Source organism: Podarcis vaucheri (genome assembly GCF_965113315.1).
Source record: "Podarcis vaucheri genome assembly, chromosome: 9".
Taxonomy (NCBI): Eukaryota; Metazoa; Chordata; class Lepidosauria; order Squamata; family Lacertidae; genus Podarcis; species Podarcis vaucheri.
The window spans coordinates 26627533-26771711 of NC_138767.1; the positions used below are offsets into that span (position 1 = coordinate 26627533).

The following is a 144179-nucleotide window of genomic DNA, read 5'->3' on the forward strand; positions in this document are numbered from 1 at the left end:
TCAAATCTTTCCAGAAGTCCCATCTGTTACTGTTCCTGGCCTTCCTTTGATTTATTTATAGCAATAATTTTAGATTTATCAGGTTAACCTCTGGATAACCGCCTAAAACAACTCTTAAGTATGCAGCTTTTTAAAGTACTCTGTATAAAGATGCAATGGATTTAAATACTGTCATTTTCCTGATATGCCCTTTAAAATTCTTCTGCACCCCACAGACATAGGTAGGAAAACAGCTATAATTTTACAAAGAAAAAGAAAGCTCAGCCATCACCTTCATTATTCGCAGGATGGCAAGATGCAATTTATTTTTAAAGGGGGAGACAATCTATTAATTCTCATTTAATTTTAACCTGGCATGTGTCTTAATTTACATACCAGAGCACACAGAGGAAGAAAGAATGGGGTTAGGAAAAGAGGGAAAGGGTTGCAGATAGAACAATCTATCACAAGGTTACTTTTTTTTAAATGTCATATGTTTAACTCAAGGTATAAAGAAATTGTTTTAACTTTCTTGGAAAAGCCAAGCAAACAAGGCATAATTCAGCCCCACATTCTTATGAGAAATATAACCACTGAGTTCAGCACCACTGAGCCTATATTTACACTGCTGCTGCCTCTGAATTCAGTGCACTAAATACGACATTGATCACAATCCATATCTATCCTGTATCTATCTTCTTGTTTCTTATGAAATACTGCATTTTGGTACATTTCTCTCCAAAACAGCTTCGATCTGACTTGGGGGGAAAAGAACAAGTTAGCTGCTTTTTAAGCCAGTAATGCAGAACGTTCCAAACTTTTCATGTTGGTGGCACACTTTTTAGACATGCATCATTTCGCGACACAGTAATTCAGTTTTACTAAAAAAAACGGAGGTTAAACTAACCCCTTTCTAGCCCCACAAGGAGCACAGGGAGCGTTAATGTGACACACTTACACACTGCAGCTGACACACCTACGTGTTGCAACACACAGTTTGGAAAGCTCTGCAGTAATGTGTACATAGCTGGACTGTTATTACAAGCCACTGGAGGGCACTGAACCGAGCTGTGTCTGATTGGAGTCGGGAGTTTTCTGCTGCTGTTTTTTTCCCAAGAGTTGATAAAATTCTTGTCTACCGACCCAAACCCTGCAATCATCACCTGAGGGTTTTTTTCATGTGCCTCCTCCAAGAGAGGTCCTGAGGGTGGCAACATAAGAACATGCCTTTTCTGTGGAGGCTCCTAGCTTGTGGAATGCTCTCCCCAGGGAGATTGACCAGGTGAATACATTTCTCTTTAACCAGGCCTTTGACTAACATTCTATGTCATTTTAAATGCGTTTTTGAGGGAGGAGTTATTAGTTTTGTTTTTATTATGTATTTTGTTTTTCCATTTTGTTTTGTTATGCCGTAAACTGCCCTATAATTTTGGGATGAAGGGTGGTACAGGCTGTGACCATTCGCACAGGGGTTCTGTCCCTGTCCCTGGACCCCCCCACACATCAGCAGAGCACATATAAGCATACCGTGTCCCCATTCCACTCCACCCCACACCCGTTGCACCCCACATTCTGCCCCATCCCTGTGGATGGCAGGGCACAGATATAGCTCTGGCCAAGAAGCGGCTTAGTTATGCTGGCCACATGACCCGGAAGCTGTCTGTGGACAAACGCCAGCTCCCTCGGCCAATAAAGCGAGATGAGCGCCGCAACCCCCGAGTCGGTCACGACTGGACCTAATGGTCAGGGGTCCCTTTACCTTTTAAGGGCATAAGGCAGCCTAGGTATGCCTCTGGTCATGCATCGGGTGCAAAGTTTTTGTCGCACTTACCTTATATTCAAAGTGGTCACGGGGTGCTTGACAGTCTTCGATTCTGCAAATCAACTTTCTGGTGGTCTGCATTCTTCCCAAGTACCCATGTTTCTTGAAAAGTCCTGTAATGTTCCTCGGCTAAGCTTTACAGTAAGTACAGGAAAGCAAGGAAACTGCCTGCTATATGCCTAACACCTTTTTTCTTTTTTTAGGCAAAGTGTTGTTGTTGTTTTTACTTTTAAAATAAATAGTGCAGAAAGTTTGTTGTTGTTTTTTAAGGTAGAAGAACCTCTTAAAAACAAAATCAGTGAGTGCACCTATTTCATGTGCTTGATTGCTACTTTCTCTGCTTCCCACATTTAGGGAGAGCCATCAGGCGGTAACTCATTCCACAGGGTTTTCTCAGATCACTAAGCGGAGGCAGCCAGGGAGGCTGTGGAGTGCTGGTGAAATGTTTAATGGAAAGAAGAACACATCACTCACAGAAACCTCACAAAGACAAAACAACCACAGCCCTGCATCCACTAGGGCAGGCGTTCCCTGTGGTCAGCAGTGTGATTGTGGCTTTGTTGTCAAAGGCAGGAGATGGCACATCCATCACACAGAACGTTCTTATTGATTTTTAATTGTATTTTTATTGCTTCCTTTATTTCATATATTGTATTTCATTGTATTATTTGAGTTCTATAGAATTCTAGTGCTTGTCCACTAACTCAGTGTAGTTTACACACACACACACAGAGAGAGAGAGAGAGAGAGAGAGAGAGAGAGAGAGAGACTTGACTATTTGAAATACACTGAAGGTGGCCATGTAAACCATAGCTCCTAAATCGGGGGTGGGGGACTTGCAACAGCAGGCCCTGGGGTCTCAAATTTCAGTGGTGAAGGATATGTGTGGTGTCCCATTTGTGTAGTGGTGGTGGTAATGCTATGGAAGGGGGAGATTGCATTGTCAATGAAAGATGAATTACACTGAAACAATGCAGCTTTGAGAGACCAGGGTTGGGGAACATTTTTCTGTTGGGGGGGAGGAGGGTAATCTGTCAGGTGTTGCATGCATGTGATAGATGAGAGCAAAGTCAGAAGGGGATCAGAGGCATCACCCCCGTTTTCTTCTTTCTGACGTCTGGATCATTTCAATGCGCTCTACATGGAGTTGCCTTGAAGATAACTTGAAAACCTCCATTAGTCCAAAACGCAGCAGCCAGATTACTGGCTAGGGTTCCATTTAGAACCAGTATACAGTCATACCTTGGATCCTGAACGTCTTGTGACTCTGATGTTTTGCTTCCTGAACACCACAAACCCAGAAGTGAGTGTTCCGGTTTGTGAAGGTTATCTGGAAGCCGAACATCCGGCGCGGCTTCTGATTGAGTGCAGGAAGTTCCTGCAGCCAATCGAAAGCTGCACCTTGGTTGTCGAACATTTTCGGAAGTCGAACGGACTTCCAGAACGGGTTCTGTTCAACAACCAAGGTACGACTGTATCATCTTTTTTTAAAGCAGCTGCACAGGTTCAGGGCTCAATTCAAGGTGCTAAGGTTAGTGTTTAAAACCCTAAATGACTTAGGCCCAAAATGTCTGAAAGTCCACCTCCCTCCCTACAGACTCTCTCAGGTGTTAAGATCATAGTTCTTATTTCAAATTTCACTTTTCTCGGGAATTAAAGAATTATAAGGAAAGATTGCATCACACAACACTTGCAACCAGAAATGTTCTCTTTAAAAGTTTTCTGAACGAGCATGGGGAAAGCTTTAAAAGGCAATGCTGAGAAGCCACTGTTGCACCAAAATAAAAATAAGCTACCCTTTCCCACCCCCCAATCCCAGTGATAAGAGTCTCATATTTTGGCAATATTAATGCAAAAGCATTTTGGCTGAAAATCTGTTACCTAATACTGTTAAATAATTTATGCATTTGGGAAATCATTTGTCCTTACAGTAAATTTGCAAAATAAAATATTAATCAAGTATATGATTCATTTTGACTCAGCTCTGACAATTTTAAAATGTATCAAATATCCCACTAAATTGTTTTGTTTCAAACAGGTTTGAATTTATTTTTTCATTTATTTTTTCATTTTTGTTAAAGAGGGAAACAAGGATGTCTCAGAAGTTTAAACCTTGCACACGGAGGATTTTCAGACTATTTTTATCAGAAAAACAAAAATATTTTTAGAACAAGCAAGTAACAGCTTTCCCAATCTAACACAAAACTACACTGAAAAGCAACAGACACTATACACGTAATAATGTTATTGTGGTAGACATGTAGCAAATGTATGTGTATATTGCTGACCTTGGAAGCAGAAAGCAAGCAGCCTGTTTATGATCACAAATGTTTTGACTGGATCCAAATGGCTCCTTCCCACCCTCCCCACAGCCCCATTATCCTGTTCTGCTCAGTCAGATGATTTGATTTAGAACATTACTAGAGAACCTGATACCAGATGTTCTCCCAGTTCTTTCAAATCATTATGTGTCATTCAGTTCTATCTCTTCCCTTGGTTTTCTTGCTCCTTTGACTCGCTGGTTCACACACTTATGCCAGTTTGATCACTTGACCTGTCTTTTCACCAACAATGTATAGGCCCTTCTGTGTGTAGCTTTTCGACATTTCAGTCATAGAATCATCGGGATACAAGATGACCTTAACAGACTGGAGAACTGGGCAAAAACCAAACAAAATGCATTTCAATAGGGGCAAATCTAAGCTTCTACACTTAGGTAGGAATAACCACAGGCACAAATATAAGATGGGGGACACCTAGATTGCCAGTAGTACATGTGAAAAGGATCTTGGGGTCTTAGTTGACCCCAAGCTTAATATGTGTCAACAGTGTGATGCAGCCGCAAAAAAAGCCAGTGCTACTCTAGACTGCACCAATTATTATTATTATTATTATTATTATTATTATTATTATTATTATTATTATTATCATTATTATTATTATTATTATTATTATTATAACAATACAATACAAATACCTTTATTGGGATTACAAGTTAAGACATTTCAAATCTGTGGGATAAATTTAAAAGGGACACGAATGTGGCTGTCGAGGGTCACAAGGCACTCAATTGTTCTGCTTCACCCTGTCTATTCCCTATTGCTTAGTAAAGTTATGAACATAAGCTGTGCAATTCAGTGAGAGGAAAGGCATAGTGAACTCCAGGCATCTGTACACTGGGAATGAGGAAAATAAATGCCTAGTTTGTCTTCTGTTGACACAGGAGATGGAATACTTGCAGCCAGAATCTTCTTCCTATTCCTGAGAAACTAATAGTACAGTAGTAAATGTGCACTTAGTAACCTGAAAACCCATCCACTGAGACTCACTTGTGAGAATGACAGCAATTTTTCTACTTGGGTAGCTGAAGGCTCAATGAATCTCAAATAATAATTTGCGGGCAACTAAATGTTTCAACAAGTGCTGGTTTAAGAAATCTGTTGGTTGGCATCCACCTGCATCAAGAAACAATGGAGAGCACCTTTGAGGGTGAAGTCAAACTGTTGGAAGGTTACAGCACCTGATGTGGTTGCTGTATGAAATACGTAGATAGTCTCATTGCATGATCTGTATTCAAGCATTATCACCTTAAAGGAAGATGGGAAAGGTTTCTCTCAATATTTTCTGTGCTTTGTATTCTGTACCTAAGAAATCTTACTTCTGCAACTTCTGCAAATTTTGGCCAGACAGTTAGCACGCCGCCAGTGACTGTGCTAAATTTGGCTGGCAGGGCAAAAGTCCATTTCCTGCCTAACCAGCTATTTGAAACTGCTGATGTTAGCTACAGGTCAGAAGGTCGCTTCCTGCCTAGCCAGAAACTGCTGTTAACTAGAAAACCACTAGCAAGATGTTTCCTGCTTTACTTCTGCTTAGTAATGCAAGAATAGGAAGAGATACGAAGGGAAAGCTTAGCTAGCAAAAGAAGACACGTGTACAAGGAGGTGGAAGGGAGTGCTTGGCTTAGCAGAAAGACAGGAATGTCTAGCAGGCAATATTTTGTGTTTAGCAAGCAATATTTGCTAGCCGATTGGGGAAGTCTGCGGGTATAAGAAAGTGTGCTGAAGTGACTTGCTTTACAGCCAGTGTATTTTCAGGAACTATCCAGCTGGTTGTCTCTGAGTACAGACCTTGTCTCTGTGCACAGATTTTCAATAAACTCTTTTCTCCAAAGAAGATTTTTGCTTTCCTGGTACTTTTGTTCCCTCCGAGGTCCAGGGGATGGCGTGGCTAATGGATCCCTAGGTAAATAAGGCTTCATCTCTCTGGGGGCTCGTCCGGGATAAGCCCCCTCCCCAATATGGACCGGAGGGCCAGGCTCAACCAAGGTGAACAGCTCCAATCGGCGTTCGCATTTCCGGTGCACACCCTGCCAGTTTGTAGGGGGAGATTGCCACACCGTCCTGGAGCGGAGACATCTAGTTGAGGGAGAATAAGAGGACAGAACGGTGCCGAGGGGACAGGTCCGCAGCGGAAAAAGGTAAGCCCGAGGGAAAGGGCTAGGGGCCCGAGGGAAAGGGCTAGGGGCCCGATGGAAAGGGCGAGAGGCCTGATCAGCCTCACCTGGGCGTGGCAATACAGTGCCCGGCAGTAAGATGCCACCAGGAATAAGGGGATTGGTTGCGCAGTAGGGTGCCAGCCACCAGGAATAAAAGGGGACTGCTGGTAGCAGTAAGAGTGCCACCAGGAAAGGAATTGGTAAGGTTTGGGAAAGGGAATGGGGCGCCAGTAAGGTTTGGGAAAGGGAATGGGGCAGAGGGAATTGTGTGTGTGTGTGTTTTTTTTTTTTTTTGGCATGTTGCATGTCAGAATTATTTTGGTGTATTGCATGCTGGAGTTATTTTGGTGTGTTTAGTGTGTTATATTGATGTGTTTTGTATGTTGTATGTTGCATGTCAGATACTCTAGTGACTGAATTGTCAAGTGTGGGCCAAGGCTTAGTGTCCCCTTGGCCGAGCGATTGTAAGGTTGTGCATTTTCTGACAATATGTAGCATGTGGAGTGTGAGAGAATTTTGAAACCCTGTTAGGAGCAGAGTATCTGAATGCTTTTTAAATAACTGGAAAGCGGCCACGAAGAGTGATGATTTGGGGATTCAAATTGAAAAGAACAGAGACTCAGAACTTTATGTGAGGTGGACTTGCCAACCCAGGGAACTGCGTGGCTTTGATTTGCAATTAATCAACCCCCTGTGGCAAATCAACCCCCTGTGGCAAAATATATTAAATGTCCACCCAAACCAGATCCCCTATATCTCTACATGGAAGACCAATGTAAAAGAAAAGAATCTACCATGGCTAAAGTTTTGCTGTGACAGCAACACACAGAACAGGATTTGTACAGTGGAGCCTCTGGTATTAGAAGACCCAGAAGATGAGGAGAGGGGAGTGATTAAGCCACCACCTTACACTCCACCAACAGCCCCCTCCAACCCCCCCCCAGGCCAAGATCAAGAAGCACAGGGAGGTGCTGGTGTAGGGGGAGGAGGACCTGCGAAGGAAGATAGTGAGACGGAAGAAGAGGAAGATGAGGAAGATAACGAAGAGTTTAGGAAGACACTAGATGATATGAATCAAGGAAAGAAAATGTGGACAGAAAAACAGAAAAAGAGACTAAAGGAGTGTGTAAAGCCATTTGAGGGAGAAGTTGGATGTGAGTCCCTTGTTAGTTGAGGCAACAGAAATGCTACACCCCTGAAAAGAGGAAGAGATGGCAACGTAAGTGGGACAGGCGGCGAAGAGAGTTATGTCTCACAGACAGTATGAGAAAACCAGGAAGGATCAGGCAGCCGGAGAAATGCCCCTTCGGAGAGTTTATGATCCACCAGCCCCTGTCCCAGCTGGACAAGCGAAGGCACCACAGACAGCATATACCCTTTTCAAGTGCAGATGTCTGTAATTGGAGAGATCAGAACCCCTCTTTTGAGGAGAATCCAGCAAAGATTGTAAAATTGTTTGAAGGGATTTTTTTTTAAAAAAACCTATAATCCCACTTGTGATGATGAACAATATCCCCTGGACTCACTACTAACTACAGAAGCATTGCTAACAAGCCCCAGTGCTTGGCATCCAAACCCCAAGAAGCCTTTTACCCTGTTCATAGATGAAGACCAAGGGGTAGCCAAGGGAGTCTTATGCCAGAAACTGAAAAATTGGCAGCAACCTGTCGCATACTTGTCAGAGAAGCTAACCCCAACAGAACAGAGGTTGCCCCCCCCCCCGTATGAGAGTGATTGTGGCAGTAGCCACCCTACTGAACAAAGCAGACAAATTTACTTTTGGTCAAGACACTGTTTGTGTGACTCCACACGCAGTCCCAGCACTGCTTGACATGAAGGGTACCTATTTTCTCTCCCAAGCAAAGATGAGAAAGTGTCAGATGTTATTGTTGCACCCACGTTTGAAGTTCCAAGTCACCACTGCCCTCAACCCAGCTACCCTGTTGCCGGTAGGAGAAGGTGAGGAGCAGATGCACGATTGCATTGAAGTAATGGACAAAGTATATTCCAGCAGGCCTGATCTCAAAGACGAGGCAAACGAGGCTGGGCAGCGGAAGGCAGGCTATGCAGTGGTAGCCCTGGAAGACCAGGTGATTGAAGCAAAGTCACTCCCACCTGGAACATCGGCCCAGCTGGCAGAACTAACTGCGCTTACCAGGCCCTGAACCTGGCAAAGGGACAGAAGATAAACATTTATGCAGATTCTAAGTATGCATTCCTGACTTTACATGCCCATGGAGCCTTATGGAAAGAAAGAGGTTTGCTTACCTCCAGAGGAAACCAGGTGGCCCACCCACAAGCCTTATTGAACCTTCTGGATGCTGTATGGGAGCCCGAAGCAGTAGCAGTTATCCATTGTTATGGACACACAACTGGACCAGGGGAAGTGGCCAGAGGAAATCGACTGGCAGACAAGGTGGCCAAGGAAGCAGCCCGGGAACTGGCCCCAGCTCCGATCATTGGAGCACTGATCCCAGAAGAAATTTTAAGCACCGCTGACAAGCCGGCTTACACACAACAGGAAAGGGACACTGCAGATGCCCAGGAGCTGACATTGACCAAAGAAGGATGGTACCTCACCCCTGATGACAGGATATGGATTCCAGAGTCCCTGTCTCGGCAGATAACTCAGAGATACCATGAGTCAACCCACATGGGACCAGATGCTACCACCAAGCAGCTGGCAAAGTGTTTCTATATAGCCCACCTTTATCAACTGGCAGCCCAGGTTTCCAGGAAATGTCTGCTATGTCAAAAGAATAATCCCAGAACCGGACCACTGGCTCCCCTGGGAGTTCAGCACAGTGGAACTGCACCTATGGAAGATCTTGTTGTGGACTTCACTGAATTACCCCGTTGTGGACTATATCGCTACCTGCTGGTGGCAGTGTGCACCTACACCGGATGGGTCGAAGCATGGCCAACAAAGACTGAAAAGGCAATTGAAGTAACCAGGTGCCTGCTTAAGGAAATCATCCCTCGCTATGGATTGCCAAGGTCCATAGGATCTGATAATGGACCAGCATTCGTTCATGTAGTCCTACAGGGACTGGCTAAAGCGCTCCAGATCAATTGGAAGCTGCATACTGCTTATAGACCCCAGAGTTATGGAAAGGTGGAAAGAATGAACAGGACTCTAAAGAATCAGCTGTCCAAGCTGACACAGGAAACCGGGTCTAATTGGGTGACCATGTTGCCCTTGGCATTACTCAGGGTCCGCAGTCTTCCGTCAAAACGGACCCACTTGTCACCTTTTGAAGTTCTGTTTGGGAGACCAGTCCCATATGTTAGAATGTTAACTCCATATGCTAGCCAAGATGTGCAATTGAGTAACTATGTACAGTCACTCTCTCGAGATTCTCTCTCTCAACAGGTGGACCCAGGCCCGAACTCCTTGCGTGACCAGTTTGAGCCAAGTGACGAGGTGTGGATAAGACTGGTCCCAGGCACCACTGCAACCGTGCTGGAAGGGCCCATCTGCTCTCCACACCCACAGCTGTGAAGATCGCTGGCACCACCCCTTGGGTCCACCACATTCAAGGAGGAAAGCTGCTTCAGATTGGACTGTGTCTCAGCATCCTGAGGATCCCCTCCAGTGACGACTGCCTTGCTGATATCACTCCAGAGGCTGATATCTCTACGCACGGTGAAGAATTGGATGGGAGGGGCGCCCGCAGGCAGCGCCCCCAACGTAGACATTTGTTCTCCAGCCAATTTAGAGGCACCACCAGAACTTTTGATATTGGTACCAGAACTCACTCCAGATGATGTGGAACCACGTTACACCCTTGATGAACAGCAGTGGACCAGCCAAAAAGGAGCAACGCTCCAGGAAGGACCAGACAGCCATGTTTTTGTGCCCCAACATCTGGCCAGCACAATTGTAAAGAATTACCACGAGTCCACCCATTTGGGAGGCCCAGCTGCTAAAGCACACCTTGGGAGAATATTCTATATCCCAATATGTGCCCTGTGCGCCAACCAAGAGACTGAGAACTATCACCCTGTGAACTTCTATATGGCAGGCCAACCCCTTTCGTCCGAGGCATCCCCGCCAGTTTGGGGCAGATGGGAGATCACATCACCCAAGAACAAGTGCAATCCCTGTGTTTGTTGTGTGTGTTTGCTTTCTTTCCAGGTATTCCCACGAGCGTACACCTGCAGTCCCGCAGCAGTCTCGCTGAGCCGGTTCACCAGTTCCTCTGAGTGACAGCGTCTGGCGACCCCCTCATCCCCAACTGCAGTGAAAGTAATCGAGGTGATCCCCTGGGTACATCACACGCATCTGAAGAAGGGTGTCAGGACTTGCAAAAGAAATCCTGCTGACCCTCTGAAGTTGATCATCACCTTGTGTCTGACGCTACCAGGAAAAAGCGTTAGGCCACGGGCAACGACTAATCATCACAAGGACAGTTACAAAGACTTTCTCTTTTCTCTCTTATATTCTTTATTGACTTGCTCTATGCCTTATTGCCCTGACCCTACCGAACCATACCGCCCTTATTGGCCTGCTGGCCTCTGCTACGACTGGTTCGTCTTGCCGGTGGTAAGAGATGGCGTGCTCCTTGGCTATTGGAAACTGGGGTTTGATGAGATTACCGTATTGAGACACCCCACTACCCCGTTGTGGCTCCTCTCCCACACCACTGACCAGCACGCGTGGACAGTACTCTTACGGGAAGCTGCAGAGACGATCGAAATCTATCTAGTTCTGTACCGCTCTTGCTGTTGTGGGAGGGTAGTCAACTGTTATCCGGAAGGTAGAGCACTGTACCAACCTCATTTGATAGACCAGGTCCTACTCTTAACCCAGGTGATAGATGGGACAGAACCTATCTTAATGCAAGTATTGCAGGGGTGGGAGCCTTAGCCAGGTGTGCATTGAAATTACTAAACAAGTGCCAGTAAGAATTGCCACCCCAGGATTTCGGCTTCCATATGCTCTGGTCACTAGGGAGGCAGCACGAGAGTTCAATCCACCCAACAGGGCTAGTAGAAAAATTGACCCACATAGTGGGAGCATCAGCTCACCGGTGGGCTCTCATCCTTGAGGCTCAACAGGTAGTCGGGCACAAATATCAGTGGGCTCTTCAACAATGAGCACACCCCCTGAATATTGGTGGGAGGAACCATGGAGATATTGGGTTTGGTGGGTAGGAGTGATATGTACCGCCCTTGTCATATGGATGCTCGTATTTGTGGGAAGAATAGGCCCAATAATGCTTCTATTGCTTCTTTGCTTTTGTATTCCCTGCTTGATGCAATGCTTGCAGAATATGGTGGGACCTCGCGTGATTGCTGTAATGAGAGAATATAGACCCCTACCCCAGAACGAATCTAAGTAATAGATTGTTCAAAAGAAGAGGAGGGAGTAAAGGAAGATGGGAAAGGTTTCTCTCAATATTTTCTGTGCTTTGTATTCTGTACCTAAGAAATCTTACTTCTGCAACTTCTGCAAATTTTGGCCAGACAGTTAGCACGCCGCCAGTGACTGTGCTAAATTTGGCTGGCAGGGCAAAAGTCCATTTCCTGCCTAACCAGCTATTTGAAACTGCTGATGTTAGCTACAGGTCAGAAGGTCGCTTCCTGCCTAGCCAGAAACTGCTGTTAACTAGAAAACCACTAGCAAGATGTTTCCTGCTTTACTTCTGCTTAGTAATGCAAGAATAGGAAGAGATACGAAGGGAAAGCTTAGCTAGCAAAAGAAGACACGTGTACAAGGAGGTGGAAGGGAGTGCTTGGCTTAGCAGAAAGACAGGAATGTCTAGCAGGCAATATTTTGTGTTTAGCAAGCAATATTTGCTAGCCGATTGGGGAAGTCTGCGGGTATAAGAAAGTGTGCTGAAGTGACTTGCTTTACAGCCAGTGTATTTTCAGGAACTATCCAGCTGGTTGTCTCTGAGTACAGACCTTGTCTCTGTGCACAGATTTTCAATAAACTCTTTTCTCCAAAGAAGATTTTTGCTTTCCTGGTACTTTTGTTCCCTCCGAGGTCCAGGGGATGGCGTGGCTAATGGATCCCTAGGTAAATAAGGCTTCAACCTAAGTTTTCCCTCGACTGAATTGCTACCTGGATGCTTCCCTTTTCTTATCGGACTTCCCTTTTCTTATCGGAATGAGACAATAAAATTCTTGCTAGCTTTCAGAATCCAAAGCCTTTTGGGACATTTGCTTTAAATAGCAGCTGGACATATCTGTGTGATAAAAGTGCATTAAAAAAAAAGCTCACCTGACTTGTATTATTAGTATATTATTACCTGCCCTTCACCCTAAAAGGTAAAGGTACCCCTGCCCAAACGGGCCAGTCTTGACAGACTCTGGGGTTTGTGCGCCCATCTCACATTTATTGGCCGGGGGCCAGCGCTGTCCGGAGACACTTCCGGGTCACGTGGCCAGCGTGACAACGCTGCTCTGGCGAGCCAGAGCCGCACACGGAACGCCGTTTACCTTCCCGCTGGTAAGCGGTACCTATTTATCTACTTGCCCCCGGGGGTGCTTTCGAACTGCTAGGTTGGCAGGCGCTGGGACCGAGCAGCGGGAGCGCACCCCGCCGCGGGGATTCGAACCGCCGACCTTTCGATCGGCAAGCCCTAGGCGCTGAGGCTTTAGCCCACAGCGCCACCCGCGTCCCATGCCCTTCACCCTAAGGTTCCATTAAAAAACAGCATTAGGTAAAGGTAAAGGGACCCCTGACCATTAGGTCCAGTTGTGGCCGACTCTGGGGTTGCGGCGCTCATCTCGCTTTATTGGCCGAGGGAGCCGGTGTACAGCTTCCGTGTCATGTGGCCAGCATGACTAAGCCGCTTCTGGCAAACCAGAGAAGCACAGAAACGCCATTTACCTTCCCGCCGGAGCGGTACCTATTTATCTACTTGCAATTTGACATGCTTTCAAACTGCTAGGTTGGCAGGAGCAGGGACCAAGCAACGGGAGCTAACCCTGTCGCGGGGATTCGAACTGCCAACCTTCTGATCGGCAAGCCCTAGGCTCTGTGGTTTAACCCACAGCACCACCCGCGTCCCTTAACATTAGAAACACTTTAAAACAACTCACAGGCCTGATCCTGACTATCCCCTTGCCTGCTTAGAAATATAATTTGCAGACTATGAGGAGGGAGGGAGCTAAACTCTGAAGAAGGGTGTTGTACTGCTAGCAATTCTCATTCATATCAGTGTAACATGTAGCTCATTAAATACTTAACAGGGCTCCTCTTCTAGAAATGGAGGTAACCTGGTATAATCACATGGAGCAGAATAATACAGTGCCATAATACAGTGGTTCCCAACTGGTGGTCCACAGACCCCAGGGGGTCCGTGTAACTGACCCAGGGGGTCCATGGCACATCCTTGTCATCTGTCTGGGACATCCAAAGAGAACGGTGTCTAAAAATGCACAAAATTGCAACTGGGTGTGCGTCTCGCACAAAATTGTAGCACCCCAAAAGGCACCGGGACATGTTGGAGGGTATGGTGGTAACATTCATGCAAAAATAACAAAAACCACAGAGATGTCAGCATTTTCAAAAGTAGGGGGTTCATTGCTTGGCTTTTGAAAAGCAGGGGGTCCACACAGTACTTAACTAATTGGGAACCACTGCCATAATGCATTTCTTAACATTTCAGTATCCCCCAGACTACTGCTTTTTTCTTTTCTTTTCTTTTTTGCTAACACCCGTTTACCTTTTTAACAAGGCACCCTATCCTACCAAACAACTGCTAGGAAGCAAAGTGGGGGGAGAGGAGTGTGTGGTTTAGCAGGGCCAGGTGACAAAAAAGGGAAACTGCCCGTGGCAAGCAGGAGCTGTTGTATTATGTGTTTGATTGGGTGTGTCCTTATGTATATGTGTGTGTGTGTGTGTATATATATATATATATATATACACACACACACACACACACACACACACATACACACGTGTGTATGTGCATACATCCAGTGCTTTGGGGGGGCATTTTGTGAACCTTTGTACTTTTGTCCATTTACTGTATTTATTTCCCCCGATTTTAACTATAAAATGGTGATTTTCTTGAGTCAAAAGGAGAGTGCCCCTAAACATTTTTTAAGGTGGGGGAAGCAGTGCATGTATCTATATGTGCAGCTACATACCCAGTGCTGGATTTATGTATAAGCTAAACAAGCTATAGCTTAGGGCCCCACTCTCTTGCCCCCCCCCCAATTTTCACTATTACAGTAATATACTTCTTCTGTACCTGTATTTCAGTTCAACAATTACTTTGATAAAATACGTGTTTTGTTATGTGCAAATGGCTTTAGATACCTGTTAGGCCCATAAATTACCATATAGCATATATTCAACACAAAAAAACCAGCGGCAATTTGTTGTTGACAAAGGACAGCTGGACATATAAAGGGCCCCATTACCTTCATCAGCTTAGGGCCTCATCAAAAATAAATCCGTCCCTGTGCATACCGCATGCACTGTGGGAGGGCGAGCACACAAATATGAAGCGTGCATGTGCGTGGAAACGCATTTCCAGCTCTGCCTCGCGAGCAAAGGCGGGCTATAGACACGCACCGCTTCTGTCACACGCGCTCACCAACACTCGCACAACACACACACAACACACACACCCCGCCCCTTTTCCTTCTAGCGCCGGCACAGCCCTCGCCCCCTTCCTCCTCCTCCTCCTCCTGCAAACCCCGTGACGCCTCTCGAGACCCGCCCTGCGAGGCGGCAGAGGCGGCCGCCGAGGCAACAGAAGAAGCGGCAGCGTGACAGACCGCCGCCGGGTCGCTAGTCGCGCCCGCCCAGCGCCCGTTGGCGGGAGCTGCCCTCTCCCCAGCCTGGAGGAAGGCGCTCCCGCACCCCGGGACGAAGGGGAGGGATGGGCTCGACCGAGGAGCTGCTGCTCCCGCCGCCCGAATACGCCTTCGAGAGGGACTGGGAGCCAGCGCCATCGTTGGCGTCTCCGGGCGGGAGGGCAGTCGCCCGGCACAGGCGGAGGAGGCAGCACCGGGAGCAGCAGCAGCAGCCGCCGCCTAGGGAAGAAGAGGAAGAGGGCGAGGGCGAGGAGGAACAACTGCAGGTGAGCGGCTGCATCTCCGGGCGGCCAGGTGCGGGTTGTAAAACGCCTCTTCCCTCTTTTTTGAACCTCGACCAGGCAGGATCCGCCCCACCAGTTGCCCGGGAGAACGGTTGGGGCCGTTGCCTTCCGGGGGCTTCTTGCAGAAGCGTCTGGTTTAGCCGATTGTCGTTTGCAGGATCGTGCAAGAAACCACACACACACACACACCTTTTGGGTCCGATGCAGCCCGTGGCTCTTCTTGGGTCCTGGGAGCCAAGCCTGGTGCTGGGACCGGGACGTGGTTTTGTAAGGGGTGGGGCGCCGCACCTGTGCAGCGCTGGCAAAAGCCGGACAGTGCACGCGCAAAACGCGCGCACGAGAATAAGCGGGGGGGGGGAGCCCCCCTTCCCTCCCTCCTTGCACTGTCTATAATATCATGCCTGTGGCGCTTGCGCTCTGAAAATAAAATTTATAAAGCGTGGCTGCTGTTGTGAAAGGAAGGAATCCATGCTAGGGTATCTTTGCTTCCCCCCATCGGATAAGTTTGGAGGGTGGTGATCGTTAGGGGGGAAAAGAGACTGAACTTCCTGGAAGTGGGGGGGGGGGGTGGAGTTCTGCTAACCCCCTTGCAAGTTTTCCTGATGATGTATTGGGAAACTACACCCCACAGTTATGTTTATGTGGTTATGCAAACTTTCCACACGAGTGTGATTCCTCCCCAATTACTTGGGGGGGAGAGGATAAGAACCCTATATTAATTTTCCTATGCCACATCCCCATATATTTAAAGCACATAGTTTCCCCCAAAGAATCTTGGGAACTGTAGCTTGTGGCTAACCCTAACCCTAAACACAATCTTTGTGACTATAGAGCACTAAATAGTTAAATCCTCCATATTTTCAAAGAATGTGTGGAGTTACAACAATCATTGAGTTTGCAAGAATGGAGTTAAGAAGAAGAGGAGGAGGAGTTTGGGTTTGATATCTCGCTTTATCACTACCAGGAGGAGTCTCAAAGCGGCTAACATTCTCCTTTCTCTTCCTCCCCCACAACAAACACTCTGTGAGGTGAGTGGGGCTGAGAGACTTCAGAGAAGTGTGACTGGCCCAAGGTCACCCAGCAGCTGCACGTGGAGGAGCGGGGACACGAACCTGGCTCACCAGATTACGAGTCCACCTCTCTTAACCACTACGGGGTGGTAGTTTAATCTGAATTTATTGAAATGGAATAGTCCAGTTTTTCTGTCTCCTTTTATGCCTGCACAGGTGTACACATAGACATAGTAGTTGCAATAGTGCACTCAGTGCACTGCAATTTACCCAGTCTGGAAATACCTGAAGGATCACATAGCAGTGGAATAATTATAGGCCAGTATGCTATCCTTTGTTTATGTTTAGAGACTCTAGTCACAGACGCACCTCTTGGCATCATTCAGATTTCTTGGAAGAAAGGCAATACAGGGGTACCTCAGGTTACATACGCTTCAGGTTACATACGCTTCAGGTTACAGACTCCACTAACCCAGAAATTAGTGGAGTCGGGTTAAGAACTTTGTTTCAGGATGAGAACAGAAATCACGCGGCAGCAGCGGGAGGCCCCATTAGCTAAAGTGGTGCTTCAGGTTAAGAACAGTTTCAGGTTAAGAACGGACCTCCGGAATGAATTAAGTACTTAACCCGAGGTACCACTGTACAAGATTCCAGGGAAAGAGTCTACAATGATGTTTGTCTTGTTCAGAGGAATTGGGTTTATTGATTGACATAAACCCGCTTTGTGTGTTAAGCTTCTCTGCATGTCTCTTGAAGCACACATCTGCAATATGTGTCCAAGTGTATGTGCATAGGATGAACTCCACATAATCAGGAGCCCTGATCAGATGAGTCCTTTCTTACATGTGTAAGGTTGTAGTTATGGGCACATGTAGTAGATATTTCAACATGATAATGGGTGTGGACAGAGTCTGCCACTTCCCTGTTTTCATTGTACGTGCAGAGAAGAGCCCTAATGTATGAAGAGGGCTGTTCTTATGAAGGAACGAGAGATTCAAATTACAGTTCTGGTCAAAGCAGTCGTTTGGAAACAAACTACTGTTTTGGAAACAAACTAAATTTAAAATTTGTTTCTAAATGCATGGGTATGTTGTAGCTGGCATAAACTTAAAGGCATTCTTCATCACTGTGTAAGCAAAAACAGGAGATGCCTGTTTAAAAATGGTGGCTTTTTACAAAGAGTAATTTTTGTAAGTACTTTTATAATCCTATTTTTATCATGCCTGTCAGCTTTCACTTTATTAGCTTTTCTCTGTGTACCATTGTGTCCAAAGCATGAGCTCACAGTTCTTTCTAAACAGATAAAATGAGCACCTCTGGCTTGGAAGAACCTGTTCATTATAGAGACCTGCCAACATTCTACAAAGAGGTGTGCTCAATCACGAATTAACTGGAGTTTTGCAGGTTCACTGTGCCATGGTATTGTTAATAAAATTCCCTTTTCTGAAAAACTTTTTGCAGAATTAGTCAGCCCCATTTTACTAGAGCCCTTAGCCTTTTTTATCTAAATTTATGTACAGTATTTATTCTATCTGAAATATTTACTTGCTACCTTTCTGCCTCCAAGGTGGCTGCCAATAAATGAAAATTAACAAAAGGCAGCAAACAATGGCCATTGCATATGAATTGTAGCCCTATTCAGGCATCTGGTTCTTATTCACATGTTAGAAATCCTATACACCTAAAAGACTGACCGCTTCAGACTGAACTGATCACACATTGGCCTGGGAACATGGCTGGCATGCGCATAAGTATCAAGGCTAGGGCTAGCCCCATACATTCTCATTAGCCAGTGCAGCTAGTGTAAACTAATTTGTTATTTATTTTGACTTGCTCTGGGAAAGTACCTAACTTCAAGGCTGTTTCTGAAACACCATCTCCATTTCAAACCATATGAGAATTGAAGATGCTTCTTGCAGCTATGCAAAAGATATGGTGAACACATTTCTTCTCCCCATCTTGATTTGAAGCCAAGGCCTTGGGGAGCCAATGCACTTTTTTAAAAATCTGAATAAATTCTGGCTTGGGAAATTTGTCCTTTATTGTCACTGTGAGAATCTTCTTCTAGGCTTTTTTTTTGGGGGGGGGGCTTCCAAGATTTGAGCTGCTGGAGCTAGTCTATGAAGCAAGGCTATCTTGGTCCACATAGAAGGACACTACTTGTCAGTTTGCATGTGAGATGGCACAGCAGGTGGCTTGATAGTTGATATATGGAGGCATGTGGCATCAGCACATTTTTCCTAAAGTGTTTGAAGGGATGTCCCCTTACCATGCTGCAGGAAAAGAAGTATAGATTCTTGTAAATAATAATGAGAGTTGATCTTTGATCGAAATATAGCTCTGGTGGCTCAGTATCACTCCAAGTTTCACTTTGTTTGGATCTTTGTGCCAGGAACAGTTCCCAAAATACAGTAATGGAAAAGAGAACATGCAACGTCTCAGAGAGAACCTGGAGCCAAAGGGCTTCAAATTATTGTCACCCAATGATGCGATGCAATATCCAGTTTTTAAGAAGCTTCTCAAGAGCTTGCAGTGCTGAAAAACATTAATTTAAAAACTTAGGAAATTGGTGGTTCAGAACATAAAACTAGTTCAGGAGCACCTCCTTCATGTCACAACTGATGTGGGATGTTTATGTAAACATTTAGGGTGTTTTGTTATAACTTTAGCTCTGAAAAGATCTTGCCATGCTGATCAAAAGGCTAGAGAGCTTACCCTCAAGCTCTTCTGCTCCTAATGGGTTATATTCAGTGAAAATGTAAAGGTTCCTGAGACTTGCTTTTTGTAAAAGGTAAAAGGACCCCTGACCATTAGGTCCAGTCGCAGACGACTCTGGGGTTGCAGCGCTCATCTCGCTTTATTGGCCGAGGGAGCCGGTCGGTGCACAGTTTCCAGGTCATGTGGCCAGCATGACTAAGCCGCTTCTGGCAAACCAGAGCAGCACATGGAAACGGCATTTACCTTCCTGCCGGAGCGGTACCTATTTATCTACTTGCACTTTGATGTGCTTTCAAACTGCTAGGTTGGCAGGAGCAGGGACCGAGCGACGGGAACTCACCCCGTCACGGGGATTCGAACCGCCAACCTTCCAATTGGCAAGCCCTAGGCTCTGTGGTTTAGACCGCAGTGCCCACCCACTTTTTGTACTCTGCAACTAAATATTGGAAAGTAGCTTCTTTACAAATTCTAAATTTACTAAATATTGGTAAGTTGCTTCTTTACAAAAAGAAGTTGTCTACTGTTGGCTAACTTTTGCAATACTTGCAACCAAGGCCTCATCTGTGGAATCAACCGTGAGATTTTCTGCTGTTCAGGAACAAGCTGTTGACAGTTAACATGCTTTCCTTTTTGTTCTCTCTTCCTGTCTTAGTGGGATGGTGGGACCCGCATTGTGTTCTAAAAGGGGAAACAAAACTTCTCTGTGTTTGCAGTTTTCTAGCAACTGAGAATAAGGTTATATTTTCAGGAGTGCTAAATACCTAATGAAATACTCCTAATCATCTTCAGAGTCGCAAGTGTTAGGGACAGACTTGTAGTGATATAAATTCAAATTGTGATAACATTTCAAGAACAGCAGTTGTCCATGAAAGTAGAGATTGAGAATCAGCACAAACCTTGTGAGAATGCAACTGAAATTTCACAGATGCTTTCCAGTAATAATTGTTAATTTAGGCATAACAAAAAATACAGCATCTGTAAGTCTATTTGGGATTAGCATAAATTTAATAGACAAAATTGTGGCCCACAGGCGAGTTTTAAGTTAAGAGGCCATTTTTGTAAGATCTGCTTGTTCTTTGGATACTTTTACTATAGAGCTCTCTATCCCCTGGTCATGAAACCAAGTCTTTCACATACTTTTATATATCACTTGTAGGCTTTAGTGATATAGTTAGGTTCCTGTTTTGTGGGCTTCCCATAGGCACGTAGTTGGACTCTGTGAGAAGATGTTGGACGAAATGGATCTCTGGCCGGATCCAGCAGGGCTCTTCTTGTATTCTTAAATAGTTATACAGTATGTTGACTTCAGTGTGTAAGGGAAGGGTGGAACTTCAGAACATTGTTCATGAGAGCCTACTGAGAATTTGCCGAGCTTTTGTGAAGAGGGCAGCCTTTCCTCCTCACAACATCTGGTGACCACTTGGATTTCAGCATCTGACTCAGCTTCCTACTCAGCTGAAGATTTTCCCCACACACAGCAGAAACTAGGATAACACCTGCAATTCCACTGGCTGCTTTGCAAGGGCAAGGCAACCATAGCTTCTTTTACATCTGTGTTCTGAGCTACTTTAGGGCAAAAAAAAAAAAAAAGCGGGAATAGAATAAAGGGTGGTTAAAAATAATGAGGACATAAGAAGCTGCCTTAGTATAAAACCATTAATCCATCTAGCTCAGTATTGTCTACACACTGGCTGATAGTGGCTCTGCAGGGTTTCAGACAAGGAAAATTCTCAGTCCTTCCTGGAGATTGAATCTGGGATCTTGGGTGTGCCAAGCAAGTGGTCTACCTCTGAGCTACAGCCCTTCCTCCAAATGAAGGCTTAATATCCAAATCTCGGAATTGAATTTTGTTAATGTGTGAAGAAGCCTGCCATAAGAGTTTCATAAGCTTACTCTTCAAACGCTTTAAAAGCTGACAAAGAGAGCGCCATTTATATAAAGTGGGTTCCACAAAGTGCCTTGTCCCTCTGGAATGCACATTTCTGCTGATTCTCCTTCAGCTGCAGCCCTCCACACCACATCCGTGACCCTAAGGAGTGGTTTGGGAGGGGAGGGTATAAAGGAATACAGCCAGAAGAAGGAGAAAGGAAAGCTCCATTGCGTGAATGGAACTCTGTAATTCTTTGGATCTGTGCCATAGTTACTCAGCTCTTTCCAAGCATATTAACTATATATATTCAAGTAAGGATTTTTAGATTATATTCCTAGCTGTTCCTCTCTTTTTCCTTTCCTTTAAAAAAACTAGAAATCTTGTTATCTTCCTTAGCCGAAGTGTATGCTTATAAGCTTATTATTATAGTTTTCTCAATGAGGAATGAATAATATGAATTATAGTTTATGGTTGATATTTATAGTAAATACTGCAAGCCCAGAGTTTTGCACATTTTGGCTGATGAGGGAAGCAGAAAAGGATACCATTTTCATACCTGTTGTACGCTTAATAAATGTTTTGTATTGTTTATATTGCATTTTTATTGTGCACTTCCATAGGTTTAGCAAACTGTAAAGCAAAATAAATGAAACTTGCTTCTGTTCCAAAGTATTTATTATGTGATTTTTTTAAATTACAAGTTCACAGACTGGGTGTTTGTACTTCCCATACTATTTCAGCATTAGGTCATTCATTTAGATCTTTAAAAATTGTGGATATCGGCAATAAATGTACTTAGTAGTACCCCTAAAGGTAAAGGTACCCCTGACCGTTAGGTCCAGTTGCGAACGACTCGGGGGTTGCGGCGCTCATCTCGCTCTATAGGCCAAGGAGCTGGCGTTTGTCCGCAGACGGCTTCTGGGTCATGTGGCCAGCATGACTAAGCCGCTTCTGGTGAACCAGAGCAGCGCACGGAAAAGCCATTTACCTTCCCGCCAGAGTGATACCTATTTATCTACTTGCACTTTGATGTGCTTTCGAACTGCTAGGTTGGCAGGAGCAGGGACCGAACAACGGGAGCTCACCCCATCATGGGGATTCGAACTGCCGACCTTCTGATCGACAAGCCCTAGGCTCTGTGGTTTAGACCACAGCGCCACCCACATCCCAGTAGTACCCCTACTAAGCATTTATCTCCTGATTGTACAGCTGCTAGGTTGCTACTTAATCCATGATGATGTTTTGGTTTCTTACACACTAATGACACAGCATGAATATAGTGCTAGGGTTTATTTGGGGGGGGGAGGGATAAGTCCAAATCTATTGGTCAGTGTTTGTACAGTTGGCATTGGCATGGAAGAGTGGTTGGTATAAACAGTATTATTCAGGACAGTCCTGTCGCAACTCATGGCCATTCCAAATGTGGCAATTTGTTCTTGACATGGACTGTAGCACAGATGTGGGATGGATGTTGAGTACAAATAGTACAGATTGCATAGGTTTCATGAGTGCTAAATTGCGTTAGACCTGTTCAAGCCTAATTGCTTTCCCTGTAATGTCAATTAATGTGAGCTCATGCAGCTTACAAGAGTATATGTTCCTGTTTCCTACAAAGTGTTTGGCACCATGGTTTTATTTTAGGAAACCACTTCACAAAGTTCTGGCTGGTATTTAAGCTAGTATTTAAGTGTTCAGTTGCCATAACCAAATTCTTGAGCCCACCTTGGGGAAGCGGGGGGGGGGGGAGCTATGACTGACATCATATGGTAATAAAAAAAAAATTCATATAACAGCTGAATAGGTTTTTGCAGTGGTTGCTTTGCTTTTCATTGTTCATTTATTCCTTATCTCAGTTCAGCACGACCAGCTTAATCCTGTGCCTGCTCATGTTTTTCCTTCCCAAAATAAATAAAATAAGCCATTTACTACCAGTTAAATGTCATTCCTGACTGTTCAAGCTTTGCTATCTTATTTTATTTTTATCTGAACATAAATATAAATCCATTGCTGTAACATTGTTCCTGGTATGTTACATTTTAAATTTAAGAAACCAGTAAAACCTTTTGCTAACCCTCGTTCACATTGCAAAATTAAAATTTATGTTTTATTTTTTCCCCAGAAAAAATATACATTCTATATTTTGTGAAACATTACCAAATTTTTAGTGGAAACAGTAGTGGAAGAAAGTAGCATAGTTATCCCCTTTGAAAATGTTTATGATGTGGTATAGAAAGATCCTGTGCGAACAATTTGGCTTCTATTCTACAGCAGTTGCGCTATCGCACATGTGATTGCATACATTCTAAAACCCTCTTGTGTACAATTATAATTTATTGCATTTCCTCTCATTGGCATATATTATTTCCTTCCTTGCTCCTCATTTAGCCTCACAACAACCATGTGTTATTACGCTGTGAGATCAGAAGTTAGGCTGCAAGCTTCTTGGTGAAGTGGGGTTTTGTACAGTACTTGTGTCTTTGACATCTAGTATACTAACCAGAGGGCAGCAAACGGATAGCAGATGATATGGGATTATGACTCCCATCGTCCCTCACCATTTACCATACTGGCAGGGGCTAATGGAAGCTGGGAGTCCCAACAATGTCTGGAGAACGTTGGCTCTGCCTAGTGCTACAACACCCTATTCTCACAGCAAGAATCACTGCTTAATCCTCTTCCCAGTTACTGGAATATGTCTGTCTCAGCAGACAACGGAAGTGCGTACCTTAAGGGTGGAAGCCAGATGGTTGAAGAGCTACAGCACCCACTGTGGCTGTAGAGATTGATATGAGAGAGAAATGTTTTCTTGCAGTTGGGGCAGATGAAGGGTTCAGGTTTTGCTGCTACAGGTGCAGAATGGCATTTCTCTCTGTGCTCCTCTCAGTGGTCATTTCAGTGGTTGGTGCTGTGGATATACAACTTGAGTGTCTTGTCTCCAGGCACTGCAGTCGTCTGCAGGGTATTGCCATATGGCAGGGTTAATGTTACCAGACTCCATGTCATGTTTGCAGACATCTTTGTAACACAGAGTTAGACTGCCAAAAGGCCTAGGGCCTGAGGCCAGCTTCCCATAAAACACATCCTTGGGGGGTCCTGGTATTTTAAATTATGTGTGCATGACCAAGCCAGCATAGACATCACAGAGACAGAAGTGTGAACATGCTGGGAATGTGGCCTTGAGAGAGAGAGTGCATGCTTGTTCAAGACTCTGTCATGCCAAGTGCACAACTCGCTTCCACAACTCGCTTCCATAAAGCGGCATACTCAACACAAATCCTGGTAGACCTTCAACTTGGTATTTGGTCATTCTCCCAAATGCTCTCGGAAAGGCAAGTCATTGCTGCAGTTGCCTTGCCAATACACCTGTCCAGCTCAGCATCGATGGGAAGGTTGCTGGTTATGGTGGATCCCAGGTAAACAAAATCGTCTACCGCCCTAACCATGTGTTGCGTGGAGTGCTGAAGGCTTGGGAAAAATGGTTGATGAGTCTCTGTAGAGCTTCCTTGGAGTGCACTCTTAAGGCTGTGTCATCTGAAAACAACATATCTCAGATTAAGAACCCACTACACTTTCGTCTTGGTGTGAAGATGTGCCAGGTTGTACAGATGCCCACCCCTCCTTGAATGGAAGTACATACCATCTTCAGTTGAGCTGAAAGCATGGGGAGAGCAAAGAGAATTGGAGCGAGAACACAGCCCTATTTCACACCGTTCTTTACAGGAAAGTGTCCATGGATGAACAGTCATACTGGACAGTGCCATGTATGTTCTCGCGGAAGGCACAACCATATTGTGGGCATCCTATCTTAGGTGAGCATCCTATCTTGTTGAAGAGTCCTTTTCAGCTGACCAGGTCAAAAGCCTTCGTCGGGTCTATGAAGGCAATGTACAAGGGGCTTCTCTGCTCTCAGCATTTCTCCTGCAGCTGGCGAGTGAGGAAATCATGTTGACCACTGATCTGAGCTCTAAAGCCACATTGTGACTCAGGATAGATCCTATCAGTGAGTGTAATTTGTTGAGAATTACACAGACAAAGGCTTTCCCAATAGTAGCTAGCAGGGAAATTCCACAATAGTTACAAGCATGGCAGTCACCTTCCCACAATACATGTGGTTAAATTTCTTCACTATTTCTTGTATGTTATATTGATTATAACAGTCTCCTTTTTAAAAGAGAGAGAGATAATGAGAATATTTTAATAACTTTAATCAAAATGGATCTGGTTATAGAACAACTGTGATTCCAGACACATTCAGCAACGTTTAGCTATATTTATACTTTTATTGTGGGGGTGGGAATAGAAGGGAATTTAAGCCATGCGTAAGTCATTGTGTGCCCATGTGCATGCACCAAAGTCATGATGCATCTGCTTCCTCACCTAGAGATTCAACTTCCAGAGACCCAACATTTCTATAAAAGGCAAAAGCAGGAAAAGAGTGAATATTAAAGGGACAGTTTTGAAGTATATGCTTTGGGTGATCTGCCAACTGAATCCCATACCTTGTTGCACATTTGGCATGCAACTGAAGTGCTGCATAGTGCAGATCTCAAGGGGGCAGTTACATTGTTCAAACCTTCCACCTTTATTACTGCAGAAGTTGGGAGGGGGGAGAAATTACTAAACTCAAAGTTGGGTGCAAATTGCTGATTGGTTTGGGGGATGTATGCATTTTTGTTTTGTTTTTGTCTGAAGAAACCACTTGAATATAAAAAAGAGTAATACTTACAGCTTTTCCTTTCTAACTATCCATCTACTTTAAGGAGGTACACAGTAATTTTGCAAAATGTATTTAATATGTGTTAGTGAAAATATTGAACCACATAAAACTAGTTGATGTTTATGAAATGGGAGACTTTTGTGCACAACCATGGACACAAACATACTCTGCTAGATGATTCTGTATGTAAATTTATAAACATTCACTGGTGGCATAAACCAAAACTTATTGGTGATTAAACAAAATTTCTAAATAATATCTGAACAGACAAGTACAAAAGTCTATACTTACAGTCCATATGTTACATTCCTTCTTGGCTTAAGCTACAATATTTAATTTCTTTCTTCGGGAAATTCTCCTTCAAGATTTTGGTGTATTTACATACATTCACTGGTGATATAAACTGAAGAAGCCCGAGACTCTTCATGGGCGAAACAGATGATTCTGTATGGCATGGGTCACCAACATAGTGTTTGTGGGCTCACATGTGCCCACAGAGGCCTTCCTGGTGCCCATAGGGTCTCTTCCCCTGCTGAAATTGGGGCTTGAACAAAGCCTTATTTAGCTATTCAAAGGCTCGCTCCCCCCAACTCTTAATTCTGTGTGGGCAATTGCAAAGGGGTTTCAGCTGGGAGGAAACAATTGCGGCATGTGTGTGGTGCCCACAACAGTTCCTCTATTTCACAAATGTACCTATGAACCCAAAAAGGTTGGCAAACAATAGTGTACCGCATCAAAGGAGATCAGGGCTAAAATATGCCTCAGGGTGAATGATGTATGAATATTGCTCTTTATCTGGAAATAGCTTTCAGCATTTTATTATAATGAGTAAGGCAGCACTTTAACCCTTATGAATTCTACTAAACTAGAATTTTAATTTCTAATGGCACATACTTCCTGCACTTATTCATGTGTAATGTAATGTAAGTCTCATGGAGCTTAAGGGGGGTTACTCCATAGTAAGGGTACTTAGGATTACACTGCTTGTTATTGGGTTTTTTGGCCTGTTTTGCTACTCACTAGGGAAAAAATGCAAGCTGTATTATTCTTGCTGTTAGATATCTAATTAAAGCATCAGTGTAGGAATTGTTTTGGCTATAGAACTAGACTTAAAACAAACCTCTTCTCCAGAAATTTTTTTTATGATGGATATTTAATCACGATAATTACAGTTTACAAGGCAAGCCTTGTGTTGCTAACAGTATTGACTTGTTGAGTAAAATATTTATGAGTAGCTTCTTGCTGAGCTTTGCTTGTCTTTAATGGAAGCATTAGCAGTGCCGTGCATTGTGTACTTCATCATCTTAAAAGGTTGCTTTACATTACCCATCTCCATCAAAAGCCTGTCCACAGAAGCTTTGTGCAATATCTTTTTTATAAAGATGATAAGGAATTCAATACTTGGCTTTGCCGCTATTATTCAGTAGTACACTCCTGTTATTAAGGGGGAGAGGTGACAAGATGGAGCAGTGAATGAGGAAAAATGATCTCTCCCCCATTCTCTCTTCTCATGGACCACGAGGCACAATTGCAGACACAGGAATCTGCCTTATACTGAGTCAAGACCAGTATTACCTACACTGGCTGGCAGCAGTTCTCCAGGGTTTCAGGCAGGGGCTCTTCCTAGCCCCCCCCCCCGAAATACCAAGGATTGAGTTTAGGATCTTCTTCATTCAAAGCAGATGGTCTACCCCTGAGCTCTGGTCCTTTGGGGTCGGAAAAGTAGTGTGATGGAAGAAATTACCAGTTTCTAAAATTAAAAAGGTGCAAGTAGCAGGGTGTTGGGGAAAAGGGAAACCTCCTGAGTATATTTACGCAAAGCCCTTTATGAAGATTTCAGGTAATGACAGGTTTGGGAAAGGGGCGTTTCTAGTACAGCACCTTGTACATTGTAGGCATTAATAAAATACATTGCTTTTGGATGACAAAAGCCAATAATGCAAGCTATTGTTAGTTGTGGTAGGGGCCACTATAAAGCATTACAGTGCAGAAAGATGAAAAACACCAACATTTCTGCACAGGAGGGTGGGTGGGTGTTTTTTTTAATGGCAGCAGTAACATGCTGCAAATTTATTTATCCAGATTTTAATAATCCAATGGTTTGTTTTTTTTTCTTACTGCAGGTCCAAGAAGAAGACAGAGACTACAGTATTGAACCTATTACAGATGACTACAAAAAGATGGGAACTCTCTTTGGAGAGCTCAACAAAAGCCTCATTAGTATTGGCTTCACAAGGATGTATTTTGGAGAACGGATTGTGGAACCTGTAATAGTCATATTCTTCTGGGTTATGCTCTGGTTCCTTGGTTTACAAGCTCTTGGACTTGTTGCAGTCCTATGCCTTGTCATTATTTATGTTCAGCAGTAAAGCGCTATAGATGGTGGTTGAACACTATGTAATCTCTTGGTGGATTTACATATTAAACCAAGCAAGAATAGTATATTAATAGCTGGTGTGCTGAACATTATATTGCCACTAAAGTTATGCACTCTTTCTTTTTGAACTGTCCTTATCTTTGCAATTTAAAACAAAGCAAAAAATTCTAAATGTGTTATGAACTGATGGGTTAAAGAAGACCTTAATACAGGACAATAGAAGCTAATTAATAGAAGATACTGAATCATTTTAGTTCCTGTGGGTTCCAGTCCTGGAAGGTCTTTTTGGTATGAAAAGAAACTTGCCCAAAAATTAGGTTAGCAGTGGTTTTATATTTGTTCTATGACAACTTTCCAACAGTCCTTTTTGTACTGCAAACTAAACTTTTTAAAATGCTGGTTTGTATGAGCTTTTATGCTTCATGATTTTGTATCATCCTGTAAATCTCTCTGCAAACTTCTTTAGCCTTGTGTGTATACATATTCAGTCTTAAGCAAGTATGCTTCTGTACGACTGGTGCCATTTAATGCTTTATATGTATATAAGAAAAATTAAGGGAGGAATTCAACGTCACACTCTTCTGATCGTTCTGTCACTGCAAGCGTTTTCTGCTTGCCAGACAGAACAGTTCTCCCTCTCCTCTGCCTGCCTGTTTCTCCCAACCCTCCAGAGCAAATTTGAAGAAGGCGCAAGGTTTCCATGGGGCAGGGAGAGGGGAGCCCTTGCACTGGCTTCCACTAGCGTGCCAGGATAGCTGAATCCAGCCCAACATATTTACTAGATAAGAGACTAAAACTCTTGCAGTTTTTCGTCCATGTCACATTCTCATTGTGACAAAATATTCCTCTCTTTTTGTAATGGCTTTCTAACATCCTACACCCTGTATCTGAAACTTTTCTATGCACAAGCACAGTAGACTTTGATGCAAGACAAGCCACACTAAAGATGGTGGCTACCATCTTTCATGTGTTCCTTTCTAGTGATAGGGGCATTGTTCATTTTGGGGGGATTCCAAAAACAAATTCCCTAGGTTTGGATGTATAAAACCCATCCTGAATTAGGTCAGATTCCTTCAGAGTCTGAACCTGATTTGTAATAATGCCAACTGTTCTTTTTGCCATTCTGTACCAAATGTACTCAGGAGTGTAAGAGCTCAGTACAAAGCCATCATTAGGCCCTAGTATATTGCTGAAAGTATTGTGGTTCTTATGAGGTTGATTTGCAAAGTGAAAGATTCTTTGAATGAGAAACTAGAGAAATGTTAGAGAAAACCATATTGAATGACAGCCATATAAGCATATTGCCTGCGCAATCTGTTGTAGCCAGTGACCCTTTTTTACAAAGAGTCCTTACCTTCACAGAGAGGCCTTTGATCAATGGAGGCAGAGCCGGCCTGCCCATGAGATGAGGTGAAGCACCCGCTTCAGGTGGCAGAAGTTCAAGAGACGGCGCTCGGCCCACCCCACCGCTTCCACCACTGAGAGGGAGGCCCATGGGCAAAGAAGCCAAACGGCAACACTTTGAGGAGTGCCTGGGCTCTCACAGAGTTCAGCAAGAGCCAGGGCATTCTTGGGCCACATTGCAAATCAGCTTAATTGGTAATGCTTTGATGAGCAGCACCCCAGCTCCCGCCAAGCTCAACAAGAGCCAGAGTGCAGTGGTGGCAGAAATGGGGAAGTGTAGGGGGACAGAAGGTGGCAAATCCTGTTTTGCCTCGGGTGGTGAAACAGGATGGGCTGCCCCAAAGTGGAGACCTCTAGTGGAAGGGCAGGACATTTCGCTGATACCTCCTTTTCTGTGGAGCTCTAGCACTCCCTTTAATGCTGTTCTGGATAGTCTCCCAACCTTCTCAAGCTATTTTTTGTGGGGTGCAGAGAGGAAGAAGGAATCATTGATAACTTCATGCAACCTCATTGGTGGTTGCCTCCGCTGAATCAAAAGCTCTTTTGCAAACAAAAGTTTATTATTGGATACAATCAAACAGAATTATTTCTGCAGCTTTCTTTCTGTTCATACTCTATGGTCCTAATGGTCACATAAATATTATTTTTTTCTTGCAACATAGGTGTTACAACTATTCAGAAAAAGTTGGTTGATTTTGGATGCAATTTATTATATGCTCAACATAGTAGCATATTTTTTCACTTTTAAATGAATTTCTGATCTCCATTTCATTTGCCAAATATGTTGTGTCCATAACATTAAAATAGCTGAACCAACCTTTTTCTCCTGTACACTTTGCTTCATGCAAACATTTAAAATGGAGAAGCATTTGACCTTGCTACTTTTTGTTGCTGTTGACTTGTAGCAACTATAAGTGATCTCTTGTCAGTGCTACGGCTCTATGTACAGCTGAATCTCCTTCACTTGCAGTATATTTCCTACTCATTTCATGAGAGGAAGACAAATCTGTACAAAGTGATTTCATCCATTGAAATGAATGAGGAAGGCCCATGCATACAGGGCCTCCATGTGAGCCAGCACAGCCCAACTTGGGCTTGGGATCAAGGTTTGCATGATTGGGGCACATGTTTATAGCTACATATCAGAAGAAAAATATACAATTAGAATTTTAAAAATGAATTGGCAGAAATGTTTGATGTTTGAAAGATGAGGAATAGTCTCACAGGTTTTGTTTATAAAATGTATTACTCTTGTCTGTTGGCTACAAAGTTCAGTGCTATTCTGGTGCAAGCACTATTGAAACAATAGGAAGGTGTGTAGCAAGGAAGACAGTGTTAGGTTGCCATATAAATGTTCATTGTGAAGAACAGTAACCCAACTCTTTACTTTGTATATATGTATGTATATTTATTTATGTGAAGATATTTAAGGTAAATTACCACTTGGGCTATTGGTATTAAAATTGTTTGGGGAGCATAGTATATAAATCCATGTGTGGGGATATTTCCACCTTAATTGATTTAATGACTCAGAGTTGTATGTGTGTGTGTATATGTGTGTGTGTATATATGTTGTTTGAATTATCCAGCTGTACAAGAAACTTGGCAGGATCCAAAGGACCATGTATGATGTTTCATTTACAGACACCTCTTCTTGCTCCAACTCTTTTGCGCCAAAATACCATATCCAAGGGTTGGTTAAACCCTTCAGAGCTGCACATAACACGATGCAGGTGAATGTACTCAGGCGTAGAAACTGAAGGTCTCCCATCCATGTGTGGAAAAGCTTTATGGTGAAGCACAGGGGCTTTGGGAACACAAGACTATTAATAGACTGTTGGACTCTCACTTGCACTGAAAAGCTGCCACACACAAACTGACAAGGTTAAATTATTTACTTAGATACGTTTCTATAAAAGTGTACTTTGAGAACACTTCATTACGTTTTCTAATAAAATGCTTTCTCATTACTCATTGTCCCTGCCTGATCATTTTTCATGAGGAATACATGGGGACATCAAAAAGCACAGCTGTATTCTGTTGAGCTTGTGATTCAGTAGGACCTGCAATAAACCAAGAAATCATTGTACAACACTAAACAGCGCTGCATCTGTGAAGAGCGAAAAAAAATCACTTTAGTAACTGATGGTTTAGGATTTAAGAGAAACCGGTATGTTGGTAAAGTGCTATTATTTGCAGATGACATCCACTGCAGTACTAGATTTAAGCATGGATTCAAGGGGCCAGTGGGGAGTTTCTGTTTGGTGGGACCTTCTAAGCATTCCTCATTGAAAACTAGTCGCCTATGCCCAGTCAGTTGCTCCCCAAACAAGGAAATTTGGGAAGCAATTTAATACTAGAAGTAGAAGTAGTTTGGGGCATGGAAGGGAACTCAGAAGCCTGCCCATTTTAAGCTTTCAGAATACTGTTCTTACTGTGTGGTGGGCTTTCCATATGTGAGCTACCCTCCTACCCTAAAAAAAAATATTAATTGGTCAATAATTCCAGATCCTAAATGGCTAATCCAGTCATTTCCCCTTAGCTGAACATTTCTGTGACAGCCCAGCTGTGTGAGAAGCCCTCTTATTCAAGGCAGCATCAGCTAACTTGCAAAGAAATAGAGTGATTTGGCCCTGAAAGGAGGAAGAGCTGAAATGAACTAGACTGGGAAAGAGTTTTGACAATGGAAATCTCCAAGATATGTGATCAAGAGATGATAAGAAACTAGCATGTGAGCAGCTCTTTCATTTTCCTAACACATCAAAGGGTTTGGAGCAGGCATGCTGCTGTTTTTGATGAATGGAAGCGAGACCAGAGTGGTGGTGTGTGTACAGATGGGAGCAAATAGCTTAATTTTCCTTGGCTGTAAGTTGATCCTCAGGCTCCTTGCTTTGTATGGGATGTCTTTTCATTAATACCTTGTGTCTATGAATGTTTTGGTAATATGGAAGCTAACTTTACACCCACAAAAAGCAAGAATCTCTGATACTATTAAAACCACCTATTTGGAGATGCCTATCCTAGCTACAGTGAAGCAGTGGTTTGTCTAGTGTGCTATCTTGTTACATGTTAAAAATTTATTTCCCAGTGTTTATTTTTCCCATCACCTTGTGGATGCAATATGCTGTAAAATGCTTAACTAGAACTGACATCAGCCAAGCACCTGCTTTCCTCAGGCATTTCATTCTGTAAACCTTAGACTGTTGGGATCACGCTATCTTTCACAAGCAGCTGAGCTCCACAAACTAGGCTCTGCTGAAGAGTCAGCATATTATGCAGCCATTACATTTCTGTTGCTGGCCAGAACAGATACTGGGGGTTTTTCCTTCCACCTCTCTGGCAAATTTTTATCAGCTGGGTGCTTAACATTCTGATTCCTTGTGTTAACAAGAACTGCTTGTGCAGCATCTTCCTGATATATTGCTGTTGACATGTATACTGTTCAGTTTGGTTCCAAATTTATGTAGGAAGAAATGTGTTTTAAAAAATGATTTTCTTGTGTTCTCAATAAAGTGCTCACTCAACTATTAAAAGGAACAATGAACGTACTGGGCTGGGAATGCTTGCAAATTGTTGCAGTCTGCACTTTTGATGTAGTTTGTACTGATAAACCTCTGTGTAAGGATTTCATATTCCTTTATACACCATTGCCACTTTTACATTCCATTCTGCAGCCTGGTCAAGTCCTTGAATTCCATCTACACTGCCTTTCCCTCCCAAGTACCCTTGTTCCTACTGTGCAAACACTCTTAAGCAGCAGATGGAGAAAAAGGCAGTTTTATCTGTGGTGACCGTGTTTCATATTACAGTACACTTATATTAAAGGCACAGGGTCAGCAGTCTCTTTCTCCTGACCAGTTGACAAGCCTACTCTCAGTGATCCCATCAGGCGGGTGGGGCTGAGAAAGTGATGCTACAAAGGCCAGATAGTGAACGCCATGGCTAAGAGAGGATTTGAATCTACATCTTCTCAGTCCAAGTCAAACATTGTACCATAGGTGAGAATATTATTTACCAGAGCACATCATGTACTATAATGTGTTATGGCAATGTTCTGCAAGTATTACCTATGGTGACTGTGAGAGTAAATATCCCTTCAAAATATCCATGATACAAGAGAGAAAGTTTGCTTTTCCTGCTCAGTTCCTGTTTGCACTGGTTCAGCTACGTTCAACATACCCCTTAAATATACACACATATAATTTGATAGCAAGATTGGACACACACCCTCCCATCCACTCTGAACAGATGAGAGGTGCAAAAAACTTCAGGTGCCTTTTCCCCATTGATGGAACAACTGATTGTTTGGGAGGAGAATGCCTGCATCATTTTTGTGGCCTGCGCTTTTAGATGTGGCAGCCATTTTGTGTTATTTTGTGTTATACCCACCCCACCCAGCAGCCTTTTTTTGTGATGCCTTCACCGGAGCAATTTTGTGACTTGCACCCAGGGCACTTTCTCAAAATTCCAGATATGCCCACACATCCGAAAAAGTTGGCAGCCTTGCACTACAATTAAAAGAGTAACATTCATGTTAACTTACACGATGGTAATTCCCCCAGATGATATTTAGTTAACAGATATGTGGTGGGTGGTGAAAGTTTTGTGTATTATTTACTATATCTTATAGTTCTGTTATATCTTGTAGTTATATAATATTATAGTGAGTGCCAGGAGATAAGAGAAAAAGAGCCATGTAAGCAGTTAGGTGGCTAAGTCTCTCCTGCCTCCATTTCATGGCTTTTGTGGACTTAAGGCAAGATTTGTGAACAGCAATACAGATAGTTTAGTGGCATTTCTGCACACTTAAGCAGGTGTATTTTACTAGTGCCCAGTCCCTGAGGCTGGCTTAAAGTTTCATAGGTATGAGCTCTAGTGTTTTATCCACTTCAGGGTCTTGACCTACTTTCCAAATACTCTGAGGCATAATTTTTAGTCCCACGCACAAGGAAGTGATCATTTACAGCAATTTTTTTGCAGGAAAAAGTTTTGCAGGATTTAAGAAAATGTGGGCTCTAGCAGTGGAAAGCATGTCGGGATTAAATAATTTTCTCTAGCTCTGGCCAAAAAAATAATGAATGTATCCTTTGGCCAAGTTTTAAATTCTCCAGTTGATGTGCATGAAAGTCTGGCGGTGTCTGTGGACTTGGTGATAAATGTATTTCCAAATCTGCTTTGACTGAAGAAAATTCTGCTCTTTGGTACTGAAGCTTCAAGCATAGACTCTCATTTGAGCTCATAATTAACTTGCTGTAGGTCACTGCCCACTTGGAAGGCTAATGTACAAGAATGGGAGGGTGATTATAGCTTGGGTGGCATTAAATACTTAATTTCAAGAGTAAGAAGAGCCAGGTGTTCAAGAATGCCAGGAAATCCATCCCATCCCCATCTGGTCCTCCTGAGAGAAACCAGGAATGGCCTCTGACTTGGATTCCCCTCTCCTCCAGAAAGAACCCAGCACACACACACAGAGAGAGAGAGAGAGAGAGAGAGATGTCCAGTATGCCAATGGTGAGACAAAATTACTTTGTTTTTGCTTTTTAATTAATTAATTAATTGTATCATATAGAGTAAGGCTTGGCATTGAAATTAGGCTGAAAATTATTTAGCCTCAGTATGAACATATGAAGCATATACTGTGTGTGTGTGTGTGTGTGGTGTGTGTGTGTGTGTGTGTGTGTGTGTGTGTGTTTTCTCCTAGTACACATTAAGCAAGTTGATCTGAAGAAATGCCAGTGGATTTTTAGAAGTTAGCAGGTATGTAATACTGGTGGGTGTTATCAAAGCCCATTATGAACAGTTGTGACCGTTTTTTGTGGCTTTGTGGTAAGCAAGCACATAATCCTGTTTCCCCTCATGCAGGCAACTCCCTTACTCTCTCTCTCTCTTTTTTAACCCTTCTTCCGGTATTTATTCTGTATGTGAGGGGCAAACGATGAAGAAGTTTAAAGAACCACTCACCAGACTGAAACCATTTTATATGCATTTTACTTTGAAGCAGATTTTAGTTGTATCCAGTTCACATTAAAGTTGTAGAACTGGACCCAATGCTCAGTTCTCATTTTTGTCAGTTTAAAACAGTAACAAAGCTGCTTGTGTTTAGATCTTTGAAGCTATGAGGTCAAGTACTCCTTGCATTAGCTTTCCTGTAAAATGCATTAGTGTGTCCCCGTGGAAAATCAAAACTCTTATGGACATAAGGTTTATAATGCTTCTAGTGGCATCTAAGCCCAGCAATTAGGATCATTATCTCTGCACAGTTCTTGTTTCACTGACTTCGTTATGAGCTAAGGCTAGCTGAACAATTCTTAAATGACACATTATAGATATTTAATATTTATATTACTGCTGTGAAACAAAACAAATATTGATGTGTTTTCACCACAGATGAATCCAGCTTTTTCAAATCTTCACTGTACCCCCCACTAGAAACAGAAAATGTTACATGAAGCTGTAAAATGTATATTCTGAAGTGCATATTGTACATTCCTTTTTCTATATATTTCCTTTATGCATAAGTTACATTTCAATTATTCTAGCAAGGGTTATAGAGGAATACACTATAAAAGCAAATGTTAACTACACACATATGTGGTAAGTTAATAATACATAGCTATAATTCTCTACCTGTCTCGTCTTGGTCAAAGGAATCTTCAACAGAGGATGACCAAGAGGCCTTGGAATCAAGCCCTGGGTCACCTTCCATTCAGAGATGGGGAGCCAGGATTCTGCGACAAGCATGAGGAGGGTCTATCTGCACCCAGAGCGAGTTCTGACATCAAGAAGGAATGTGTCCCAAGCCCCCAAAAGAGGTGATGCCTCAAACACTAAAAGCAAACCCAGCCCAACCCAACCAGGGAAGTGTCTGACTTCAAGCAAGGATTCTTTAGGAGTAAAGGTTTCCTCAGAAATAAGACCCTCTACTTAAGAATACCTCTCTGGATAGAATGGATGGGAGTTAGCGGAAATTGTAGTCTGGTTCCAGCAGCTCCAGCTAAAAACCACAAGTGCCAGGGTGGAAACGCTGCTGGTACAATGTCTATGTATCAGTACTGTGCGCTGCCTGCTAGCTTGATGTTCTGCCTACTCTAAATCTGAGCAAGAACTGCCCCTGACTTGCCTCTTGGCTTGGCTTTGCCCATGAACCAATTGGATCCTGACCTTGAACTGCTTTGACTTTATAGTCATGACTTGCTTGGTTAATCCTCTTTTCGTGAAGAACTTCAGCTGACTTGCCATCAAGGAAAATTCATGAAAAAAATGTTTATGGTATGCATGTTTGCTTTCTCCAAAGAAGGAAAGCCCACAATCTCCCGAGGAAGTCCATTCCATTGTCAGAACGTTCTTCCTGATGTTCAGTCTGAATCTTCTTTCTTGTAACATGTTTGCTCAACTACAAGTGAAAGATTCAGGGTTATCTCTTTAAGGAGAAAGTTCAAAAATGACCCTAAGAGCAAAGTGCTTTTCAGTATTGCAGTGTGTCTTTCCATTCTGAAGGGAAGACTTCCTCATCTTTCTGGACACTGTGAAATCTAGTGTCATGTGTTTCACTCTTACTTCACTGCCTGGCATGCCAATGGCTCCCTAGAGGCTGTGCATCCTAAGAAATAGACTGGAGCATCATTTCCCAATCTGGCTGTGCTGGCTGGAGCTGATTGTTGTTATAGTCCAAAATATTTGAGGGTACCAGGTTGGGAAAGTTTGGCCTGGAGCAATCTGGCAGTCATTCAGCGGAGAGGAAGAGGTTTGTGTTCAACTCTGCTCTTACTGGTTTGTCTGAACTCAGTAAGAAGACCAATACATACATGCTGTTAGACTAAATGCATCCTACAAAATAATACCAGCTGCCTTTATGTTTCTTTTATTAAGAATTAAGATAAATATGACTGCACTCAGAAGTTTCACAATGCACACATATGTCTCGTAACCCAAAGATTTTTAAAAAATAAAAATACACCTAAATGGCTATTAGTATTGTGTAGAAGACAATAAAGGGAGGGTGACACAGATGAACTTAATTATTATCTAAGATTTGAGGTGTGGAATGTAAGATTTCTCAGTGTATTTTTTCTTCTTCATTCATTTGGCTCAGAACACTTACTTTACACAAAATAATAATTTTAAGTAGAACACTGAAGCACTGTAAATCTCAGTTCACAAAGTCTCTGCTCATTTTGAAACATTAGTGAACCAGAAACGAGAGACATATTTTAAAGCACAGACTGAGGGATGGGGGGGGGGATGGCAAGCCAACTTAAAATCCAAAATGAAGTACTTTAGATCAGCATAATAGAATTCCTTGTGATTTATGTGCAATGACTCTAAATTAATGAAGTGTTACTTGCTCCAACATTGCTACAAGCTACCTGTTTGACCTCCCTCAGATAAGACATTCCTTTGAAACAATGGACTGTTAAGAAAAGTTGAGGGCATTCAGTGGAAATATCAGTTTGGCAGTCTAGGACCTGCTAGTCAGGTGTCTTTTTCAAAATAACTTATTTATTTAGTATATTAATATCCTACCTTTCTTCTACCATGGAAGTCAACATGGTGTACATGAACCTTTGTAGTCCAATCTATCTACTGAAAATTGGGTTGACATCAAACTAATTGCAAAAGAAGCCAGATGTGTCTTGTTTAATTTATACAAGCTATGTACTAAGCATATACAAAATAAAGAAAATTATAGTTAGGGAAACATTTTCAAAATTGGGTATTTCAGATAGTCACTACTCTAACATGACCTAGCACTGAATTAACATTTAGTAAGCACACTAGGAAAAGAATGGGTAAAAAAAAAAACGGGAAGCAGAGGGAAGGACTAGAAGGACAATGGGGGGAAGTGTACAGTAATTCTTACAAAAGACTGTAGTGTAGAATCAGGAGCAAGTCAAAGAATGGAAGCCAAGTTTGCAGATTACATCAAATTAATCAAGCAATTTGGCTCCTTCCTGCACCACTCTGATATGTCCCTATTCCAGCTGGTCGTTTTAAGATCAATTTATTTTTAATATGAGAGTTAAGGGACTAACCATTTCAGGTGTGCTCCAAAAGCATGGAAACTGCGGGCTAACATCCAGTGGAAAACGGCACAAGGAATGATTGCACCAGAGAAGACATTACTTTCTCCCATGCAGAGGGATGAAAGCTCAGGGGCAGAGCACATTCTTTGTAAGCAGAAGGTTCTATTGAGCAAGCCTTGCCATCCACAGTTAAAAGGATTAGATAGCTGTTGATGTGGTTTCTCCATGACACCATGGAGAGCTCTTGCCAGTTATAGAAACTTGGGTAGACGGTCAAATAGTCTGACCTGGTTCTATGTCCACTAGGATCTTTTTTGCATGGAGAACTTTTGTGCATCTGAACCCAACATGTGTGACTTCTTCCTTTCTCCATGTTTCATTCTGAACATACAAAAGAGCAATCAGTGAGCTCCTGGTTCAAACACAAAGTAAGAACATGCTGATTACAGTAAATAAAGAAAGGTCTTATACCGATATTGCCTGTGGAGAATCCTGGAAACGATGTGTTCTCTTAATCCAATTATGATCCTGAAGGAATGACTCAGGCATCTTATCTCAGCAACGAAATATGAAGCCAGGGGTATGTTAGTACTAATGGCAACAAAAACAAGACTTAGCAGTTAAGACAAAATGGACACCGACTGGATTAAGAATGTTCTCTCAACTTCACCTCACTCTAGGCAAATATATTATATTGCCAGTAAAATATCAAACAAGCTTTAAGCTCTGATAAGGTATTCTGGCACCCACATGTATCATCCAACGCCACCTTTGCAAGGTACTGCCATAAGCAGCCTATCATGGTGTGCTTAGCAGTAAGACTGGACCTAGCATTTTATACTGTAAGTCTTTGTTCCCCACTCATAAACTGCAGACAAAATTCATTATTTTATGATAAATAAAATGATGTCACTCTGCCCACAAATGAGCATTACATTTTTTTAAAAAAAATGCTTTCTTTTGCAATATGCAGGGTACTAAGATTTATAACAAGGTGACTGTTAGAAACTGTTCAAAATAATTTATAATCTAACACCTGGCATTGTGAGGTCCTTTTCTAAAAAAAGGCTATTCCTTTTGCCTTAGTAGTTTTCAATCTCATTTCAACTTCAGTAGAGAACGTATCTTTTTATCTAATACCAGCTAATTTTTTAATCAAGGTATTGTTAGTTCAGATTTCTGTACTGCCATACAAAGCTGCCATGTTCTTAGCTGAAATGCTCAGTGGATATGTTGAATCAGAAGATAATACAAAATAAAGGCAGCAGTGCATGAAAGCAAACCCTGAAAACACCAGTGTTTTGACACATGCTAAGTAATGTATGATGGCATTCTCCCTTCAATTTTCTTTGGGGACTCCTTGGAATATATAGCATATGTCAGTTATGATTTGCTTCTATGCTGCCTCCTTGTAAACAAATGTGTTCATGTGTTATTGAAGTGTAATTTCCAAAGCAATTTATCATGGGAGGAAATTCCAATATGTAATTCTCTTTGAACTTTATTTCTACACTTTTTCATTATTATTAAATTTGTTTTTCACTTTATCTTGCCCAGGCAACCAAAAAGATTTACAACCAAACAGACAGACAGCTCCACAGACAAGACACATGCTCTGCTCATGCCTGGTGGAGGGAAAACAAGCCTTGAAAATAGTGTTCTATGCTGGGTTGCCAGGTCACATGACCAAGATGACTAGTCTTGGGATCCAAGTTATGGCCCTCGTCTCTGGTCGTGCCCGTACTATGCCTGCAGAACAGCCCTTCTTGAAACTTACATTGGCCTCAGCTCAGCCACTTACACTGTGCCAGGACTGATGGCTTCATGCTGGCTGAGCCCAACTGAATCAGGAATCAGCCAACTGAGTCAGAGGTCCACTGCTTTCTAAGCTACTCATACCAATGGATTTTGCCATAGGATTGCCTCTTAAAGTTACCAATAAAAGTCAGAAGTTAAAAAATGAGTTGCCCTTTACAGAACAATAGAATAACATAAGCAAAAAAAGAAAAGAGACTGCCCTGCTGTCACTCATTCGCTATAGCCTTCATGTGCTACAGTCTGGTATGATTCAGAAAATGTCAAACCATGGTTTCCCTTTCTGTACACAAACTGGCACAAACCATGGGCTTAAGAGCTATCTCATTCTCCCTTTACATTCCACAATTTCTTAACTTACTTCTGGGTTCTTGGCAAATAGTTTACTGTTTCATCTGAACCCACCAACTATTAAGTTGAAACTTCAAACTATGGTTTAGCTGTGGCTAAGCCAGTACAGGACTGTAATGAAGCATTTGTGGTGTCTTAGATACATTTAACTGAATGCCTTGAACAGTGGAACCTTGGTTTTCAAACGTAATCTGTTCTGGAAGACTATTCGACTTCCGAAACGTTCAAAAAGCGAAAATCAAAGGGCTGCCAACAATTTCAATGGGGAAAAAAGAGAAACGTGCCTTGAAAGACTTTTGAGTTCCAAAAAACGTTTGAAAACCGGAACACTTACTTCTGGGTTTTCAGCGTTCGGGAGCCAAAACGTTCCAAAACAGAGGTGTATTTGCTCTTTCATCTTTTGTTACTCATTGCAACGCTAAGGTGTTACTCATTCCAAACCTTGCGTTACTCATTCCAAAACTACAGAAAAGGGAAAGGAAGACAGTGAAGCAGCAAAAACAAAAGCAGCGAGAGGCGCCTAAGTAAAGGTAAAGCCAGCTTTGGACCTAACTTTGCAAACAGCAGCCTACTGGACCTCTGAGGCTATTAGCTAATGCACAATTCAACACGGGCTAGAGAAACCACCATCGCCATCATCACCATTACCGCATTCAGAATAGAGTTGCTAAATTGGAGTGGGTGCTGAATGCATAAAAATACTGAGCTGACCACTGTCCCTCCCTGGAAATATATTCGGGGGTCTGACTGAGCTTTGCTCAAACGTTTCCCGGAACCGCTATCCCCGCTGAGCTCATTGCCACGGTAACATTCCCACCCGACTCGCATTAGTCACTATTCCTCCCACCTTTGGCTCGGCGCGTAAAAGCGCACGGATAGACAGCCGAGTCAGGAGGCGCACCCCCCCCCATCTGCGCATGCTCTCATCTGCCTCCTCGCTCCCGGTCATGAATGAGGAGGGCGGGGCCTGAGAGGGGCCAGAGGGCGGGGCCCGAGGCTGCCTGCGACGGCCGACCTGGCAGGCACAGCGTGTGAGGGGGCCGGCGAAGGCGGGCGGAGTAGAGCGGAGTCTCCGCGCGGAAGGGGGAGGGGGCGCTTTCCGTTTTTAATTCGTGGTCGGGCGACAGTGTGGCTTGTGGGTGTTTCTCCACATAAACAAAAGAGAGGGGGGTCCCGTCTCCGTGCCGTTTCTTTACCTAGCTCGCGGGGGCCGTTGGGCGGCGGCGCCGCCGTTGCCGAGGGACCGCCGTCATAGTCGGCTGGCGCTGCTGCGGCGGTTGGTGACTTAACGGACGCTGGTGGCCCTCGCGCGCGTGCGCACACGCGCCCACCCCTCAGCATGCCATGGGGAACAGCTGGGCGGCGCAGTGGTGCTGCTGGCTCTTCCCGAGGCGGGAAGCGGGACGGATCCAGCGAGGAGGAGGGTAAGCACGGGACGTGGAAGAGGAGGCGGGACGGGCAGGGCTGGCTGGCTGGCTGTGACTCCACCTTTTCGAGGTGGCGGGGGGGGGGGTGTTTAGGCAGTGCCCAGGTGGGACTGTAGGGCGAGTTGCCTCGCGGTTCAGCGGCGGAGTCTCGCGTCCCTTCAGGCTGACACTGTCAAGACGTGGCAGCTGCCTCAGGTGTTAATGGAGGGAGGAGGAATGCGAGTCTAGCGACGGCCATCACTCCACATTGCATGTTCAGAGGCAGGGTATCTCTGAATGCTGCCGGGGAAGCAACAGCGGGGTGAGGGCTCTTTAGTTTGTGCGGCTCCCCCCCCCCCCCGGAAGCATTTGATCGGTCTCTATGAGGAAACAGGATGCTCACGAGATGGACCTTCGGTGTGATCCAGCAGGCCTCTCATGCTCTCCTGCCTAATGTAATGCGAGATTATAGCAACAGGAATCTGTCGCAAAAGTTATAGGTGCCGTTTTTGCAGCTTCACCCAGTTCTTGGAGAGGGTGGAATGGTAGTGGGGAGTCGGCTGTGTGGCTGTTTTTCAACAGTATATGGTTAGTCACGGGGGAAAACGCAGCGCCAGAATAGATTCACCTCCAGGCTGTTTACCCCTCCCCCATAGGAAGGGTTCAATAAAGAATGAAATGTCAGTGTTTCCTGATTGCTTCTGCTGTCACTCAAGGTTCTCTAGTATTTATCCATAGCTGAAAGAACATCACTTGGGGGAAGAGAAGCAGATCAGTTCTCCTGACAAGAGTATAGCTTATACTTGTATAGATAGATATATTCTCCATCTGTCAACAGAAAAAAAAATGCAAGAAGAATTCAGAGTCTGCTGGCCCTTAGCTTGGCAGTCACAATCTCAAATGGAGGACAGTTGCAACTTTACACGGATAGCCCAGCCCCACACTGACAACTTGTAGCAGTAAACAAAAGAAAAGCAGAATAACTTTTCATCTTAATGTATTGTAAATGCTGTAAAATGGTGTTGATTGTGGTTCAAAGCTGTGATACTACTAATCCAGAAGAAGGTAACAGTAAGAAGGAGATATAAAGCAATCCTGGGAAGGATAGGAATTTCTGTGCTACAGTTTATCATTTGTTTAGTGATATTTATATTTTCTTTTTTCCTCCAAAGGCTTCAAGGTGGCATATATGGTTCTCTCTTTCCCCCATATTTTATTTTCACAATCCTGTGAGGTAGGTTATGCTGAGAAATAGGGACTGGTGCAAAACCACCCAGTGAGCTTGATCACATGGAGCTTGATCCTATGCAGATTTACTCAGGCTCCAGTGAGTTCAGTGGATCCCACTCTCACGTTGATCGGCACAGGATTGCATTGCAGGATAAATGTAAAAAGTGTGTACAAAGCTCTGTATGCACAAGGGCAGAAAAAATTAAATAACTGTATTTTGTGATAGGTTTTTTTGAATTCCTACTGTAAAAGGCGAGGATAAATAAAGGACAATTAGTTTTCCAAAATGTAGTAAAAAATGGAGCAATAGAAAAGTTGATGCTACAGTTCTATGCATGTTTCGCAATCCAATCTTATACACAACTGTAAGTTCCATTGAACTTATATCTCTGAGTAGACATCTATAGGATTGCAGTGCAAAGCAAATCTGGATATTGGCTTCATCTAAGGCAAATCTTATCAGAGCCAGACAGAATGGGAGGTGTGAGGGGGGTTGTAGTCCAGCAACAACTAGACGTGCATAGGTTTCCCATCCCTGATTAAGGGTTGCTGTTGACTAGCCTACTGGCTTAGGTTCCCTTAAAAAACGATTTGACTGATGTTTACATGAATTTGATTGAAACAATAACTAAGAAGGAAAGAGATGGTATAAGCTGAGAAACATTTGTTTCAGCATAGATTGAAGGTCTATTTTGTGGTCCTGTGAGTACATTATAAGCTTTCATCCCTTGTGTTTGCCTTTACTGCAGACACTGTGACATTCAAACAGACAGCAATTATGCTTTAGTGTACTAGATGCTACTTCAAGAAGGGGAGATGACATTAAAGAATTGACAGAAACTAAGTGTTGCAATCAATCTTCTAGGAAATAATGTTGACAATGGGAAGGTGTGATGTCAGGAACTGCAACAGTTTGCCTTGTTCTATCAACCCACCTTCCTCAGAAATTAAAATAGACACAAAATCTGTAATATTTTAATACAACAAACTGTCAGTCGCTCAAAGGGATTTGGAATAATCTCACCAATTTACACTTCCTAGATTTGTTTGGTGTCTGAGTATTATGCCCAGATTTTCCCCTTAGCTTATTTAATATGCTCTGCATAGTTTGAATTTGTGTAGGCATATGGATGAGTAAGAGACAATGTCAATAGCAGGCTACTTAGTTGCTCAGACAACAAGATGTCCATGTTTTTCCCCAGGTCTGCCAATTACAACAAAGGTGCATAAAGTACAGCATTTTTGAGAGCAAAATCCTAACTTCTTGAGACAGCAGCAGGGCTTATTGGAGCAGCAGAGCACTGCCACATCCAGAGAACTGCCTGCCATGGCAAACATGTAGGGGCAGGAAAAGTATGCATCTTTGCTGGACCAGCTCAAGGCTGACAGGCTCAAACTGGGCTGCTTGGCACAACTTGCTGTCAGTTGTACTGGCTTAGGATCTAGTGGATCCTTGGCCAACTCTGCTCCTAAAACATGCATGGGGGGGTTATGCTGGCAAAAACTGCCACCTGTGCTTTCATTCAGTAGAAGTGGAGAGCTTTACCATAGCGGAGACTCCTTGCTGGCAAAGTCTGGCAAGGCAAACACATTCAGCCCATCAAAAACCCATCCATAGCAGTGGATCATGGATTTGGATTGCTTTGTCCACAGCTCTAAAAGCAGTAAAGGAGAAAAGTGTTTTTACCCTTTCTGTCAGCAGCCAAGGCCTTTCTGAAAATTTATAGTGGGCCAGAGAACTGCAGCTAATCTGCATCAGTGTACGTTTCATATAACATCAATGTCTGCAGCTTACTAAACTGCAGGTGGTGGATATTCTGCAATATTCTTAATTACCCTGTATTATTATTATTATTATTATTAATGTTATTATTATTATTTGTTTAAAGGTGGGTTAACCCTTAAGACCTTGGAAAACTTGAAATATGAAACAGTCTGAACTTTTTAAAAATCCACCCGTTTCTTGTTAGTGCTTTGGGCCACACATCTTGTGAACCCCTGTTCTACCACCCTATACTGTATACTGCTCCGTAATCTTTTGATAAAGGGTTGTATATGTATTTAATAAATAATAATACATAGCTGTCAACTTTTCCATTTTCTTGGGAGGAATCCTATTTGGAATAAGGGAATTTACCTTAAAAAAGGGAAACATTAACACCTATGATAATAACATGCAGTCCATTAATTAGTATATATATTTGGATTGAGTGAAACAATTAGTCTATATAGAATACACCTTACATACATTTCCATGCTGCTTGTTCTGAATATCTCCTGATTTTTTTATAAACCTAATGTAAATTATCCAAGCATCACAGGGTTCACTAAAAATGTTTTTTAAAATATAATCTCTGTTTATTCATGTAGAAAGTGGTTTAATGCCAGTGGTTCTAGAAATTCTGTTTAAATTGTTTGTTGTTCAAGTTTCGTTGTCTGTGTGCTGCAGGCATAATTAGAAAGTGGGTCAGATCTAGTTTCTGTGCTCTCATTGTTAACTTCCACTTTATTCCTAGAGGGATCACAACATCATTCTTATAATGCTTCTGGGAATATATCTATAATTAGAGCTCTGGGCTTACTGTTATTGCCCTACCTGGAGAGTACCTAAGGCTACCACATACAAAAAGCAATATGTTTTATTATAGTCATTTTTTATTTTAAAAAGGGTTACATTTGTACATATTCTTAGCATCCAGAGCATTATTGTAAAGGCCATTTATATAGTTATTGCAGAAGAGACTGCAATCCTGGGGAGGCTCCTGCTGGAGGAAGGGGAAGAAGTATATTTTCCACCTTCTACTGTACAAATGGGTCCCCCAACCCTCCAGAACAGCCTTTCAGAGAGCTGCACATGGAAGGAATAGTTGGGGGAAATTACCTCTCTCCCCTATACTCCAGTTGTAGTGGAACTCCATGCATGGTTTGTCATTCCGCAGTATCTGATAGTACTCTGCCTAAAGGAGCGTCTCCACCCCCATCGTTCTGCCCGGACACTGAGGTCCAGCGCCGAGGGCCTTCTGGCGGTTCCCTCATTGCGAGAAGCGAAGCTACAGGGAACCAGGCAGAGGGCCTTTTCGGTGGTGGCGCCCGCCCTGTGGAATGCCCTCCCATCGGATGTCAAGGTGATGGAAAACTACCTGACATTCAGAAAACATCTTAAGGCGGCCCTATTCAGGGAAGCTTTTAATGTATGATATTTTAATGTTTTTTTGGTTTCTGTGGAAGCCGCCCAGAGTGGCTGGGGAAACCCAGCCAGATGGGCGGGGTACAAATAATAAATTATTATTATTATTATTATTATAAAGTGATAAGTGAATATATCATCACCATATTGATTAATCCTTTTGAAAATAAACAAGCATAATAGGTGCCCATACTGTTGTTGATAACAAGGCCGTGCTTACATTGCCCATGCCATACTGTAAATCTAATTGGTTTCCACACTTACACCAGTCCCTTGCTGCATTTCTCATGCCCTGGATGAAAATCAGACCTTTTTTCTTTCAAATGGAGGGCATTCCAATAAAAATGTCTATTTAATACAACATTTGAACCACATGATGTGTACTTTAATATCCCTCCAAATATTTCATTTCAAATGCTTGTGTTTGAGGACAAAAAATATTATAGAATATTTGTTTTAATTTTATTGACTAATACAAGCAAAAGTGAACATTCTAAATTAGATCACTTATCAGAAAAATGTTTCTAGAAAACCCACATTGCTATACACAGCTCTTAAAAGATACAGAACTGTAGTGTTGAAAGTTTCTGAGAACAGAGAAAACTATTCTAAGAAGTCTTCAGTTATAATACTAATTAATGTTGTGGTAAATGTTGGTTTATTTTCTAGATCAAAGTACTTCAGGACCTGTGCCACAGGAGAACACTTCACTATAGAGGTGAGTAAAGGCTTTCAATTCCAAAACTTACTGCTGCTTTCATTTTGGAACTAATAGGAGAAAAACAATCACATTTCCTAATTGAAATATGTGAAAGGAAATGTCTTTAGATACAAGTATCGGATGCATTTTGTATCTAAACATATGGCATCTAGGAGTAGAAGAAATATCTGCGTCCCTGTGAAGGGTGGTGGTTGGATCCAGCAGACTTATCTGTGTCCCCGTGAAGGGTGGTGGTTGGATCTAGCAGACTTCTCTTTCCACAGGTGAAGAAGGATGTGGTTATTTTCCCTGTCTTTAAAATAGATGGGAGGGAAAATGGTAAAAGTTCATTGCACAGTGAGAAGCTTTCATAACCTTTTGCCAGCACAAGACCAGCAAGGCTTCGGAAGTGGCAATTATTCCCTGTGCCTGCCCGACCTCCATAGAATTACTTTAATAGCATAAGAAATACAATAACAAAGTTGATGGGCATGTTTGTGTGATTTCTGTTTTTACCAAAACTTTGTAAGTGCCCACTGAGTTTGCATAGGTACTTAAATAAGATCAAGAACATGGATGATATATGTCTAAATATATGTTCATTTTTAGCTGTAATACTTGTTTAATTGAAATATTGTTCTGTCTACTTACAGTTTGAGAATCTAGTGGAAAGCGATGAGGTAAGTAGCTTTCTGATAAAGAAAGGTCATTAGAACAATTTTATGTGTAAAGTGGATCATTAGCCTTCTAAAGCATGTTTGAACCAAGGGTAACCTAAAAGGCTATAAATTGGGAAAACATGGAAAGAAGCAGTTTTTTAAACAGCCTCTTTATATAATGAGTTGATAATTACTTTGAAAACCATGTTCCCCAATACTGTCTATGAGCAGGGCTATATACAAACAAGCACAGCTTTGCCTAGCTCTTATGTTGCCAATATGTTATAGATGGAGTTACAGATCATTGAATCAAAACGTATAAAGACAGGGTTTTTTATCACAGATTGATCCATATATTTAATTTCAAATTTTTAAAAGGATGGTGGGGATGATGTTAAAACAAATCTATCAGTTCCGTTTCAAAGATAGTATGATAATATAATTGTTATAGCCTTTAATATTGGGTATCTCTTGATAATTTTTAATAGGGTGAGAGTCCAGGAAGCAACCAGAGGTGGGTATTTATAACATATTTTCTCTCTCTCCCATCCACTATTATTTTCACCTTGTTTCATCATTCTGATCATCTACTTTTCCTATTAGCAGGGTGATTTTGCCTGAAATATTAGGTTCTTTATCAGAGTGCCTTTTGGCATTTTGAATGGACAGATTGGTGGGTGGGTAGTTTTCCATCTCTAAAAATGCATTGTTTCTTAAAATTATAAATAGTAACATATTGAATAGGTATAATATCAGCTAAATTAGGCAGTTTCAAAATTGTAATTATTTTTTTTAAATCACTACCCCTAAGAACCATGCATCCATATAAAGTAAATACAAATGTTTGTCGCTTTTTGGGTGTGTTAAAATGTGTATGTTAACAGTGTATAATGCCTTTACTGTGGCTTAAAATAGCTACACATATTCCAATGAAATAAATTCCAAGCAAAGTTTTGAATTTGTCTTTGTTTGCAAGAGAGGTCTATCATTAAAATCCAAATCAGTGTCTTTTTGATGTCTTCTTAAAATTTTATTTTGGTAAGTCAATTGTAGTCCCAATTTCTCTAGTCTGAACAATTATCAATATATTAATATCTATTTTCTAATATGTATTAGCTAAATCATGAGGTCCAGAGGGTGGCAATATGACAACAGGCCTTTTCTGCAGTGGCTTTCCATTTGTGGAATGCTCTCCCCAGGGAGGTTTCCCTAGCACCTTCATTATATATATTTAGGTGCCAGGCAAAAACATTCCTTTTCAACCAGGCCTTTGGCTGATTAATATTCTACAGCCTTTTAAATGTGTTTGTGGGAGGAGGGAGGCTATTGTTTTGTTGGTTTTGTTTTAACTATTTATATGTGCTTTCACCCTATATTTTTATCTTGTGAGATCTTGTGATAAAGGGCAGTATATAAAGCTAATAAATTATATAAATTCTAAAATCGCCGTAATTTATCATTTATTTTTTGTGAAGTAAGAATTGCTACTGTAATGTATGTGTCCCTTTTCACAATATAAATAAAAATATGCAGACAAAAAGGAAAATAAATAATGTACTGTATGTTTTATAAATATTGGAATATTTTAGTTAATCATGTAGGACAGCAGAAACATCTAGCGAAGGATAGATCTGGCCGTTCGAGTCAGTCTCCATGACAGCTTGCTGAGGAAGCTGGTGGAGCAGAGTGCCAAGTGGGCAGCCTCTTTCTTCCTTTTTCTCCAGACCTTTGACTGAAGAAGAAATTGCTGATCTAAGGGGAAGGCACTACAATTCCATTGCTGAAAAACAAAGAACATTAGATGATAGACTTCTGTCAGAGGTAGGCATAGTAACCATTCATGTATGCACAGTTGTCTATACCAATAGCTGGCTGACAAAAGTGGAAGCTTGATATGGTGAATAGAGCAAGCTAGGTCTAACAACACCGTTAACAGGATGCGATGGAAGAAAAAATAAAGCTGCAGTACAGTAGTTAGAGTTCTCTCTGTGGAAACAGAAAAGTGCTGTGGAGAACAAAGCTAGTAGAAAAGCTTCCACTTGTGGGTAGTTTTGAATGTTAAAAGGAAATGCTAACAGATCATGCACAAATTACTTGTACACCCTATTTTTGTACTTCTAATCTAGCAGGACTCTTTGAATGATCATATGTAAATGTTGGGTTTAAATTATGTATATGTCTGACTTCTGTTTATGATCAGTGGAATACCTAGAGCTAAAATTGCTTTTAAAGAAGATTTTAATTTATCTAGTTAATATGCTTAATTCAAATAACAACTGATATTGGAAGATAGTATGGAAGATAGTATGAAAATAGTTTCTTTTTTTTAATCACACCAGTAAATTTTGTGTTTTGTATTTTTCATGAATAACTTTTCCTTTAAATTTAGTGCACTTATTTTCATAGGAAAGATAGCTAGGTTCTCTTTTGTTAATCCTTACTATTTTGTTCATATACAGTTAGCCAAACAAGAGGAGAAGTTAAGAATAGAAGAGGAGACTTTATATGCTGCGCAGCGTGAAGCAGCCAGGGCAGCAAAGCAGAGAAAGCTCTTGGAGGTGAGGGGAGAAGACCCCAAAATATATGTATCAGAGCCCCTGTTGTGTATCTTGCTTAGTTTCACATGCTATCTTAAACAGAACATTCCAAGTTTCTTTTAGTAGTTTCTAATTCCTTTAATCTCTTGAGCAGAGTATCAAATATTTTATATAGGACATTAATAAACATATATTTAATACGTTTCTACTATTGAACCTGTGGTGAATAGATAACAGTTGGCCAGTTACTTAAAACATTCTGAAGATACTAACTGCAGGCTAGTCAATCTTGCAGAAGATTGTAGGATCATTAATCCTTTCATTATATTGACAATCTGTCAATTCTATGGAAGTAAGTGAAATTTTAAAATTATTCTGGATCATAACTGTCAGTGCGAACTTACTGCGTCTGAGCACACTACAAACTGTAGATGAGGGTTTGAGATAGGTTGGCAAAATCTAGGACATGGGCAGGCAAACTAAGACCCAGGGGCCAGATTTGGCCCAATCGCCTTCTAAATCCGGCCCATGGACAGTCCAGGAATCAGCATGTTTTTACATGAGTAGAATGTGTGCTTTTATTTAAAATGCATCTCTGGGTTATTTGTGGGGCATAGGAATTTGTTCTTTTTTCCCCCTTCAAAATATAGTCTAGCCCCCCACAAGGCCTGAGGGACAGTGGACCGGCCCCCTGCTGAAAAAGTTTGCTGACCCCTTACTAGGATAAGGATCTTGTCCTGCAATACTAAGCTTGCTTTGAAAGCAAGTGAACCTATATGATAAATCTGAATGATAAATCGTTAGGGCAGGGATGGGTGCCCTTTTTTTTTCTTTTGAGAGATGTATTCCTTTTTGGGGTAATTGTTTGTGGCACATGTGCCAAATGTGTGTATGGGGTCGAAATCAGTTATGGTACAAGGACAGAGTAAAAGTGGATGGCATTCCCTTCTTTCTCTCTTTCCTCTCCTCCACTACCTAGCAGGGAGATACCACTCTTGCCAGAAGTCTGAACTGATCACTTGCAGAGGGCTGAGGGTCACATGCAGTTCAAGGGCTGTAGGTTGCCCATCCCGGGTTAGAGCACCAGAGAGGCTTGAATTCAGTTACTCAACCTTGAAAGTCATGAACTCTTAGCGCAGCTTGCCTCACTGAGCAGGAGGTGGGGGAAGAGCCATGTACACCCCCCTAGTGTCCTTGGAGGAGGGTAGAATAATACCACATAAGTAGATATCAATGACGAGGATTCACATTGATAATTTTTAAATAACTTTTAAAATATATAACTTTACCACTTTCTCCTTTTGCGGGGTGGGGATGCTTTCGGGGGTTTTGTTCTCCTTTGTTTTGTATGCTTTTTACTCCATACCTAGGCAGTCATCATTCTTCATAGAGAAGCATTATTGAAATTTTGTGCAAAGATGTTAATGATGGATTTCTGGAATACATCAGAAATCAGTAATGTCCTGTAGTGAGAGGAGAGAGGAGTCATAGAGGAATGGTTCCTCCCACTCACTCCACTGGGCAGGGACCCCCTGCATAAAATGAACTTATGGCAATAAGTCAAACATTCTATTTAGTGTTCAGTAATATACTAACTATTAACAATGTTAACAGTGTTAAGTAAAGAGTGCATGTGCCTTCCCTTTCTCTTTGTATCTCCAGCTTAAGAGGGAGACGTCTTATTAAGTAACAGTGTCCCATAACATCAAGCTGGAAATTTGTGGTTTAAGCTCTGCCTCCAGAATCACAATTTCCTAAATGAGACATTGCAGGAAACTGCTTTAACAAAAACACCTAAGTCTCCAACCAAGCCAGATAAACAAGGGCAAGATGGAGCATTCAGGTTTCTTGGTCATCCATATTTCAGCAAACCAGTTTGTTGAAGCAGCAGAGCTAAGTCTGAACAAGGCCATATATAATACTAAGTCTTGTAACTTCTTGCCGCATGGTCTGTGTGAGGAAGTGGTTTCAATGCAATTAGGAACTCTAAAGCAAAGGTGAGTGGAATACCAGATCCTTATGGTGTATAAAGGATTAGTATTTTGGAATAATAATAATAAATCCTCGGTATTTATGTTGCATCCCAGGATTTCTGGCAGCCGCTGAAAAGGTTTTTGGACTATGTAATTTAATAACCAACTGCATCCAAATGTAAGCACTTAATTAAGATTTCATAAAAGACCACAGAACATCTTAAGGACGGCTTTGTCAGGTCAGCCCAGTAGTTAAGAAAACGACAATAGCTTGGTCTACATGCTTTAAGAAAAAGTGTAGTTATTTTTATGGGAGGCAAAGTGTATTCTAGTATTTTATTTCTTCCAGCAATTGTGTCACACTTTTATTAAAATACATTTTAAACAGCACACTGATGTTTCTGTAACTGGTGTTGGTTGCATCAGAAATGACATAGTTAAATGCAGCCTCACGTACTGGACTGCTTCTAAATGTTATCCAACATCAGTATTTTAGCTGATGAAATGTCTTTGATTTCTTTTTTTCTACATTTGTTAAATTATGCATTTTATTTTATTTTATTATCCTTATGGTACTGTCCTTTCTAGAATGACTAGGAATGGATTCGCTGCAACAAACAAACCTGAGAAGGGCTGTAGCTTGATGGCAGAACATGTACCATAGGTACTATCACTGTAGTTGCCCAGCGGGAGACCCAAGGTGTCACGCATGTGACATCACATGGCGCACCAAGGCCTGATAGGGCCAGGTGCGCCATGTGACTCACACATGTGCCCCCCCAATATGGGCGTAACCCATGTACTTAGCATATAGAAGGACCCAGATTCAATTCCTGGCATCACTAGGCAGGTCTGGGTAGGGCTCATATCTGAAACATTGGAGAGATGCTGACAGTCCCTGTTGACAATACTCAACCAATGTTCTGACTCAATATAAGACAGCTTCCTGTGTAGGCATTATATATCCAGTCCTCCTTCATTCTTTAGCTGCTGCAAAATAGTCACAAGTGCCAATAAAAAGTTTAGAAGAACCAAGAACAGAATGAAATTTGTTTCTGCAAGTTAGGAAGCAGGATAAAATTGTGAGACATTTTCAACTTTATTGGAAGGTCATGGGATTTGCTCAGTCTGATACTTGAGCACCCTCCAGTTTGTTTATATTTTAATGGAAAGGCAATATAGGAATGTCATAGAGAAAAAAGCCTCATTCTGCTGTTAATGAGAAACAATCAGGCACTGTGCAGACAGGCATAATAGTTGAGCAAATAAACTGCCCTGTTGAGTAGGTATGTTCATACATCTGACTTGGACTAGAGAGTTTAAGCTAAGCTGCATTCTTTTGAGTTTATTTCTTGAAACGTATGTTAATTTTTTTAAAATTCCAGCAACAAAGACTGCAAAGAGCCCAACTGGCAAGCAATGGAGACGGTTTAAGGTAAGATATTCAGTCAGGAGCCTTTAATATTTAGCTTGCCAGGGAATTTGAAATCGCTGTATAATTTTTATGCAGAAACAACTTCAATTTTTAATTCATTTGAAGCAGCAGGTGGATGTACCCTTGTTCCCTTTGTAAATTTGTAGGTTGCAAATTCACAGAATGAAATGGGAAGAAATATTCTCCCACATCCCATTCCTCTAGTAGGAATATTATTACACTGGCTCCAACCCATCACATTCAAAATGTAGGAAACTATATGTTGGTGTTGTAAGCCAATCTTTGGTTCTGAACTTGGTCCTCCTTGATGTAACGTGTTTGTTCTTTCACAGCTCAGTGACAGAAGAAGACTTTGATTCCTACCTGAGGAATGTAAAACTACAATATGAAGCTTTTCGGAGCAGCAGTAAGTATTTTGTGTGTGTGGATGTTCTTCAGCCACAGCTTTTATTGCTGCTACCAAGTAGCAGCAATAAAAGTAGCTCTTAAAAAGCAGAGACATCACCTTGCCAACAAAGGTCCGTATAGTAAAAGCCATGGTTTTCCCAGTAGTGATGTATGGAAGTGAGAGCTGGACCATAAAGAAGGCTGATCGCCGAAGAATTGATGCTTTTGAATTATGGTGCTGGAGGAGACTCTTGAGAGTCCCATGGACTGCAAGAAGATCAAACCTCTCCATTCTGAAGGAAATCAGCCCTGAGTGCTCACTGGAAGGACAGATCGTGAAGCTGAGGCTCCAATACTTTGGCCACCTCATGAGAAGAGAGGACTCCCTGGAAAAGACCCTGATGTTGGGAAAGATGGAGGGCACAAAGAGAAGGGGACGACAGAGAATGAGATGGTTGGATGGTGTTCTTGAAGCTACTAGCATGAGTTTGATCAAACTGCGGGAGGCAGTGGAGGACAGAAGTGCCTGGCGTGCTCTGGTCCATGGGGTCACGAAGAGTCGGACACGACTAAACGACTAAACAACAACAACCAAGTAGCTCAAATACTACAAAGGGTATTGAAAACCCTTACACATCTCTATGATTCTATGATTCTTGCATGTAGGTGCACACTATACATATGTCAATTACAGCAATTCAAAATTCACTTCCCTTTCTTAAAAATTTATTCAACGTCCTAGAGGAACATCTACTGATCTGCAATAAGAACCCATTATTTTCATATGCAGGCTTTATTTTAAAGTGTCAAGACATTTTGGTATATATATATATCCTAGGGTTACTGCTGTAGATGTCTTTATTAAAGAGAATGTTGCTTGGCATGCGTGCAATCAAAATGCCACAATATATATTCTAGATAACAGTTGTGTGGCATTTTGCAAATTTTAATATTACTAAAGCTAAAAGCTGTTGGGCTGGTGTATTGTTTAATGGTGCTGGTATATTTGAAGTATAAATACTTGTTTTGCTCACAGGGCTGTCCTCAGATGCCACTGTTCTGACACCAAATACAGAGAGCAGTTGTGACTTGATGACAAAAACCAAATCGACAAGTGGAAATGATGACAGTAATTCCTTAGATTTAGAATGGGAAGATGAAGAAGGTATTTGTTCTGTGCTATATTGATTTTGCTGACCTAAGCATATGAATAATACCAAAGGTCTGTTTGAACATCTAAGCAAATAGATACTGTTGGGATATTTAAAAAACACAGAGTGGGGTGAAATCCCATTTCAATATTCCTCTCAGAGTTGCATATCTTGCTTCCATAGTGTGGAAACTGGTAATTGGGAGATGAATATAACTTTTAAGTATTTGTTGGTTTGGTTAAGTGAAGTAGAATTGCCAGAATAAGCCAATGTTAACGTAAAAACCTGAATAAAACACAAATGCAGTCATATGAAATTAGTTACTCCCGTTTCCATTTATTCGTGCAATTGTGGTTACTTCTGTTGCAGAATGGGTTCTTTTTAGATTTAAACAGCAAATTTATGAGACCTTGACAGCCTTAACTACTTGCTTTTTTGCATTATGGAATTACTGTTTTTTACATTTATGTCAGATATAACTTTGCAAAACTGGCATAATGATGTTTTTGCTATTGAATGAACTGATGGTTTTTGTTGTATTAGTAGTAGTAGTAGTAGTAGTAGTAGTAGTAATCAGCTGCTGGTGCTGCTGCTGCTGCTGCTGCAATGTCTTTGAAGGGAAGTGCTAATGGTGTGCTACTACTTCACTCTTTCCTATTCAGGTGCAATAATGTAGTGACTGTTTTTTCACTTCCACTGTGCCTAAACAGAAACTTGTATTCTGCAAACTCGGAAGGCAGTGTGTTTTTCAAAGATGCCTGTGATTTATAGTTCACAGAAAAGCGTTTAAATGTTTTACAGGGGCTAATTAAGATTTAAAATACAGCATAGAGAAACAAGCTGGACATACCTTTAGGAAAGAGAGCCAGTTCACCTCATCAATCATATATTTCTTTAACTGCTATTTAATTCAGGATGCATCTCTTATTGAAAGTCAAATGCATGGTTTTTCCCAAATATAGTATACTGCTTTTAAACAGGTTTTTTAAAAAAATTTCAGGCATGAACAGAATGGTCCCATTGCGAGAACGCTCAAAAACTGAAGAAGACATTCTTCGAGCAGCACTGAAATTTAGCAGCAAGAAAACTGGAAGTAACCCAACTTCTGCATCTGATGATTCTAATGGTTTGGAATGGGAGAATGATTTTGTTAGTGCTGAAATGGATGATAATGGCAACTCTGAGTATGCTGGCTTTGTAAACCCCGTCTTAGAACTGTCTGCATCAGACCAAAAAAAATCTGATACTGACCAACAGGACAGATAATGAAATTGTGTGGCCCTTGGCTATCTGACCAAATGGTTGAAGTTGGGGAAAAACCTACAAATCTGTATTGTGCACAATCCTCCAATCATTGCTGCTGCACAGCCTCCTTTAAAATAAGGAAGTTGCACAGTGACAGTACTTGGTGAACTGAGCTCCAGATTTCCTATAGAAAAAGGAAACTATGTCAGTTAAAAGAATGAAGAGTATGGTTTGCTATCTGAATTCAGAATTTTAAGTGCAATTTTATCATCTACCTTTGAAATTCTTTGAAAATACTTGAGTGATTCTGTTGTGTCTATTGTTGGGTTTTAGTACACAATTGTCTGCACTAAATGACAAATCGCAGCTTCATGTTTTAATCAACGATCTTGTTCTAGAGCTGTATTTCTAATTTCTTTGAATCTAGGATGAGCAACCTGTTTCAGCCTGAGGGCTATCTCTCATGGGAAACATTTCAGGGGCCACATGGCAGTAGTGGTTGAGCCAGAAGCAAAAATGGGCAGGGGTTAACATACCTTGTTCGGCAGTCTAAATTCCAGCCATGCAAAAACCAGAATTTATGTGTGCTCAGACGCACACAGTCTGTCCATCCAGGTAAGCAAGAGGCATTATCACAGTTCAAGGATATATTGTTGCCAGGCAAAAGCACTGGAATAGGGCTGTTGAGAAACGTGGCCTTTGAGAGAGTCCCAAGAGCGAGATAGAGAAGTCTGAAGAGCCACATTCAGCTCACTTATGCATACTTGCTTTAAGTATTGACATTGGCACAATAATTTATATAGGAAGTACTTAAAACCTTAATACTTGAATGTTAGAACAGTTTTACAGGTATTATTTTTTTCTGTTCAACTTGTTCTGATAAGAAGAAATGAAATTTTACATGTGAAATTGATCTTCAACCCTTTTATTTATTGACTTCATGAAACTGACCAGATCCCTCCCAAGCACAATGCCTCTCACACTTAAAAAGGTTTTTAAAAGTATCATTTAATACATTATTGTTCTTGTGCAGTAATGAGCTAGTGAATATTGTTAGAAAACTTTGAAAGAATCTCTGTTTTAAACACTGGAAATGAAAAGGCTGGTTTTTGGAAGTAAAACTTTAGATTCTACAGAACCAAAGGTTCAGATTGCCTACCAACTTGAAATGCCAAAAGATGCATATATTTTTAAGTTGTGCACAAATAATTTTGTTTCACTGTTGCTAACTTAATGAACACTGATATTAATATCGGAAACTCGAACATAGTGTTCTTTTGATATGGAAGATGGAAAGCATGACTAATTTCTGTGGCTGTATTAATGCAAATTAGTATTCCAGTCCAAGCTTACCTGGTATGTGAAAGTTCCATTCATTTAACTAATTAAGATTAGTGACAAAATCTGTAACTTAATCAAGTTTAATTATTGCTGGAAATATGTTGGAGAATGATGATGATGATGATATTGCCTAATATTTTATTTCTCTTAAAAATTGTCCTGTGGATTTTAATTCTAAAGAGAAGATCCTCAGTGCCAGTTAGAATTGTTCTGGAACCCATGACTCTGCACTGCAGAAAAGCCTCTATCCTCCTATATCCTCTTTCCCCCCAGAAAAGAAGGCTGCTTTGAAATGGTACTTGCTCTTTTATAAACCACCACAGTACATGTCTGCCATGCGGATTTTAGGTTCATGGAAAATCTGAATATTGCAGAGTTCAGCAGTACAGTCAATCAGAGAGCAAGAATACTTGCTTTACATGATTTCTTAATACTTCCTCCTTCTTGTAGGGATTTCTGCTTGCTAGCTTCCTAAATGGAGAGGTTGCTTTTGCAGATATTTACAAGCAGCTGCCTCAAGGGCAAGGAAACACAAAGCAGCAGCACAGAAAATAATTGATCAACTTTAGTAGCAGCTCTGTCTCCTGCTGAAGCTTTGCTACCAATGGCAGCACCCTTTGTTATGGCCATAAACTGAGGGGGAAATGACAGCATTTACTTTCCTTACTCTCAGACTCAACATCTCTATCTCTATTGCCCTGTAAGAGGCCTTCATTACTATTATGTTATTATCAGTAATCTCTTTCTTTTGGCTCCTGCTCCTTTTACCTCTTCTTGCTCTCACTATCTTTGATTAATTTATAATACTTCATTACAGACTCCAAATGTTTGCCTTTTATACATTTTATTCACTGCCCCAATAATATGGATGTAAAGTGGTCAGTGGCAATAAATAATTATCAAATGTTTATATAGTTATTTTAACCCATATAGTATGCCAGGATCACTATAGATTGGTTTGTCTCTCCCTGTGCCTTTTATGTTTAACAAAGATATTGGCCACATGTACATATGACATTAAACAGCTTATCCTTTCTTAATATATTGCATTTCGTAATTGGGAGCTTTGTTGCATAATATATTTTCATTTTAAGTGTTGCATTTTGCAATGCCTGTAATATGCTTTATTATAAGATTTCTACACTTCAGATGTATATTTTTGGTTTTGACATGCGCTTCTGTCTCTTCCTGACTTTTTCATGTTATCAGTCCTTAAAGTTTTAAATTTCTCAAGCTGTGAATAAATTTTTACACACTTCAGAACTAGCCTGATACTACCTGTTCAAACTGGTACCTGAAAGTGAAGTGAGTTGAAATGCAAGAATTGCCTGCTCTGCTGAAAAATGAACACAGGCAAAAAGCTTGCTTTCTACCTTAACTGAGGGATGTGCCATTCCCAGAGGTCATGGGGTTAGGAGGCTTGCCTAGCTGATGGACAAGTTCCTTGCTTCTCCCAGTTCCCTGACAGGTCAGCAGAGCCACCCAATCAGTTGATTTTAATACTGCAAGGGCAAAGGCATGCATTAGCACATGCAGCTGACTGGCACCTGCAAACCCTAGTTTTGGCAGGAGTTGCATCTTTACCTGCCCCGTATCTCGCCTCATCAGGCATAGGGCTAGTGGGCATGGCTTGGGGAAAACAGACTTGCAGACCAAATGGGGACTCCTGCATGGTATATATGAGTTGGTGGCTTCCCCACCACTACCAGCGGGTTTGGGGTTGGTGGTGGAATTGGACTGGTAGAATTCTGAAGAGCAAAGGTGGGGCAAATTAATCTCTTCCTGCTATGGACTGTAGTGAGAGACTCCAATTTGGATGGCAATCAGCCTTATACTTCTGGAATTTGTCTTATCAATGGCTACTAATCACAATTATTTTATACTTCTTCCAGTATCAAGAGGCAGCTGTTGCCCTCTCTTGCTCCTGCACTTTCTATAAACTTCTGATTGACAAAGTGGAAAATTGGATGCTGGACTACATGAGGCTTGGGTCTGATTCAGCAGGGTGGTTCTTTGGAACTTTCACATCAGTTCTCCACCTCTGAAGAAACAGAACTTGGTAAAATAACTTTTGATAGAATTCAGTCTAAAATTCAAAAAACTTTGCACTTAGCTGTCTTAAAGGTAAAGGTAAAGGTACCCCTGCCCGTACGGGCCAGTCTTGCCAGACTCTAGGGTTGTGCGCTCATCTCACTCTATAGGCCGGGAGCCAGCGCTGTCCGCAGACACTTCCAGGTCACATGGCCAGCGTGACAAGCTGCATCTGGTGAGCCAGCGCAGCACACAGAACGCTGTTTACCTTCCCGCTGGCAAGCGGTCCCTATTTATCTACTTGCACCCGGGGGTGTTTTCGAACTGCTAGGTTGGCAGGTGCTGGGACCGAACGACGGGAGCACACTCCGCCGCGGGGATTCGAACAGCCGGCCATGCAATCGGCAAGTCCTAGGCGCTGAGGTTTTACCCACAGCGCCACCCGCGTCCCTCTTTGCTGTCTTATTACATAGCTAATGCCTACTGTCCCTCATTCCAATCTTTGTTCTGTTACTACTGAAAAGACTTGTGGCTTTGCTATCTATCACATATTGGCCCCACTGCCCTTGTCACGTTATGTTGGTATATTTAGCTGAAAGACACCACCCCTTGCCTTCCTGATATTCTTAAGCATACAATGACCCATTGTGAAAACCTGTGATCACATTAACACCATATTGTATATTTAAAACACGCTTGCAGCACTTTAACAGTCATGGTTCCCCTTCCCAAAATAATTGTAAATACTAGTTTGTAAAGGGTGCTGGGAATTGTAGCTCTGTGGGAGATCTAACTACAGAATTGACACTTTTACATATGCCACATAATACCTGTTCAGTATTTGTAAGAAATTTATCCTTGTGGCAGACCCTAACTTTGGAAATCCCTATCTGCTGACATCAGACAGGCACCTTTATTTCCCCCAGCGCCCGCTATAAACATTTTTGTTTACACAAGCCTACCCAGATTTGTAGAATGTTGATGAGTGTCTTTAGCATATTTATGATTTTAAAATTCTTAAAGTTTTAAATATTTGTTTTTATCTGTTTTTATCTACAATTTTATTGTCCTACCCTTTTTGTAAACTGCTTTGAGATGGTTGTTTTTTTGCGATCAAGCAGTGTATAAACTTTATTAAATAAATGCTCTGCACCCTTAAAACTACAATTCCCAGGATTCTTGGGGGAAGCCATGACTGTTAAAGTGACAGAAGAGTGCTTTAAATGCATGGTGTACATGTTTCTTCATTTTTGACACTGTAACCAGTTTTTTCCCTGAGGGCTGAACTTGATTTTCAATTTGGCTGCAATCCTGCATAAAGCTTGGCAACATAAATCCCATTTAAGCAGTCTAACTTTGGATGACTGCAGCCTGAATCTTTAATAATACTATTAATTGCATTTTATCCTACCCTTAAGTAGCTACGGGTAATGTAGGCAGTTCTCTGCTTAACCGCCTCTTATCCTTGCAACACCCTGTGATGAGTTAGGCTGAGAGATTGTGATTATATTGTGTTTATTTAGTAAACTTCTTAGTTGCTTGTTACACAGAAGGCCTCCAGGAGACTTGTAACATACTTTAAGCATAAGTTAAAAAAATATTTTACAAGCACAGTCACACAGAAATACGTGCAGATCATGAGCAATACACAAAACAACCCCCTGTTCCACTCATAACAGCAGTATAAAGCTCTAAAAGGTAAAGGTACCCCTGCCCGTACGGGCCAGTCTTGACAGACTCTAGGGTTGTGTTCTCATCTCACTCTAGAGGCCAGGAGCCAGCGCTGTCCGCAGACACTTCCGGGTCACGTGGTCAGCGTGACAAGCTGCATCTGGCGAGCCAGCGCAACACACAGAACGCCGTTTACCTTCCCGCTGGTAAGCGGTCCCTGTTTATCTACTTGCACCCGGGGGTGCTTTCGAACTGCTAGGCGGGCGCTGGGACCGAGCGACGGGAGCGCACCCCGCCACGGGGATTTGAACCGCCGACCTTTCAATCGGCAAGTCCTAGGCGCTGAGGCTTTTACCCACAGCGCCACCCGCGTCCCATTATAAAGCTCTAGGAGCATGCTAATAGCAGTCACCGTCGCAAAAGCCTGGAAAATATGTATTTTTTCGTCAAGGTCAGCAAAGGCACCAAGTGGACCTCATTAATAAGGGGAACCAAACCTGATTAGACCAGGTCTACCCCATTGTTCCTCTTGGTTAAATGCAAATTTGAAGTCACCTCTGCCCCAATCCTAATCTCACAATCTAACAGCTACTAGCACAAGAGAACACAGCATGGTGTCCAAATGGAATCAAAATAGTTGCACAGCAGTAGTAATGCTAGCATGCATGCGTTTATGTACTTTCACAACTTGCAGCAATTTCAAATCAACAGCTGTTCAGAAACAGAGCAGGAAGCATGTACAGGTCAGGCTATGAAATATAAAAGAGGCCTTTAGATATTGCATACCCCATTATGTTCTCCAAGTTTCTTTTGCTTTTGGGCAGGCTTGCAGTGTTGTATTTAAACAAAACATTACCAGTTTAAAAAGGAAAGCAATTGGTTCCAGTTTTATATTGCTGGGTGATAGTTAGCCATCCATCCAAGATGACAGTGGTATTACAGGGTCAGAATTTTCTTTTTGCCTTCAGGTAGTCCTTAGAATAGAGGTGGCTAACCTGTGGCCTGTGGCAGCTTTTGGACTAAAACTCCCATTATCCCATGATCATTGGGCATGCTGGCTGGAACTGACAGCTGGAATTGCTGGGAGTCCTGCAATATCTGGAAGGCTACAGGTCATCCACTGCTGAAAAGTATTGAAAGCCTGCATTGTTACTGCCAAGTCCTCTGGCTGTATGATAGATTATCATTTACCTGTTTTAAGCCAGAGGTGGGAAACTGGATCCCAATGGTGGGCCAGATATTTACCTTCCCCACCCCCAGGAGCCAATTTTGATAGGGGATGCCGTGTCAATCACAATGACAGCAGGTAACCTGTTTTCCTTTGCCCATGCAGTTTGAAGTCAAACCATGCAGGCAAAGGCATTGTGTTTTGTAAGTGCCACTGACCAGCTAATTAGGCTCACAGACTGGTGGCTCCTCACCAGCATTTTAAGCAATGATGCCAAAATATCTGTAAAGTGGCAGCTTACAAAGAACAATGCTAACCTATTCATAGTGTAGGCATATATTGGACATATATGAAGGATACCATTCAACTGCAATAGTACATAGGGCAAAAAACCAACAACATTGAATTTGTAACATTGAAACTAGTAAGTCCATTTCTCATGGAGGGCGTTTCCCATTTCTTCCGTCTCATCTATCTCAACTGGAGATTCAGCACATGAAAAGCCACATTCAGGTATAGGTTCCCGCCAAGACAAGTTTTTTGGCTGCAACATGGGTGTTTTTGATAATTCAAAGCGGATGTCAAAATACTTATCTGACTGTCCTTCTTCTTTTTCCAATAGCATTTGGTACTCTCCAAAGCAAACCATGCATGTCTCTTGCAACTCAGCCTTATTCAGGTAAGCCAGTTCAGCGAGATCCACAAACAGCTTTGTCTTCTTGCTCAAATTCTTAATCTCGAAACCCAGCTTTGAGCTGTTGAAGTGTCTGAAACACTGCAGAGCAAACTGAATACGTGAGGCCCGTCCATCTACAAAGTTAAAGCGGCAGACCTGACCATCTCTTCCAAACTTCACTAGGTCATCTACTTTCACGTGATGTGGCTGGCAAAAGTGGAAGGCTTGGAATACATTCTTTTCCATTTGACTTGGATGATAGACTTTGATATGGAGACAGGTCACAGTCTCTTCTGTATCTTCAGTTTCAAAGCTGGCCATGGCAGTACTAGTTCTCAGAAAAACCCTGGAAGAAAACATCAACCACAACTTCACACTATTTTAAAAACAACAACAACCAGAAAGAAAAAATGTAAAAGCAAGCTACAGTCAGAAAAATGTGTGTCAGCTCCTCTCCCAGGGCAGCAGGCAGATGAGCCAGCCACCTTCCCTCTCATGGATCTGCCTGGCACCATCTTACCTGCAGATGCTCCCCCCATCCAATTTTCTTTCACAATGCTAGAACTGAGCATCTACTGACCGGCAATCAAACCCAGGCCGTGGCAGTGAGAGCGCTGAATCCTAACCACTAGACCACCAGGGATAGTTCCGTTACCTCCAGTATCCAATCAGTATACTTCCAAATGCCAGTTTCTAGGATACAGCATCTACTGATCGGCAATCGAACCCAGGCTGTGGCAGTTAGAGCGCCGAATCCTAACCACTAGATCACCAGGGATAGTTCTGTTACCTCCTGTATCCAATCAGTAACTTCCAAATGCCAGTTTCTAGGGTACAATGACAGGATAGGACTTTTGCTTGTGATGGCACATTCAGGACAGATAAAAGAAAAAAACCTCACACAGCATGTAGCTAAAACTATGGCATTTACTTTTACAAAATGTGACCATAGCCACCTACTTGGACTGCTTTCAAAGGGGATTAGAAAAATTCATGGAGGATGAAGCTGCCAATGGCTATCAAAGATAATGGAATCACAGAAGTGAAGAGTTGGAAGGGCCCCTGAGGATTATCTAGTCAAACCCCCTGCAATGCTGGAAAATGCAGCAGCCCCATACAGGGATCACATCTGCAACCTTGGTGTTATCAGCACCATGCTCTAAACCAACTGGTCTATCCAGGCCTTGTTAAAGACGTGTTCCTTGACCAGAAATCAAACCTGGGCCCTGGCAGTGAGAGCACCAAATCCTAACCACTAGACCACCAGGGATAGTTCTGTTACCTTCAATATCTTAGTAGTATATTTCTGAATACCATTTTCTAGGGTACAACAACAGGAGTTGTTGCATTTGTGTCCTGCTTGTGAGCTTCCCATAGGCATCTAGTTGACCACTGTAGGAACAGAATGCTGTAATAGATGGGTTTTTGGCCTTATGCTGTTGTGCTCTGCTTAGGCTCCTAGAAACCCTAGTAAAGCTAGCTACAAAAGGAGGGACAATTCAAAATTTGGGTTGGTGACAGAAATGAAGCCCTACTGAATTCAACTTACTCCACTTAAAACCACACTGGCCTGTAGCTGTTCACTTTACCCAAACATCTAGCTAAATCCTTGATAGCACCCACATTGTTCATGGTTCTCTCTGGCTTCTCATTGGAAGACACTCCAGAAATAACAGTTGTTTTTATACACTCCATACTTAGACAAAGCCCACAAGTCTGTTCCTCCACCCGAAGAGCTCGTAACAGCCTCCCCCCATAGCTACACCCCTTCTAAGCTCATACAAAAGCAAACTTTTTGACCACAGTACAGTGGTGCCTCGCAAGACGAAATTAATTCGTTCCGCGAGTTTTGTCGTCTTGCGATTTTTTTCGTCTTGCGAAGCACGGTGTCGGGAAAGTTTTGGAAAAGCTTCAAAAATCACCAAAGTCTTTAAAAACCTCAAAAAAGGCTACCACACCGCGTTCTATGAGTTGCTCCTCGAAGTCAAGTCGCAACTGTATTAACGGTGTTAAGGAGTGCTCTGATGGTGTTTCCTGCTTGGCAGGGGGTTGGACTCGATGGCCCTTGTGGTCTCTTCCAGCTCTATGATTCTATGATTCTATGATTCTAAGAAAAAGGAAACAAACTTGCAAGACGTTTCCGTCTTGTGAAGCAAGCCCATAGGGAAAATCCTCTTGCGAAGCAGCTCAAAAAACAAAAAACCCTTTCTTCTTGCGAGTTTTTTGTCTTGCGAGGCATTCGTTTTGCAAGGTACCACTGTAGTTTCAACATCAGCTTTTCTCTTACCCTGCTAAGCCTTGCTACATTACCCAACCTGATGAAGAGTTCTGGTGGACTCAAAGGCTTGCTTGTATTTTTGTGACGTTTTGTTTTGTCCTGAATACCAAGCCAGCTTTTTTTATCAAACATATAAACGCATACCCCTGCCCTTTGCTAAACCTCGTTGTGCCATTCCAGCCTGATGAAGGCTTCTGGTGACCTCAAAGTCCTGTTTATTATTTTGCAGCAAGCTGCTTGGTCATAATCAAGGTGGTGCTGGAACTGTTCAAAATAAAAAGGCCACTTTAAACCTTACCCCCCAAAATATGCTAATACAGTACAACCTCCCTCTTCCTCAGCTTACCCTCCGAGAAAGGGGTGCTCGTTGATCTGGCAAGTGGAACCAAATAAACTAGAAAATAACGCCCCAGGAAGAATAAGTGGCTGTTTTCCCCCTCCTAGTATCTCCCTGCTTTGGTCTAGGTCTGGCTTGCAGGGTCTGGCTTGCAGACGGTGCCATCCTCGCCGAAAGCAGTTGCACCAATCAGCCCGATCGCTTGTGTAATTGAACGGGATGCCCGTCCCACAAGGCCTCGCCGATTAGTAAGCCAAGCCCCTGGCTGGAATCACACTTTCAGTTTCAGTTTCACTTGCGCTTCCGGCTGGGCACGAAAGCGCAAAGCAAGCGCAAGGTCCGAGCCCAGGCAGCGGGCGCCACGTTTTGGCGCAAACCAAGCATTGGGATTTCCCCGGCCTCCTTTGCCTAGAAAACGCCAGTAGCCAGAGAGCAAGGTGAGCTACCGTTGTCCCCCGTATTGTTATTCTAATTAAAAGCATAACCTCGCCCTACGCCCTTCCACATCCGATTGCTTCCCAACCCCCTTTTTCTTGCTTTTTTGCTGCAGTTGAAAAACAAGCTCAGATTAAAATCTTACGATTCCTGCGCTCGCTCTCTCGCTCTCTCACACACACACACTCACTGATACGTTTACCTGCGCCAAGCAATTTCAGAAGGCAGCAAGATTGGGCGAGCTTGGAGTAGAGGAGCCGAGAAAAGGGAGTCCCCATGTGATCAGATAGCTTTCACCTCTCCTTTGGAGAACATGCCCCTTCCTCCCGTCCTTCCGGCCCCGAAAGAGGGGAGGGGGCGCGAGGGAAGGGAGATGACGAGCACCAGTTGAGTTGCTATCTCGACGCAGCAGCTCTGCTCTGCCAGGGGATTTCCTCCTTTCCCGGCGAGGAGGGGGTAGAGAGCGGGACGTTAGACGCCCGAGTCAAAAATGTGTGTGTGCAGAGATGATTAGAAACAGTTTTGGCTGCCATCTGGTGTGCAGGCTCCTCTCTCGAAGTCAGTGACAGTTGGTAACGATAAAGATAACTGCCAAGAGCAGTGGTGGTTCCCCGACTTTTCCAGGCTGCTACACCCCCACACTGGCTCCATGAACTCATCTCCGGTGCTCCCTCTAAAATGCATTATTCAGAATATCCTCCACAGATAGATAAGAGTATTTAAGAAGTGGGGAATCCGGCAAACCTTTTTGCCTGTTAAAAGGTGAGGAGCTGCAGGTCCTTGCAAACAAAACCCCCACTAATGTTGGCATAGCTCCAGCATACAAGTTTTCGAGTGCGTTTTTAAAACCCATTTCTTTGGAACTGCCTTTTCTTAAACAAGGTCTGCATTACTTCTATATTAGGACATTTGACGCTTAGAAAAGCTTCACCCATCATAGTGTCACATGGGAGAAAAATAGGCACAGCTTTCCTTACCTGCCTTGCTTTAGCAGAAGTAACAGGAGTCTACAGTTTCTTGAAGGAATTGCTAGTCTCTGATGGGAAAACTCTGGCCTCCTGATGTTGTTGGGCTCTCAGTTCCCCTCAGTCTCAGCTCACACGGTCTGGGATGACGGCAGTTGTAGTCCAACAACATATGGAGGGCCATAGTTTCCTCATTGCCATGCTAGTCAATCATTATTTTGAATAGCCAGTGAAGCTCACCTTTGTCACATGCAGGAGGGAAGATGTTACAGAGGAGCAGTGGGTGTTGGGCGCGTACGTACAGCAGTTCTATCACCTGACATCATGTAGAAAGACTTTTCTGTATTTCTGACAGTTCTTTTTTATTATTATTCCTACAATAAAGTAGTGTAGGGACTTTCCCTGCTGTAAAATGACATTGATTGTTACCACTAGCAAACTGGTGACCGTTTTGGGGGTCCCTGATGCACTTGTTTATGACTACTTTGGCTCACTTGCATTCACAAAATCATTCCAATTAAACACATTTTGGAGATTTATCGTTCAATGGAAAATAGCTGCTCACCTTCCACATCTCTATCTCTCATTAGGGACACCCGAGTTTTATTCACCACACTTGTTAAGGCTGTTACTATTATTGCCATTTATTATATATCAATCACTTCTAATGTGTACTGTTATATGTGGCTTCATCTGCAGGATTAGAGAAGTAGCTTGTAGCCTTTTCTCCAGAGTTTTAAATCCATGATTCTGAGATAGAGCAGGGGTCAGCAACCTTTTTTCAGCCATGGGCCGGTCCCCTGTCCCTCAGACCATATGGGGGGGCCGGACTATATTTTTTGGGGGGAAACGAACGAATTCCTATGCCCCCAAAATAACCCAGAGATGCATTTTAAATAAAAGCACACATTCCGCTCATATAAAAACACCAGGCAGGCCCCACAAATAACCCAGAGATGCATTTTAAATAAAAGGACACATTCTACTCATGCAAAAACATGCTGATTTCTGGACCATCCGTGGGCTGGATTGAGAAGGTGATTGGGCCGTATCCGGCCCCCGGGCCTTAGGTTGCCTACCCCTGGGATAGAGCCTTCTACTCCCTCTCCCATAATGCCTTGCACCAGCCATGAGACTAGCTATGTACAGTGGTACCTCTGGATACGAAGGGGATCCGCTCCGGAGCCCCGTTCGCATCCAGAAGCGAACGCAACCTATTTTTGCGCGGGTCACGATTCGCCGCTTCCACGCATGCACATGATGTCATTTTGACCGTCTGTGCATGCGCGAGAGGCAAAACCCGGAAGTAACGCGTTCTGTTACTTCCGGGTCGCCGCGGAGCGCAACCTGAAAGCACTCAACCTGAAGCAGCTTCAGCCTGAGGTATGACTGTATAACTAAGCTGTGTTGCAAAATGTTGCAGAGGCCTCTGGACATTCCTTTCTTGAGCAATCTTTGTCAGTCTGTGAACTTCCTGCAAACTGAATTTCACATCTTCTTTCACCTTACTTCCTCATTAAAGCATCAGACTTACAAGAAATTAGTGCTTTTTCAGGTAAGGCGGAAACGTACTCTTTCTGAAGGATGTCTTTATTACTTTATTGTTGGTTTCTATAGAGCTAAGGAAGCCGCTGTCAATGTGTATCTTTCAAGGAGACATTGCTTTATTACTCAGAGAACCTTGGGTTTATTACCCAATACACACACAAATAACCTGATGTGTGGGAATTCTTGTACCTCAGTCCTAACAGACTTTCTTGGAATTTAACAACACTGATGATTTGCAGATACATTTGCTTAACAGGAAGGGCCATAATAAATTCATTAAGCACATGTTTATAGAAAATATCCGTACTTCAACTTCTGGCATCGCCAGGTAGGGCAGAGGAAGACTCCTGTGTGAGTCTTTGCTGTGCAGTGTAGACCAGGAACTGGAAACCTCAGCCCTGAGGGCCACCTACGGCCCTCCAGTTCTCTCTACCTGGTCCTCAGGACTCTCCCCAGCCTACTCCCTCTCTCCAGGCCACACCCCTCTTTGGTCCTGTTCCCCCCACTTCTCATGTGCCTTTGCCTGACTGGAATTTGCTCTCCCATTTTCTGGGATGGAGAAACGTCGTGGAGCCAGGGAGTTTGGGATGGAACCTATTCAATTATTTTTAAAACTTAAATATCACTTTTCATTTATAAACTTTGCATAAACCTCAGAGCAACTCTCAGTATATACACATAAAACTATTACAATTATTAAGTAACAACAATCAAACATCCATCATATAATTATGTGCTGGAAGCTGCCCAGAGTGGCTGGGAAAACCCAGCCAGATGAGTGGGGTATAAATAATAAAAGTATTGTTGTTTTAGTAGTAGTAGTAGTATTGTTTTAGTAGTAGTAGTAGTGTTGTTGTTGTTGTTGTTGTTGTTGTAGCTGTTGTTGTTGTTGTTGTTATGTTCCAGACACCAAACTATTTTTGCACTTGCTCTACAAACTGGATTCAGCAGGTGCAAGCCATAGTTTACCAGTCTGGACAAAGCAGTAAACATTAGTTTGTCTGAAACCAGGATTAGAAGGAAGAAATTGTCACATGCCCAGGGCTCAGCACTGTGTGGTTTACAGGAATCCAGCACTCCTGAATTTTTTGAACAGATAAGTTCCGTGAAAAAGGAATAGGTGAATGGAAAGGTTTAGGCAATAAATATACTGGAAAGATGTTTTTATCATACAGTGTTTGAAATAAATATTTGCCACAATACAGCCAAAATTAATCACTTTTACAGCAGTTTGATTCTTTGGAATGGAATCAATACTTATAAATATGTCCTGTTACATTTAATGTGCTTGAAAAATGATTAATTTTGTCTGGAATGTTCTCCACTGATTTCCAGAAAATCCATTTAAAATCTGCATATGTTTGAAATGCACATGTACTGCTCACAAGCAAAATATTGGAAGTGAAAGGAAGAACAAGGTTTAAGAGGAAATGGGGGAATCTGAAGAGTGGAAGCTGATCACATGTTTCAATTTACCAAGTATGGAAACTATAGTTAAACTGAAAGAAGCATATAAAAATTTGAGCTGGGAAGTCTTGTTTTCTCTAACGGGCAGATATATATCCACCTCCAAATAATAAAAAGACACTATTTTCTTTTCAAAGATCCATCCTATCACTCTTTAGTTTAGACAAACTCTCCATAGGTCTTCAAGAAAGTCTATTCCAGTGTAATTGCTTCCCAGTCTCTAGATGGCAATGTTGCCTCAGACATACTCACCATCGATGCTTTGTCCATCCATGCTTTGTTTGCTTGTTCTTCTGAAGGACTCAGTCCTTCCTTAATAAGAAACTGATTCTGCCAGGATTTCTGCACGTGACTGCTTTTGTACACAAGAGTAATCTCACCAAGCTCGACACAAGTCCTCGCGTGCATCTGTTTTGACAAGATCAGGGTTGAAAGTTCTGGACTGACAACCATGGAGACTAAATCCTCTGTTCACCCAGAGAGCAGGTGCAGAGGCAGCAACGGCAGATGCAATACAAGCTTCCTCTTCTTCATTCTCCAGCAAACCCAACAGTGAGATTGTGGCTGTAATTGTTTTTGAGAATCAGAAAGTACGACAATTGAGGAATTATACCCAGGAGAGAGAAAAAGTGAAGAATGAGTGACAAGCGAGGTGTTCTGTTGGAAACAATGCAGAATAATGTGAGATGTGGAAGGAAAGCTTTAGCAAGGGATCAAGGATAATAATCTAAAATCATCACATCAGTGATTAAAAATCAATGAGAAATAGAAAAGAAATTATATAGGAAAGAGTGAAATTCTGATTCCAGGTCAGCAGATCTCATGAAACAGAAATACAGTGGTACCTTGGGTTACAGATGCTTCAGGTTACATATGCTTCAGGTTACAGACTCTGCTAAATCAGAAATATTACCTCGGGTTAAGAACTTTTCTTCAGGTTGAGAACAGAAATCGCGCAGCGGCGGTGCAGCAACAGCGGGAGGCCCCATTAGCTAAAGTGGTGCTTCAGGTTAAGAACAGTTTCAGGTTAAGAACAGACCTCCAGGATGAATTAAGTACTTAACCCGAGGTACCACTGTATTTATATTAAATTTTGTGGGGGGGGGGGTTGATCTTATTGTGAGCTAAGCTGGAGAACTAGTCAACAGTTCCATATTAATTATATGTACAGTGGTACCTTGGGTTACATACGCTTCAGGTTACTGACTCCGCTAACCCAGAAATAGTGCTTCAGGTTAAGAACTTTGCTTCAGAATGAGAACACAAATCATGCAGCGGTGGTGCAGCGGCAGCTGGAGGCCCCATTAGCTAAAGTGGTGCTTCAGGTTAAGAACAGTTTCAGGTTAAGAATGGACCTCCGGAATGAATTAAGTACTTAACCTGAGGTACCACTGTATTGAAAAGCATTTTAGTTGCATGTTGTTTTAAAAAGTGATTTACTGAAGCCTAGGTCGCTGTGTTTGAAATAAGTTCAGTTGGGCTTATAGGAGTGTGCGTAGGAGTGCAAGCTTTGTGTGAAAACTTTAGGCACCTGCTGGAAAGGAGCTCACACCCACTTAACTCTTCCCCAGTCGTTTCAAGTCAGTACAGCACATCAGCTAAGCAAAAGTCATCATAGTCATTGCTTTCTCTTTAACCACGGTCTATAGCCAGGACCAAACCTTGGTGAATGTGATGCCATGAATCCTGTACCCAAAGTGTTATTTTATTTCATTTCTTGGATTAAGTTCAGACCTGCGTCTGCCACTTTTAGCACACTGTTGCCTCTAATAATTGAAAAGTAACCTAGAAGCTTTTGTTTATTTGTTTGTTTGTTTGTTTGTTTGCTTGCTTGCTTGCTTGCTAAAAATCTTTATAAATCGCTTAATATTTGAAACATCTTCAAGTGGTGGGCTATGTAAACAGTATCATTAAAACAAAAATGCAACATATAAACAGTAAAACTGTAAATAACAACAGGGTCCAGAACCTCATAGGAACATAAGGAGCTGCCTTATATCAAGTTAAACTATTGGTCCATCTAGCTCAATATTGTATTCATTAACTGGTAGTGGCCAGCGGCTCTCCAGGGTTTTTGACAGGGGTCTTCTTCAGCCCTGTGTGGAGATGCCAGAGATTAAAGCTGGCATCTTCTTTGCATAAATGCTCTGCTCCATCACAGACTTACAACCATTCAGTGCTGGTTTTGCTGGATATTTGCTGCCGTATGGCTAGGAGGAAAGCTGTGATGGACACCCCAAGAGGTCCCTCTGCTAGCTCTACTTGTCAACAAATCCCCATAGGCCATCAGTTTTTGTAGAATTGTAGAGTTGGAAAGTACTGCAAGGGTGATCTAGTCCAACTCTACAATGCAGGAATCTTTTGCCAAACATGGGGCTTCAATCCATGGCCCTGAGATTAAGAGTCTCTACCAACTGAGCTTCCCCAGTTTTGTAGCTGGCTGCATTGTTTGTTCTGTGAAATCAGTATAACCGTCCTTGGGAATTGTATCTTGTTGAGAGATGCAGTTCCTTTTGCAATGAGAGTGAAGGAACAGAAATAAGATAATCAGAGTGGTCGTGAAGACAGAGCAGGGCTTCAACGCAAGAGATTTGCCTTCAGAAGCTCTCAGGAATGAATCCATCAAGCTGTTGTTGCTCCTCAGTATTAGTTTGAGAGCTTTTGCCTACATGCCCTGCATGGATTTCCCAAAAGTGTCTGGTGGGTCATTGCGCAGAAGTGGCTCTCTGCATTGGGAGTTAGGCCTCCTTTAGCAATAAATAGCAACTGGGGGGGGGGAGGAATTGGGTGGTGCTTTGTATGAAAGCCCTTGCTCCTCAAAAAGACCCTTTTTTTCCTTGACCAGGTGGATTCACGTAGTGAGAGAGGCAAAGCCTTCAAAAAGTTCTGCAGAAGGAGCAGCCGAGAAGAAGAACCCAAAGGCTGGAAAGAACTAAAGCAAACATTCTTGAGTTTTCGGGTGAGGGAATATTGCAGGCCCTTTCCAAACGGTATTTTTGTGCCAAAAATGTTGGCAAGCGCAGCCCTAAAGTAGTGGTGAACGCATAGCAACAACACTCCACTCTACTGTAGAAAAAGGGTTCAGAAAGAGTAAAAGCCAGAGCCAACTGAAAAGTCTAGGGAGAATTCAAGAGGGCTCTTCACCCGAACATCCTTTTCCCAGCAGAGTGCCAGAAGCTCTTTAATGGCCACAGCTGCTCATGAGGACTACAAAGGCTAATAACCGTATCATGAGATGAGTCATAAACAACACACGGTGGTTGTCACAGTCATGTCCTTCAGCAGCGCATCTCATCTGGAGAGACCTCCGGTAGATTGATTCCCTTTATACCCCAGTGCAATGGTTTGGCACACTCACACATCTAATTACCAGTACCACGCTACACGATTTCGTGTTGAGTGCATGTGGGTTTGTTGGTTTGTTTGTAAAGGACTTTAATAATAGCCAATATGCTGGTTGAATAGAGGCAGACTGAAATTCAGAATAGGTGTCCCCACATTCCTGATTGCACTGTACCTTCTTACAGGACATTGGCATCAGCATTTTAAAGAGTCAGTCCTTTAGTCCACTTAACTCACTGAGCAGATGGGAAAGGGTTAGGTTCATCCATGGTTCCCCAAACTTGGGTCTCTAGCTGTTTTTGGACTACGACTCCCATCATCCCTAGCTAGCAAGGCCAGTGGACAGGGATGATGGGAATTGTAGTCCAAAAACAGCTGGTGAGCCAAGTTTGGGAAACCTTGGGTTGGTCCATCCCTCCTCCACCAGCCCATTTTTAACTAACCTGCTTAAAGCCTAGCATCCTGCATTTCTGTGCTAGTTGTGAAGCACAGGGCTTCATTTCCTCTGCAGTCAGCATGGAACCCCAGGCTACTAATCTTATATCAGACCCGCAGTGGGGAGGAGGGGTTATTTGGTTGTTTGCAGGCTAGTAACTTTTGTGAACTTATTTACAAAGCTGATTCTGGGAAATCTTTGGAAAGTGTATTTATGTGGCTTGAAGTATTCCTAAGTCTTGTTTATTATAAGGTGTTTTTTTAAAAAAACACAAAAGTCTGTCTTTATGGACATGAGTAGCTAAAAATGCCACATGATTCAGCCCAAAGAGGATTTTCACATTGCACAGCTTGAAAAGCTACCATTTTATTTTTGTTTGTTTGTTTGTTTCAACAAAAGCATCATTTATAAGTCTTGGATTCCTTAATATTCACTCAGTTTAATTACACCCTTTTATTTTGTACCCACTTTAATCTGTGAAGTATTAGTGTACAAGTGTGTCCACCAACGAAAAGGTTACACTGTGGAATGGAGTGTTGTTCAGGATGCCAGCCAGCCAGTTATTGCCTTTTGGGGAAGCCTCCATTCCATTTTCTCTTCATCTTATTTTCTATTCTGTGATTATTTAACCTCAGTCCTCATTCAGTTTTTTTGTGGGGAGTGGTCCCCTAACCTTTTTGTTTCCCCTCCCCACTAACTTTTATTATATTTTTGCAAGCCTTTTTGAGTCTTCCAAAGCTATTTTGTCTATATAAGGATTGGTACTCCATGAATTAAGGTCACTGCTAAAATAGAGGATGCTACCCATCAAAAGCTGTATTCTGTATACAGCAGAAGATGACTTTTATTTTTGCATGTTACGAATTTTCAACCAGTGTGATGTTAAACAATCTATTCCCCTTCAATTATTGCTTTCCAAAAAATGTAAATGCTAAATGCAATACGCAACATTTACTCGAATCTTGTTTGGTGCAGTTTATGAGTTGGTGGTTAGAAACAATATAGGAAGTGTAGCATCATCTTTCTCTCATGAGTGGTGTGACCTTGCTTGGAGGGGTGGGGTAGTTTCTGTCCTCTTATAAAAACCTTTCCTCATGAAAAAACAGTGGGCTTTCACAACACAGAAGGGGCATTGGTTTATAGGCCTGCACATGGTCTCACAAGAGAACACTGTTCAATAGGCTTCAAAGCAATTCAGCTATGGCATAGCTGTGGCTGGGCCACATGTAATATAGCCTGTAGCTCTTTAAAGAGGATTAGCTTCAGATCAGGAGGAGTATTCATCGCTGGGTTTCATGTAAAGCAGAATATGCTAATGAAATGGAAATGTCTACAGCAAACATTGCATGATAACATAAACCCTCGAAACTGAGCTTAGCGCCTTGATAGTCCACTCTGAGAGACAAATTTCTTTATCTTCATGTTAATCAGATGGGCAGGGGTGGGTGGGAGGGAGAGCATGATTTTACCACAGTAAACCCTCTGAGGTAATTTATAGTTTCTCCACCGCCAGCAGCATATTAAGTCAAGCTAAATTCAGTGGTGCTTTGCTCCCCTCCCCCCCATTTTGTATATGGTTTAGTTAAAGTAACTAACAGGCACCCTAAGACAAATTGATTCACCATGAAAAGCTATTTTTGCTTTTATTTTTACATTCCTGGAAAGCATGCTATAATTTAAATTGGCTGGAGAACCTGTGGCCTTCCAGAGGTTGATGGACTCGAGCTCCCATCAGCCCCAACCAGCATGGACAATGGTCAAGGATGATGGGAGTTGTAGTCCAGCAATATCTGGAGGACCACCAGTTTTCCACCCCTGGTGCAACATGACAAAGAAATAGAGAAACAAGGGTTCTTCAGATGAATGGACAGGACTAAATGCAGTGCTAAAATTATAATGGTATTGATGGTGATCTAATGCTCATAATGGGTGGGATTCAACTATTGTTATTGTTATTTATATACCATCTTTCATCAAGAGATCCCAGAATAAAATAAAATTATTTACACAACTAAATAATTAGACCAAAGCAACAAATCTGGCTAGCAGAAAACTGCAGAAGAGCTTCTCCTAGCATAGGAGGGCTCCCCTCCTCTCCTGCATGCCTAGGACGCCCCTGTTCTAGATTGGGGGGCATTCTAGAACAGAATGCAGGAGAGGAGAGGGTTGGTGGTTCTGTCTGGCTAGCTGGAATGCTTACACTGATTGAACAATTGCCATAGCACCATGTTAAAATCCAATAATAATGAGCTTAGAACTATTTAAAGCATTTTTTTCCACCACTCTGTTTTTACTGTTCTTAATTACTGTTACCATGATTTCTTCTTAACTGTAACCCATGCACAACCCATGGTCAATTCTGAGCAGCATTTGGGTCCCAGGCCAAACCTAGCATGGCTTGTTCCCTCATCCCCAAGTGATCACCCTCCAGGAGAATGGCCCTTGGTGGCAAGACAGGGTTGTGTGGGCCACCAAAGAAATGTCCAGATTATTCTAGATGTTGCATACTAAATGCAAATGTGGCCTATATTTCTAGCTCCACTCTACATATGCCAGTGCTCTGAAGCCATGCTGAAACCTGGTTGTTGCCTGGGACAAATGTAGGCTTGGGTGGCATATCTGAAAGCACCCACTTTTCTCGTTAGGTTTCTATCAATGAATTCTTCTATTCATTAGTCCCACATTCTGCCCACCCTCCATATGCACTTCCAGTAGGGCAGGGGGATTTTACAAAGTAAAAGAAATACGTGGCCAAAGGCAGAATCTTAAGGGAGTCATAACTTAGAGAACAAAAGCACCTGTTGTTTCCCCTAGTAATGACCTTAAAAGTACAAGTTTGGACTGTTTCTCTCTAAATACGACCATCTCACAAGACATGGCTGCATGTGGAAAAGGGAATCGACATTAAGAGCAATAAATTTGAAAAGCTCATTAAAAAGACATAATGAATTTGGTACACCACATATTTCTAGATCAAAGTTACCTTTGAAGTGACCAAACTCCAGCCTGTGAATCAGTGAAACTGCTTCCTTTCTGTTCTGATCTTACTTGGTGGTGGCCAATAAAACAGAAGTTAAGGAAATTGTTGTTATCTGAATATGGCTAGAAGGAGCCATCTCTGAATGACAGTCTTGTCCCAAAGCAACAATTGTGGAAATCATTAGGAAGGCAAGGCCAAGTGATGCAAGGAATAAGGTTGTTTTTTGAGTTAATCTTTTCCTGCAGCCGTCGTCACCCGCAACTCCCGTCCACTTGCTGTGTGAAACAGCGTAGTCTTTGTCAACGTTAACAGGGTCTGGGAAGACTTCTCATTCATGAATATGTATCATCAGCTCTCCATGTCTACAGAGACAAACCCTTCAAAACTGCAATAACCACCGCCTCCCCCCCCCCTCACCAACCAACCAGCCGCCCAAATCCTAAGCTATTGGGCTGAGGGAGCTGAAATGCTAGCAAGTAATGTGAGCTCACGCTTTCGAAATGAACTAGAGGAACTTTCTGCTCTAAACCTTTCTTAGGACTTGTCAAAGCCTATAGAACACTTTCATTCTTCATGGGCAAATGGGCAAAACTTGCCATGACCTCTCAGGGGGAAAGAAACACTTTTGCATTTTAGTGTTCTAGCCTCAAGCATGAATAGCAAATGTTTCACTGCACACTGTACTGGTAGCGTGTTTTCAGTTCCTTTGCAAAACTAGCTGCATCTCGACTTCTGAGCTGTAAGCCACATAACGCTCACAAAGTTCCTCACTTTAAATAGTCAGTCTGATACGAATAGGGCTTCTCGCGTGAATCCTCACACACGGTGCTTTTTTCTAAAAAAAATTTTTAGGGGTACTCTCATTTTCCTACCCATATTGAAATACTGCCCCTCAGTGAGGCCAAATTCACTGAGATAAAACTTTGAGGACTAATACTGTATAGCCCAGTGGACAGAGTGCTGTATTTAGTCAAAGTGGGGTATGAATTAGCTCTCAGCCTTAGTTTGCTTTCTGTTATAACAGCTAACTCACAGGAAGGGGGAAAATAAAACACCAGTCCTTATGTCAGCTGGAGTAAACTGAATGTCCTGTAACATAAACTCCCAGCTATAAAGAAGTCAGAGGAAACATGCCTCTGAATACCAGTTGCTGAAAACTGGTGCTGCTGCACTCAGATCCACTGGCAAACTCTTCTTACGTTCCTAAGAAACAAAATATAATTAAGTTTTGCTTTTTAGTGTACTAGTATCCCAAATGAATAGCAAATGTGAACAAATCATATTGTAAGGAAATATTGTTTCAAGGAAAAGATGTAGCTCAGTGGCAGAGCACATGTTTTTAATGCAAAAAGGTCCCAGGTTCTGTCCCTGGAATCTCCAGGTAAGATGGGAAAGACTTTTGTCTGAAACCTTGGAAAGCCACTGCTGGTCAGAACTGACAGTACTGCATGAACCAATGGGTCTGAATCACTATAGGCAGGTTTCCTGTAGAGGGAAGCATTATGACCCAATAGTTATAGGCTGCTTTGAACATTATGTTTTTCGAAACCTAGTTGTGAAACCTAGTTGCTAGGAGACTGGGGCTACAATCCTATGAACATTTTTCTGGGAGTAAGCCCCACTTAATACAGCAGTTCTTAAATCCAAGTTAAAAATGCATGGGATTGTGCTGTGAGTTTTTAATCCAGAAGGCTTTTGAGTCTCTCCTCTGCCATGAACTCGCCTTCATCATACGTACATCTTTAGATGCCAGGCAAAAACGTTCCTCTTCAACCAGGCCTTTGGCTGATTACATCTAATACCCTATTAAATGTGTGGGGAGAGGGTTTTTCTTTTTATTGTGTATTTTGTGTGCTTTTATCTTGTACTTTTATGTAAGGAACAGTCCTGAGATCTACGGATGCAGGGCAGTATACAAATTTAATAATTAACAACAACAACAACAACAACAACAACAACTTACTCTATAGGTGGCCTTATACCAATCAGTGTCCCACACCCGCAGTCTGCTGATATGGATAAAATGGTACTCAGCTGTCTTTTGTGTGTGCATGCTTTAAAAACAATGTTATTGTGCAGAGTCCCAAACAGACCATCATATAATTAACTGCATAATCCACTTAATCCCTCAGGCCTGAGGGTTTTCCACCCCTGTCATAGAGAATAGTAGGAACAGCTTTAGACATAGTATTTATACGTGTGTGTGTGTGTGTGTGTGTGTGTGTGTGTGTGTTTGAGAGAGAGAGAGACATAGAAGATGGAGCCAGCTTGTTTTCTGCTGCTGCAGAGGGTAGGACCCAAACAAATGGATTCAAATGACAAAAAAGGAGATTCCGACTAAACATTAGGAAGAACTTTGTGACAATAAGAACTGAGTCCCTGTAAGGGAAAAGGGTGGGATGATGATGATAATAATAATAATGGCAGTGTTTGGAAGTGGAATAGACTACCTCAGAAGGTGGTGGACTTTCCCTCATTGGAGAATTTTAAACAGGTTGGCTATCCATCTCTCAGGGATTCTTTAACTGTGATTTCTGCCTTGCAGGGGTTAGACTAGATGCCCACTGGGTCCCTTTCAGCTCTAAAATTCTGTGATTCTAATTAGCCTCAGTGATAACGAGTTTTTTGGGGGGAGGGGCATAAATGACAGCAACAGAAAAGGGGTAGCCTGCTTTGTAAAGGTCTACCAGGTATACAGTTCTTCCCTAATATCTAATATAACCCAAGTCCATCTCGTAAAGCTTAATCTCTATAGTTTCTTTTTTTTAAAAAAAAAAAATACAATCTCCTCTCTGCTCCAGGCTACTCTTGATCTCATTTCTAAACACAAGCACTTCTGCTTCTGCTGAGGGAAGGGGGCAGGGTAGACTGTGCAGGAACCAGCCCTCCTCGCCCCCTCCCCGTTTCCCCCATTTTGCCTGTTAATTGGCTGAGACCACCAGAATTTGGAGGACACAGATGTCACTGATAGTTTGCCTAGGGAGCACATTCATGCCCATCTGTTGCAGTCTAGAAGGCTGTTCATACATCCACAAGGCCTTCATTTAATTCTTGTCAGAAAGTAATGTAAATCCCGTTTACCTCAGAGGTCGCAGCCGAGATTTATGCCAATGAGCCCCTTGCAATTTACACACACGCACACTGTAGTTCTATAGGAGAAAAGAAACCCTTTCATGTGGGTGCATATTAACAAGAGAGCTTGCCTTAGGAAAGGCTGTCCCTGAGTCAGGGTTTTCCTTATTTTAATACAGCCGGTGCCATTCGGTATACGAGGCTTTACAAAAAGAAAAAGCGTTTAAACTCGAAACCAGCAAACGAGTAAGATGGTAACAGAGCCTCAAGCAAATAGCCGTGCTTCATCTCTCATTCAGCACATTACAAATGAAATATCCCACCAATTTCTTGCTGTGGTTTCAACATATGCCAGTGGAGAGAAGTGCTGGCCTATTTGTGAAAGAAAAGATTTAGTTTTCTGCTTGGGATGGTATTTACACCAGTGTGTTCAAAGAGCTTGTGGTTTATTTAAGGAAATCCTGCAACCAAGTAACAAACAAACAAAGAGATAAGCTCATCAGGTATAAATGTGTAGAAAAATGAATGCTGATAATCCAGTTAATATCATCTAGACCTCCCTGGCTCACCTACAACCCACAGTACAATAAATCTGTTTTTAAAACTCGCATCTTCCCCACAAACTGTATGTGTTGTGTGGTGTGTTCCAACATTTCAAATCGTATATTGCTGTAATATTATGCAACATCATTTACGATACCATATTCTTACCTCAGATTTACATTTAACTTCAAACTACAGTTGTAGGAAAGTATAGAAAAAAGAAATGCAGCGCTGCTCGTTTTGATAAGGAGAGAAACCTCATTAACTTGAAAGTTAAAATTTAAATCTGACCTTTTCAAAGGCCAGGCGTTTGGTGCTCAGCCCTGCTCTCCCTCTGCAGGGCCATGGGACTCATGCTATTGAATTCCAAAGGGAGCAAAATCTGGCCCTTTAGCATGGCTGGATGCAAAGTGCAGTGTAGCGTAACGACATGGGTTCAAAGTGGCTTTGACAAGCACATACTTCAAAGTGCTGAAGGGGCAGGGGGAGAATTTGTACTTGGCTGTACATTTGGTATATCATTTTAAAATGTGGCTCTAATATTGCAGTCCTATACTTTTCTACTCAGAAGTAAGTCCGGCTGAGCTTAGCAACGTAAGCAGGTATATAGCATTGCAGCCTAAATTTGCTTTTTAGATGACCGGCAGCGGAGAGCAAAAAGGCTGCACACACACCATGTTGAAAGGAAAACAAGGATTAAATCACTAAAATTAGCCACTGGTGAGGAAACTATCCCAGATAATAGCTACAGTTCAGCACAGCCTTGCCTAGATTTGCATGACCAAATGCCTAGGAGAACAAGATCTGTTTTAACCTGGCACCAAAATCTCACCAGAGCTAGAGCATTCCTTGCCATGAGGAAGGGAATTCCTCATGAAAGTCAGGGAACTCTCCAGAATGACCTAGAATTTGCCACAAGGAGCAGCAAGTGAGATGAGGAAACCAGCAAAAGTTAGGTGGGGGCAGCTTCTGCAAAGCCACATTCTCTGTCATTCCAGAAGTTTCCGCCAACTCTTCCTGAATGACAGGCGGTGGGGACTGAAGTGCTTACACAGGTGGGTCAGTAAAGCTTTGTTCCGCAAGCAGAGTTCTTGAATCCAAGCTTGTATCACTCTTGAAGTTACTCCTGATTGAAGCCAGGGCCAGAGTATGGACAAATCAGAATGGGGAAATTCTGTATGCCTCATTGTATCATAGAGTTGGAAGAGATCCCAATGGCCATCTAGTCCAATGCAGGAATATTTTGCCCAACGTGGGGCTCAAACCCACGACCCTGAGATTAAGAGTCTCATGCTCTACTGACTGAGCTATCCCATCAGTTTGAATTACTTACATATAGTGGTGTTTGTGAAAGTGATTCTTCTCCACTGAGCCCAATCTTTTACTTGTTTGGAGACTTTAGAGAAGAAGGGAATACGCACACAACCCCAATAAGGGAAATAAGAAAACCTTTAATGTTAGTAATGAGCCTTGTGCTTCCAGATGTAATTTAAACATCACTCCCTCCCCTCTCAGCTTTGCAAAAGGTTCCTTACACAACTAAAAGATTTGTATAATCTGATAGATTATATGGGACTGGCTGAAATGACTGGCAGAATCCGAGACCAGGGGAAAGAGACGGCGGAAGAAGATTGGAAGAAATTTAAAATTTACCTTAAGAAATACTGTAAAATTAATGAGTGCTAAAATGTTAAGGTTATAGAAAACAGGGGATCACAGCTGTAAAAGATTAAGTAAAAGAAAAGAACAAGGGAAAATTAGATAAAATTAAGGGGGAGGATTTGCTGAAATAAATTCGGGAATTGGGATGCAGAAAGGGGAGGTACGGGGAAGTCGGCGAAGTAAGGATTAAGAAAAAAGGATTCAAAATTATACATGTTTGTTTATGTGTTTGTATGTTTGTATTGTGTATTGTTTGTGTTTATATAAATTGTGAAAAACCAATAATTTTTTTTATAAAAAAATAAATAAAGGATTTGTATAATCACCAGCGCCTCCATTCATGGGCCACCATAATTTTCCACCCGGAGAAAGGGGAAGTTTCAGTGTAGCACTTAAAATAATTAAAAATGTTTATTTGAAAGTCAAAACAGCCCTGGCCCTAAATAATGATTTGCTTTTCTCAATTGACTGCGCTAAGTCCCCACCGGACACTCCTGGGACGATCTTTATTTGTTCCCTGTTGGGATTAATCCATAAATGCAGTCTCCACGTGGAGCTCCTTGGGTCTTTGTTTCTTCCTCCTCATTGGTCTCTCTGGAATTGTAGCATAGCCTAAAGATCAAAATGAGGATGAGATTTATTTATTTATTTTTGCCTTGAGAGTGAAAGGGGCTTAGGGGTTTTAATTGGTTTTTCAGAATTTTATACTGTGAATATGGCTCCAATATTGCGCCCAGTTTTTAAAGAAAGTAACGTTAAGAGTTGCCAGATGAGTAATGCTGCGTGATATATTTTTTTTTGTTGTTTTTTTGCAGCAAGAACAACAAAGAGTCTCATGGGCAACTTAAAGGCTAACACTGTCTTTTGCAGGTCAGAATCCACTTTGTCAGGTGCATGAAACGTACTATACCAGAGGCAAACACTTCCTGCATCTTGCTCACAAAAGCTTATGACACGATAAACTTGTTATCCTTCAAGCTGCCACTCCTTGTTGTTTGATAAAATTGTGAAGATCACCTACGTAAATAGGGATTCTCACTGGTTTGCAACGATTAACTGATGCCGGAAGCAGTTCTCTAAAACAGAATGCGGAAGCTCTACAATGTTACAGCCTGAGGCTGCATTCACACAGCAGTTTACAGTATTCTGTTTCCAATATTCCAATGTTAATTTCTGCATTATATTTTGGCATCAAATCCACTTCCAGAAATCTAGCAGAAGTTTAGCGCTCATTTCTGTGCTGATTTCTTCCAGAAACAATCCATTTGCAACCCCATTAAACCAGAAAATTGTGGCAGTAAAGTGACAAAATTTGGGGCAGTATACCCAAGTATAGTTGCTTCTTGCCATTTTCATGGGTGATGCATCAGGTGCGAAAGGCTTGGGGCAGTAGTGGCATCGTCCAGTTATATTTGTTGTTTTGTCACACCACATCCACCTGTGTGAAATTCAGCGTGAATTGCCGGTACATTGGTAAAACACACAGTTCCATGACACAACTGGTACCACAATGTGAAAGGAACATTACAAAACAGAAGCACTAACAATAGAATTAGGAAGAGTTGTCGTCCCCGTCCCCCGTCCCCCATATCTGAATGCACGCCATGTCTCCTTCATTACAACTTTGGAGTCTTTTTTCCTTATGGATCCTTCATTGTTCGAACTCGGATTCTTTTGCAGGATAGCATACATCTTTCGCATTGATCAGCAAGTGGCTACAGTTTACATATGCCAGTTTGCATCTTTCATGTTAGCTGGCACAGTTTACATACGCCAGGCCTGAGTCACACAAACCTTTTAACACAGTGAGTAGTGGGTACTGAATCTCTGACAAGGGAACCATCCAATTACATCACCAGGCACCCACGGAAACCACCTTACAGTGGTGCCTCGAGTTAAGTACTTCATTTGTTCCAGAGGTCTGTTCTTAACCTGAAACTGTTCTTAACCTGAAGCACCACTTTAGCTACTGGGGCCTCCTGCTGCTGCCATGCCGCCGCCGCGCAATTTCTGTTCTCATCCTGAAGCAAAGTTCTTAACCTGAGGTACTATTTGTGGGTTAGCGGAGTCTGTAACCTGAAGCATATGTAACCTGAAGCGTATGTAACCCAAGGTACCACTTTATTTGCAAACAGGCATTTTCTTTCTGGAAGCAACTAACATGGAATTGAGCACTAAACTTGCACTCTAGCCTACTAAAGTTCCAAGTGAGGCTTTTACATCCTGTGAAAGCTCAAGTATCATGTGGAAATTAACAGGGAAAAGTCATGAAAAGTGCCATGTGAATGCAGCCTGAGGTTCACCAGAACTTTCCAGAGAATTGGGGGGAGAACTAGACATTGGGTTGCTGTTTCCCCTGCTTTCTGTTTTTCATAATTCTTTTGTCTTGCCCCGATACAGCAGCATAGGAGGGGAAACTGAATGGTGTCTTTTTGTTGACTGGGAAGTTAGCAGGGGATTGCCTCTCCCCATCCACCATGTTGTGCGTACAATTATCCAAGCACTTGTTCCCAAAGTGCTTCCTACCGTCTCCAGAAAGAATATGTGATGTAACTCAGCTATCATTTCTAGAAATCATGGTGATTTGCTGCCGAGCAAGGTTAAAAGGTCTTGAAAACATGAGGGTTCCAGCATAAAGCACTTGACTGCATGGAACCAACATGTGTGCAAATGGATTCTATGTGTGCTCATGTGGCTGGCCACTTCACTGTTTGGGGCTTTTTACAGGGGTATTGAAAAGCAACCTCCTCTCTCCATGCTGTGGTACATGGACCCCAGAGTAATTTCACACCCTTCCCTAATAAAGTCCTCGGAGACTGTCATGTACTTCCCCTATTATCCCTCTCTGCTTGAGCCTTGCCGATAATTGATGATGCTTTAGTTAATCATCCTTCCCCTTCTTTTGTTCACCAGGTATCTCAGCCTAGAAAGGATCCTTTTCATTTAGAATTTGTGTCTTCTCCTCGGTAATTGATCGCCATACACCCAAAGACGCGCACACCCCACCCAATTTCCAAGCGAGCAGCATGGATAATCAAAGAACGATGGCCACTCTGTTGCAGGAATGCAAACAGATGCTGGATCAGATCTCACCAGAGGTGCAGGACCAGTCTAAGAGAGACGAAAGCAGGCATCAGCAGTACAGAGGTGAGATCCCAGTGACAAGTACTGGGTGCAAAACAGCCGACTGCCCTAAACTTCCACCCCATCTCTGGCCTGCCCTATTCCCCCCCCCCCCAAATCTCCTAGCAGATAAGTGTCAAAAGATTACTGGATTTCTAGGACATGAATGGGATGTGAGCTAGGAGGCAGGCAGGGAAGGAAGCCCACTTTGTACCAGTGAATTGCTGTCAGTTCTCATTTAAAGCTTCAGTAAACATGAGGCTATAAGGAGCGGTTTTCGTTTAAGAAAAACAATGCTTCCAAAGTTTGGCGATGCACATAAATTTCAATTATAAAAAAGGGGGAGGGGAAATAATGCAACTTCTGAATGGCGGCTGTTTGCTGTCCTTTCACTGAGAGTATATCCCCTTCATTAAAGCATTTGACCGTTTCCCCTAATGCAACTCCCTACATTTGAATTCCCAGATTTTTCTCTCTATATAAAAGTTCATCATCTACAAAAGTGTTTTGAAAATAAAAATGGTTCAGGGTGTTAGAGGAACATTTGCAGGCAACGGATACTTTGAAGAGCGCTACGTAAATACCAGGGACACATTGAAAGAGTTTTTGTTTTATTGAATATGATATGAAAAAGAAACCATTTATTGAAGAAACCATTTATTGAAATAGGAAGATGATCTGTTAGGTCATCTGATGAAGCAAACTCTTGCCTGTGCATAGTCGTTCCATGATCCATTTGTTAGTCTATTATTATTATTATTATTATTATTATTATTATTATTCCCATTTGACTAGGTTGTCCCAGCCACACTGGGTGGCTTCCAACAAATTGAAAACATTAAGCACAGTAAGACATCAAACATTAAGAACTTCCTTATACAAGGCTGCCTTCAGATGTCTTCTAAAGGTTATATAGTTGTTCATCTCTTTGACATCTGATGGGAGGGTGTTCCACAGGGAGAGTGCCACTACTGAGAAGGCCCCCTGCCCAGTTCCCTGTAACCTCACCTTTCTCAGTGAAGGAACCTCAGAAGGCCCTCAGTGCTGGGCTTCAGTGTCCAGGCTGAACGGTGGGGATGGAGATGTTCCTTATGGTGCCACAAGACTTGTTATTGTGTCCAGAAGCCTCTTTATGGGGTTTTTCCTGCAGCAGATTACCATGGCTAGCTCTTCCAAAATACTCCAGATAAAGCTACCACAATATGTGCCATAATAATAATAATAATAATAATAATAATAATAATAATAATATATTATTATTTATACCCTGCCACTCTGGGCGGCTTCCCAAAAAATATTAAAATACTGTAATACATCAAACATTAAAAGCTTCCCTAAACAGGGCTGCCTGCAGAACGGTGGGGGTGGAGACACTCCTTCAGGTATACTGGGCCGAGGCCGTTTAGGGCTTTAAAGGTCAGCACCAACACTTTGAATTGTGCTCGGAAGCGTACTGGGAAATGTACTTTATTCTGAAATAACACCCATTCTGTTCAATGGGGCTTGTTCTCTAGGAAGTCTGCTTAGAAATACTAAATAGTTGCAGTACTTTTGCAAATAGCTTTGCCAGTTCTGAGCCTAAGCTTGCACTTCCATAAATTCTGACTTTGTACATTACCTAACGATTAAGTTGTCACTGTTGCAATCCTTTTGACCATACTTCCTCCTTCCATCCCTTTACTGCCATAGTAGGGTCTTGGGTGCTTCCACACAGATGCTTAGTGTGGACTCGGTGCTGCTCTAGCAAACACATTTTGCAGCATTCAAATAACCTAGTCCTCATCAAAATGGCAACCCATTTGCCTACGGCCTTCATTTAATCTGGATCTATAATTTCTGCAGAAGCTTTGGAGTTTTTTTAAATTTATATTATTTTCCTCGAAACAGTCCATCTGAACTAAATACAGGGGGGAATATGGGATTGCATTTTGATAAGGACAGCATAGTGGGGACATTGTGCAAAACAGACTTACACAAGCAGCACTGAGTGCAGAATAAACTGCTGCAAGAAGTGGCCCTCTGTTAAGCAGACTATTTTTTAAATAGATAAATCTGAATTTTGTTTGCTTGTTTGTTAACACACACACACACACACACACACAGAGAGAGAGAGAGAGAGAGAGAGAGAGAGGAGTTTCCTTTTTGACAGACGAATCATGTGACTCTCCACCAAGTTCTGCTGTTTCAATAGTGCCAGCTACTTTGCCCGAGTGAATCAATCATGATGACATTTGGGGAAATTTAAATCCACCTCATGCAGGGCCTGTTCTGTTTGTGTACAGTTTTCTGCTTCCTTTGGCTGTGATGATAGTTGTCTGTAGCTCTTTGGCATTTGGGAATATAGGCTATGTGTAAAGGGCTGGTGTATTTTTTTTCTTGTAAGGTTTCCTTTCATTTCAACCCACAAAAGGCACTTTTGTTTCCTTGTCACAAATTCCTTTCAGCTTTATTATCACTCTTTAGAATGGGCTATTGAACTTCTAATCAGGTAGTTCTTTCTTCTTCGGTTTCCCTTATTAAATGCTGGAGAGTATGATAAATAATCGGCTTAGTTACAGATAAGGTACATCAGTGCCCTTTTAATCACTACATTAGACATGGCCCTTCAGGTAAACTACTTCAAGCAGCAAAGGAAGCAAGGCTCAGAGATTCCCTAGGACCTACGTCCCTTAGATTTTTGTTTTCGCATTAGCTATCTGCTTTGAGTCTGAGAGGCAATGATATGAATAATGTCACAAAGTGTGTATGATTGTTCCATTTGATTATATCCCTGCAGGTTAGTTAAATCCTCCAATTGCAGGTGTCTTCTTCCCTAACAGGTTTTTTTTGTGTGTGTGTGTTTTAAATAAATCCTGCCATGATCACATATTGCTTATAAGAAGTGTTGCATCATTTATGGCAGGAGTTTGAACTAATTATCTGAACTCAAAGCCTGAAGCTTGTTATCATTATTATTAATATTTATTAAATGCCTATACTGCCCTTTACCTGAAGATCACAGGGCGGTTTACAATAAAAATACAAAAATACACACCATAGTAACAAACACAAGCAATAACAATGTCATTTCATTTATTCGTATTACTACTGCTTCCCTAGATACTACTTCTTTCTATCCAGGATGGAGATGAATAGTGGAAACGGGAGCAGGGATTTAGAAATGAACTCATCCAGCTTGCATTGGCCTTAGCTCTTCATGTCTCAGGGATTTCCAGACAGGCTGACTTTGCACCAACCCTTCCATCTGCTAAATCTCATTCACCATCCTTTTCCTTGTTGTTGTTTAGTCGTTTAATCGTGTCCGACTCTTCGTGACCCCATGGACCAGAGCACACCAGGCACCCCTGTCTTCCACTGCCTCCCGCAGCTTGGTCAAACTCATGTTCGTAGCTTCGAGAACACTGTCCAACCATCTCGTCCTCTGTTGTCCCCTTCTCTTTGTATCCTTTTCCTAAGTTTCTGCAAAAGACAAATTCTGAGGAACAGTTCTGTTTCTTAAACTCCCAACTCATTGATCGGGAATATTAAGAAACTACAGTTCTCAGACCTAAGCCAAAGGCTTTATTCAAAGACCCTTCATTCTGGGTTGGACTAAAATTCCATTCAGTATTCTGTTTCCAGCCAGATAACTTAGCAAGTCAGACGTGACAGCAATGGCTTTCCCCTGTTACATGTCTCCAGCATCTGGTATTTAAAGGTATATTGCCTCTGGACTCAGAAGACTGAGTTAGCTATCAAGTTGCACATTAAGGGCTCCAAACTCTCATTTTCGCACTGTGGAGGAATCCATTTCCTCTGCTCCTCTCTGCCTTCTTTTCTCCTCTCACACCTACAAAGCAACAACAGTCTTTCACTTCCTTGATAAAATCCCTTCTCTTAATGACAGACAGCTCCAGTTTACCTGCAGGGCAGAGCACAGGAGGTCACCTGATGACAGGCAACCTCTCATTATTACTCTGTGGCTGGGAGAAGTGACAGCTTGCAGCCGCTGAGAAGCAAAAAATGGTGGAGGGAATGCTTTCAGCAGGTCAGGTACCACCTCCTAACCTTCGCGGCTGAATCACTTACCTGCACTTTGACCTTTTCAGCTTTGCTCCCTGATGATCTGAGGACCCTCATCGAAGAGGCAAAGGAAATGAAGTGGCCCTTCGTGCCAGAGAAGTGGCAATACAAACAAGCCGTAGACCTGGAAGACAAAACAAACCTGAAAGATGTGATCAATGCAAGGCTGCATGAGTTACTGGTATGAAGTATATGACACCTGCCTTTGAAACCTGCATTCACAGGACTTAGATGTACAGTGGCCTAACAGATGGTAGCCTTCCTTTTATATAGGTGACCCCCATCCTTCACTGCTGTTTCTGCTAGGTGACAGTTGTCATCCTGATTCCATTTAATTCAGTGGCCGCATTCTTACTCTTATCAGTTGTGTTGGGGTTAATGCCTTGATTTTGTTTGCATATGGACCAGAAGGCAGTGTATTCTCTGATGTAGACATGGAGATCCTGCACAAGGAGGCTTCCCCCGGTGACCAAAGAATCCCACTCATTCAGGAGCTTCATGTGTTCTTTGGAACAAATACAGATGTGTGCAATTACAGATATAAAGGCTTACCAATGGTCTAAAACAGTGTTCCCCAACCTTGGGCCTCCAGCTGTTTTTGGACTACAATTCCCATCATCCTTGACCACTGGTCTTGCTAGCGAGGGATGATGGGAGTTGTAGTCCAAAAACCGCTGGAGGCCCAAGGTTGGGGAACACTGATCTAAAAGGTCCAAGTCCAGCACTCTATCTGCAAGAGTTGCAGCTAAATGGCCCTTTGAAGGTCACTTGTCAGGCATGATGCAGACAAGTTTCACTTGTTGTTACATATGTCATCTGAGGTGTAAGCCCTGAAGGCGGTGGGTCCAATTTGAGTTATCTTAGCAAATAGCAAGTGGATAGATATATCCTCCAAGAATTTGACTATACCACTTTCAGAGCCGTCTGTGTTGGGTTTTGGTTGGGTTTTTGGCAACATCTTGAGGCAGTGATTTTCACTGTAAATTATGGGCTGAGTAAAATAGTATTTTAGGCATACGGGTGGCGCTGTGGGTTAAACCACAGAGCCTGGAACTTGCCGATCAGAAGGTCGGCAGTTTGAATCCCCGTGATGGGGTGAGCTCCCATTGTTCGGTCCCTGCTCCTGCCAACCTAGCAGTTTGAAAGCACATCAAAGTGCAAGTAGATAAATAGGTACCGCTCTGGCGGGAAGGTAAACAGCGTTTCCGTGCCCTGCTCTGCTTCACCAGAAGCGGCTTAGTCATGCTGGCCTCATGACCCGGAAGCTGTACACCGGCTCCCTTGGCCAATAAAGCAAGATGAGCGCCGCAACCCCAGAGTCGGGCACGACTGGACCTAATGGTCAGGGGTCCCTTTACCTTTACCTAAAGTTGTATTTAATTTTGTTTATCCTGAATCAATTGTATTAGACTACCCTATGATCCCAGTGTTTTGAGGAACAGAGAGTAACTTCTCCCTATTTATTCTGTCCTCTCCCCGCCCCCCATTCCTGACTGCACACACATTTCTTACGTACATTGGAGCATAAGGAAAGTCTCTTGGATCAGGCCAGTGGTCCATTTGTTCCAGCATCCTCTTCTCACAGCGGCCACCCAGATGCAGGACTTGAGCATAAGAACACCTTCCCCTCCTGTGGTTTCCAGCAACGCATTCAGCAGCATTACCGCCTTCAGCCATGTAGGGAGTATATATGTGTCAGGGTTAACAGCCAGTGATAGCCTTACCCGCCATGAATCCTCTATTAAAGCCATCCAAGTTGGGGGCCATCACTGCCTCTAGTGCAGGGGTCTGCAACCTTTAAGACAAAAAGAGCCACTTGGACCCATTTCTGAAGGAAAAAAAACTGGGAGCCGCAAAACCATTGCGACATTTAAAACAAATATATCTCCGGAGCCGCGATCTGACAGCAGGCGGGAAGGTGACGTCGGGACGGTGCGTGACTAACGCACGCACCGCCCCCATGCGATGTCACAGCCAGTACAGTGCCCGCCACAGTGGGGAGTGTCGGGGCGCACAATGCGCCTCCTCCCCTCGCTAGTATCCGCCCCGGAGCCGCAGCAAAGGTGTAAAAGAGCCACATGCGGCTCCGGAGCCGCAGGTTGCAGACCCCTGCCCTAGTGGGAATAAAATCCATAGTTTATTCTGTCTTTCCTGAATCTTCCAACATTAAGCTTCATTGTATTGTCCCGAGTTCTGGTACAATGAGAGAGGGAGAAAAACTTTCCACTTCTTCACACAGCACTTAGCTAAACTATGGAACTCACTCTGCCTGGCTTTCAATTTGAACTTAGCCTGATCTTTTATTCCCGTTCCTTCCTTCCCTCCCCCTCCCCTTTTTATGAAGATTACCCGCTCCGGGATCCCACAGCTAATTCTCCCCTGGTCTCCCTGCTGGCCCAAATAGGACTAATTTAACCAGCTAACCCTGGTGATCATCTAATGTTTATTGGCTGGACTTTCCCCCTAAATTGATTTTGAATTCTGAATTTATTGTTACTCACGTTTTATACTGTATTTTATGCTGTTTTTTTGTTGCATCAATTAAGTGTTTTAAATTTCTTGTTAGCCGCCCTGAGCCCGGTTTTCTGAACCGGGAAGGGCGGGGTAGAAATAAAAAGTTATTTATTATTATTTATTATTGGAGGCAGTGACATCCACCAGCATAAATGGCTTTAAAAGAGGATTAGACAAATTCATAGAGGGGAGGGCTGTCAACAGCTACGCTCTACCTCCACAGTTGGGGGCAGCTATGCTTCCAAATACCAGTTGCAAGAAAGCACAAGAGGAGAGAGCGCTCTTGTGTTCGAATCCTGCTTATGGGTTTCCCACAGGCATCTGGTTGGCCTCTGTGAGAACAGGATACTAGACTAGGTGAGCTATTGGCCTGATCCAGCAAGCTATTCCTAAACCTGCGTAGGCCAGAGCTCCAAGTGTGAGAGCCAGTGTGGTGTAGTGGTTAAGAGCAGTAGTCTCGTAATCTGGTGAACCGGGTTCGATTCCCCGCTCCTCCACATGCAGCTGCTGGGTGACCTTGGGCTAGTCATACTTCTTTGAAGTCTATCAGCCCCACTCACCTCTCAGAGTGTTTGTTGTGGGGGAGGAAGGGAAAGGAGAATGTTAGCCGCTTTGAGACTCCTTCGGGTAGTGATAAAGCGGGATATCAAATCCAAGCTCTTCTTCTTCTCCAACAACCACTGGGAATTTGCTGCAGCACAATTGCTATGTTTGCAGAGAGGGTTAAGTGAGGGAGGGACCTGTTGGTTGCAACCAGGTGCTATTTGTATCTGGGTGTAAGATAGGATAGGGAGTTGCCTCCTTAAATCACTGTTTCTCTCTCCTTCTGTAAGTGAATGGTTTAAGTTGCGTGGAGCACCTTACATGCCCCTTGGTAAAAGTGGGAGGGTTTTGTTGTTGCCCTTGCTTTACAAATCCCTAGTGCTAAGTGGAGTTTTATTGTGATTCTGAGTTTGTTTTGCTGTGTTTTCTTCCTCCCCATCCCCTCCTTTCCCTTTCCCTTTTTGGTGTGTGGCCTCAGATGGAAATTTATGGCGGTGGCTGACCCCCTTTTACAATGCTCACAAAGCCCTCGGACTCAAGAGCATTTGTCTGCTCTCTCCCAGGATAAACACCTGCAGCCAACTCCCTGAGAAACCTGGATAGATGGGAGATTAATGTGACTGTAATAGTGGAACAGTGTTTGCCCACATTATCCCCTCACCCCAGGTAGATGGGCCTTTTCTGAGATGATACCAATTATTTATTGCCGAAACATCTGTTGATAACTGCAGCTGTCCCGGCGAAACAAAGCATATCATGGGGTCACAGACTATAGGGCCCTACAATCCTGCCTGATGCTCTTTGGAGACTATTCACCAACACACCCCAAAGTATATGGGTTACCGTCGTCTTCAATGTTTCATCGTGCCGTAAAAAATACTTTCTAAACGCTGAGCTCGCTTCCCCATGTGCTTTGAACTATTATTTCATTTTCACTGGTAATTTATATTCTAGCATTATTGTACTGTGGGAGAAAAGGGATACTATTTTACTCCCCAATTTAATTGTAGAATGACTGACACTTTGACCCATATTATTAGTATTAGTCAAGAAAGGTTCTTTTCCCCCACCCCCTTTCCATTGCTCTCTTTCCCATTTATTTATTCAAAACGAAATTAAAAAAATTCAAGACACAGAAAAAGTTTCTTTAGAACTTTGATTAAGATGTTGAGCGAGGCTGGGGAGGGGGGAAGTATTAAATTTACAGTTTGATTGCAAAGAATAAAGTTCTGAGCCTCCTCTTTTGATATGATTTGCAGGAGGGAATTAATTTAAATCCCTCCTAAAGAGAAATAAGCCTTTGTTGATATTGTTTGGCGAAAACTTTGACACATTTCATCTGAGTTTATTCTAAAGTGGCGAGTTTAGAATAAGCTCTCCACTGGAATGAACCAGTGTTTGTAAAGTGATTTGGGATCCTTGAATGAAGTGTTTATTATTCTGGAAGGTCAGATTTTGGGGACCATATTCACAGTGTGCAGTATCTTACTTCTCGAGTAGCTCCACTGATCTCAAAGTGTCTCTATGAGAGCACTTGGGTCTCCAGTCTGAAAGTTTGACTTAGCCTTGCATTGTTAGTAGCGATGCTTTGTTTGCAGACCATTGCTCTGTTGAGTATGCAAAACAACCATTGCTGCTTACATCATCCTTTTAGACAGTTCAGCTTTGCATGGGCTGCAGAATCCTATTGTACAAAACAACCAGAAGAGAGGAATGCTCATAAAAGACATGGGGGCAATGGGGGTGGGTGGAGAGGGGCATGGAGGAAATCCCATATCTGCTAAATTTAATGAGAAACTCAGGGTGGTAGTCAACTGTTTTACTCAGAGTACACCCATTGAATTGGCCCAACTTAAGCAAAGTCATTAATTTCAATGGGATTTCTCTGAGCAGCTTAGTTGACAACCACCTTCAGTAATTAACACATCAATGTAAAACGTGCATCTTAAAATGTTTTCCCTCTTGATAGTGATCTTCATTGTGGAATTCCAGAATAGGAGTTTGATAGAGGAAAGATCTTGACTGTTAATGTTATTTCTGTGGGACTATAAGAAAGCAATTCTGGTGATCTGTCACCTGTCTATTCAAAGGACTATCTTAGGGGTCTTTCAGATGTTACATTTTGGGGGGTATAAATTTATGTGGGTTTTTTATCTTATTTTTTGCTTTTGTCCTGCTGTTTCATTTCTTAGGTCTAAATTAAAAATAGTGCAAAGAATTAAAAACTGTGACAAAACTGAAAGCAGCAACAGATTGTGTGTGTGTGTGTGTGTGTGTGTGTGTGTGTTGTAAAAAAACGCATTCTAGGGCAGCAGATATCACACAGAGGTGATTTGCCAAAGTCTTGCTAAGCCAAAACTGTTGTTTCATAAAAATTATACATCGCTTGATAATTAAAAAAAATAAACCTCTCCAAGTGGTTTGCATTTTTTAAAAAAAAATCTATAAGAAAAATTAGCAGTAATAAAACTTTCAAAAAGTTAAAATAACAATAGAATAAAAACAAATTGAAACTTTTCATGTGAGGTGGGAAAACTAAATCTGCATAGGATGGGATTTGCTAAGGCTGGAGGTAGGGATTGATGCCAACTTGGGTGGCTTTAAAAAGAGGATTTGATGATTGATTGATTGATTGATCTGATTGATTTGATTTGATATGATTTGTATGCTGCCCTTCACCCGAAGATCACAGGGCAGTCCTGAACGTAAAAATACAAAACATGAACATAAAATACATAAAAGAACAAGTGCAAGAACAAAAACAAGAACAAACCAATAACATATGGAAGATAAGGCTACCAATAACTACTAGACATGATGACTAAATGTTACCCCAGTATCAGAAGCAACATGCCTCTGAATACCAGTTCCTGGGGAACAGCAGTAGAAGATTGCTGCTTTTTCCACTTGTGGGTTTCCAAAAAGTATCTGGTCCTTGTTCTGTCCCCATTTTTTTAAATCAGGGGGTATGCAGTTAACCCTCCCATTGCAAATCATCTCAGCTCTTCTTCCAACAAACAGTGGATGTTTAAAAACAAAAACCCAGGTCTCTTTCTCCTTCCTGGCTGAGCCAAGGAAAATGAGGGTCAAAAACACTTCGGCTTCCACTGGGATTCCAAACAGGACGTTTCCAGCTATTTCCCAGCACGAGCTGTGCTCAAAGTAAGCATAAGAAAACTGGGAGACAGAATGTGCAAGCGGGAAAGCAGCAGAGGTGATAAATAATTATATGTTTATTTGAAATGAACAGCTGGAGATATCTCATCTGCTTTTAATAAATGTGCTCTTGCCCATACGAGTGTCTGTTATGGTTTTCCCTAGGTGCCTGACCTCATACATCTGCAGACTGTAAAAAAACCTTCTGACTCCAGCCCATGTGAGGATCTGGTTTTTGAACAAATGGTTGGCACTGCCCTTGGTGCTCATTGGAGCACAGGATTCTGCCTTATGCCAGGTCTGACTATTGGTCCATCTACCTCTGTATAGTCTACACTGATTGGCAGCAGTTCTTCAGAGAGTTGATCTTTCCAGTCCTACCTGGAGATGACAGGGATTGAACTTGGGACCTTCTGCATGCAGAGCTCTGCTGCTAGGCTTTTCCCCTTCCCCTCATCACCTATTTCCACACACAGGTGTACACATACACACACACACACACACACACACACACACACACCGCTATGGAGGACTCTGGCTGTTGACACTGTCAGTGTCAAGGATCTGTTTCGCAAGTGTGTGTGTGGTGTCTCTGGTGATGTGAGGTGAGAATATTCTCTGCTAGAAAATTATCCAGAGAATATTCTCCACAAACTGTAAATTTTAACGTAAGAACCAGTTTTACAACCCACATTTTTAAAATATAGCAAATAATAAGTTAAGCTGTGATATTGCCAGTGTAAGTAATGAATAATGGTTTGTTTTTTTAATCCAGTTACATTACTGGGCATTGTGTCATTCACCATTGGCAGTTCTGAAATGTGAGCTACAGAAAACACACACACATATATGCTATTCATTTAATTTGATGAACATTTGAATTCGTATGTATTTCAACAATATGTAATAGCCTTTTTTTCTATTTTTGTGTGACCTTAATCATAGCAATTCTATACTCTTGGCCATATAGTGTGATATATTTTTTTACAAAAAGTACCGGTAGCGTCAATGCTTTATACACTTAAAGTACCAGGCCTATACAATTATGTGTAACAGCATGTGAGGTGGCCTTGATTTAAACAGTTGAGCAGTTGACGTTTCTATATTTTTATTTAGTGCCAGTAACTGGTTTTGGCAGTGCCATTTAGTGGTACAACATGCCATTTATCAGAAATTGCCATACTGAAATATATTACCATTAGAGCTATTAGAAGCACCAGACAGCCTAATACTGAATTTACTTGTATCAAAGAATGTGAATTCACTGCATTGCCCCATTGAATAACTGTACACTTTTTGGTTGCCATCTGAACAAGTTTATCCATGAATAAACATGTATATTAACTAATTATATCATTTTCAATGCATTAAAATGAATATTCTCCTATTTTAAATGAAAATTCTCTAACATTTCATTAACTGAGAATATTTTCGAGAAAATTCTCCAAGAGATTATTCTCGAGAATTCAATATCACTAGGTGTCTCAACCCAATAAGCAACCTTGTAAGTTACTGCATGTAGTAGCACTCTTTTGCTTGAGCAGATCATATCCTGCAAAGTGATCTACTGTCGTGTATCTTTATGACCCCCAGGGCATCTTGATATTAAAGCCTGAGATTCTCCCCCCCGCCCCATAACTGTCTATTTCCTCAAGTCATATTCAATGAGCATGGTTTGAGCATGATTTTAATTTGTTTCTTAGCCCTGTGATATGTCATGGATGTTTCCTGCACCGGAATTGGACTAGATTTGACTAGATGACTCTTGGGGTCCCTTCCAACTCTACAATTCTATCATTCTTCCATCCACTTTAGACCCGTTCCAGTTTGCATACAGAAGAAACAGATCTACTGATGATGCTATTTCCATCGCCGTCCATACTGTATTGAGTCATCTAGAACGACAGGGAACCTACGCAAGGCTGTTGTTTGTGGACTACAGTTCTGCCTTCAATACAATTCTGCCAGACAGGTTATTTCTTAAAATGACCAACTTGGGTATACATCAGAAGATCTGTCTGTGGGTAAGGAATTTCCTGACTGATAGGCCGCAGACAGTGAGAATGGGACCTTACTATTCTTCTACTCTAGTATTAAGCACAGGAGCCCCTCAGGGATGCGTGCTAAGTCCCTTTCTCTATTCTCTGTACACATTTGATTGCACCCCACTGTATAAGTCCAACACAATCATCAAATTTGCGGATGATACAACAGTGGTGGGGCTCATCAGTGAGAACGATGAGACTGCTTATAGGAAAGAAGTACAGGGGTTAATTCAATGGTGTAAAGAAAATAATCTTATGCTTAACACCAAAAAAACCAAAGAACTCATAATTGACTTTAGGAGAAAGAAAAGTGTATTGTTACCATTGCACATAAATGGCGAGGAAGTGGAGAGGGTTGGTAGTTTTAAATACCTGGGCATTTATATCTCGGAGGACCTCTCATGGACTGCAAATGTTAATATGGTTGTGAGGAAGGTGCAGGGGAGGTTGTATTTCCTGAGAATGCTCAGGGGACTGAATCTATCCCAGCACCTACTCCTGTCCTATTATCATAGTACCATCGAGAGTGTCCTAACCTATAATATATTATCGTGGTATGGGAGCAGCTCTGAAACGGATAAAAAAGCTTTACAGCGAACAATTAAAATTGCCCAGAACGTTATTGGGCTCCGACTACCAACCCTGGATGAGATCTTCACGTCTCGCATCTTGAAGAAGTCACATAATATTCTGAGAGATCCCACCCACCCTGCTCACAACTTCTTTGAACTATTGCCTTCAGGCAGAAGATATAGGACAATGAAAACACGAACCACACGCCTTCTGAATAGTTTCTATCCAAGAGCTCTGATTGCACTAAATAATGATCTCAGGGCCAGTTGCAAGGTTTAGTAAGTAGGGAGTGGAAGGAATGAGATAGGTTTTAGGTTATGTTATGTTTTTAATAGGTCATGCTATATTCTGGATTATGTTATGTTTTATAGATTATGTCTAAATAGGATGAGAGTTCGGAGATACGTGCAAATGTATATGTGAACCCGGTCTTTGGGTGGGTGTTTGATTTTCGTTGTTGTGTATACTGTGTATATACGGACAATGACAATAAATTTATCCAAATTCTGTGATAGTAGTGATAGCTGTACTGTATCTTTAAATATAACCTTAAGGGCCCTAAACTGGACCCTTTCTTCTGCCTGTTTGCATACGGAAGATACAGTCACCCATCTTTCTGGCAACTAATTTCCCAGGGAGGTGTCTGCTGCTTTCGTGTTGTGGGTTTTTAAAAACCCTCTTTTTCCAACCACCTTTTTTAATATGGCTGTTTTGAGAGAGTTGTGTTAGAAAGCATAGCTTTGCTGGCTGTTAACCGGTAATGCTAACAATTCTTCATTGTTTATTTTAATTGGTTTAAATGCTTTTAAAGTGATGGCTAGCTCAAGCAGCCTCAAGTTGTCTATACCTGAAATGGTTCAAATTTGTGCACAGTGAAAATTTAATAGATGACCATGGCCCATTAATAATTTTTTTCCAGCCTAGCCTACCCTATAAAGTTGCTGTGATGATAAAAGTGGATGCACGCACACCGCCCTGAGCTCTGAAGGAAGAGCAGGATAAAAACATAATAATGGCATACCCTGCCAAGTCTATAATGCAGTGCTTCTCGTTATTCTCCTAGTTTTCACAAACTATGAAGGAAGCAAGGCTCACTTATCTCTAGACTACGTGCTCAGTGGGGGCTTGTATTGCTTGCATTACATTCTCTCTTTTCCTGTGCAGGTGGACTTAAAAATATTTCAGAGGTTCCTACCCCCATTTGCTGCAAACATTTAATACATCCCAAGTGCCCTGTACCTGGATGAGTTAGCAATGCCATTCATTCCTAGTCTTAGCAAACCAACAGACCTCTAGGCTCAATTATTGATGATTTAATTCTTGCTCATTGAAAATTCCTCCACCCTCATCTGCTTCTATCTTCCTAATTTATTCTGCACAAGCAATTTCGTAGATTCACATTTTGTCCTGTACCTCAGTGCCAGATGGCTCTGGGAGAGAGTGTTTTCTCCCTTCCTGGGAGCAGCTGCAGTTGTCGGCAAAAACAAGGTATCCTGGCATTGAACCTAAGGCTGAGACCCAAACATTAAGGTGTTTTGCTGGGAGGAACCAGGCTACTAATGCGAGAAACCATGAAAACAGCACACCCGTCCACTCAGGGCATTTTCGCAAAGGCCCTTCAGTAAAGGCTGTTTTGCATTTCCACCCTGAACCCCTATAATTGGTGTATAGAAATCTTCTGCAAATCTAATTCCATCTCCACCTGACTCAGCTTCCCAGCCATGAAGTTCCTTTTGTGCCCCTAAACTCAATTACACATCCTAGGTTGACATTGTAGAAACAGATGTTCAGGCAAAGTGCACTTTTATTTCTCTCTCTTGGCATGGATACAGAAATCCCTTAATCACAATTTCCAAATCAGAACCCTTTTCTTTCTTTTATATTTTGGTTATATCTCTGTGTCGCCATAATTTTTTTTGTTTTGTCTATGAAGTGTCTTCCTCCTGGGGTTGTAGGCTTGATGGGTTGTTGCTGTTTAAAAAAATAAAATTATGTTCAGGAGCTTCAGATGCAACAGTGCACATCTGATCAAAAGCTTTTATGTAAGGTGCAGAAAGACAGGATGATATTTCAGTGGGATTGCAAACAAACTGAGGTTGGGCAAGGTCAGAAATAGACTTTTTCCTGTCCCTCAGAAACATAAATTAGCAAAAGAATTGTGGGCTTCTGTGGTATATGGTTAGATACACATTATATCAAATCTAAAGGAAAGCAACTGTAATAGGTGAGATGGACCTGTGGCCAAGGTGATGTCTGTTATCTAGACAGGCAATGGATATTGCAGATGTTAACCTGTGATGGGAGAAATCTGGAAGTGAATCAGTCAGTGCATTATGAATTGTGTGAGGCATTAGTGGCAATTCAAAATTACGCAGAAACTTCCGCTGTGTCTCATCTGCCACTTGGAGGTAATTTTATACATTCTTCATTTTGATATAAGACAGCAAGAGTTACGAGATCATCTTTTCTCAAATTAAATAAGCGCTCTTTCCTCAGTATAGCTTTGCATGTGCACCTCAGGCATGGCAGCCATTCTGTCTTCTTGTTTGACTCACATATGGAGAGTCTGACGAACCAGGATAACACACTTTCAGTCTCATCATGCTTCTACAGGACACTGCCAGAAAAAGAGAAGAGGAAAGCTTTTCATAGTTCTGCTGAAGGGAGGTGATTCTGGCAGCATGCTTCTGATATGCAATCCCTCTCAGAAATGTTGGCATCTTAACAACACTTCAAACACGTTTTGCAGGGTCTTAGACCTGCGAAACTGATTGACCAGAGACTATAATAGGACAGAAGACATAAATGTCTGGATCCGTAGGCAGTAACAGCTCTCCCATTCTGCTTCAGATTTCTGAAAAATTGCTATCTGTACCAGTAGTGGATGGCATGATGGGACACCACTACACATCTGACCTCCAGTTGGTTGCTTCACTGCTGCTTACTGGGAGGGGCAAGGTGGACGCAGTGCAAACACACTGGCAAAGCCTCTCCAGTGCTCCTGACAGTGTGTTTGCACCACACCAACCACACCACTGTCTTTCCTCTTTCCCCACTTCCCTTCTAGTAAGCAGCAGCAAACCAGAGATAAGGTGTGCATGGCATCCTACCACACTGTCTGATCCTGCTCTGTATCCATCATATGTGTATATTAGGAGGGGAATGTCTGTTGCCTCTTCTAGGCTTTATGTGTGAAGTCTGTCTTTTTACCCTGGAACTGCTGTCACAGAACTTGACCTACTTTCATTTTATGCTTTTATGGGAAGGAGGTTTTGGTCTACATTTTCCATTAACATGGCAGCATTTTTGTGGACTAGGAACTGTTGTGTGACTTGGGAGCCAAGGAAAAAGTCAGGTATGATTTCTCAGAGGGGACGAGAACAGGGTTATAACTTCAAACAATTGACACCGAGCAAAATGTATTGGTGTGTTAACACAGCACGCCATCTTCGGGGAAAGAAAAAGCAGCTGATATTCTCACCCTGTCTTGACTTTTCCTCATTTTGTGTCCATTTGGTTTTGGAGAGCGACGCAAGAGGTTTCGGCATTGAGCGGAGAGTTAAATTATGCAGCTGCCCGGCCCTCCAGAATAGGATACTTGGTTTAGATTTTTCACAATGCTATTGAAGTGCTTATTTTCCTCCTGAAGAGACACAAACAGATGCAAACTTCTGTAAACACTTTAGAAATGAATTCAGTGAGTTTGGCCTCTCAGCGGTGCTCAATAGCTGACAGAAAAATGTCTAATTAGTGCAAGTGGAAATAATAGGGCCACTTGGATTCCTTCCATCCTCCTCCAAGTCTACTTTTCCGAGGAACTCAAAGGCTCTTTTGTTTGGTAGGTCACCCTCTCTCATGCTTTTGTGTTCCAATCTCTTAAGGGAAGGAGGAGAAGAAGCAGAAAGAAAAAAATGCATTAGGCAATGGCTCAGTGCTTAAATATACGGTAGACTCTGGAGCATTGAGAAAAATGTGTCGCTGGCAGTGTTCGTTTTCAGGTGCTTAAAGACAGGGATCCCTCCATTGTCAAGAGGCACATGCACACAAAGAAATGGGAATCCCTTTCAAGTGTCATTCTTTGCAAAAGCATGCCCCCTTGCAAATAAATAAATATATTTCCACCAGTTTTTGAAGCATAAGTCAGCCCGTGAATACTTGTTCACAACTGGTCTTGTGAGGTAAACAAATATCAGGCATTCCTGTTCAAGTTGTTCACACTATGGCTATTTCAGTTTCTTCAAGATGCATAGTCTATGATTTGAAACAAGCCACAGGGTGTAAATCTTTTTCTCTGACAGGCTAACATCACCGACCTATCCCTAATCTTGGAGCTGATTGTCACCACAAATGTTTTCACACATTTATTGAGTCATTCATGAGAGTCTCTCTTCTGGGGGGGCGGGAGGGAATGGGAGCTGCTGCTCTGCCACGTTATTTGGATGGAGAGGGTGCTACATTCAGTCCCTGAAATCTTCAGTTTAAAGGTTTTCTGGTAGCAAAACTTCATGCTGGGTGAACCAAGTCAGTGTCAGCACACTAGTGGGCAAGATGGTCTATCTATCTGACAAGATAAAAGGCAGCTTATACCATTATCAAGTTTTACCTGACTCTTCCTGTAACTTCCAAATAGTACTATAGTCCTTAGCCAAAACCACACTCATACACAGGAACCCGGCATGTTAAGCAATGATTCAGATACCTGTATGGCTTGTATGCGATCTCCTACCTGCTTACCCAAAGTAAAGATCAAGCAATTAGTTGCCAGAAGTTGATTTTTACATCTGATTAGTTCATCACATGGCTGGAGCTACCTCCTAATTCTTTGAACAATGTCTCCCAGTGTGTAATGCTGGTTTCCCCAGGGACTTTATAGAAAGTTGCCATTGGAGGCCCTTGTATTGATGGGCCTGAAGGCAAAGTACCCTTTTGATGCTCATAGTACCAGGTGTAAATTTGTTGTTGTTGTTTAGTCGTTTAGTCGTGTCCGACTCTTCGTGACCCCATGGACCAGAGCACGCCAGGCACTTCTGTCCTCCACTGCCTCCCGCAGTTTGATCAAACTCATGCTGGTAGCTTCAAGAACACCATCCAACCATCTCATCCTCTGTCGTCCCCTTCTCCTTGTGCCCTCCATCTTTCCCAACATCAGGGTCTTTTCCAGGGAGTCTTCTCTTCTCATGAGGTGGCCAAAGTATTGGAGCCTCAGCTTCACGATCTGTCCTTCCGGTGAGCACTCAGGGCTGATTTCCTTAAGAATGGATACGTTAGATCTTCTTGCAGTCCATGGGACTCTCAAGAGTCTCCTCCAGCACCATAATTCAAAAGCACCAATTCTTCGGCGATCAGCCTTCTTTATGGTCCAGCTCTCACTTCCATACATCACTACTGGGAAAACCATAGCTTTTACTATACGGACCTTTGTTGGCAAGGTGATGTCTCTACTTTTTAAGATGCTGTTTAGGTTTGTCATTGCTCTTCTCCCAAGAAGCAGGCGTCTTTTAATTTCGTGACTGCTGTCACCATCTGCAGTGATCATGGAGCCCAAGAAAGTAAAATCTCTTACTGCCTCCATTTCTTCCCCTTCTATTTGCCAGGAGGTGATGGGCCCAGTGGCCATGATCTTCGTTCTATTGATGTTGAGCTTCAGACCATATTTTGTGCTCTCCTCTTTCACCCTCAATAAAAGGTTCTTTAATTCCTCCTCACTTTCTGCCATCAAGGTTGTGTCATCTGCATATCTGAGGTTGTTGATATTTCTTCTGGCAATCTTAATTCCGGCTTCGGATTCATCCAGCCCAGCCTTTCGCATGATGAATTCTGCATATAAGCAGAATTAAATAAGCAGGGAGACAATATACAGCCTTGTTGTACTCCTTTCCCAATTTTGAACCAATCAGTTGTTCCATATCCAGTTCTAACTGTAGCTTAAAGTGTAAATTACAAATTGACAATGAGTATTGCTTCCCAATTCTTTCTCTTTTGTATTAGCTTGTTTGTTTTTATCATCTTTGGTGTTGAGAGGAGTTTCCCCTGGTTATGCAATTTAAGGCAGAGTAAGATTTGAAAGTTCTTCCATTTATTACAAAACAAAATACACACTGTCAAAAATCAAGACCAGATGAAGCTGATTTCACATTATGTATTTCATGTTACGTTGTTTTTACAAATGCACAACCCATTTGTAAAAATGATAGGTTAGTGGTAGACATTACTGGCCAAAATAGGTGTTGCTTGGGTCTCAAAGCCAGGAATTGGGAATTGAATACTTTAGATTCTCCCAGTTTTTTTATACAAGAATTCAGTATTTAATCCTGAAACGTCTTTAGAAGTGCTGCCTAGCCTTCAGCACTGTTGGTTGAAAGTTCCCAATGGACAGCTCCTTGCTCTGCCCGGTTATGCCAGATCTTTGCTGGTCTGAAGACTGATTCACACTTTACATGGCACGATTGAATGCAGCCATGGATAGTTAGAAGACAAATGGGCAGGAGCATCTGATAGGGCAACACAGCACTGTTCACCTGTCTTGTTTGCAGTAGTCATCAGCATTGCTTACCTGTCTTCCCAATGCTGCATGTCACTGCCAGTTACCAAGATGGGGAGCAGAAAGGCAGTGAAGATAATGTCAAATTGGCTCCATCATTGCACCCATATTGTCATACTGTGCTGAGCCTTGTCCTTCACCATCTCCCTCTCAGTAACTGACAGTGACACTTGACAGTGTCAAGAAGCCAGGGGAACAACACCAGTTGCTACTGTAAACAGGTGAGGAAGTTGTCTCTCCCAAGCAAGAACAGGCACAGGAAGATACTGATTCCACACAGATAACAACTAAGTCCAGCGCTACCTAGTGACTAAACTGTATTATGACACTATCCACATGGATGCATAATTGCAAATGAAACAGAATACAGGGATATTGAGTATTTATGGTTGCTGCATGGACACATGTAAATTTGGCTTTATACATGGAAGCAAACGGGGGTAAATGTGAGCTTTCTGTCTTGTGAGGTGAAGATTCTATTTATTTAGTAGTAATAGTAGTAGTGTTTTAATTTACTAGTCCCTATGCATGGAAGACCCTATCTTCACTGAGGGAGCTTGTCATAGGGAAAACCCCCAGAACAGTTTGGCAGAGCACAGGGGAGGAGAAAGGGAATTTCAGTTGTGCAAGCATTATTCCTTGCGATGGAGTACATTCCTTACTGCTACACTGGCTTCCAGGCAAACTTAAATTATAGCTGCATCACTCTCTTTTTACCAATTAAGCAGCAAAGGCACTAGAGAATTTGAGTCACTCAATGAGTCACTAAGTCACTAAGAAACAAATGCCTTCTCCAACAGTGTTTTGTTAGAGTATGCACAGAAAATAAATATTTGGATAGGGGGTCTGGCTTCATGTGTCTATCAGAGTGGCCACTGAACTCCATGTCAAGGTAATATTCTCATACTGCAGCCACAGTACTGGTATATTTTAGTCCAAGTAAAATTTCCCTTCATCAGATTAACCTTTCCTATTCGATCCCAAGGAAGGTGTTACCAAATCAAACTTGAGGCTCCAGCAGGCAGGCATTTTCTTCTCATCTTTCCCCAGCTGAGGAGAGGAAAGCTGGGATGCACTTTTGCTCACACGCCATTCTCCCAAGGTGCAAGTTGGGCATTTGGGCAGATGTCACAATGCCTGCAGGGATTCTTGAGCACCCATGAAGGCTCTGTATACTGCCGCAGAGTTAGCCTGCTGGCCTTTCTTCTCTCCTAACAGCACGTTCCTTCATAAGTGTGGCTGATTCTCCATGCCAGGGAGAAGGATCAGCCTCTGAGGGGGATACCAAGGGAGTTAATGCTATTTTTAAAAAAATCATTAAAGGTCGCCTGCAAAGAGAAAACGTTGGACTGCTGACCTAGTTGCTCCTTTATGATGTACAAAGGAGCGTTTGATCTGGTAGCCTTTACTGCTATATTAATGCAACTTGTTGATGTTTAGAACTTGATTGACACCACAAAAGTCTTCACTTCCCTTGAGAATCAGAAGGCAATGGCTTTTAATAGCACACACACACACACCCAGTTCCCATTTAAGCTAATTTTAATGCTAAATGTAGGTCATTTCTTGAAAACAGATCACAGGTCTACTTTTTAGGAGTGTCTTACCTTCCTCTTCCTTTTTTAAATAAGGTTGCAAGATACAGTGCCACATAGTGGGTAGCATGTTGGACACAAATCAGGAAGGCCCAGGGTCTAATACTTGGGTGAGCTTGATGGGTCTAAGCTGTTGGTTGTGAGGTTAAAATGAGATGAAACTCTCTGAAATCCTTGGAAGAAGGTTGGGATGAAAATGAATCGATGGCGGTGGTTAAAATTAAAGTAAAATTTGTGGATATTCAGAATATCCTATCTAAGATTGGGAGCATTGCACACACCCACACAGTGATTTCACTGGTAATTAAGTATAGTGTTAGCCTGAATCCAACCTTGTGTGGGTTCCATGACTTGGTCTTTCAGTGCCATCGTTTGATGAATGCCAACTGGGCTGTGGCAGGCAGGAGGAGAAAGAGAGAGAGAGAGTACAATAAAATGTTGTTGGGTTTATCACAGGGTAGATAGTTTTCTACATTTAAAGCAACATCCCACCCCCAATCCCTCCTTTGCCCTCCAGTTTTCCGTAGCTGAAAGTGGGTATACACATTTCTCAGCTAAGCAAGTCAGCAAACATTTCTACCCCATCCCTCTCCCTGATGAATTACATACTTTATGGACAGTCCCCTAGAAGCGGTTCCAATTTGAGAGCTGGTTGCTCCTCACCATCACATGCGTTTGGTGTTCTTTTCAGGTTTGTCTGAAAGCCTCCATTACCAGCAGGGACTATGTGACAGCAGCTGCTATTGTGTTCCTGATTGACCGGTTCTTATATTGGGTTGATGGCTCCAGCCAGCTCCTTCGGATTGCCAAAAGGCTGCACGAGCTCCAACCTACAACACCAATTGCCCCTCAGCTGGTGATTCGCCAAGCTCGCGTCTCTGTAAATTCAGGTAATGAAACACTCAATGCGCTACCCCCCTCCAACCACCATCTCCGTTTCTCGGCCGAGTCCCAATTAGGAGCTGCTTGACTTTCAAGAGGATACTTTGTCCCATTCTGGAGATGACATTCCTATGATCCTGAGCCATCATTTTAAACTGACACCCTGCTCCTGCCTGCCATCTACTCTCCATCTACCCCACCCCACCCCCGCTCCATCTCCCTCCCACCTCTTCTGGCCTGCACAAAGTGTCTGGCATAAAGGGGTCTCTGAGAGAAAGAAGCAGCAGAGAAAATTGTGAAAGGGTGTGGAAAATACTAATTGGAGCTTTTGTCTCCTAACAAATCTGCCCTGCTGTTTCAAACGGGGGTCTGTGAATTGCTGTACTTCTGAGCAAAAGCCTTCAAAAAGATGATTAAAGATCTGGTATTTTCTCTCTCTCTCTCTCTCTCTCTCTCTCTCTCTCTCTCTGTGTGTGTGTGTGTGTGTGTGTACACATATACATGCACTATGGCCGCTTGGTGCAAATAATGCAGTTAACCTACTCATGTAAAATTGAGGGTTGTTGTTTTTTCTTCGTTCCTCTTTTGGTAGTACAGAAAGATCATGAATGGCATTGGCCCATTTTAAAATACATATTCCTAGTTTTTTTAGGAAGGAGAAGCCAAAGCTAAGCTGATGGTGAATACAGTTTTAGAAGGAAATAGCTTACATAAAATGAAATGATCATCTGATTTCAATCACTACATCTTAGGAATAGTATGTGCGTCAAATATAATTGTCCTTATTTCTGAGCTCTGCTATCTGTTGCCACTTCCCCCAGCATTGGGTTCCCATACGTTTTCTTTACTACAACCCCACTCAACCTTAGCCAGCATGGCCAATGATGAGAGATGTTGGGGTTTGTAGTCCAAAAACATCAGGGAGAAAGGCTGAGTCTGATGCCAAGTCTTGCAAATACATGTCTTAAAGAAGTAAACAGGAGATTGGCGTGTTGTTTATTCCTAAAGTCCAGGGTGACATAGTTGGACCACAAAGCTTCAAAAGAGCCAAAGTGAGGTATTAGCCACCCAAATGTGGGTGAGTCTAGGCAGATATAAATATCTAAACTACCTCGGTGAGCTCTCATCTTGGGGTAGCTTTGAGCATCTGTAGGCCTGTTCACTTTACACTAAACACAGGTACAAGCTACCACTACACATGTACAAGTGTTTTTGTGAAAGGGTTTACGCATGTTGATTCATACAGCTCAGCTATTGTGCACACAGAAACACAGACACTATGCTTGTCGAACGTGACATGAATAATGATAAGAGTGTAGATAGTGTGCATCAACTGTTATTTACAGAGATTGTGCGCTTGCTGAATGTAACATGTGAAAGGCCCTTATATAATTCATCTTCAAGCAGTGGGTCAGGGTCTATGACTGGGTCACAATTGGATGGAATCCCCTGCTAAAACAGAGGAAAAGGCCTTCGTTTTAGCAGCATCCTTGTCTCATTATGATGTCAAGTGCCTGGCAAATGGATAGCCCCCACCCACCTGTCAGATTTGTCCTGTGAGGCTGGTCCTACCTTTGTTCTAAACTAAAGGGATAAACTGAGAAAGATAAATGACTTTTTTAAAATAAAATAAAATTCTAAAAGACCAGATTTACCCTTTCCTATCACACTTCAAGATTGAAATATTTGCCTCAATATTTTTGTTTTTCCTCTTCTTTCTAGGTAAACTGTTAAAGGCTGAATATATCCTTAGCAGTCTTATTAATGACAATGGAGCAACAGGTATCTATAATTTGTTGCTTCTACACTTTGAGTTATTATTTATAAATGTTCCCCCCAAAAAATTGCCACCTTGCTAGCAGAGCCACTGCCAGACGAATGTGTTCCTGACCCAGACAGCTTCTTTCTTTGTTTTTCTTAATTTGTAAAGGTCTTGGATATATATTTACCTCACCTTTCTACATCTTCATGTTCCCAAACACTGTAGTGTGTGCAACTGCTCTTTTCATTCTGTTTCTCAGGTGTGTGGAAGTACTCAAAAGAAAGTGACAGGATCCTTGTTCAGTCTGTCTGTGTACAGATTAGAGGACAGATTCTGCAAAAACTGGGTAGGATTCATGCAGCAATCTCACATTCTATGGTTTCAGCTGATATTTTTCAGTTCCCGTTCAGTTCTCTGAATATAGTGCAGGAGTCAATTCTCATAATTGTGTTCTTTCTAGCTGCGAAATATTCCTTATTTCCTAAAAAAAATCAAAAATCAGCTGTATGCCTAGCGAAATGTATTGGCAAAAAAGAAAAACCTAATGTGACCCAAATTCTATGCCTATAATTGCTTCAAATTGCTTACTTTGCATATTTATTTTGCTTCCCAAATTAAGACTTTAAAATTTCTCCTCCTCCTTCTTCTTTGCAAGATGTTGGGTTGCAGAGGATAAAAAATAAGGGCATGGAGTGGTGAAATTATGTGATGATCAGGCTCATAACAGTGTGCTGGATTAAGCTACTGGCGCACCTAGTCCAGTATCCTATTTCCATTAAGTTGTAAGGAATGGATGCTTTTGTCAATTTCAGTTTCCAATTTTTCCAATCTTAAATTCACATTTCTGCAGTTGTTTGGTTTTTATTATTATTATTTAAAAAAAACCCTTTTGAAAATTTGTATCATACACAATTTTGCAAACCATTTTTTCTAATGTACTTTGCATATTATTTTCACCAGTAAATGCTTATGTACACTTTCCTCAAATGTGCACATATTGGGGTTGGAAAACTGCAAACCAAAATTTGGACAAGTGTAACTTTTGAATGACAGCTATGGTTCAGTTCATGTTTGGCAAACCTCTCCCCCATCCCTACTAAGCACAAGTGCATTAAATAAGTTTATAAAATATTACTTCTTTTTTAAAACAAAAACAAAAACTGAGCGTTCATTTTTGTGTGTATGTTTCAGGGATGTGGTATGAAGCAGCAGAGCTGATTTGGGCCTCAATTTTAGGTTATTTCACACTTCCCCAACCAGATAAAAAGGTAATGTATGTACTATTTTCTTTTAAAAAATGAGTATTTTCTGCTATTAGCAGTATTTGTTCTGCTCCTCTAGACAATCTAGAAAGCAGCTTGCTCCAAACCTTTTAGCAGGAACTGAGGAACAACAGAAAGGGTAGTCCTTCACAGAGGGATCTGCTGGTGAAGAAGAGTGGTCCTTGCTGTTTCAAACAGACCCAAGTCCTTCACAAGCTGTGGAAAAGTAGAGTGTCCTTTTTCCCATTAAGACACTGAATGATGTAAAAACAGCCTGAGATTTTGGGTGCTTCCAGACAGGGATTCATTATTGCAAGTGGGTTGTTGGCAACAAGTCTGTTGTTGTTGTTGTTGTTTTGAATTTACCAGATTTTCTATGGAAAGAGCGAATCTGGATTAAATGGCTAGGGATGTGTTGGTGCTGCATGCATGAGGAGTCCCAATCCCATTTGGAAACACCCTGTGTGTTTTGGAATGGATTCTTGTGTTCTAGAGAAGTAATCTGCAATGGAAACAGTGAAACGCCAATTTGTCTTTGTGTGTGTCTCCTGCAGGGAATTGCTACATCGTTGGGTATCTTGGCTGACATCTTTGTTTCGATGAGTGAAAATGATTACAACCGATTTAAAGACAACTATCAGTTTCACCTGGTATCTATTCCTGTATTTGAGATGAACTTTGTTTAGCTTGCTGAAAATTGTGTGTGCTTTGTTCAGCATCCCTGACTAGGGAGATTTTGTGTGATACCTGAAGCTCACTTTTCCACAATAGAAACAGATTACTCTGGAGAATATTATTTGTCCATCCATACCAGTACTGTATACTCTGATTGGCATCAGCTGTCTAGGATCTCAGAGGGAGAGTCTTTCCCATCTCCTATGTGATCCTCTTTTTTAAAACTGGAGATTGAAGTTTTGACGTTCTGCACTAAGCTACAGTTACTCCTCATTGCCTCTCCGTGGCGAAAGTACCGTATTTTTCGCCCTATAGGACGCACCTAGATTTGGGGGGGATAAAGGGGGAATTATTCCCCCCCCCCCAGGCACGGGGCTGGGGCGGGGGAAGCTCGGGCTTCCCCCGACGCCAGGCCCCAGAACGGGACCCAGAGCCATGCTGAAGCTGCGTGCAGCTTTGGCATTGCTCTGGGAGCTTGCAGGGCTAGAGGAGGGGGAAGCCCTCCACCAGCCTTCTAACCAAGTCGGGGGACAGCGTGAAAGGCGCGCTTCGCCTCCCGCTGTCCCCCGAGTTTGCTGGGCTGGCGACGGGGAGGAACAGGCTTCTCCCCCCCACCAGCCTTCTAACCAAGTCGGGGGACAGCGGGAAAGGCGCGCTGCGCCTCCCCGCTGTCCCCCGAGCTTGTGGTGCTGGCGGTGGGGCTCTCCTGAAGCCTGGAGAGCGAGAGGGGTCGGTGCACACCGACCCCTCTCACTCTCCAGGCTTCAGCAAAAGCCTGTATTCGCCCCATAGGACGCACACACATTTCCCCTTCATTTTTGGAGGGGAAAAAGTGCGTCCTATAGGGCGAAAAATACGGTAATTGCCAAGTGCTGAGCCATTTGTTGTTTGTTCTCTCATAAAATTATGGAGAGAGGAAGCACAGAATATGCCATGCACTCCAGCCCTCAAACATAAGGCCATAATTAGACATTGCTAAACCTTGGCATCAGTCTACACTGTGGTCTAAACCACTGAGCCTCTGTGGTCTAAACCACTGAGCCTCAGAAGATCGACGGTTTAAATCCCCATGATGGGGTGAGCTCCTGTTACTCTGTCCCAGCTTCTGCCAATCTAGCAGTTCGAAAGCATGCCAGTGCAAGTAGGCAGGAATGTAAATGGCGTTTCCATGTGCTCTGGTTTCCACCACGGTGTTCTGTTGCGCCAGAAGCAGTTTAGTCATGCTGGCCACATGACCTGGAAAGCTGTCTGTGGACAAACACCGGCTCCCTCGGCCTGAAATCGAGATAAGCACCTTAACCCCATAGTTGGCTTTGACTGGAGTGAACCATCCAGGGGTCCTTTACCTTTTTACCTTACATAGACTCACCTATCTACACAGAGATGAACGGACAGCAATCTGCCTAAACTTACATTTCCTTCCTGCTGTTTCAACAGAATCTTCTGAAAGAGTTTGACCACCGTTTACTTTCAGCTGCTGAAGCGTGCAAGTTAGCAGCGGCCTTCAGCCAGTTCACACCACTGTTTGTGCTCACAGCAGTCGTAAGTGTGATACCCAATATACTTAATTCTTCCCTGTGCTGAAGATTATTCACTGCCGTCTACTACTGCAATATGTTGCTGTGTGCATGTAAAATCAGGATGTGCATTCCAAATTCAGATGCAATGCAGATGAAAAGTTGTGCTGCAAGTGAAATGTCATCTGGCTTTTTTATGCTGTTAAACCTGTTTATTTGGAGCAGTTGCTTGCTACAAAACCATTTACTGTTCCCTATCATTCATACCGCTTTAATGTCCCATTGATTTAACTGAAAACATATTGGATAATTAAGAAAGTGGAACTGGAAGGTAAAGGCTGCTAGTTATACAATCTATCTTTTGGTTCTTTGGGAAGGAGGGGGGTATCTTCAGGAAAGCATTTGGCAGAAGAAGTGTACTTCATACCCCACTTATCTGTGGATTAAGTTCCAAAGGTTTTGAGAATATAGCTTCTTCCTGCTCCCCAACCCACCTCAATCCCACTGAACACCATAGACAAATCAGTCCCTCAGATTAATAGGCTTTGCAGAGTTTTATACTGAAAATCCCATTAGCAAATGCACAATTCTAGCATGGATTTTTTTGCTAGATATCTCAGAACAAACCTGTTCAGTGTTCCTTCGGTGTGTAACAAGTTTAACTCAAGCATAATTGATCAAACACAGAAAAAACAAGTACTTGAAAATCATTTGGCAAAAGCTATATTCTCAAAACCTTTGTAGTGGTGTGAATTCAAATCTGAGGATTCTTTATAGGATCTGAGTTTCAAATTTGATGCACGAACCTGTAAGATCCTGTTCATTTCAGCTGTACTTATTTTTACAGAATATCCGTGGAATGTGCTTGCTGTCTTACAGCCATTCAAGCGAATGCCCTTCCGCAAAGCAGAAGTTTTATTTGTCCGAAGCAAAGGAGTCCTTTGAAATTGGTCTCCTTAGTAAGAAGGACAAAGAACCAGTCACCAGCAAACAGGAGCTCCACAGTTTTATCAAGGCAGCTTTCTGCCTTACAAAAGTGCACCAGAGGCTCTACGGTGAGAGCGAGAGACTTAGTCAAGTGAATAAGTTGTGCCAGGAAGCCTTACAGAAGCTGTATGCTTATAGCCATTTACCACATACTGAAGAGCAGGACAAAGAGCAGCTTGCCAAGGATATCATGTGCCTTGTCATGTTAGTTAAAGAGCACTTAAATGTGCAGGATTTCTGTAACTCAGATGCCAAGTCCTACATTCCAGATAGCTACAAAACTGGTGTTGAAAAGTCAATTGTGAACGGTGAATTGAGCTTCGAGAAAGTCCTTGAAATGTATTCCCAGCATCATGCAGCAGTCTGTGAAGTTTATGGAAGTGTTTGCCACAGCTACAAGATGAAATCAGGAAGCCAAACAGGAGCCTGTATAACAGCTTTGAAAACGGAAACCAAAAATATGGACACCATGTGTACCACTGAAGAAAGATCACATCATGGGAAAGACTCTGCAAAGATCTCGCTTTCACAAAAAGGAAGGAAAAATTGTGAGGGTTTTAAGGAGCAGATGCGACAGAAATTATTCCATGCCACTGCCCTTGATGAAGAAGTAGAGTGCATTCCTTCAGAAAGACACACTGGTGGTATTTCAAGTAATTCTCATAACAGGAGTGAAAGTTCCAGTTCATTGAGATCTTGGAGCAAATTCTCCAAATCGAGTTCCTTTACTAGTTGGGAGGAGATTGACTGCAATGAAAATGAACTGCCCCAAGATAAGGTACAGAAACAAAAGGCTACTGGAGGTAAGGAGCAAGAATGTTCTGCAGCTTTGACCGAAGATGCTGAAAAGAACTGCCAAAAGCCAGATCCATGTGTACTGTTTTCCAGAACTAATCAGCTCTCTCTTCAAGAGCCTCAGAATGACTGTTGTGGCTCTTTAACGCATCCCAATCAGAATAATATAGGCAGGACTCACAGAGTAACAGAATCATACCCAAATCTCAGAGAGGAGCACATAGAGGGAGCAGAGAATGCTTTGAAGCAGCCACTCCAAGAAACCAGTAGCACTAACCCCCAAAATAGTAATGATCTTTTGAGTCCCACTTCTGAACAAGATGCCATTATTCCATCTTCATTAATGGATTCCAGGAGCAAGGGCTCCAGTGCCATTTCTAACCATAATCTGTGCAGCATTGGGAAAGGAAGCACAGAAAATATAATAGAATCAATATCTAGACATGGTTGGCCATTTGTTGACCCAGAAGGAGAAACTGTGGACACTACTGAAGATGCACAGATGAATTCACACCTGCCTGATGCCAGGAGGACACCTGCCTCCATCAATAGTAGCATGCCCAAACCGGAACGTGACCGCTTTGTTCAAAATTGGATTAATAAATCGAACTCTGCAGTGCCTCCAGAAAGCTCCACTGGAGTATCTGAAATTGACCCGCAAGCAGAGACAACAGAAGACTGTGAATTTGCTAGTGAATGTGGGAAAAAGTCAGCAGGTCATCTTAGTGACGTCTGCATAGCAAGAGATCAACCACATCACAGCTCTGGGGCCACAAATTCTCCTTTGGGGGCAAAGAACCAGCCATTAGTCAACCAGTCCAGTGACTGTGCTACAACGGAAGAAGATGACGGTGAAAAGCTAAGGAACATGTTGAGCAGCAGTCACAGTTCAAGCTCCTCTCTAAAATCATGGTACAAAGCAGCCCACTTTTCCAGCAGTTTTTCTGAATCGGGGAGTCCTTCATTTATGAACTCTAGCAGCAGCTCTTTTGTCTTTTTGGAGAGGGCCAAAGAAGAAACCCTACAGGCTCGCGTTCTCAGTGACGATGACTATGGCAGGCTTTTGTCTGGTGTAGACCATGCCTGGCTAATGGAAAGAATGAAGAATACAGGGCTCTTCAAGCCAAACCTCTTTGGTAAAGCGCACTGTAAGTAGTAAGTAGAGTTTTCCGAAACGCACCCTTATAATTATTTAATCCCAAGCATTTTGTGCTGCTTTCAGGGAGGGAAAGATTTTTGTTCTACAGTGGTACCTCGGGTTACATACACTTCAGGTTACAGACTCCGCTAACCCAGAAATATTACCTCAGGTTAAGAACTTTGCTTCAGGATGAGAACAGAAATCGTGCTCCAGCAGTGCGGCAGCAGCAGGAGGCCCCATTAGCTAAAGTGGTGCTTCAGGTTAAGAACAGTTTCAGGTTAAGAACGGACCTCCGGAACAAATTAAGTACTTAACCCAAGGTACCACTGTAGTTTACAAGCCCCAAGCACTCAGGTGTATTGATTCCTGCGTGAACTGCACAAGAGCACACTTGCCTCCCCCAGGGGTAATCTGTGCAGGTGCCCCCACTTCACGTGTCACAACAGAAAGACAGGATTCGAATCATTTGCACATACCCGGGTGAAAGTCCCATTTAGCCTTGCTATGCTAAGATGCCGATGGACTCCAGCTCCCACCGGCATGGAAATGGTCAGGGAGTTTGAGTATCTCAAGGGCTGCAGTTATCCACCCCTGGGTTAGCCTGACTGATACTGCCTGTGCGAAGTACCAAGACCAAGAAAAAAAAATTATTTGTTTCTGATCAGCCTTTGGCAAGCTTTATGCCAAGGACAGATCCCGGTATTGTGTACCTGTATATGGGGTGAAGTGATTGTCAGTGAGTGGCCTCCAAATTCTCAAAGCAACGAGATTTCTGCATTGCAGGGGGTTGGACTAGATGACCCTTGGGTCCCTTTTCCAACTCTGTGATTCTGTTATTCTGTTCTATCTGCTGTGCTATATGTGGGGGAAAGTCTTTTTATTTTATACCGATTAAGAACATAAGGAGAGTCTGGTGGGTCAGGCCAATAGCCCATCTAGTCCAGCATCCTGTTCTCACAGTGGCCAACCAGATGACTGTGGGGAAATGCATAAGTAGGATCCAAGCACAAATGCATTCTCCAGCAACTGGTCTTCAAAACCATTACTGCCCCCAACTGTGGAGATGGAACACAGCCATCATGGCTAGCAGCCATTCGGAGCCTTCTCCTCCGTGAATTTTCCCAGTCCCCTTTTTAAGCCTTCTGGGTTGGTGGCCATGCACTGTGTGACGTTCTTTTATCTCTCCTGAATCTTCCAACATTCAGCTTTGGTAGGCGTCCACAAGTTCTAGTATTAGGAGGGAGAAAGGCTTCTCTCTATCCACTTTGTCTGTGCCAAGTATAACTTTATAAACTTCTAATCATGTCGCCTTTAAAAGTCTTTTCTCTAAACTAAAAAGTCCAAAACTGTAATATTTCCTCACAGAGGAGTCACTCCATTTCCTTGATCATTTTGGATCATTTGAATGCTTTTGTAATTTCACATTCCCTGCTAGCAATTTTTTAAAAAATGCATTCCTTTTTGTTCTAACGGTCGGTTCTGTTACTCGGTGACATATTTGTGAGGAATGCCTTCCCACTTTGCAGCCCTTCCAAAAGCAATTCAACCTGCCTTGCCTTTCCCACCTTCTGTTTATAGATGAAGCTGACTGTAATAGTACACACTGCAGCCATGAATGCAACTTCCTATGGGTGTGAGCGAAATGTCATTTCTCTGTGACTCAGTCTGGGAAAAGGACATTGATCCTAGCAAGAGAACAGTTTTAACTCTGCTGTTTCATTCCTGGCTACTGGTACGGAACAACCCTTTGCTGAAGAAGTTGTCAGTTCATTTGTCTTCTTTTCCAGCCGCCCTCCTTTTGAAATTCTCCAAGAAATCTGGGCTGTGGACTGCACAGGAAACTGCTGTATATATTGGGGACTACCTGAGCGTAGCAAAGAAAGGCAGACAAAGGAATGCTTTTTGGATACACTTTCTGCACCAAGAAGAAACTCTGGGAAGGTATCGCTCAAACCAGCATGACAATTTGATCAGTCCAGGCAGTTATGTGCTTAGTTTGTAGGCTTAGATCCCACATGATAAATAAGGAGTCTAGGCAGTGAACATAATGCATCCACAAAACAGCATGAGAATACCTAGCCAGATTCTGTACAGGGATAGGAAATAACGGATGGATTGAGCTATGCATCAGAAAAGGCTTGTGTTAATACAGTCATACCTCAGGTTACAGCTGCTTCAGGTTGCGTTTTTTCAGGTTATGGACTGCCAAAACCTGAAAGTACCGGAACGGGTTACTTCCGGGTTTCGGCAGTCGCACATGTGCAGAAGTGCTAAACCGCACTTTGCGCATGCGCAGAAGCACCAAATCACAATCCGCGCGTGCGCAGATGCAGGTTGTGAACGCTGCGGGTTGCAAACTTGCATCCCACACGGATCACGTTCGCATCCCGAGCGTCCACCATATAAGAAACTTAAGCAGGCCTTTGAAACAAAGTATGGATGGTGTTTGCTTGATAGCAACAGGCAAAGCTTTCCACAGCCCATAACTGTACAGTTGGAAGGGACCCTGGGGGCCTCTAGTCCACCCCCTGCAATGCAGGAATTTAAACTAAAGCATCCATGACAGATGGCCATCCAATCTCCGCTTAAAAACCTCCAAGGAAGGAGAGTCCCTCATCTTCTGGGGGAGTCCATTCTGCTATCAAACTGCTCTTACCGCTTTTTTCAGTTGCAGTCCTAACTACGGGTAGTAAACTGCATCAAACTTAGTGGAACCGACTATGGAATAACCATTGTTAGGAGTGGTCACCTTATCTCATTATGTTCAGTGGAAGACATTTAAATACAGTGGTACCTCTGGTTGTGAACAGGATCCGTTCTGGAGGCCCGTTTGCAACATGAAAAGAGCGCAACCTGAAGCGTCGTATCTGTGCAGGTGCGTGGCGTGATTTGCCGCTGGTGCGCATGCACGAGCGGTGAAACCCGGAAGTAACCCTTTCCGGTACTTCCGGGTCACTGCGGGATGTAACCTGAAAGAACGTAACATGAAGCAAACGTAACATGAGGTATGACTGTAACACGTGTCCTACCTCTAGGACCTGAGAGACCAAGGTTCAGATCCCCACTGGCACCAGTCACTGTCTCTCAGCCTCACCTGCTTGACAGGATGGTTGTGAGAATAAAATGGAGAATGGGAGGTTGATGCACACAATCTGTGCTCCTTGGGGGGAAGGCAGGATACAGTATAATGTTGCTGCTGCCGCTACGACTCTTGTCACCGTGTGTTTTTCATAGATACGTTGGCAAAGAGTACAAAGATGAAAAGGAGCTTCTTCACCATTTCAGTGATGTGGAAAGACAAATGACTGCCCAGTACTACGTGACAGAATTCAACAAGAGGCTGTATGAGCAAAAAATCCCAACACAAATCTTCTACATCCCATCGGCGGTCCTCTTGGTAAGGAGCAAGCAGAAGGTTGCAAAGGATTCAGCTAGTGAAAGGAGCAGGCAAAAGCAGTGGGCTGAAATGCTGTTCACATCACAATCCCCTTTTTGTTCCCCAGGTACTAGAAGGCAAGTCTATACAAGGATGTGTGAGTGTGGAGCCTTATATTCTAGGAGAGTTTGTGAAGTTATCCAACAACACCAAAGTAGTAAAGCTGGAATACAAAGCCACAGAATATGGACTCGCTTATGGCCATTTCTGCTATGAGTTTTCCCAAGGCAGAGATGTGGTGGTTGATTTACAAGGTTTGTACTGCCAGATGTCAAATGATGGAATACAGTATTTTATTGGAGTGTCTTGAGCTGCTCCTGCCACCCCCCTTTCAAAAATAACTCTTATAAAAAAATTATTTGGATATGAATATTCAGAGCTGAAGTTTTTAAAAGAAAGAAAATGTTAAATGTCACTTGGGGGAAAAAGAGCAAATTACTTCAGCAGCTCACTGTATTGGCTTAAAACCTAATCAGCTTTCTCAGGTATCATAGCCATAGCCATCTCATTCTGTATAGGGACTATAGATATAGGTGCTGCTTTAAATGTGGATCTTTTTGCATTTGATTTTCATTCATAACATTTTCTTTTGATATTTTGTGATTTTTTTAATGCTTTAAAGTTGTAAACCACTTAGAGATTTCTTTGGAAATGTTAAAGTGGTATAAAAATTGTTCAAATACATTATGCAGGCATAAACAGGTACTTTATATTTTTTTAAAACCACTAGATTCCCCCCCCCCAAAGCAAAACAGAGACCAAGATTTTGCATGCACATGTACAAACCTATGGTGCTGAAACAAGTAATCTCTGTAGTCAGCAGATTTGCAGAAAATGAAATGGAATGCATATACGGTATATTTTTAGAATCAGTATTATAACTTAGGGTGCTAGGGAAGGGGTAGTACCTCTGCTGGGGGACATGTCATGCTCCTTCTGGGGTAGTTTGTCCACATTTTGTCCCCACCCTGCACTCACCTGTGGCTCCTAAAAGCTGTGAGCATGCAACAGCGGCCACCATAGGTGCCAACTCCCTGGGGCCCTGGGTCCCACACCACCCACAAAATTCCCCATGAAGGGGCCGGACACCCACAAATTTTGGTGCCAGGGCCATGCACGCTGCATGGCATCCACGGCCCCAGGCACCCGTGGTTCCTGGGCCAAGTTGGCATTCCTTGTAGCCACACCCTGAGAAACGGCTTTGACTGGACAGCCAAACCAGGTGAGGGTTGCCTATGGGTTTCAGACCCTCAGTGAGTTAGGAATCTCCCCTGCATGCGAAGACAGGCTCTGCCAGATTGAGTGGATGAGACCAATAGGGGGGTCCAATGGTCAAGAAGGCAGTTTCTGCACATGGTGTAGGGGGAAGCGAGGGGCAGGTGGGGCTCTTCAACATGGGAAGGTAGCCCATCTAGGAGAAGGAAACTCTGATCCTAAACCTCTGCTGCCTTGTGGGGTATCTTTGGGAGAAGGAAAGGCTAAGGAGTAAACCCTGAGGAGTCCCTAAGGCGGTGGGATGGCGCCTTGTATGCCTTCTTCCAGCAACTTCTGCAGCCAGGCTGTTGCCCAATATATGGCTCTGCTTTCCTTTGGACCACACCAGAGGCGCTGAGAGATGGGTCTTGTTATCTGGGTAGCCCAGGACCTCCATACACATTGCCCAGGCTTGTGCCCTGGTGAGTTCAACAACAATATTGTAACTGTAATTTTTTTCTTTTTGACAGGTTGGGTGACTGGTAATGGGAAAGGCCTCATCTACCTGACTGACCCCCAGATCCATTCTCTCTCTCGGAAAGAGGCATCATGCCTGACAAACTTTGGGAAGAAAGGGATTTGCTATTTCTTCAACAATCAGCACACAGAATGCAATGAAATCTGCAGACGCCTTTCATTGACTAGACCTTCAGTGGAGACTTTGAGAAAAGATATTTCAAGTCACTTTTGACCACAAATCTAGAGAATTTGTAGCACTGGGTGTTCTAGCTATGATATAGCAGTCAAGTTGGCTGCTTCTTATGTGCTTTGTATTTTATTTTATAAACAATATGTAAAACAGGCTGAAATGAAGATTCTCTAGAATAGTGACTGAAACAGAGCTAGGGGGAAATATACCGTATTTTTCGCACCATAGGGCGCACCCAGTTTTTAGGGGGGGAAATCAAGAAAAAAATCTTTTTTTCCCCCCCCAGCCCCAAAGAGGAGCGTACAGGGTGCGCACAACCTCTCCCTGCCGGAGGGGTTGCGCGCAGCTATGGAGCAAGCCAAGTTTTGGCTTCCCCTTTAGCCCCATGCAGCCTCTCCTTGCCGGGAGACGCTGCGCAGGGCTAAAGAAGCCATAGCCCCGCGCAGCGTCTCCTTGCAGAGGGGTTGCACACAGCTATGGAAGAAGGCAAGGCAGCGAGCGGGATGGATCCCGCTCGCTGTTTTGCCTTCCCCTTTAGCCCCGCGCAGCGTCTCCTTGCGGAGGGGTTGCACGCAGCTATGGAAGAAGGCAAGGCAGCGAGCGGGGTGGATCCCGCTCGCTGTTTTGCCTTCCCCTTTAGCCCCGCGCAGCGTCTCCTTGCCGGGAGACGCTGCACAGGGCTTTCCTGGCTTCTCTGGGAGGTGGGGGATTTCCCTCACCTCTCGCAAAACCGGCAGAAGCCGTGCGCACTTTAAAAGGGCTGCACGGCTTCTCCTGGCTTTCCTGGGAGGTGGGGGGATTCCCCCACCTCCCGCAAAACCGGCAGAAGCCGTGCGCACTTTAAAAGGGCTGCACGGCTTCTCCTGGCTTTCCTGGGAGGTGGGGGGATTCCCTCACCTCTCGCAAAACCGGCAGAAGCCGTGCGCACTTTAAAAGGGCTGCACGGCTTCTCCTGGCTTTTCTGGGAGGTGGGGGAATTCCCCCACCTCCCGCAAAACCGGCAGAAGCCGCGCACACTTTAAAAGGGCTGCATGGCTTCTCCTGGCTTTCCTGGGAGGTGGGAGAAGGGACTGATGCGGCCAGTCAGTCCCTTCTCCCTCCTGTGGAAAAGCCCGCAAGAGCGCACGGAGCGCCTGCCTCCCCCCTGCATTCGCTCCATAGGACACACACACATTTTCCCTTGCTTTTTAGGAGGGAAAAAGTGCGTCCTATGGTGCGAAACATACGGTAAATCATTTGTACTGAACTGTTTGGTGGTTTAGCTTTTTTAAAAAAATAAAACACCTTTTGGAGTAGAGAGCAGAAAGGTCTCCAGCTATCAGAACAGATATATTGTCAAAAACTGCTCTTTTCAGCTAACTCTTTCATTCATCACCTCTTCTTGTTCCAACTTCCCAGAAAGCATTTTAAATCTGCCCACTCTCACAGATCTATTCTCCAATACGGATATGGATGCAGTAGCAGTTCTGCTACAATGACCACTTCCATTTCGTTCGCTGCTCTTGCAAATGGGTGGAGGGGGGGTTGCTCTCTTGCTCACAGCTATAGGATATAAACCGCTGCTGGTTTGACACTCGTCCTCTTTGAATGTTTTGTGGTATGTGTGCTGTCCACAGGCATCAACAGCGCTTGCCCTGGGTAAAAGCAGCTGTCGCGTTTTTCTTTTTTGCTACTTATGAAGCAATCTTTTGTGTTTTTAGATCAAAGCTTGTAATTCATGGATGTGACCTCCTTGGACTTTTTGTCAGCTACCACCTGGAGAAATGGAAAGAAGCAAAAAGCAGAGTTACAGCCATTGCACTTCCCAAGCATTCACTGAGGAATATTATAATATAAGAGATTGCTCTTCCTCTCCCCAAAGCTCAGCATTAGGGGGCATTAGGGGGCATTCTCCCTCACAAAACCCAGTGCTATGAATTTGGAACGACACAAAAGCAATGCTGTGCTCATGCATAGCACCCATTCATTTCACTAGGACCGGTGCAGGAGATCCTCCCTGCGGATTGTACCATTAGACTTTCCCCCGCTCCTCTTTAAGAGTATCTATCAGTGCAGCTTTCCCAAAGTAAAACAATGGTGGGATCCCTGCTATAGACCAGACATCTGTTTTATGCCACCCCTGTCATTTGGATTTCTTTGGAGCAGGTCTAAAGGCCATTTCACATGACCCTGGATGCCTGCCAAAATGTGAGTTGGCAGTTTGCAGGCTGAATTTGTGCAGATAAATGGTTGTGGGGTTGCATCACTATGCGCTCAACTCCATCTATCGTCATTCGTTTGTTCAGTTTAGACTCCCATTTTGCCACTCGGCTGTTACACCTTTTGAGGTTGGCACGACACAATACATTACGATAAAGCAAGATCTATCGTAAGATGTTGCAGCCCCACAAGTACTGCTTTGCCATATGGAGAAACCCACCATGCCTAATGACCAACTCATTTCAATATGATATGAATCAGTCTTAAAGATTGCGATCAAACCATTGGTGATGCTTGATACACATTAGAGGCTATTTATGCATGAACAGGGTTCTAAACTGTGCAATTGAGGTCACTACGCTACAGACATTTAGCGCAAGCTCATGGAAGGTGATGGAGCTGGGCCATCAGGAGCTAGACAATCTATGTGGCGGTGTTAGCAGGGCCCTTTAAAGGGTTGATTGGCCCTGGAGCAGCATCATAAGGTCAAACTCCCGACTTTGGCGAAGTGGGACGGCATGCTTTACGGTCCCTCCCACAAAGCCTGACTGCCCTGCGTATCCTCAGCCCCTGTCAGGTATGAGAGGGATACCTTCCAAGGCCTAAGCCAAGGTTCCTACACCTGAAATTCAATAAAGTTGTGGCCTAATTTTAAACCATACATTGTTGTCATGGCTCATCCCTGGGGGGGGGGTAGGCTCCAGGGACAAGTTTTAGTGCATGGGCCCGCAATATATCTTTCTGTGTAAGGGTGGGGAAAGAGAAGGAACTTTCTCTGATCAGACTCACCCTTAACTGATTTTCTTCAGCAGATGTTTAAGAAACAATGACATTTAAAAATCATAATATTGTAGAGTGCATTTTGAAAAGGCATATGATTATTTGTGGCATTTTGAGTAATGTTGAATGCGTATGATATTTTATCGATGCACAGATCCCCACTACAAAGTTAGGCTGAACAAAAACCATTGGCTTTTGTTTCTGAAACTTACAGGGAGCTGAGATTTTCTGTGCTGCTGCTTTGTGCTGCTATTGTTTTCTAGGTGATGTTTGTGTGCTGCGTTGTTTCCATATACAAATGCCCCGTCACAGTCCAGAGCCAGAGAAGAAATTAGGTGTAAAGAGTAGAAAACTGGGGAGAGAAAGAGAGAGAGAAATTAAATCTCTTTATTATGGTGTGTAAAACCTTCAGGGTCGGGAAGCTTTGCAGCTGCGGAGGGAGAAAAATGCATTCACAAAATATAATGCTAGTGTGAATAATCCTTTTCTAGAGTCTCACTTGCAGACTGCTCCAGCTTTGTCAGGTGAACTTGAACTGGGCCATCAGCTTTGCTTTCGTTCCTATTGCACACTGTCTATCACCCGAAGGCATTCAGCATCTTGACTGTTTTAGAAAGAGAGCAAACAATCCATCAATGAACCCAGAGTCACTTTCGCATAGAATAGTAAAATCAGCATGTGACGGTACACTCGGCTCCGGGGTTTTACAGATTAAAATGATACATGACAGCTCACATGTTCCTGGGAAGATTATGTCAATTATCTTGTTCCACAGCCAAGAAAGACCATTCCCTGTATGCACTGAGAAACACTAGTGTTAACCAAGTACTCACAGTTGCTGATGCTCTATCCGCAGGAAGAAACTGCTAAAGTTTCCTAAACCAAAGCTGTAAAGCTAAAATCATTCTATTTTGCTATCTGTGTAGGGAAAAGAGAAGGAACCTCCTCTGATCAAACTCATCCTTAACTGATTTTCTTCAAGTGGATGTTTAAGAAACTCCTTGTGATGCTCTTTTTGTTCAGAATTGTCTCAAGACACAGATGAAAAGCTAATGTTTTAGTGTGTGTTGCCTAGAGTTTATACTGCTTTGTATTATGTAGGTGTGTTCTACAACAACTTTAAACATTCTTAAACATGTTGTTGGGGCCTGGTCCAAGCAGGACTCCCAGGTATTTGAACAAATACATGCACGTGTAAGTAAAGGTAAAGGACTCCTGGACGGTTAAGTCCAGTCAAAGGCGACTATGGGGTTGTGGCGCTCATCTTGCTTTTCAAGCCAAGGGAGCTGGTGTTTGTCAGCTTTCCGGGTCATGTAGCCAGCATGACTAAACCGCTTCTGGTGCAACGGAACATCAGGACAGAAACCAGAGCACACAGAAATGCTGTTTACCTTCCTGCCGCAGGGGTACCTATTTATCTGCTTGCACTGGCGTGCTTTCAAACTGCTAGGTTAGCAAGAACTGGAACAGAGCAACAGGAGCTCACTCCGCCGTGGGGATTTGAACCACCGACCTTCTGAATGGTAAGCCCAAGAGGCCCAGTGGTTTAGACCACAGCGCCACCCACTCCTTTATCATCTACCACTTGAGGTTTTTTGTGGAGACTTTGAACTGTGTGATTACTGCCCGGCATGATGCTATAACACTACAGGGCCTCTAAATAAATATACTATGGGTGGTAGCCAATTAAATGTGACTCAGAGTAAACCTATTTAAAATAATGCACCTGTTTTAGGCATGTCCATTGATTCCAGTGGGTCTACTCTGGGTAAAACTTACCTGAATACCACCCTCCGGGGTTATTTTTTCAGAAGATATAGCTGCAGTAACCTGAAGTAATATAAAAGATGCAAATATTACAAAGCCAAACTTGGATCTTGACTGTACCAGTGGTAAACATGGGTCTTGACTGTACCAATTCAGGTGGGGCACCATGCAACTAAAGGTCCCACTATACAAGCAATTAGAATTCCTGCACTAGATGTCAGAGAGGGTAGGTTCAAGTCTTGTAGTCTGGGTGCCATAATAGTTTTCTACTTGTCTGAATGTTTGGGGAGAGTGAGGAACATCACCTCACAATAGACTCAGCCTTAAGTATGAAGTGCCATAATTTGGAGGACAAACGATTCCTATCGCATCCATTTCTGAGAGCACTAGGCCAATGTGTAGCAACAGATTTCACAACTGAAGCTAAAAGAATTAGCAGTGGTTTTATTCAGAGGGGTGTGCAACACTTGGAATAAATCCCTAGCTAATTTTTAGTTCCTTTGATTAAAATTAATGATCCCCAATGGATGGCAAAGCTTAGATTTGGAACGCAAGGTGTATGAAAGGACACATTAGAATCCCAATGTTATATTTAAAATAAATGTCCATTTCTAATACACTTCTGCAAGTGCAGGGGTGGGAAATCCCAGCTGAAGGTGATCATTTCTGCTACTGACTTCACTGAGAGTGCTAAGGAGGCATTTAATCTCAGCTGCCCAATGTTTATAATGTCACGTACACAGCACAGGGTATTTGAACAAAAACCTAACTACAAAGCAGTAACAAAACAGTACGAAATTTTCATTAAACATGACCTGAATCATGTTGAGATGCTCAAATTTGCACACCGTAAAACCAGTTTGCTGAAATTACCTCTTTTTACCAGGTCAGCATCTTGACTGGGGGCGGGCAGAAGAGACAGAGGGAGAGAGCCCAACCCTGATCTAGCAGGATTCTAGTATTCATCTCAGAACCAACATGTCAAGGCCATGTCAATCTCACTTATCCTCTGAATTACACAGCACTTCATTCTTCACCTGAATAGTAAGTGCACTAATATTTGCAGCGCTGCTGCTTCTCAGCATGCATGAATCCAGGATAACAATTAAAAGGGAAACTGTGTTAATTATTCATTTTGAAGAACAGGCAGAGAGGAGGTGGCAGGGTGACCGGCATTCCCCTTTGGATTAAACATTGCCTGAGTGTAATCAGCTATGATGATGAAATCATCTCCTCGTCCATCTGCAAGGCGGGAGCTGAATGAGCAACGCTCTGCTGAGACTCTCTGTCATCTTCCCTGAGAAAAACCCTAACTCTTCCCTGCAGCACCTGTGCAATGTTGCATCAGCAACATGTAGCAGTAAGAGAATATGGAATTGTGGGGTATAACTGTATGGCGCGCTGTCTAGTTTCTCTATTTTACAATAACATTGCCTTGCGCATAGGATTGTTGTCATGTCAGAAGCCCATAGATAGTCCAGCTTCTTTGAATTGTTCAGCTTTGAGTTTTTAAAACACTAAGGGTGGAAATTATATTTCTTTCAATGAGAATGAAGATTGCTAAACTCTCCTACTGAAATCAGTAGTGCTTGAAAATGTTTAACTTTCAAGTACCTCCAACACATGACTTTTATAGCACATGACTTCCCCCAGAGAACCCTGATAACTGTAACTTGTTAAGGATACTGTGAGGGGCTAACGACATCTCTCAGGATTCTTTGAGGGGAGTTGTGTGGTTTAAATGCCTGGATTATCTCGAGACTAGGGGTAGCAAACCTGCAGCCCTTCAGATGTTGCTGGACTACCAACTCCCATCGTCCTTGACCACAGAGCATGCCATCTGAGTCTGATAAGACTGAAAGTCTAACAACATCTGGAGGGCCACAGGTACCCCTTGGTTCCAGACATTTTACTTCTCTGTAGACAGTATACTGTATTTCCCAATTGCTTACATTCATGTTTTTTTCTTTTCTTTTTGGCAGCAAATTAACAAGTGTTGTTTGGGAGCCTGTTTAGAATTATTTATCTTGTTCTCTTTAACTGCTGTTATCTGTTGGTTTGTTATGGGGTTTGGGCAATAATTTATATTTATTGTTGGCTGGTATTTTGAATACCTAAAAATTATAACCACCTCAGAAACCAGTTTGAATAAATTGAGGGATCAATCATGAGAAGCAGTGGTTCTCAGATTGTGATTCTAGTACATTTCAGGTGTATGGGACCACTTTGTCAGGGAATACTCAGGAGAGGGGAATAGAATTCTCTGAAAACAATAACTATCCCCTTTCCCACTTCAAGTACATTCTTCTGCTCCCTGTTTTCTGTTCCTGTGATCAGTTTTGACCCACAAGACCTACCAAGTGTAACATGTATCTAACACGTCCTCCTAGAGCTGCATTGAGAGAAGCAGGAAGTGACAGTTATAGGCTTAGGAGCTTCTCACAAGTCCTTTCGTCTCTGTGGCCCAAATTTACATTCTTTACGGGGACCACTAGGGGCCCATCAGAAGATGGCTGACAATAACATCTCTCCGACCCACACGAGGTAATTTGGAGGCTGTAATGGGAGTAAATAGCCTCCCTACCCCCCCCCCAGGATTGTGGGGTGGGACTGCCCTTGCCTGCTGTGCCCTATACCACCCCCGAATTTGTGGGGATGGGGGCACTAGCCACAATGCCCTCCTGTGGGATTTCGGCGCTCCTGGACGCCGTCTCTGATCCGCGCCACTAGCTGCAAGAACTTCAAAAGAAACAATTTGGATGAAGCGAATGCACATATTTCAAGGAAGGAGGGGGAGTAAAGACTGCTAACAGAAGAGATCTCTGATAAAACAAGACGAGTCAGAGGAACAAGTATAAATATTAGGAAGATACGACAAGACTCGGTATGGCAAAGGGACTGATGGGGGAGGGGGGGAAACTTTCCTTTCTTTCTTTTATGTGATTAAACAAGAATCCCCCCCCCACACACACAAGTCAGAAATCTCATTTTAAGGACTTAAGCTGTGGATTTAAGGCTGTGTGGAGACAAACTTTTGAACCAAAGCATGTTTTGAGAAGAGCGTGGAATGTATAAGGGCTTTGGAATGACGCAGTTAAAAGTGCCGTCGCCTTATTGGGAAGTTCTGTCGGAGGACTTAAGTCTGGGAGGAGAAATAGAGAAATAGAGCTGTTTTTATATTGTGGGTGAAACTCCTCAGAGGGACTTAAGAACGACAGTTCTGTAACTAAAGATGGAAAGAGCGATGTTATCTATGAAGGCGATGATATATGGAAACCATCTCAATTTGAGGATTGAAAGAACGGAAAAATTCACACAGGATTATTACTGGTGTTTATCAGCTTAAGGAGACCATCAGAAGAGATCATAAAGAAAAAAGAGAAAATATATGAACAAGATGTGATGTGGAAACAGCAAGATAAGACTGGATAGAATTATGAACTTTGTTTGGACTGATTTGGACATTAACACAGTAGCAAGAAGATGATCAGAATCCCCCTTCGGATCTTGAAATATGGGTCCCCTCAACAAAATTTAAAATTTGGCTTTGTAATTCGGAATTTATGTGATGTGATTTGATTTGATTGGCTGGTTAATAAAAATTATTTTTTTAAAAAATACATTCTTTACAGAAATCCCCACAAATCCAAAAAACTTCAGTGACTGTGCCTAAGGAATGATGACTCTGGTCCTGGCCACAGCTGACAGCTGAAATACTAGCCTTTCTCCCCTCAAAAACATTGGTTCCTACCACTCCGATCCTAGAACAACTGGCCATTGTCTTATGAAGGATTAAAATAAGTGTAAACATTAATTTTCACCATCGACTACAGAATAGTTTGTACCCGCAGGTCTTTGCCTTCCAGAGCCAACGATGGGACCCAAATGTGCAGGTGGCTCCCTGGATACAGTCACTATGTGGATGTAAGTTCCTTAAAAGTCAATGCAACCGAGCTCTGGGCTTTCTGGAGACATCTGGGGTGTCTCCTGTTGAAAACAGGATGTCAAGACTTGATAGATCCTCGATAGACCCATTCAGTAGGGCAGGGCTCTTTTTGACTCCCAAGCAATGTTTTTAGGATCAGTATTATTACCTTTCATTTTTCTTCAACAGACATCTTGGGCCATTACTGCCCATTTTAATCATTTCCCCATCCAATAAGTCTGGTGACATTTCCATTCAGTTACGCTGTACGTCCTCCGCTGACATGCAAGGGGTTGGGTAGTAAGGTCTTTTTGTTCTCCTTCCTTGGCTCAATGGCACCAGTTGATCTCAGCAGAGGCATAGTCCAAACTGATGTTTTCGAAGCTGGTGATGGGTGCGGGATGCAGTTTCCCCCCTAGAGTAGGCCATCATGTTAATCAGGGTTGATTTGTAAACGGCGTCTCCCCACCCCCAATCCCTTTGCTTGACTCCCGCTTTTCTGCTCAATGGCACAGATGCTGCTTTGTGCTGCCTGAGACCAGGCAGCTATTAACAGCAAATCCAGCGAAGGGAATTAATGAAGGAGTCTACTAATAAAAGACAGCTCAGGACAGCCAGACCAACTTGCTCCGAGCAGTAATTAACTTTTTAAAATACTCATGAAGGTAAATATTCCATCAGTGATGGCCCATGCTCTCCTCTCTTTTTTTCCCTTTTTTAATAAAGGCAGGAGAGAAAGGGAAAAGGGGTAAGGGGAACACTCTGATCCCAAGAAGCTTTAAGACTATCAATTGTCCATGCCAATAAGAACCATTTTCAGTGAGTTGCTGTGATTTCCTTCTCTTTCCAAGTCCCCAGCACAGAAAATATGGAGCAATTCTCAAGAGGCCAAGACAGAAAAGATCCAAGCGAGAACTTCTTCATAATTAAAATAATTCAGAAAGATTAACTAGACTGCATTATGGATGGGTTGATCCCCTCCCAGAGGACTATAATTGTATTACCATTCTCTTTTGTTATGAATTTGGATTTTAATAATATTCAACAACACTATTAAAAAAAACAAATTATCAATGAGGCTTTGGCAGAGAACACCCTTGTGGGTTGTGCCCTAAAATCAACTGTCATGCTTGGGAAGCCCATCCACTGCTTGAAGAATCTTTTTTGGATCAAGTTCTTATAGCTATACGGGGACGCTTGTAGCTGCTTGTAATGGACAAAAGCTCGGAGACGTTGAACTCCATGGCTGCTTACAGGCTTCCTATTTCAAGAGCTTGTGTGAGTTGTGCACCACAAGCAAAGGAGCTTTGCTTTTTGGAGTGGTACCTATGGGGAAAATATATACCAGATATGGGTAAAAACAGGCCACAACTTCATAGGTCACAGACTGGTTAGGCATAGAGTGAGGATCAGTGATCATTGGGGAGCTTGCATTCTATCTGATGCTCCACCAACATCCCAGCCCTACTGCTGAGCCCCTCCAGGTCATAGCCAGCAAAGGTCCTGCTATGGTGCAGGCCAGGCATGAGAGTTAAGCTGGCAACCTGAGTAACCAGTGCTCAGTACCCCCTTCCTGAGCCAGGGCTGGGGAGAACCATGCACACCTTGAGCTCCTTCAAGGAAAGGTGGAATATAACGGCAATCATAAATAGCAATAAGTGTCATCAGGTAAAACATAAAGGGATCACGCAACTGCATTGGTAATTCCTGCTCTTGCCACATCACTGTCCACACATGCAGTGTGGGAGAATGGGGCTCTGTCCACATGCTGACGCATGCATGTACAGTTCCTCCACACAAGAGGGGGTCCTGAGTGGAATAGGAGACCACAACTTGGTGTGATACACATGCAGGGCCCTTTCTCATGGGTGACAAATGAATAGAGCTGGGGTGTATCTACTGAGCATGCCAGGGACGGGGCTAGACCATAGAGCCCTGGGACGTGTTATTTGAACACATGAGGAGGGGTGTCTGAAACCCTTTATCTCTCAGTCTCAACATTCACATTTGTAATATGAACATAATAATGTCCTCACTTGCAGGGTTGTCTTAAGCGTTGAAGGTTTCAGACATTCATAACAGCGTGTATTACCATTATACCAGAGTATAAGCTGAGTATTATATTTTTGATGCATCCTAAAAGGAATCGGAAGCAGTGCATCTAAATTCAAGAAGCAAGGGCAACAGTGTTTGTTTTTAATGTCAGGAAGGGTCATTATTATGAACTCTGGTTGTGAGCTGATTAAATTGGCCAGACCGAACTGGAACAAAGTACCAGATTTTGAAGTCCTCATATTTGTAGCTTCCTTTTACTTACATAGATTGTAGTCCAAGCTAATGAGGCCATTTCAAAAATTTGAACAGTTCACAAGTCCAAGTTGCGCACGGCAGACAGGATTCACCTATCGTGCCCCATCAGCAGAGGCCCTGCACAAGAACCTCCGCTTGTACAACGATGCTTCCTACCTCCTCCCTTCTGTGCCCCCCAATGACTGGGTGGGGGGTCAGGAGAACCCACAAAACAGCATGCTGGGGGAGGAGAGGGGTTTCCATTCCATCTGGCTTGCGCAGACATAACATTTGTCATAGCCCAGCGTTGAATTGCACCTTGGGCATTTTAAAATAAAATATTCAACCGGGCAGGAAAAACAAATACTAGGGCTTAAATCTGCTCATGGGAAAAGCCAAGTCAGATTAATCCTTGATTCACGATGAGGTTTTGGGACATTTTCATTCAGACATTTTCTTCAAATCAAGGAGAATTTAGAGGTGCTACCACTCATTTATTGCTTGTGAATTATATATATATATATATATATATATATATATATATATATATATATATATATCCCCTACTAGTTTGAGTGTAGAAATAAAATTTGTTTTGGCTCTTACATTTTGCAAGCAAAACTGCTACTTAGGTGGGTGGGTGTTTTGATCGGTCAAAGCATCTAGTTCTCTCCAATATTGTTCATACCTATGAAAATAAGATTAGGGGACACAATTCCTTTCTCTTGTTCAATTGCCCAATTGTGTGGTTGAGTGCAGCTGCCCTGAGCTGCCTGCCACAGAGTCAAAATCTTCCCAATAAGCTTTCGGCGCTCGCCTAGAAAACACAGGCTTAGCTCCCATTTAACCGCCAGCCTCGCTCCTGGCTCTGTTTTATTCCTTCACGCTGAGTTTATCTGATTACTTCAGCCATGTGAAACAGAAGGCCTGTTGACACTCTCAAGTGAAGGCCTTGGTCTCATGTGTGGCTGGAGATCATCAGTGATTCTGTGAAGAGGCAGAAATAAGCTCTAGAGGAACACTGGAATGGCTTGAATGGAGCCAGCATTATACATATTTCTGTCACGCAAACAAATGAGGAATGACTGCGTTGATGTACAGCAGGCACTAGTTCCTCAGACTGCCGGCAATGAAAATATGGCAGAAGACACATCGCCATGATTGGCTAAACATCTATCTCCTCTAGGAACTGGGGTTCTGTGAGGAGTGGGGTCAGAATTCTTAGCACAGAATCCTCCAAACTACAATTCCCAATATTTTTTTAAGGGCAGGAGAGTGAAACCTGTTTCAGTCTGAGGGTCAGTGGTGGAGAGGGCAAGGCAAAAAGTGGGTGGGGCGACAGATGTGACTTTTTCTTTTGTAAGGTAAAGGACCCCTGGATGGTTAAGTCCAGTCGAATTCGACTATGGGGTGCGGCACTCAACTCCGCTTTCAGGCCGAGGGAGCTGGCGTTTGTCCTTAGACAGCTTTCCAGGTCATGTGGCCAGCATGACTAAGCCACTTTTGGTGCAAGAGAACACTGTGATGGAAGCCAGAGCGCACAGAAACGCTGCTTACCTTCCCGCTGCAGTGGTACCTATTTATCTATTTGTGATGGTATGCTTTTGAACTGCTAGGCTGGCAGGAGCTGGGACAGAGCAAAGGGAGCTCACCCTGTTGCGTGGATTTGAACTGCTGACCTTACAATCAGCAAGCTCAAGAGGCTTGGTGGTTTAGACCACAGTGCCATCCGCATCCCCTTTCTTTTGTACAGTAGCTGCAGCCCAGACACCCAGAACTTTCTTCTACCCATGTATCTCTCCTTCCAGATAAGCAAATGGCATAATTACTATTCATGGACACATTGCAGCCAGAACGGGCGGTGGCATTAGAGCAGACAAGTTAGGGAGAGGGGGTGTGGCCTGAGGAAAGCCCTGAGGACTAGAGAGCCAAGGTGTGTGTGTGTGCACACACACACACACACACACACACACACGATTGCATTGCTTTGAGAAAGTTATGTCTGCCAACAAGGTGCAAAATCAATGTACATTTGTAGTATCAATATGCTCAGAGAGAAACAAGTAGTGGTGCTCACTTTAAACTCTAGAACAAATTTCTCGCAGCTTTTAACATGTTTGGACCTAATCCATAAACTGCCATGGCAATGTGGAGGCCATCAAATAGCAAACTGCCCCATTCTGCTCTGTGCCATGACAAGTAAGTAAGTAAGTAAATTTTTATTTATACACCGGCCAAGACCAGGCTCAGGGCAGCTAACATAAAATATCAAATACCTTAAAACACAATCAAACAACTGATTAAATTACAGCTTAAAATTAGAATCAGAATAAAATTTAATGACTGCCCACGAATTACAACCATAAGGGTCAAGAACCTCAAGTATTCATCAGGGCCAGCTATCCATGTTGGTCCCACATGGAGGAGAAGCAAGCATTATTGCACAATTCTTTCTAAGGTCACAAACAGACTGAGTTTCTCTTTCTCTGAGGCTTTGATGTTTGGCTTCCAACATTTAATTTTGTATTGTGATCAGCAACAGAAAACAAAGGGACAAACAGCTGATCAACAGCGATGGTAATCCACTGGCTTTGTCTAAAGGGGGTGGGGGAAATATCTTTGTTTAAGATTACACAGCCAAATTATGGTTGTAGATCAGGAACACTCTTTTTAATTATGGCGATATGCTCTGAGATGTATGCATTACTTGAAAGAAAGCACACACAGCCCCTTGGGGTTCGGCCTTTGTCGAGCTGGCACTAGGTTTGGCTTCTCAATGCTATTCTTATGCCAAGGAGGGCAATAAACCCCCTTGAGAGACATAGAACTGCCAGTTGAGCTTTGACAGTGTGGAGAAGCTTTTATACCAAAAGCATAATACACAAAGGGACCATAAAGATGTTTTCAAGGAAGATGACCTCTTTGTCAGGAGAAATTAAGCTTTTGTGGCAAAGAGCTGCTATGGAAACAAGCGGCCCCTATTTCCCCTCCGTAATTTTGAACTGACAGTTGTCCATTTATATCCCCTCTCACACATCTGAAACCAAGCCCATGCCAACATTCTTGCGGGGCACCAACAACCGTTCCCAGTCTGTAAAAGCTAGACATGTCCTATCACACATGATACTAAGAAGCACCTTTGAGACCATTTATGCTGTGTGTTAATACTATTAATGATGAATACAAACCAGAAAAAAGAACTCTGAAGCCTGCATCTATCTAATGACTCTGGCCCACAATTTTTTTTGCCATAATAAACTTTTTTAAGATGCTGCAGGACTCTTTGCCATTTTATCTGGTAAATATAGGCTGCATGTATGCTTTATGAGACCTATGTAAGCCCAAGTTTATTTGCACTTTATATACCCTATAGATTGATCAGCTTCCCAAACCTCCAAACTCTATGGCTGTCAAGATATCTGCAATGTTCATAAATGGGAAGGTTCTCTACAGAGACATGTGGAATCTGTGATGCACAGAATCTGATTGTTGACTGGTTCACACATGCACTGTTCATGCATGGTGCAGGCAACATTTCAGTGATCATCAGCATGGGTGTAGCCAAGGGGGGCAGTGGGCAGCTCCCCCCCCCCAGATCAAGTAAAACAATAAAAACACTTAACTAACTGAGGTTCTGCCCCCCCCCAACATAAATCCTGGCTAGATATAATTTTATTGTATTGTGAAAACAAGAAATCAAAATAGCAAAGGCTGGCATGGAAGTGGTATATAATCCTTCCTCACTACCCTCATTAACTTAAATAATGAAACAGATCTCCTCGTTTTACAGTCCAATAGAAGCCTAAGTACACAGAATCCCCACTAAAAACTCCATTTCACTCCATGTTCTGACGTATTGCAGCTGTTATAGTCTGTAACAAAGCAGACAATTCTGGTGTAATCTAGCCCCGTGTTCAAATATTATTTCAGCCATAAACTTACTAGGTGGCCTTAGGTGAGTCACCATCTCTTAGCCTCCACCAGGGTGAGGGTCATCGGGGCTGGCATTATTAGGCATCTGCCAAAATTCACAGCCTGCAAAAGAGGGGGGGGGGGTGTTGCTGACCTCCAAAGCCACCTGCTCACATGGCCTGCTCGCTTGTCCTCTCCAAGCATGCAAGCAGGGATAAAGCTGGCAAGATGGAGCAGCATCCTCCCTTTGCGTTCCACACCATCTGGACCAGGTGTGCAGATTGGTCCCAGAGGAAGATAGCAAGTAAATGAGTAGTGATGACAATGACAAGGAAGAGGCTGGACCACTCAGAGAAGAGACCCACAGAGGACATCTTGCTCAAGAGCACACACACACACCCCCCCCAAAGAATCTGGATGAACCATTTGTGCCCTCAGTTACCTCACCTGCAATATTTAGTTAGTCAGTTATTATACATTTATAATATCCTAAATTTCATCCAATGATCTCAGGATGGCATACATGGTTCTCCTGTGGGATGGGTTTTAATGGGTAGGAGAGGATATATTAATTGCAATTTATCCATCCAGGCTCCCATATGTGTGGGCTGAACAGAATTTCAAAATCCCATCATTGGCAGCAAAATTAAAAGCATAGGAATTAGGCTCCAAAAACCCTGTTTTGGGCAAGTCCAGCTATGAAGTAAGCTGGCTTCCCCCTTCTTATCCCACTTCAGGCAACAACTTGTGAAGCAAATTTAAAAATATAACTTGCTTTCTTGTAATCCTTTATTGGCAGTAAAAACTATGCAGGCAAAATACTTATATTTACAGCAGGCATAGGCAAACTCGGCCCCCCAGATGTTTTTGGGACTACAACTCCCATGATCCCTTGCTAACAGGACCAGTGGTCAGGGATGATGGGAATTATAAAAACATCTGGAGGGCAGAGTTTGCCTATGCCTGGTTTACAGCATAACCAGCTTCAGGAGCACCTGGAGCAAGCAGAGGCATATCTGCAACCAATCCTGGCCAAAGAAAGAGAGGGAGGATAGAGAAACAGGAAGTACTATATGCCCCTCCCTCTCCCATGGAGCAGGGGAAATAACATCATACAGATCCCTCTCTACCAATTGTATTTCTATGGTCTGAGTATCTGCCTATCCGCAGTACAGCTCTGTGGTGTTAACCCCTTCTCATGTTAACTAGCAAGAATATGCATGTGTTGGGTTACTCTGCTGATCTTCCACACCTCTTTCCCCATTTTATCATCACAATAACCCTGTGCAATTAAACTAAGAGTCGGTGACTGGTCCAAGATGATCCACTGAGCTTCGTGGATTAGTGCAGATTTGAAGTCTCGTCTGCCAGGTCCTAGTCCAACCTTGAATCACACTGGTTCTCAATCAGAAGATCAATACTATTTACTCAACCTTTTCAGATTTCTTGCAACAGTTACTGAAATAATGTATTGTTGCACACCGTCCCAATCTCCAAGCGTTGCAAGAGTCCTGGGATTCTAGGCGTTTACCCAGAACAAAGGACAGTGTAGACTGTCGTATCTTTAGGTTTATTTGCATATCTGTACAACCTGAGCCTATGTAGAGGGGCTCACAGCATTAACACCCCAGAATGTCATGCCTCTCCCATAGCCACAGCCTTGGATTCAAGCAGAAATCAAGCAGGTCTCTCCCTCTCAGGCTTCTACCTGCAGCCTGCTTCTAGCTTCTAGCTCATACACACATCAACTCTGGCTTTTGTCCTTCCAACTACAAGCCAGTTGAGGGAGGGGGCGCAACCATTTTCTCTCTAGCACAAAGCCACTTCCTTTGTTACCTTAATGATCCATACTTGGTGGTCATTACCTCACCAAGAAGTTGGCCTGGCTATTCCACAAATTGAATCCTCCATTACATTTTAAATGTTGCTGGATCCAGGAATTAGAAGGGGTTGGGGCATATGGACTAACCCTGCCCCCTACTCAGAACACTTTATAAAGTGCTTTGAACACTCTAAGGCGCTACAGAAGGGAGAAGAGATGAGGAGCAAGAGCTGTTGATCAATTAAATAAACATCTGAATCCTAACCAGTTAATCATCTAACGTTAATCAATGTCATTTGATTATATTTACATATTGCAAAATCAGTGAGGATAATGAAGAAAGGGAACAGTTGCACTTCAGTGCAGATTTGTCTGAAGAAAAACCCATCTTTGAAACTTCCTGCTTACTCATTGATAATGGTTTGTTGTTACCTAGGGAAGTCGATGCTGGAGTCAAGCGGAAGGTATCTAAGAAGGCTTGGGGTTGCGTCCAGTGATGTTGTCCCATTTGTGGAAGGACTTCTGCTTGTGCAGTGTTGTTTCTCCTTCCTCTTCTCTCCCTGCATGCCCCCCAAATGGATTTGGGGTACACACATGGAGTGAGGAGAGGAAGAGCAAAAATGGAAGGTTCTGTTGAGCAAGTGGAAGACCCCTTGCATGAATGGATGCAACCGACAGTGGTCTTGGATGTTCCACCTCCCAAACAAAATACAGACATCAGAATATAGCTCAAAGTGCTTAAATCCCATGAATGTTATAGGGCTTAGATGTGCTTAAAAGGGTTCTGCTCAAATCCTTTAATTCATAGCTGCCTATGATTCATGATTCCATTTTTGCATCTTGCAAGATATGCAGTCAGACACCAGCTGAAAGTCCCTTTTTCAGTGTCCACTTGAAGGTGAAACAGAGGACAATCATGTCTCATCTTAGGAGAGAGACGGAGACAGAGAGATCCCTCCCCACCTCCCCTTAGCATTCTCAGAGTTTAATCATTAAAAGGGATAGCATGGTTGTTTTAAAGGCAGTGTGTAAAGCTGGTCCTGACACACAGGTCCACACGCTGTCAGGGTAGTGAAAGATTGGCTCTTGTTTTGTCCATTCTGGGTCTCAGCTTCAGATTGCTGCTCACATCAAAGCAGTGATTATGCAAATATGCACTTTTAAAAGGGTTGGGTGAGGAGAGAATTATTTATCACACAATAAACCCCCTGCTAGGGTGGGAAACAATAGATCCGATCACTTCTAGCCCAAGGCTCAAAAAGGGTGGGTTTTTTTTAACTGGACTAACCTAATTTCACTAATTCTCTTTTCACACATCTTTCTCTTTCTTTCTTTCTTTCTTTCTTTCTTTTGCTGAACTTTATACTCTTGGGTCCCAATCCAGTAGATTTCTAGATTCACGAGCTGCACATTTTATTTAATTAATATGGCTACTCAAGAATTGGCTGCTGAATAAAGATTTCCAGGTGCTGATGCCCAGAAGTTAGAAAGCAGAAGACCCTGGTGTAGAATAGGCATGTGAGGGGGAAAGGGGAAAATGTGAAGCGAGGTGGTTGTGATGATGTAGTAGTGGCAATGATCGATGTGTGGTCCATACAAGAGAAAAAGAAAGAAATCGGGCTAGGCTAAACTGAGAAAACCATATGAGATGGGACCTTTCTGCAACATCATTGTATCAAAAGTAGGAGCCCCATACAGAGAACCATACTACTTTGGGGTAAACTCCCCCTTTTTATTGTCTCCTCTTGCAGACTATTAAAGAAAGGTTAACCACACATCAGATTATGCAGGTATGTGGCATAATGTGTGAATAAGTCATAATAATAATAACAACAACAATAATTTTATCATTTATACCTCGCCCTTCTGGCGGGGTTTCCCTGGCCACTCTGGGTGGTTTCCAGCAGAATGCAAAAAAGCCATTTCTATACATTCTGCAACAAGCACAACTTAGTTGTTGCCCAATACTCCTATAGTGGGCTTTTCAGTGATGACAGCACAATAGGTTGGATCTTTCACTTATTTCACTTTGTGCTCAGTTCCCGTTGAAATCAGTTGAAATCAGTTGAAATAATATGCCCCATTGAGAGTCTAAAATGTCCCTAGAGTGGCCAGTCATTTTAATGCTTGCTTCCTACGGCTCTCAGGCGTTTTTGACATCTTGTGCACTCCCCTGAGGTTTTGCAAGAGGGCGGTATAAATAAATAAACTTTTGCAAATAAATAAGTCGTAAGTCGCTTGTCCCATTAGTTCTTGATAAATGAATTCACTGATTAAAATAAAAATTGCACTAGCTGCATTCATTCATGTGCACGTTTGACAATCCCTATCATCCACCACCAAGACCTACCCCTCTCCAACTAATGCTGCTGAAGGGCAGGGCAGTTAAGTACTGGAGGGCAGAGCCTTGTGTCTCACGCAGCCCTGTGCCCATTGAGCAAGCCTGCTGCCCTCTAAAGCCGTAAAGGCTTCAGTCCCCTCAGGAGAGTTGAAATAAGATTTATCTGCCACTCTAGTCTGCTTCTGCACATAGAAGTGCTGAGTCACCTGTTGCCTCTGGCAGTAGAATGTCTTGGTCGGCCTCTCCTCCTCACCTAGACTTGGCGCCTCAGTGACTCAGCTCAATCTGTAACTCCAATGCCATGGCTGCCCGAGGCACGCTCGCAAAGCAGAGGAAAAGAGGGAGTTGTAGGGTTGTATTGACATGGATCGTCCACACGTGAAACCGCCCTGCGAGGACTTGGTTTTAAAGGGAAGCTTGGGAATTCAGGTGGGTCTCCTTTTGTCCCACCGATCCGGCTTCCCCTTGGAATTGGTGGTTCTGTTTCTGCCCTTCTGCCGTCTAGTCGTTTGGTCTGGGGTATTGGGGGTGGGAGAGAAACGGTGTGTGCTGCAATCCCGCTCTGTCAGTCTGCTGCCTGGAGCGAGGGGCGGTTCGCCCTCGGCAGGACTCGCGTGCGGGGACAAGGCGCCCAGGATCCGCGTCTGCCAATTGTCACTCAGCCCATTCAGAAGGGATATAGCTGAACGAAGGGAGGCAGCAAGCTCGCTGCCTTTCTCTCTGTTTCTCCTTCTCCCCTGGCTTGGAGCAGCTTTCTGATTGGCACCAGATTAACACGTAGGGACCAATCGACGAAACGCATCACTCTTACTCCTTTGTTCCCAGCCTGTGGCAACACGCGATGGGCCCTTTTCAGACGTCCTCAAGACCTCAACGTAGAATTCCCCGAAGTTAATATGATTTGAGGTCGGGTAAACATGCACACACACACACACGCCCTGCCGTTAAACGGAGTGAAGTAGCCCTCTGAGAATTTGGATTGCCATGAAAGGGAAACAACTCGTTTAAGTGTTGGTGTGTTTTTTTCTCCTACCAGGCAGGGGGAGAGGTGTTTGTGGGTTTTCCCCACCTCAGATGCCAAAATAATTTGGACCCTTGGATCGATGTGTTTCGACTTGTCCCGGAACTGGGGTGCCAATGTGCTGCTCTGCAAATATAGTGCAGTGTGGTGTAGTAGTTAGAGTGCTGGACTAGGACCTGAGAGCCCTGGGTTCAAATTCCCACTCAGCCATGAAGCTCACCTTGGGATAAGCACCAACTGCCAGCCTAGCTTACCTTCCAGGGCTGTTGTGAGGATAGGGGAAGGGAAGGGAAGGGAAGGGAAGGGAAGGGAAGGGAAGGGAAGGGAAGGGAAGGGAGAGAACCATCCACACCCCCTTCAGCTTCTTGAAAGAAAAGTAGGCTATAAATGTGAAACATAAATGAACAAACAATGCTGCAGCTCTGTACATACCCTGAAGTCCCACTGAATTAAATGGGACTTCTGAATGGATACATCTAGAATTGCACTATGAGTAGGCATCAATTAGGCTTTACTTCCTAGAACTGTAAATGTGTTAGCAATGGGGCTGAAGCTATTGCCTTGTGACATACGGTTACCTGCTGACACTGCAGCCTAATAATTTGGTTGGTTCTAATGGGACTTACCCCCAGGTGACTGCCACTGGGTCCTTGGTGTGTTGTAACTCATCCTGATATACAGTGTACACACACAAGCATAGAGACTAGGTGAAAAGTGATTGGGGGGGGGAGTGCTTCTACACAGAGTCATCCCTGGATGTGATGATGATGAGGGAGATGGAGATCCACACAGACACAGCTATTCATGGTACAGTAGTGGCTAGAAAAAGCCCACCTGCACATTGATCACAGCCTGGCCTAGTCTCCCTGTACAGAGAAGACCAGGCCCCCAATTTATAGCAGCATCTTCAATATACAGCTAGTATGTACTGTAGGGCAGCCCTAGAATCTGGACAGGATCTAATTAGGCCAGCAGGCCTGGGGGACCTTTCTGCTAGTCAAGAAGAAGGGCGGGCTATGAATATTTTTACTAAAACAAATAAACATATATCTCAGTTACAGTGCTTTAACTCTGGAGTTAACGCCCCTTTCAGGAGCCAATGAACCACATTAGAAGCAGCTTCTCGATCCGGAACGTCAAAAAGCCACAACCACTTGGACGTAAACCATTTTAATCCCATTGCAGTGAATAATCATTAGATTGACTTCCATTGGTGTAGAATTGGTATATTTGTCAATAGTTCATATTTCTTATGGATGTAGATCAGCTGAAATACAAATTATCCAGCTTGAACTGGTTTGTGAGTCTGGCTGTGTGATTTTTCAAAGAGTGGCTTTTATGTTCACTCAGTGTGTTTGTGCATGTGTGTTTGTTTTATGCATGTGTGCACACACACTTCCTTATTTATGCTTTTTGTGGTACAAACCAGATTCCCTGAGGTGCATCAGAGAAAGTTTTGCTGCTGGCTTTTTAAAGGGACACACATCTTGCTTTGTCTCCTTTAGCCAAGCAGATAAATAGCATTAATACAGCCTGACCCAATTCATGCCAAATCCCATTCTGATAGGTAGGAATTACTTTCTGGTTCATATTAAATCTGATTTGCTAAGCAGCCTTAGGTGGATAGCTACTTAGGGCAACCAGTAACTGAGAAATTAAAATGCAACTGCAAGAAATAAAGTCATGGATCACCACCAAGCACATCTTATGAAAATTATATACTTTATTTATATATCTGTTTCCTTTTAAGAACGATGTCCTTGCTCTGAGAAATGTAAATACATGCTAGAATAAACTCTGAAATATACAGGGGGGGAAATACGTCTCCCCCTTCCCCCATGAAATCTTTTCCTTTGTAATAAATAGAAACAAACACGTGGGTGGTTGATTGCGGGTAATGCTCCGTGTCTGCTGGGATTTTCACAGTCTGCTGAGACTTTTTTGTAAACTGGTGAAAGGACGGAGGAGTTCCTCTCCCCCTAAAGGGTCGAGAAGATAAATAATACATGAGCCAGTCTTCCCTCCTGGTTCAGCGCCCACCCCACTCCGACCCCCACCTCTATACCCCCCCACAAACCCTTATAATAAAGAGTTCCGCCTAAATTTCCACGCTTGCATTCAGTCGTGACAAAAACCTACAAATTATACAATGACTTCTCACCCGATCTACAAACAAACAAACAAAAACAGAGCCCAAAACTTTCTTTTTCTCCTTTTTCCATCCAGCCATTTCCGATAAATCATCGGAGAGACAGATGGCAAAATGGGGAATGGGGGCGTCGAGGAAGGAGAAATGTGTGCGTCTGAGAGAGGGAGCGCGTGAGTGTGACAGAGAGAGAAGGCGAAGGACAAAAGACATTGTGCCTGGCCAATGTGGGAAAGTGCACATCCGAAAGAGAAAGTTTGGTTTGACAGGTGAAATTCCCACAGCCTCCAGGCGGGCGATGGGAAGCCGGCAGATGCCGCTCCAGGCACCGCCAACGCGGAGCTGGCATGGCGAAAGGGAGGAGAGGACAGACCCAAGACATTCACGTCTCTCCGGGAAGCCCGAGGAGGTGAGCCCCGGCGGCTGGGCCGGCCCCGAGGGGCCGAACTCTCCCCGGGATTGCGCCCAAGTCCCTCGGTCCTTGTTTGGTGAGCGGGCGCCTGCGCGCTGCGCTCGACGGCGACAGTTCAGCGTCAAGCACTGGCCGGGAGGCCGGGCGAGAGCGAGGATAACCTTGGGGTGTCAGATGAGGTCCCTGGACAGCGCGTAGCGCTGCTTGCCCGGCTGCCAGTAGTCCAGCTCCGAGGCGGAGCTGCCCCCAGGGCTGCAGGGGGACAGAGTGCAGCTGTACGTCGAAGAAGAAGAGGAGGCAGCCGACGGGGCCGGGCTGGTGGTGCAGCTCCAGGACGAGGCTGGCGAAGGGCTACCGTCGGCGCTGCCCAGCACCGCCTCCGAGAAGGCGGCCGCTGCCGCAGCCACGGCCGCCCCACCGACTCCACCGACGCCGTGGTCGGCTAGACGGAGCGTCTCGCTGAGCGCCCAGATGTAGTTGTGCGCGAAGCGAAGCGTTTCGATTTTGGTGAGCTTGGCGTCCTCGGGGAAGGTGGGCAGCACCTC

General features: G+C 42.9%; 5 protein-coding genes and 1 long non-coding RNA gene across 13 annotated transcripts in view; 3 read left to right on the forward strand and 3 right to left on the reverse strand.

Moving 5' to 3' along the window:
- The first annotated feature begins 14918 nt into the window (after positions 1-14918).
- FAM241A (family with sequence similarity 241 member A) lies at positions 14919-31427 on the forward strand. The gene is made up of 2 exons (XM_082237120.1): positions 14919-15343; positions 27800-31427. The coding sequence occupies exons 1-2, from the start codon at positions 15143-15145 to the stop codon at positions 28043-28045; spliced, it is 447 nt and encodes a 148-aa protein (XP_082093246.1). The 5' UTR covers positions 14919-15142; the 3' UTR covers positions 28046-31427.
- On the reverse strand, positions 29363-41577 carry LOC309540337. 2 transcript variants are annotated; one of them, XR_014223186.1, is made up of 4 exons: positions 41494-41577; positions 38952-39071; positions 37981-38861; positions 29363-31520 (listed from the first exon to the last, which is right to left on the reverse strand). It is a non-coding gene; the product is annotated as an uncharacterized lncRNA (long non-coding RNA). The 2 variants fall into 2 exon arrangements; XR_014223187.1 differs by lacking the exon at positions 29363-31520 and adding an exon at positions 35429-36850.
- A 194-nt stretch (positions 41578-41771) lies between these two features.
- AP1AR (adaptor related protein complex 1 associated regulatory protein) lies at positions 41772-58937 on the forward strand. 4 transcript variants are annotated; one of them, XM_082237079.1, is made up of 10 exons: positions 41783-42070; positions 47139-47187; positions 47823-47849; positions 48317-48342; positions 49553-49649; positions 50288-50386; positions 53724-53773; positions 54106-54179; positions 55197-55325; positions 56312-58937. In XM_082237079.1, the coding sequence occupies exons 1-10, from the start codon at positions 41991-41993 to the stop codon at positions 56575-56577; spliced, it is 897 nt and encodes a 298-aa protein (XP_082093205.1). In that variant the 5' UTR covers positions 41783-41990; the 3' UTR covers positions 56578-58937. The 4 variants fall into 4 exon arrangements, with proteins under 4 accessions (XP_082093207.1, XP_082093205.1, XP_082093206.1 ...); XM_082237080.1 differs by lacking the exon at positions 41783-42070 and adding an exon at positions 42310-42374; XM_082237081.1 differs by lacking the exon at positions 50288-50386 and having other exon boundaries at positions 41772-42070.
- A 2489-nt stretch (positions 58938-61426) lies between these two features.
- On the reverse strand, positions 61427-68116 carry TIFA (TRAF interacting protein with forkhead associated domain). The gene is made up of 2 exons (XM_082237100.1): positions 66696-68116; positions 61427-63789 (listed from the first exon to the last, which is right to left on the reverse strand). The coding sequence occupies exon 2, from the start codon at positions 63762-63764 to the stop codon at positions 63189-63191; it is 576 nt and encodes a 191-aa protein (XP_082093226.1). The 5' UTR covers positions 63765-63789; positions 66696-68116; the 3' UTR covers positions 61427-63188.
- On the forward strand, positions 66220-121222 carry ALPK1 (alpha kinase 1). Of its 4 annotated transcripts, none has more exons than XM_082236900.1 (14): positions 66220-66495; positions 85422-85655; positions 89720-89874; positions 107352-107550; positions 109265-109324; positions 109564-109650; positions 110496-110572; positions 111121-111216; positions 112679-112783; positions 113606-115688; positions 117469-117622; positions 118916-119078; positions 119185-119371; positions 120842-121222. In XM_082236900.1, the coding sequence occupies exons 2-14, from the start codon at positions 85535-85537 to the stop codon at positions 121060-121062; spliced, it is 3708 nt and encodes a 1235-aa protein (XP_082093026.1). In that variant the 5' UTR covers positions 66220-66495; positions 85422-85534; the 3' UTR covers positions 121063-121222. The 4 variants fall into 4 exon arrangements, 3 of the variants coding, with proteins under 3 accessions (XP_082093026.1, XP_082093025.1, XP_082093027.1); XM_082236899.1 differs by lacking the exon at positions 66220-66495 and adding an exon at positions 73640-73783; XM_082236901.1 differs by lacking the exon at positions 66220-66495 and adding an exon at positions 79200-79257.
- A 21939-nt stretch (positions 121223-143161) lies between these two features.
- Positions 143162-144179, reverse strand: part of NEUROG2 (neurogenin 2) — a 2849-nt gene continuing 1831 nt past the window's right edge. The window contains exon 2 of the mRNA XM_082237507.1: positions 143162-144179. This exon is cut by the window's right edge and continues 418 nt beyond it. Within this exon, the coding sequence (XP_082093633.1) occupies positions 143805-144179 (375 nt within the window). The 3' untranslated portion in view covers positions 143162-143804.

Bases quoted from the DNA above. Each gene is read 5' to 3' on its own strand.
- AP1AR (XM_082237079.1), top strand. From the start codon at position 41,991: ATGGGGAACAGCTGGGCGGCGCAGTGGTGCTGCTGGCTCTTCCCGAGG. The intron at 48,343-49,552 runs GTGGGTATTTAT...CTTTTTCTCCAG, and splicing joins AGTCCAGGAAGCAACCAGAG to ACCTTTGACTGAAGAAGAAA. The intron at 50,387-53,723 runs GTGAGGGGAGAA...TTAAAATTCCAG, and splicing joins AGCAGAGAAAGCTCTTGGAG to CAACAAAGACTGCAAAGAGC.
- ALPK1 (XM_082236900.1), top strand. From the start codon at position 85,535: ATGGATAATCAAAGAACGATGGCCACTCTGTTGCAGGAATGCAAACAG. The intron at 109,325-109,563 runs GTATCTATAATT...TCTGTTTCTCAG, and splicing joins TAATGACAATGGAGCAACAG to GTGTGTGGAAGTACTCAAAA. The intron at 117,623-118,915 runs GTATCGCTCAAA...TGTTTTTCATAG, and splicing joins CAAGAAGAAACTCTGGGAAG to ATACGTTGGCAAAGAGTACA.
- FAM241A (XM_082237120.1), top strand. From the start codon at position 15,143: ATGGGCTCGACCGAGGAGCTGCTGCTCCCGCCGCCCGAATACGCCTTC. The intron at 15,344-27,799 runs GTGAGCGGCTGC...TTCTTACTGCAG, and splicing joins GCGAGGAGGAACAACTGCAG to GTCCAAGAAGAAGACAGAGA.
- TIFA (XM_082237100.1), bottom strand. From the start codon at position 63,764: ATGGCCAGCTTTGAAACTGAAGATACAGAAGAGACTGTGACCTGTCTC.